This window comes from Neofelis nebulosa, chromosome 7 (assembly GCF_028018385.1).
Source record: "Neofelis nebulosa isolate mNeoNeb1 chromosome 7, mNeoNeb1.pri, whole genome shotgun sequence".
Lineage (NCBI taxonomy): Eukaryota > Metazoa > Chordata > Mammalia > Carnivora > Felidae > Neofelis > Neofelis nebulosa.
In genome coordinates, this window is record NC_080788.1 from 138,335,289 (window position 1) to 138,475,186 (window position 139,898).

A 139,898-nucleotide genomic window follows, 5' to 3' on the forward strand; every position below is an offset into this window, starting at 1 on the left:
ATTCAGCCCCTAGGCTGGTGGGAACTGGAGACGGGGTGTCCTGGGGGTTCTGTCTGGTTTCTCTCACGCCTGGAGGGAGCTTCCTGAGCGCTGCCAGCCCCAGGGACTCGGGCTTCAGCCTGGGGGGTGACCCCAGAGAGAGGGCGCTGCCGTGGGTGGAGGCATTTGAGCCAAGCATGTCTCCTGCAGCACGCGAAAGGCGGCAGGGACTGACAGCGAGGCCCAGTGGTGGTGGCCACAATGGGGACGCTGACTCCATCACTCAGCGACAGGGCACTTGTGGCTGCGTCCCTGTCCTTCGGGCCCAGTCCTGACTCCAGGGGCTCTGATTCTCCAACAACGCCCCTGACTCCCGGCCCATCTGCCAATTCATTCAACCTGCTCTGGCTCGCGAGCGCCCCCTGCCCCTGGGGACCCGCCTCTGCGTCCCCGGTGCAGAGCATCCCTGAGCATGCGAGCAGAAGAGTCTGGCCTGATGCAGAGTTGAACTTCCCCAAGAAGGGACTCTGTCCCTCTTTGGTTTCCCTTCTCCTTCAACCCGGAGGATTCTCTCGCCTGCCTCTCAAACCCCGTCATATCTCAAACCGGTGCCTTTCACTTAATGCAGGGCAGCGGTGGCTGCTGTTTTAGGTTTTCTGCGTGTAGGGTGAGCGTTTCTAATGCTGCCTGCTAGTCTATGCTGGGAAGGCACCAGGCTTAGTCCAGGTTTTCCCCTGAGTCCCAAGTGACCTTGGGCAGAACAACTATGTCTTTTGGCCTCAGATGTTTCTTTAAAGAAAATGGGTGGAGGGAGGAGAGAAGGAAGGAGAAAGAAAAAAAAGAAAAGACTCTAGATACAGACAACGCAGACCACAGAGTGCCATTCCTTAGAGTGGGTCACACAGAGCACCCAATCTGTGGGATGCAAAGAAGTTTTATAGGAAAAAAATATTCCTGTGATCCAATGTCCTTGGTAAGTACTGGACTAAAGAAAGCAAAGCAAGTTTCTCACTGCAGGACTTATCTGTGCCTTTGACATGATTATGCATTTAAAGTCTTTTTTTAATTAAAAAAATTTTTAATGTTTATTATTTTTGAGAGAGAGAGAGAGACGCACACACACAGAGCAAGCAGGGGAGGGGCAGAGAGAGAGAGGGGGAGACACAGAATGGGAAGCAGGCTCCAGGCTCCGAGCTGCCAGCACAGAGCCCGACGCGGGGCTCGAACCCACGGACCGCGAGATCATGACCTGAGCTGAAGTCGGCCGCTCAACCGACTGAGCCACCCAGGCGCCCTGCATTTAAAATCTTTAAGAGGGAGGTACCTAATGAGGTGCCCCCCAAAGTTATTTAGATCTAAGCTTTTCATAGAGCTCCTTAGGGGACCTGTGTGTCACACAATCCGCTTTGGGAACATGACAACAGTGCCCTATTTTGTTCCCCCCTACAACCTTGGGACCTCCAGCACTACCTGGCAAATGGCGGTACTCAATGAGTAGTTTCTAAACAAACGAATGAGTGAACGCATCATTGACTGAACGAATACGCTGCCTGTGCACATTAGGAACTCAAAACATATTTTTAAGTTAAGTTTAATTGATTAGCTGAAGTCATTCCTAAAATGCAATTCTATTATGAGGGATTTGATTTGGCCTCTCCTCAACTATATTCAATCCATAAACCTGAATTCTTTATGAAGCAGAATTTGGGAGGCAGGGGCCTCGTCTTGGTCTGGTAGGTATCCCCCTGGTAATGGGGTTACTGCAGACAAGGAAAGTCAATCAGTGCAGAGAAAGGAACCGGCGTTGAGGCGGAGCTCAAGCAGGAGAGAAGGTTCTGGCGTAAGGGTCTTCAGCTCCCTAGACCCAGAGATCACCAGCAAATTCCCGGTGCCAGTGCTGAGTGAGAGAAGGGCCACTCTCTCCCCCTTCTCTCTCCTGGGCCACTCTGCGTCTCTCTGTGCGTCTACTCCGTTTCTTCTAAGCATCCTTCTGCTTTTCCATGGCCTTTAGAGACCCATGACCTTGCAGCTCTAACCCACAGCGCTCTGACAAATTGCCAGGAAGGCCTTGATTGGTCCAGGCCACACTACTCATGGGCAGTCAGCCAGTGGAGCGTTGGTTGCCCATGAGCCAGGTTCTTTCCCCGGCTGAGTTGGCTCTCCAGGGCTGGAAGATTCCTGAGATGGAAGGCATGAGCAGGGACCTCAAAACCTGCTGTGTCAGTCCTTGGGGAGAGGACTGGGGAGAACTCAGAAAATTGGGGCACTCGGACCCTCAATCTGTCACCCTGTCTTCTCCGTCTGGAATTCCCAAGTCCCATCACCCCCCCCCCCCAACACCCCCTCTTTGCGTTGGTTACCTATGCTGCATAACAAACCATCCGGGAGTTAGCTCAGGAACCTGCAGGCCAGCCGAGCGGTTCTGGCACGGGCCGAGCTGGGCTGACCTTGGCGCGGCTCAGCATCGACAGTCAGCTGGCAGGTCAGCTGGGCTACTGGTCTAGGTGGCCTCACAGTTTTGTAATAGGCTGGATATCAACCTTGGTGTTGGTGGCACCTGAACCAGATGTCTCCAACCCCTTAGCAGACCAACCTGGGTTCGCTTACACAGCAGACCCCGGGGTGCTGAGCTGGAGCCATCTCACAGTTCTCTCTTCTCTCAATCCTCTTTTAACCAAACTCACTGCTCCTGCCACCCCGGTGCCCTGGCTAGCCTTCCCTTCAGCTTGATGAACTTTCTTTTCTTCTGACCCTCTCGTGAGTGTGGACCATATATACCCTTCCCTGGGTGGCCTGATTTACAATAAAAATCTAGGGCACCCTGTTCAAATAACTTGAGTATTACGTACACAACAACAAAAAATTTTTTTAGTGGAAGTGTATCCCAAACATTGCCTGGGATATACTTATACTAAATGAGTATTTGTGGAAATTCAAGTTTATCTGGGTATCGTGTAGTTTATCTGGCAACTCTCCCCTCCCACAACTCCTGAGCCCAGTCTCAGGAGAGAAGAGGGTGCACGGACGTGCTCCTAGGGTGCATCTAGGACCCTCTGTAACCAGCAGGGGACAGGACTAGCCTTTGACAATGGGGGAGTAAGCGTGGGATCAACATCTTTCTCTCTCACTGCTTCTTTCCATGTAAGTAGTGGGTGATAAAATGTAGGCTGAGGGTCGCCATGATTTGAGGGGTCCCAATTAATTTGAGAAAGATTTCACTCTCAAACGTGGCGTTAATGGAGGCACCGGCAAGGGTGCGTAAGAGTCAGTGTCGCCTCATCCACTGTACTCTGTTTGGTACTGAAGTGGGTGGACTTCTCAGCCCAGGGTATCCTGCTGTTATTTGGACATTTAGGAGCCTGGACGTTTTGTAATATTTCAAGCTGGTGGCCCACAAGCTGAGTTCGGGACCTGGATCGGGAACTTCGCCCATGTGCGCAGACCCCGTGGGTTAAAATGTCAGTCGAAGGATGTGCTCTCGTCTTTGGCTTTCCGTCCACACAGGAGAAGGCTGGGCTACCACACCTACTTTCTAACAACGTTGTGTGAGTCCAGGAGTAAGGGGGTCCAGGGCAGAGCCCTTCAAGCAGGCTTTGGTCACCCCTTCTTCTAACTCGGGGGGAAGGTTTTCTTGCTTACGTGGACAGCCAGGGCAGGACAGTGCCCCTGTCACACATTCAGCATGAGGCACTGGGGCAAACATTTGTCCTAGAAAGTAAGTCCTATGGGCTGGGCTTACTGTTTGCTCTGTTCACTGCTCTGTTCCCGGGCCTAACTACAGGTGCCTGGCACACAGCAGGCGTTCAGTAGGGCTCTGAGGGAGCAGGGAGTACGTGTGTCCCAACAGCCCTGCGTGTAGCCAAGTATTTCTTGCCCACATGCTTTAATAGAAGTACTTGTCCAGAGTCTATCTCCCCTGGGAGTCTGTGAGCCCCGTGGCATGAGACCCACGTTCATCAGGTTCTCGACTTCGCTCAGAATCTTCCAGAATGTCTGACCTAATATAAAACGTTCGATTCCGGAAGCTCTTCCTTTAACATCTCTGACTTGCGTGCCCCCAGGAAAATTAGTCACTTACTTCCGCAGGAGCCAATTCCACAGTTGGAGAGAGTTTTGGCAGATCTTCAAGCGTTTGAAGGTAGCTAGTACTCAATGTCTAGTTCAAAGCAACAGAAAGATATGGCATGTGTTAGATTGCCCAGGGCATGGGGTGGGCTCTCTGGGATTCCTTCCTTTCTAATAAGGGAAGTCGTGTCCACAGGACCAATAGGCAGGGAGTGTAGGGTGGGGAGGTGCCGAGGGCCACAGGGGTCTGGCTGGGACAGGGGACTTGTGTGCCGGTGGTCTGTCAGAGGAGGGATATGGGCCAGGACAGGGCGTGTGGTCGGGTGGACCCCGGTGTGGCATCTTCCCTGCCGGCCCCCACCCTGGCCTCGCCACCCTGGGTCTTATCTAGACTCCGCTCTCAGATGATTTTCTCAGTTACACTTTGTCCGCATCCACATCTGCTCGCTGGCCCACAGCTATTCCCCACCGTCTGCAGGACGAAGTCCACGCTTCTTATCTGGCATCTAAAGCCTCCAACCTTGGACGCCAAATACCTCTCCGGCATTACCTTCCACTGTCACCCTACGTGAACTTTCTATTACTGCAAAACTGGGTCTCTCTCTCTTTTTTTTATCAGAGCATACCCTTCCCTTCCTTTCTCCTTTACCCATAGAGGTTCTCCACCCTCCCCCAGACTGTCTTACCTTCTTACCTTTTATTTGTGGTTTACCTGGTTTTCAGGATCCAACTCAAGTCTGACCTTCTTAGGGTGTGGATAGGAGTATTTCTTCCAATGACACTTGTTGCGATGACTCCTTCCTAGATGTGAACCACCTGCAGCTACCCTCTAGGTCTTGGTACCAACTTCACTATGGGGATGAGTATTGTCACATGCGTGGCACATACGTGCAGCTAGGTTGACATCCTTTGGGTTCCCCCAGTAGATTCAGACAGACGCCTCCCTGAGACTGGAGGGGCGCTTGTGGCAGTGGTTATGGCTCCCCAGTGCATCCCACAGACCACGTGTGTGCCCACCCGGCCATGTTGACCCTCGCACTTTCTTTCATCTTGCCCTTGGGCATTTGACCTCCCAGGCTGCATTGGCCCATTATTGCACTGGCCATCCCCACCCCGCCCCCCTTCTTTTCACAGAGCGTGATTTGGAGCCCCTGCCCTGGCCCCAGTCTCCTCTGAAAGTGATCTCGTCCCTGACACCGGGGCCCTGACATTTCAGGACGGCGTCACTTGGCTGTAGAGCCGAGGTCAGCCACCGTGAAGGGAGAAAGCTCCTCATTCCTCCTGATGTCCTTTGTGCCTTTTCCTGGGACCCTCAGGAAAGACCCGCTGTGATGGAAGGGGTGGTGGGCATCTCCCATGGTGGGGGGGTGGGCACGGCATGAGCCGTTTTCATTTTTGACCATCCAGTCACGGTCTATCCTGGGTTCCGCGAGATCGTAGGACATACGGCTCAAGGCTGCTCTGCACGCTGACCTTCCCTTGTAAACATTGCACCTCAATGTTCACAAAACCCAGGGTCGACTTTATTGGGATCTTCGCACACTGAGTAACTGCTCCTCACGGCAGCCCACGGTGCAGGCTGCCCATCTGCCGGCCTTCCTGATGGTTCCGGGGCAGACAAACCGCCACCCGGCCTCCCACTACGGTCACCCTGCAGCCGGGTTGACGACTTTCCCCAGGAAGAGCAAACTCTGAGTGGTCACCTCCCAAAAGAGCACCAGGAAAGGCCTGTTGAAACGTGCCTGCGGGGCCCAAGTTGTGTTCAGAGCCTGAGGCTGAGAGAGCAGGCCCGAGGCAGCCGCTGCCCTGGTTCCCCACACGTTCATGTCCACTGCCGCCTCGTGTGACACCTGGAGGGGGAGAAGGGGACAGGGACAGCATCAGCCCCAGGCGCTTTCAGGGGACAGACCCCACCTGGTGTGGTTCTAGGGAGATGGAGGTAGAGTCACCCCCTCGGGTGCCTTCCAAGGAGGCAACTGCAGCCTTCGTTTTTCTTGCTTCTTCCCTCTTCCACATCCCCGGGGGCTGGCCTTGATGGTGCTGTTTGCTCTCTGGCAGAAGACAGATGGGCTTGAGCCGGGCCGAGCATGAACCTGGCTGCAAACTCCCAACGGCAAGTTCTGGGAGCATGACAGAAGCATCTGGGCACAGGCGACACGGGCTGAGGGCCATTTTCCGCTCCGAGCTGCACGCACATTCTCTAAGCCTCGGTTGCCTCTTCTCTATAACGACTTGCTCAGCCTAAATCAGTGGTTTTTAACGTGAGCTCCGGGAAACCAGGTTGTCTGATGTGCCAAACCTTCTATCCTCCTCTGTGAGAAGATCCCTTTTTTTTTTTTTTTTTTTTTAACCCTCATTGTCACACAGTTTCTTCGGAAGAAAGGATTCTGAGGCTTTAAAAAAAAGTTGAAAAATTTTGGCCTTGACAATCCCTTTCACTTCTAAAAAGTTCTATGAAGGGATACACTGAAAAATAAGTTCTTTAAAAAGCCAAGTTATTTCTTTTTCTTCTTGTTCACACACATGCACGTACACACTCCCGTGCACACACACACTCCCGTGCACACACTCCCTATTGCCTTGTTTTACGTTCCTGATCTCAGCTGATCTTTCCCAAGCAAAAGACAGAATGCTTTCCTTATGAAGTTTGTAGCAAAGGGTGCCTGGGTGTCGTTAAGCCTCTGACTTCAGCTCGGGTCGTAATCTCACGGTTCGTGAGTTTGAGTCCCACATCAGGTGAGCACAAGCCCAGCTTTGGGTGAGCCCTGCTTCTCTCTCTCTCCCTCTGCCCTTCCTGGGATTCTCTCTTTCTCTGCCCCTCACTCACTTCCGTCTTTTCTCTCTCTCTCTCTCAAAAAAATAATTATAGCAAAGACTCAAGCGACAATTAATGACTCTCTCCTAAACCATAAAAGATAGAGCAGGGAAGGAAAATTGCATGGTTATCCCCAGTGGTTAACTCTCTCTTCCTATTAGAGAGTCATGGATCCCCACCCACGCCTTGTGACTACCAATGGCCTCCTTCTGGAAGAGAACACAGACCCACCCCACTGATGGCCATCTTGACTACGGGACTTGCTTTGGCCAGCAGCACGTGAGGGGCCTTGACACAGGCCACAGTGAAGAGAAACGCGGAGAGCGATCACACAGTTTCTTTTGCTTTTTTCCCATCACCGTGGGAATGGCATGTCCCATATAGGGACTTCTCCTTTCTCCTGCATCCTGGAAGGGAGACGCAGTGTGAAGTAAGTCTACAGGCCTGTGGTAGTAACATACCTCTGACATGTACCGTAGACAGGAAATAGGCCACTGTCACCATAATGCACTGAGATTTGGGGCTTACGGGTCTCTGCAGCAAGGCTGATGGATACATTTTTGTATTCATGCCCCACTACTCTCTCTAACTATAACAAAGACAGATGGAGTTTCAATGCCTGCCCTTGGGGAAGTATGGGGAATGAAGGCAAAGCTTTTCCCACACCTGGGAAAATTCTGGCACTGTGGATGACCCCTAGTGCGTGTCTCTTCAGGACTCGGTGTCCCTGCTCCGAAGGATAGAGAGGAGAGGTGGAAAGAGCGCTGCCCCTGAAAATAAGCCTTGTAGGTTGCGATCAAGACCCAGAATAGGAAAAGAAAAGGGAAACTTGACTTTCAAACGCACACTTCAAAGGAGAAAAGACTGTCCCCTCCATCCATATTTACCACCTTACCCGGGAGATGGTTTTGTTGAGCTGCTCAGTGATTCCTGATAAGTCAGCTTCTAGGTTGAAGATGTTGGTGAGACCAATGTGGGGAAGTATTTCTTCAAGGTGGTATGTTCCAGAAATGGAAAACCTTGGCAGGTGTAAATCCAACAGGCTGGAGGGAGGATCAGACAGAGAGGAGGTGTGGTCTCATTAACTGTGCTGCTCCCGCCGGGTCTGTAGGCCGTCCCCAGCTTTGGGAGGGAGAAGCGTTTCCCAGGGTGAGGGGGAGCCAGTCCTACCATAATATTCCCTGCTGTGCGAGAACATTCCACACCCCCCCCCCCCCCCCGCAGCTCCCTCCTCTTCGGACCTTTCCAGACCTCTTTTGACCTCCTCAGCCCTCCTGTGTTTGGATCTGAGAAGACTCCCAGCATGGCCATGTGTCCTCATCTCGGGCACGTTTTTGGAGGACTTTCTACATCGGGCAAGGGATTTCACAAGGCTTAACTGATCGAATGCAAATAACAGCCACGCAAGGTAAATACTGCTAACATTCTCCCGCCTCTGCATCCAATTAATCATCAGGTTCTGCTGGCCCCGCTTCAAAACTGAATCCTGAATCCGTCTGCTGGCAACCCCCTAATACAAGCCACTGTCAGCTCTTCCTGTCTGGGCCTCGGGCCATCGTGAGGATCTTACGACCGAAAGCGTGTGTAGAATGTGGGCCAATCTCTGCCCCACGACTGGCCTTTGCCATCAGATCAGCACCCTGCCCGTGGTAAAGTCACAAGTCTCCTTTGACACTAAGTCTGTCCTTCCATTCTTGGGATTCTTCTTCTCGATTATTGCTTGACTGTTGCCAGAGCAGGGCACCTGCAAGCTGGGCTAGGTAAGAACCTGCTTGGAAACCTTTGCTTCTGATGAATTCAGACCCTAAAGCTGCTGATCACGTCCTTGCCAGTTAACTGCTGGGGCAATAGGAGTGTCCGGATGCCCAGTGGAAGTACGAGGCAGTTGGAAGTCAAGGGTTGAACAGCGAAGAGCTGGGGAAGGTCGTGGGAAACAGAAAACAAGGCTGTCTTGGCCCACTTGGCGAACTGTCCGCAGGGAGCCCTGAGGGCAGGCCCAAGCCATGAAGGGGCCTGAGTCGAGTCTAACAGAGCCGTGTCTGGCTGAGAGCCCAACACACAGCAGGTGTTCGACCCACATCAATGAGGAATGAACAGGTGCCAGTGAGCCCGAGTCCCCTGGGCAAGCGAACCTTCCTCACAGCTGAACGGAGGGAGGCCTGGCAGTCTGAACTATTCGTGTCTGAAAGCCGCCCAGTGTTGCTGTGGTATCATAACTTTCTGGCGCGAGAACCAGGAACAGGGGACGTCTGAGGCTTAGAAAAATAACTTCAGTTGGTCTTGCTTCGTGAAAGTCAGAGCGAGAGGTCAAAACAGACCTTCTGGAGGGAAAATCTGTTGGTCTAGAAGATGCTATGGTATTTCCTTCTGTGCTGGGGGGAAGGGACAGGCTCACCCCAGGGGGGCTTGAGAATATGGGGCTGGAATCAGAAACCAGCCACAGTTATGTGGATTCATAGACAACAGGGCTGTTCTCTTCTCGTCCTCTCAAGGGCAGAGGTCCTTGACCTCTGTCTCTCTTACTTGGTACTTGAATCTCTGCCCAAACACAAACACCTTTTCCTACCCCTCAGTGCGGTTGGGGAGCTGAGGGGAGGCTCCTGTGGGCACAAGGGCGGCTGGTACCTACCAAGTGATGGTGTATTAGAACTTCAAGTCGGCCATCAGGAGTTTTGGTATATGCACCCTCCCCCCACACCAAGGTGGGCTCCGTGACTGCTCCGGCCGAAAGAAAATGACAGAAGAGACACTTTGGAGCCCAGATCTTAAAAGAGCAGGAATTTTCGCTGCCTGTCTTTGGGAACACCCCTTCCCGGAGACCTGAGCTGCCTATAACAACATCAGCTGCACCAAGCTGCCGTGCAGGAGCCCAAGCTAGTCTCCTGGAGGTGCTGCACGGAGACAGAGACACCTGCTCAGCCCTTATCTGAGGAGACAGCTAGCCCAGGAGACACCTGAGGCTTCAATGCTCTAGCCCCAGCCAGCATCTGACTCTAATGCAAGAAAGCCCCAAGTGAGAACCACTCGGCCGAGCCCAGTCCACCCACCGAATTGAGAGAGAGAACAGATACTCTCTTTCCTTTTCTTTTTTAAGTTCGTCTATTTTGAGAGACAGAGAGTGAGGGTGGGGGAGGGACAGAGAGAGAGGAAAACAGAATCCCTCACTCCTGTTTATTCAGCGTTACACCACCCAGGAGGTGCACTAGCAGATTGGGCGCCTAAATAAAACCTACCCTGTTCATGGAGATTCTCGCAACTGTGTCACAGGTAGTGGTGTCCCTTTCTTCTACGTTTTGGTCAAATGAATTTTTAAGCAAACTAAAAAAAGTAGGAGCTCTTTTGAGAAATATACACTGTTCCGTGGGAGGTCATAAGTATTCTTCATAATTGTCCTTCATCTGATTTCTTTTTGCCTACACTTCGCTACGTTCTGGTGGTAAATCATTTGGGGAAAAGGGAGAAACCAGAGGAAGGACAGTTGGCCAGAGAAACCCTCGGGAAGGGATACGAATGATGCATGCCTGCTGAGCACTTACCGTGACCAGTCTCAGGACTTTATATGTATTAACTTGATCAATCTTCTAAGCAACCCGATGGGGGCAGTTATTATGACCTCATTTTACAGTTGAGGCGATTGGAGACCCAAAAGGCAAGAAAATTGCCCCAAACCCACATAGGTTAGTTGACGGGCAGAATAATGAGCCAAACCTAAGGGTTGGGCTTTTGCAGTTGGCATTGATCAAGGCCGGCCTGGATTCTTGAATCAAGTCTGCTGGGGTCCTTCTGCTCTGACACTTACCTGGGCAGGAGCCATCGATCCCATTTTCTCAGGGTCTCTGGCTCCAGAGATGCCTCCACCTGCTCCATTTTCCCTGGGTCGGGGAGGATCAGCAGGGCCAGGGCGTTTCCACTGTATTCTATCTGCAGGACGGTGCAAGCCATTTCCTGGTCATAGAAGAATCTGTGCATTTCCTTCTGGTGCATCATGGGGATGCGGAGGGAGGTCCGCTCGTCCACAAAGAAGCTTTCTTGCTTCTGGGTCTGGTAGCGATCGAAAGGATGCTTCCACTTAGCTTAGGACACAAAATCCATAAAACTATGAGAACACACTCCAAGAGAGCAACTGTGGGCAGACACGTACTGAGCCGCACTGGTTTGGTGATTTCCTCTTGGGGTGTATATAAATATAAGGCAGAGAAGGGGCGTGGATACAGAATCAGGGGGCCAGAATTTAGGGCCGGCTCAGCCGCCAGAGTGAGCCCCCCAGAACTTAAGCTCCAATGGTCCACGATTTTGTTCCATTTCAGAGCAATGTAACTTTCAAGAAGCTGAAAGGTTCTTCTATCTATTAACCACCTTCCATGTGCAAGGCATTATCTCTTTACATCTGCATGAACATTAATATTAAACAGGTATTAGGATCTCCATGTCAGCAACGAGAAGCTGAGTCCCTGGGAATTTATAGAAGCCCAATTTGCAGAGCCATTAGCTGGTAGCACAGGGACTGGAGCTTGACCGGCTCCCCAGCTCATGTTCTTTGCACACACTGACTTGACCCTTCACTGCCACGCTAAACAATCTCCTACAGAGAAGGTCAAGAGCCCCCCCCCCCCCGAACTTCCTACTACTCAGGTTGAAAAAGGAGAAAGATTTCAGTTAATAAAATGTTACGTATCATGCCAAAAAGCTCATTGAGACACAAGAAATGTGGCATCTGTGGGTCACAGCCTTGTCCACGTGTGCAGTATCCTCTCTTTCTCCTTACGGTCTCCACGCACCACAGCCTCCAGACTTGGCCTCCTGAGAGCCCTGGTCTTGGTGATGGGAAGCTGGCTCATCCTGTCCCTCTTGCCCACATCCCATCAGTGGCCAAGTATTGCCGATTCCACCTCCAAGGCTGCAACTTTATCCAAAGCGGCCACCTTCCTTACTTTGGAGCCCTTCGAGAACCTCCTGACTAGTCTCTGTTCTCCCACCCTTCCTCTCCTCCAAACCATTTTCCAGATTGTAGCCAGACTGATCGTTTTAAAACAGATGCCACGCCACTGCTTCAAACTTCTTGGTGATCCTGGTATCCTACAGGTAAATCCTAGAATTCTCCACACAGTTCCTGCTTATCCTTTAATCGCAACTCTTGATACTGTCCCCCAGGCACTGCGCTCTTGTGTTCTGTGTTCTAGTCCGACTAGATTCATTTCAGTTCCTTGAAAGTGCCATAGTTTTTTCTTTTCCTTAGACCTCTGCACGCACTGGGCTTTCAACCTGAACCCTCTTTTCCCCACCTCTCTTACGGCCTCTTGGCTTGAGTAAATCCAACTCACTCTTCATGTCTGGGCTTAGATGCCTTCTCTTCCAGGAAGCCTTCCCACACTCCCTAAGTCTGGAAAGCTGTATCTTTCGAGAGCTCCATGGCACCCATGCCAACTCAAGCAGAACTTACTTTCCCATTGAGTTGCAATTGCCCTTTTACTCATTTGCAGCTCTCCTGGGACTATGAGCTACATAAGGGTAGGAAAACTCTATCTTATTCATAGAGTTCCCCAAGACACTAACAAAGTCCCTGAAACGTAGTAAGTACTTGATGTATATTTAATTAATTAATTAATTCATTAATTTATTTATTTTTAAATTTACATCCAAGTTAGCATATAGTGCAATGATGATTTCAGGAGTAGATTCCTGAGATTCATCCCCTATGTGTCACACCCAGTGCTCACCCCACCAAGTGTCTTCCTTAATGCTCCTGGCCCGTTGAGCCCATCCTCCCACCTACAACCCCTCCAGCAGCCCTTAGTTTGTTCTCTGTATTTAAACATGAGAGTCTCAGGGGCGCCTGGGTGGCGCAGTCGGTTGGGCGTCCAACTTCAGCCAGGTCACGATCTCGCGGTCTGTGAGTTCGAGCCCCGCGTCAGGCTCTGGGCTGACGGCTCAGAGCCTGGAGCCTGTTTCCGATTCTGTGTCTCCCTCTCTCTCTGCCCCTCCCCTGTTCATGCTCTGTCTCTCTCTGTCCCAAAAATAAATAAATGTTGAGAAAAAAAAAAATAAAAATAAACATGAGAGTCTGCTGTGTTTTGCCCCCCCTTGTTTTTATATTATTTTTATATTGTTTTTATATTATTTTTGCTTCTCTTCCTTGTGTTCATCTGTTTTGTATCCTAAATTCCACATAAGAGTGAAGTCATACGGTATTTGTCTTTCTCTGACTAATTTCGATGTATATTTGAAAACAAATTAATGAATACCGTTCCTAGAGGCCTCAAAACGAGACCTAAGTTTGACTTGAGATCATTCACTCGGCAAACATTTTAAACATACTTGACCTCTCTTTCCCTTTGACTAGGCGGCTGAGTGGTTTGGGGGCCATGGCCTTGTGGCAGAGGCAGAGAGGCAGAGCTTTGTGAAGACCTTGACGGGCAGCCCCATCACCATCACGGTCGAGCCCAGTGACACCCCTGAGAATGTCAAAGCCAAAACTCCAAGATAAGGGGGGCATCTAATTTTTGCAGGCAAACAGCTGGAGGATGGCCGTCCTCTCTCAGGCTACGATGTCCAGGAAGAGTCACCCTGTGCTCGGTGTGTCACCTGGGAGGTGGCATCGCTGGGCCTTCCCACCGCCAGCTGGCCCAGGAATGGGACTATGGCAAGGTCATCTGCTGCAAGTGCCGGTCTCGCCTGGGTCCCCATGCTGTCACCTGCCACAAGCACTGTCCCCCAAGAAGAAACTCAAGTAAGTCCCCTCTCCCAACTCTTCCTTTGTCTGCTCTAATGGAAAAATAAATAAATAAATAAGGAAATAAATAAATAAACAGCTGAGTTCAACAACAAGACTCAAAGCTTCCAGATACAAAGCAGGAATGTGTGTCTCTGATTTGGAAGTCATTTGGCTCAGGGGTTATCAGAATCAGATACAGCCCTTCAGGGGTGGTGCTTCATGCCTTCTCAGGGGAAATAAATAAAATTCAGGACCACGCTTGGGACCGATCTCTCTGCAAATAGTCAAAAGCTACGAAAGGCAATCCCTTCCCTGTCCAGGAAGACTGGATTGGAAAACTCTGTCAAGCAGCCCAGGGATGAGGTAGGATAGGTCACCACATTCCCGGGCTGGGGGTAGATGGGAGGAGTCACCTGCTCTGGGTTCTTTGTTGTTATTACTCATTCGGGGCAGGGACTCCCCAACCTAGAAATTAAAATAGAATCAGGGAAACCAATAAGACTATACCAGAGGCAAATGTGACATTGTCTCCCAGAGACCTTGCCACAACAGGCCATAAGAAACTCACAAAAAGATAATTTCCACTGAAGATGAGCTCAAAGCTGAAAATCTCAATCCTCTCCTGAAAGAGAAGGAGTTGGGGTAACGAACCCAAGAATTCACAGTTCAAGATCTCCAGATAACGGAATAATCCAAAAGACATTTTTAAAAGTGTGTTAAGGGGCGCCTGGGTGGCTCAGTCGGTTGAGCGTCCGACTTCGGCTCAGGTCACGATCTCGCAGTCCGTGAGTTCGAGCCCCGCGTCGGGCTCTGTGCTGACAGCTCAGAGCCTGGAGCCTGTTTCGGATTCTGTGTCTCCCTCTCTCTGACCCTCCCCCGTTTCTGCTCTGTCTCTCTCTGTCTCAAAAATAAATAAACGTTAGAAAAAAAAAATTAAAAAAAAAAATAAAATAAAAGTGTGTTAAAAAAAACGGAAGGACTAAAATTCATCAGATGGGCCACTGGGACGAAACGATAGGCAGATTTGAAAAACTAAGACCTCAAGGCGAAAACACAGTCAGTGAGATCGAGAACTCAGTGGATGGGTTTGAAATAATAAGTAGCATGGCTTTTGAGGTAATTAGTAAAAGGGAAATTGGGTGGAAGGAATCAGCTAGATGGCAGCATGGAGAGACAGAGACGTTTTCTGGGGCAGGGGTGGGGTGGGGTGGGGCAGGAGTTATAAAAGATGAGCTTGAGGTGTCCTGCCAGAAAGCGAGGAAGTGCTCCAGAAAGGAAAAAAAATCGGCAATGATGGGGGCATATCAAGGAACCAACTGGAAAGTTCTCCTGATGATCAGTGCCAGAAAATTTTAACCAACAAAACTAAGTATTAGTGGATTACAACCCAGAATATGAAATGAATACCCTTGAGTCCATAATGATGTAAGCAATAGATTGAACAAATAAATGCGAGAGAAGAGAAAAATCTCCTATACCGAAGAATTCCAAATAATTGAGGTAGGTCCTCCTTTCTCAAGGAGAGGGAACATAACTTCCCACTCCCGAAGTGTGGGATGCGCACAGTGACTTCCTCCAAAGAGCACAGTCTGGCAATTCGGAAAAGGGTAACTTCACAACAGAGAAATATGACAGGCGTGACCCTTAGCCGGATGGTCGAAGTCAACATCAACAGTGGTAAGTCACGCCGAGAGTACGTGTCCTTGGTGTGATGTGGTAAGAATGGCCCTTCACCTGTGTGGCCCTCCTCTCCCTGTCCCATTACCCCAGTTTTAATCATGAGAAAAACAAGCAAGTCCCAACTTACAGACATGCTGCCGAGTACCTAGCCGAAACTGGCAAGGTCATTACAAGCAAGGAAAGTCTGAGAAACCGTCACAGTCCAGAGGAGCCCCCAATGGCATGGCGATCCAGCGTAATGTGGATCCCGGAAGAGACACAAACATCAGGTAAAAACAAACAACATCTGAATGGACCTGAGTTTAAAACAATGGAGGAGCTCACTTTCCTAGCATCACAATCGAGATACATGCTACTAAGTCAGGAAATAACCCGAGTAAAAGAAATGAGCCCTACAGGAAGCGAGTGTTCACATGGCAGTCACAATAGGCTAATAAGCTGTTCACACAAATTAAGATGTGGTGAGGGCACTAAAACATAAGCCCGAGGTAATATGTACAGGATGATACAATTCTGGTAAAATTTAGAACGCATGGGACAGTGGTTGCCTCTGGGAGGAAATGGGACCAGGGAAGGGTGCAAAAAAAAAAAAAAAAAAGTGCAAAAAGGGTGCAGGTGAACTCTACCTGCAACATTGCATTTTTTAAAAAAATAAAATAAAAATCTGAAGCCAATGGTAAAATGTAAACATTCATTCTTGGCGGGGGAGTATATGGTGGTTTTAATATGCTATACACTTTTCTATGCTCGGGAGCGCCTGGGTGGCTCAGTCGGTTGAACGTCTGACTTCGGCTCGGGTCGGGATCTCGCGGTTCATGGGATCGAGCCTCGCACCGGACTCTGTGCTGACAGCTCAGAGCCCGGAGCCTGCTTTGCATTCTGTGTCTCCCTCTCTCTCTGCTCCCCACCGCTCTCGCACTCTATCTCTCACTCTCTCTCAAAAATAAACATTAAAAAAATTTGTCTATGCTCAAGATAGACAGTCATACAAAAAATAAAATTTTTCTAAAAGAGGAGTCATTCCTAGGAGAGCATGATAGGGTGTATAACAAAAAATAAGTAAAAACTGAACAGAAGGAAATGGCAAGAGCAAACGAATGTCGGTAAGTCAAGAAGTAGCCCTCTAAGACGCTTTAAATATATGGAGCCGTTGCAAGACTTCAAGACAGGTGCCTTTCAGGGGCAAGAAGGCGGAAGGGATTTGGCCCGAGCCAGCCCTCACCTTTGAAGAAGATGTAATTCAGGACAACCATGAGCGTGTCTCGCGTGAACTCCTGGAGGCAGTCCGCCACCTGCCCGTACGTCTGCTTTCTCACGTACTCGTTAATCTGCCTCCTGGTCGTGGCGGGATCTGTGAAGTTGGCAGAAAAAGCAAACGCTCCGTACAGCTCCCGGACGGTGTCCAAAAAGTGCTGCCGAGGCTTTAGCTGCTTGTCCAGAAACAAGGAGTTGCCTACTTTCAGTTCAAGTTTGGGGCTGGGCAGGTCAAGGGTGTGGATGAGGCTCTGGAAACCCCGGTGGATGTCCGCTTCCGAGATCTCCGTGAGGTTGAAGCCAAGGCCCTCCAGGATCTGAGTCGGGGTGTCAGCCTGGGCCCCCAGAGAGAGCAGGGCCAGGGTGGTGGAGATGCTCACCGGGGAGAAGAAGATGTTGCCCGAGGCTTCTGCGGCCAGCTGCTTGTACAAGCGCAAGGCGAAGTTGGTGATGGTCGGTGTGATTTTGTGGTAGGCGGGGGCTGGCGCGGACAGCTGATCGCTGGGGGCTGGAGGCGCCCCCGGACTCTTATCTCCACGGGCAGGAAAGGGCCGACAATGGACAGAGGGCAGGATCGCTGCTCCCAGCAGCCACAGCCAAGCTGGACCCATCCTCTGAAAATAAGACAGTGAACACGCCATTCTACCGCATCTGGAACCTCAGGGTCCCCGTGGCTCGCCCAGTGAGCCTCACGCCCAAGCTGTACCCCGCACAGGTGTCATGAGGGACCCTGCAGAGGACGAGGTGGGAGGTGAGCCGGCGGGGCTCTGTCGCTCTCCCCCAAGTCTGAAGAGCTGCCCTAAATCTGCTTGACTATTAATACGTCTATAAGGTTTTGTTGACAAAAGGACTTGGGCTATAAAAAGAAACTTCCCTGGTTTATTCTCTCTTCCTCTCTTCCCCCACCTCCGACCTCCCTCCGCCTCCCTCCTCCTCCCTCCCTCTCCCTCCTCCTTCCTTCCTTTTTCCTTTCTTTTTCTTCTTTCAAGTATTTCTTTGAATCACTCATCACCTTTCAAGGATTGGGGTGACTACGGAGCAGACGTTCAGGACACTGTGACAGTGAGGGACGCTGGGCCTTGCTAGCACCGAGGTGAGGCCACATCAACTTCCACGTTGCCCGTTGGAAGGGAGACGATGATGGGAGCCGCTCTTGGGTCAGGTCCCCAAGGAAAAGGGAGTGTTCTCTAGTGTTTGGGGTTTTCATTAGCTGGGGTGCTGATGTGGTGGTGAGTCACGGGGGCCCGGTGGATGCGGGCCAACCACGAGGGGTGGCAAAGCCACACGATGGACGGAGCTCGGGAGCACAGACCGACTCTGTCTCCATCAGACTTGCTGTCTGAAGCAGCAGCTGTCACATGCAGCCCTTGTCACATGCAATGGCTGTATCTTAATTGATGCAGAGGGTTAGGGAAGATGCCTGTTGACCTGTGTTGAATTGTGCACCCCCCAAATTCATAGCTTGAAGCTCTACTCCCCAGTGTCTCAGAATGCGATCTTGTTTGGCAATGGGGTAGTTGAGGTATAATTAGTTACGATGAAGTCATTAGATGGGCCCTGATCTAATATGATTGGTGTCCTTCTACAAAGGGGACACTTGGGCACAGACTCGCACACAGGGAGACAGCCCTGTGGAGACAAAGGCCGAGATCGGGGTGATGCTCCTACAGCCGAGGATGCCAGAGGTGGCCAGCAAACCCCCAGCAGCTCGGGGAGGAGCCTGGAGAGGGTTCTCCCTCCCAGCCTCAGAAGGAAGTGGTCTACTGTGGACACCTTGATCTTGGACTTCCGGCCGCCATGACGGTGGGGCCATACCTGTCTGTCATTGAGACCCCCCAGGGTGTGGTGCTTTGTAGCAGCAGCCCTAGGAAATGAATACTGTCTCTCTTATACTTCAGGTTATAGAATGTGCCAGAGAAGCCTTCGAGCTACTTTCAGGGAGTCAAAGTGGTGCAGGGGCAGGAGACTCCTTCCTCAGGGGATGGAACGGAGCTCCAGCTCGAGGTGACGCTGCAGCATAGACGTGGCTGATCTCTGCTCATTCTGACCCTCATCTAGTGCCCTTGCAGGGTCTCCATGCACACACCGCACATCTTCACAGAGCACACGCTGTCACATGGCCACTTGGAGCCCTCCCCTTCTCCCCCCCGGACCTCGATATCCTCAGTAAGGACAGTGTCGTCCCCCTGCTCCCTTCAGAACTGACCCTTCCGCTGACCACACGATTCTTGGTGCTCCTCTGTCTTGATAACATTTGCGTCTTTTTAAAAAAAATGTTTTTAATTTATTTTTGAGGGGGGGAGGGGCAGAGACAGAGGGAAACACAGAATCTGAAGGAGGCTCCAGGCTCCGAGCCGTCAGCACAGAGCCCGACGCGGGGCTCGAACCCACGAACGGTGAGGTCGCGACCTGAGCCGCAGTCTGACGCTCAACCGACTGAGTCTCCCAGGCGCCCCACATTTGTGTCTTAATCGGCACCGTTTGCGCAAACCAATGTTTTCTGGGTCCCTTACAGATGCCACGGTGGTGTGGGAGAGATCGTTATTTTTAGACGGTTTATAGCACTCGGGGCCCTAAACGCCCCAAAGGCCGGTTGTTGGGAGGGACCAGTACAGCCTGATTATCAGTTATGTTGAAACTTTGCTGGACAAAGTACTGCGGGCGATTTCCCAAGGCCGTGAACTCCCTCCCTCCCGCAAAGCTCTGGTGGGCTCCCTTAACGTCGGGTTCCATTCACGCTGGGAAGTCAAACAATTTAAAGATCAGTTTGCTCCTGGAGAAAATCAGGAATACAGCTGCCGTGGGGCACCTGGGTGGCTCAGTCAGCAAGCGTCCGACGTCAGCTCAGGTCACGATCTCTCGGCTTGTGAGTTTGAGTCCCACATTGGGTTCTGTGCTTCGCTTCTGATCCTCTGTCCCCCTCTCTCTGCCCCTCCCCCACTAGCGCGCTTTCTCCTTCTCTCTCAAAAATAAATAGACGTTAAAAAAAAAAAAAGAAATATAGCTGTAATAAAACTGGTCGGTTCTTTTTATTCCGCTGAACTCACCGTTTTCTACCCTTCTGCACCCCAAGGATCGCCAGACTTGCAGAAGGTTCTATTTCCCCAAGAGGACGAAAAGTCGGAGGGCTTGGGTTTGAATTAAGGCTCTGCAGTATCTCACTGTGGGATCTGTGGATCCCACTGTGGGAAGGAAAACTCTCTGACCGGCAGTGTCCGCATTTGCAAAATGCAAAGGACAATGCCCACCTTCCGGGGGCGGAGTCACTTAGGGATTACAAGGCATACGGTGTGTGAAACACCCGACATGTAGGAAGCGTGCAACTGAATTGTCACTGCTTTCTACAGAAGCTGGGTGTAATTATACCTAATCTATTCCTTTATTTCTCTTCCAGAAAGATCCCAGGGGAAGACTAAGAACTCCAATAATTAATGATAATATTCCCACTTATTGTTTATTTTGTGTGGGGATATTTTATCTGGTGTATCACAGCCTCCTCCCAGCCAGGTGTATTCTCAAATGCAGGGGGATCCGCTATTTTTTTGGATCGTCTCAGAGACTGGAGAAGGGCGTGCTATTGGAGTTGGGTGGGAGAGAGAAAGCTCTCGAAATGCCAGAACAGTCACAGGCAGTGAAGAGTGGCCGGCCCAAGTGCCAGCGCGCGAAAGGTACTTGGCGCGTGTCACTAGATTGAATCCGTATGAGAGCCTTAAGACACAGGTATTGGTGCCTTCTTGTGCCTATGGGGACACTGGACGCAGGCTCAAGATAGGCACCTGTTAAGCGGCTGGAGGGTGGTTCGGATTCCAGACAAGGGCTCTGAAGCTCAAGCCTTTTGCTACAACCGAGTCTCTAGTAAATTTGCTGCAGCAACGTTGTCGTCTTGCTTTGGGCTGTGTTACTCTGCTTTCTTGTCTCTACCAGGAATACTGGGAGTTCCTCTCTCAAAATTTCTGATGACCAAGATTTCCATAAAAGGTCACTTGAAACCTGGAGTTCCGACTCAAAGCTCAGAAGCAGTACATCATCTTATTTTTCCTTTAGGGGCCTCATTTCTCCTCTCCCTGCTGCCAAAGCCAGAGGAGGGGGAGGAGGGACAGAGAGGGACAGAGAGGGAGAGAGAGGGGCAGAGCCGCCCCCGCATAAGCCAGGTACTCACAGCAAAGCTCCCTGGGCTGGGGGCCCCGGGTCGTCAGCACCGCGTGGCTTCCTACCCACAGGAAATGGTGTCGGAGGGTCACAGCGTCCTGGTCAATATTTGCCAGGTCCATTCCTGGAACAGTGCAAAGACTGTGCGCGGCGAACAGGAAGGGACCTTTTTTTTTTTTGAAGGCTCTGTCCTGCCTGCCTGCCCTACAAACAGTGAGTCACGATTCCGGACCCAACTCCCCTTGAGGATATCCCGATACCGGTGATGACGGCAGGGGTCGCGATGCCGTTGCTGCTGAACCATCACGGGTGTTTTGTGGGCTCCGGACAGCGTACTTTCCAGATCACCCTCACGATAAGAATGCGAGACGCTAACGCCTCCTGTTGGGGTCATCATTTCACCACATGCATAAACCCGACCATCATGCCGCACCCCTTGAACACACACAGCGACGTACATGGGTTATTTCTCAATAAAACTGGACAGAAAAAGAACGGGAGAGAGGCACAATCATCCCTACCTAGCAGATGGGGACACTGAGGTTCCGTGAGGCTAAATTACTTGCTCGTGAAGTGGGTGGTGAGGCTCCAATATCTTATTGATTCTTACCATTCTAATCTTTTACTGACACTTAAAAATTTATTTTTTAGAAAGAGGGTAGGCACAGGGGAGGGGAGGAGGGAGAGGGAGAGAGAGAATCCCAAGCAGGCTCCTTGGCCAACACAGAGCCAGACACGGGGTTCAATGTCATGAACCGTGAGATCGTGACCTGAGCTAAAATCAAGAGTTGGACACCTAACTGACTGAGCCACCCAGGCATCCCTTTCCTGATGCTTTAAATAAATATTGTCCATATGTAGAAAAAGAAAAAGATAGACGGAAATTGGAAAACGGAGCAAAACCTTCTCTCCTGCTATTTTGAATCCCCATAAAAGGTACCACTGAGTCTTGTTCACCATGAATCACCCAAGATCTAGAACGAAGCCTGGAACTAAATGAGTATTTCGTGTGAGTGAAATTTTGGTGATGGCAAGTCACCTTGGGGTGACTTTTATGTTCTTCTTTGTAAATTTGTGCATTCATCTAATTTCTCACAAAGAGCGAGTATCTTATTTATACAAACCCCCGCCCACAATAAAAGGTTAGAGTAGAATTATATTATCATATGCATAAAGCAAAACAAAAGCACGTCCGGGTTGGCACAGTGGCCCCAATCAACAGGCACTCTTTTTTTTTTAATTTACTTTTTTAAAATTTACATCCACATTAGTTAGCATCTAGTGCAACAATGATTTCAGGAGTAGATTCCTTAGTGCCCCTTCCCCATTGAGCCCGTCCCCCTTCCCACAACCCCTCCAGCCACTCTGTTTGTTCTCCATATTTAAGAGTCTCTTCTGTTTTGTCCCCCTCCCTGTTTTTATATTATTTTTGTTTCCCTTCCCTCATGTTCATCGGTTTTGTCTCTCAAAGTCCTCATATGAGTGAAGTTACATGATTTTTGTCTTTCTCTGACTGACTAATTTCACTTAGCCTAATACCCTCCAGTTCCATCCCCATAGTTGCAAATGGCAAGACTTCATTCTTTCTGATTGCCGAGTAATACTCCATTGTATATAGATACCACATTTTCTTTATCGATTCATCCATCGAGGGACATTTGGGCTCTTTCCATACTTTGGACTATTGTTGATAGTGTTGCTATAAACTTGGGGGTGCATGTGTCCCTTCAAAACAGCACACCTGTATCCCGTGGATAAATGCCTCGTAGTGCAATTGCTGGGTCGTGGGGTAGTTCTGTTTTTAGTTTTTGAGGACCCTCCATACTGTTTTCCAGAGCGGCTGCACCAGCTTGCATTCCCACAACAGGCACTTAAAACAGGCCCCCCAGGAGACCGAATCTGCTTCTTGGCGGGGGGCAGGGGGAGGGGGACTGGAGGCACCTCTGGCCTGTCCTGTGTGTGTCGCACAAGAAAGCCCTGGGAGGAAAGCTGTAGGTGCCCAAGGTAGGACTCGGTCAGTGCGCGCTGTTGAGATGAAGGTCAAGGACATTTGGACCAAGCACTGATGGGGTTTGCTACACCCACTGACATTTGAGACCCTCCCCCTGGGTCTAGAACAGTGCTGAGAACCCACTAGACGTTTTGTAAGGACACATTGGCAGTACAAATAAATAAGACAATTGATATATATGGCTAGAGTTTTTTGTTTTGTTTTGTTTTCTCACCTAATAGGAATCCAATTCACGCTTGGCTTGCACATAAGTTACTCGGCCCTTTGCAGTAACTTATCACACGCTAGGGGAAGGAGAACTAATCCTGGGAGCCTTGCATTTTGGATTCCATTCCAGACACTGGCACGGCAGAGCCCCCCTCCTGCAGCTGTGGTGGGAAGCAAAGGCGATTTTATGCGGGCAGGGTCTCCGCTGTCCCTGGCCCACAGCAAGCAGAGAGCAAGAGGGCGGGAGAGTGAGAGAAATATTAGGGAACTGATTATGGACGATGACAAGTTCAAAATCTGCAGAGTGGGCCCATGAGGCCAGAAACCAGGAAGAGTAGATGTTGTAGTTCAAGTGCGACTGCTGGTGAGATTCCCTCTTGCTGGGGGGAGGTCTGTCAGTGGACCTTCAACTGATTGGATAAGACCCACCCACATCATGGAGAACATTCTGCTTTACCCAAAGTCCACCAATTTAAACACCGATCTCCTCCAAAAACACCTTCACAGCAACATCCAGAATAACGTTTGACTACATATGTGGCCGCCCTGGCCCAGCCGAGTTGACACAAAATTAACCATCACACACGGCACGTGCTGGTGGGAAAGAGGATTGAGCCGCATCTCTTAGGGGATCCTCGCCTTCCTTCCTGGAGCGAAAACCTTTGACCTTGGTGCACAGACACCTCATCCGTACATCCCATCTCAGAGTCCAAGAACGTGAAAGTGTGCTTTTACACACTTTCAGGGATGTTAACTCATTTCATCTTCAACTTCACCTTGGAATCATACCAGCTCATTGCCACGGGCAGGAAAAAGCCCATCCTGGCCTCCCGTGAAGGCGTCACGTGTCGTGGCACCAAGGTCTGTGAGGAGGCGCGGTTTCCTGTGACCCTGGGGCAGCCGGGCTTTGAGGAGCCGACGGAACTCACTTGGGTGCCTATTTCTTCTCTGTCCTGCCCTAGCCTTTTTCTTACATGTGCCAGTGTAGATTTATTTTGTCTCCTGGATCACCGCCCACCCTCCTTTAGCACGGGACACCAGGGCCCTACCACCCTCCACGCACACCCTTCAGCTTACGGGGCACGAGGGCTCAACGGTGTCTGTGAGTGCCCTTCAGCACGAAGGACACGGCGCTCGCACTGTCCTCCGTGGACACCATCTACTCTGTAGGACACGAGGCCCTCGGCCTCCTCTGTGAGCATCGCCCTCCCAGCTTGGACGTGAAATATTCACAAGCGGGGATCTCCAGGCCTCCGTCCATCTGCTTACGCTGCGGACATCACTTCCTCCACATATTCTAGAACAATCTATCTTACTGCTCTTCTCTCAGGTGAGCGTCTTGCCCGAGCTACTTCTCCAGGCCTCTCCTCTCTTGGAGCTCGTGTGCTAAGTGGGATGCATTTGACAGCTCTTCCCTTGGCCACTTGGACATACTTGTTGAATGAAGGAAAGTCCAAGCCCTGAAGTGACTCCTCTGGTAACAGATGGGGTTCCCTCAGGGTCACGTTGTCCCCGGAAAAGAAGAGACTTGTGTCCTGTCCTCGACTCCACCACCGCTGGGCTTGCAGTGGACCTTTTGACTCTGGCCTCCCTCCCCCCTGTCCTGGCTCCAAGATCTAATGCCCCACCTCCAGGTGACTCCCACTTGGTCACGTCTTTACATGGCTTAGTAGCTCCTGGTGCCCCGTTCTTGGCATCCAATCTCATCCCCGGCCTTGCCTTTCCAGCATGGCCTTCTGGCTCTCTGCCAGCCCAGCTCTATTTCACCCTCTGACCTAACCTTCTCTGGGTTACTGAACCGAACTAGCCCACCCAGGTGAGGTCCAGCCTTCTGGACGTCACTCTTGGGTCAGCCTGTTGGCTCAATGTCTTTGCCAGACCATGCCCATGGTCTGACCTCTGTTGTCAAATGACTTGCTGCTATCAGACCCCATGATCGTACGTCCATGGGGCAAGTCATGGCCAGCCAGGTGGTATCCAGGTCCCAGGGTCCCCTACACACACGCACACACACACACACACACACCCCATTCTGTGCTTGACTGCCTTCCTGGGTCTTTCCACCTCATCCGTTTGACTTCTTATTCTGGGGGGTGGGGGGCAATGATAACTTTCTCATAAGGGGTCTGGACAGAGAAGTTTTTGCCGACATACTCGGGGGCCTTTGCCTTCCTAGGTGCCTTATTTCCCCGTGGAGCTGGATGGACACACAGAGGCCCACTGAGGTGTTTGTGGGTGCTGACCGCTCCTGTCTGTGGTAGGACCCTGCCTCTGTACACCCAGCTTCCTGCCTGGGGCTGTCTGGCAGGGTAGATGAGGGGGCAGTGTCTGACTGCCAGCTGGGCAGGAAGCAAGACCAACGAGATGGCCACATACAGAAGAGGCCCTCTCGCACCCAGCTCACACCCTTCAGCGTCGCTTCCCTGCCCTTTCTCAGGACAGAAGACACACCCATCAAACGTCCCTAGCAGGCCCCCCACCTCTCCTTGTCCTGCCCTGTTCCAGGACAGAAGGCCAGCAAAGACGACCCATCCCAATTCCATTCTCAGACCACAGCTCTCAGGCTCAGCTTCTTTGGATTCAATAGCAGTGGATTTTACCCACTTTATTCAGAAGCAACTGGATTCCAGCTTCGCGGAGCCCGGCCCCATCTCTACTCTGCCGCGGGGTTGAAGACGTTGCCCATGAGGAGGGCTCTCTGAGTCATCCGGTCCAACACAAATAGGAAGAAGGGTCTGTTGAACTTCGCCACCAAGGGGGCTGCTGTATGTGAGTGAAGGGGGATGGCCTTATCCGCGTCCGTGACCTTGCGGGCGTCCAGCTCGCCTTCCTTGCTCACCTCCATTGTGGCCTCATGCGTCACCCGGGGAGAAACAGGTCCCGTCTCAACTCTGGGTGTGAGCTCGCCTGGCTGGCTCAAGAGCAAGTCAGGGCCGTGTGCCGAGCTGGGAGGCCGGCTCCCTCCGTGGCTGAGGCAGGTGGGGGAAAGCTGACGCCCATTCCAGAAGAACCACCCGAGGCTCTCCGCTGTCTGACCCGCCCTTGAAGGCCAGATGCCTCAGGGAGGGGTTCGCACTAACTGCTGAGCTGGGTCTCCCCAGTGTAGGCAGAGGGCTTGAGGAGTTTGGGTGTTTACATGAGAGGAAAGGGGGATTAGAGTTCAGAGGGAAGCTGGGTGGTCTCAAGGCTTAGGAAAAAAACCCTGTAGAATCACTGAGGGAGGGGCCTTTCAAAGGCTTTCGGGAAGGATCCCCGGAGAGAAAGGGCCGGAGGGGGCTAGTTTTCCTGTCTCCGTGCAAGCACACACAGTTTTCCCTCTGTGCGGGAGCACTTGGGTCAGAACACCCAGGTCCACCCCTCTGATCTATAGGAGGCCTTGGGGGGTGGGGGATGTGTGGTGACATGGCTCCTGTACGGTGAGGGGCCTGGCATCCTTCAGACCCGGCCCCACACCCGCACTCAGGGAGCACTGGCCCACCGGGTCTGTTTGAATGGAACACAGTAGGGAGAGCTTATACCCGCGAGAGCAGCATCCCAGCCGGTCTGGCCCTGGGAGCTCCACACTGCCGTGCCTTCCATGAGTGACAGCTCGCTCAGATCCTGTCCCCTCCCCCGGGGTCGTTGGGAGAGTCAGGTGAGAGAAACCTGCAAAAGTGCTTTGTGATCTATCGAGCGCTGCGCGGTGGTGAGGCTTGCGATCGCCGCTTACGTCCAGGGCGGCGTGTCACGGGGTGGGAGGCCCAAAAGCAGCGGGTCAGCGGTGACCCTGGGGGAGTAATTGGCGGGCAGCGCCTCGTGCCCACAAACGCGCCACGGCGTCTGGACGTCTAACACGTGTCCGGGGCCGGGAGAGCCGGTCCCTGCTTGCTCATCCGCACCCCGCCCCCCCTACCTCGGGCCCTGGTAGCGGGAGCTGGTGTCTCTGACTCTTCTTTCCCTGTACCCCAGCTCTGTCTTCAAAACGCACGCAGAGCTCCGCACCTCAGCTAGCGCTCCCGTCGACGCCCCATCAAGCCCGGTTCACCCCTCCCCTGGGTCATCAGCCACCCCTCCTCCTCACCACGGTGGGTGGTCTGGCATAAAACACATGTCAGCTCACGGCAGCCTCGGACGCCCCCCATGTGAGTCAGAGCATACCCCGGGCCTGTGCAGGACGTGGGGACCCATGCGGCCCGCCCTGCCCGTTTTCCACACTCGCCGTCCGCCCCTCTCCTGCCCACGTGCCACGCTAGCTGCGTGGGCCTCCTTGGGGGTCCTCGAGGATGTCAAGCCCACGTCTCCCTCAGGACGCACTTGTTCCCTTTGCCTGGAACATGCCTCCCCTCGAGGTCCCCCTCCAGGTCCCCTGGCCCTCTTCTTCCCTTCCTCAGGCCTTCCCAGCCCCAGGCCTTTCCTGGCTGGCCCTCCCCAAGTTGCCCACCGCACCCGGCACATTGTTCACAGCTTCTCTGCTTTCCCGTCTTCACAGAACGTGTCACTGGTTGACATGATGCCGACCTACTTGTTGGCACGCTCACTGTCTGACCCCGTCGGGAGAACGGAACATCTGCGAGGGTGAGACTTTGTCTGGCTCGCTCATAACTACATCCTCAGAGCCTGCAAATGTGCTTGATGTAATGATTTGTGAATATCTGCGTGACTGAAAAACCCCAAAAGCCAATGGACCAAAGCGGATAAGATTTATAACTGCTATTTTCTGAAAATTGTTTTTCTTTTTTCTTTTTTTTTAATGTTTATTTATTTTTGAGAGAGAGAGAGAGAGAGAGAGAGAGAGAGAGAGAGAAGGACAGAGAGAGACAGAGACACAGAATCCGAAGTGGGGTCCAGGCTCTAAGCTGTCAGCAAGAGAGCCCGACATGGGGCTCGAACCCACAAGCCGTGAGATCATGACCTGAGCTGACGTCAGAAGCTCAACTGACTGAGCCACCCAGGCAAAAAATTGTTTGTCAATCAGGACGGTTGTGAACAACACAGAAACTCTAGAAATTGCTCTGCGCACCTCAAAAACAGCTGGGAAATCCTCCTGTGTGATGCCAGAGAAGTCCGCTGCTGGAGTAAACACATTTCTGATGCCCACCTTGGGAAGCAGTTTTTTTAAGTCTATCTTGGAGGAGATCTTGCACTTGGGCATAATTAAGTGTACCAGTCTGTTAAGAGCGAAACCCCCAAGGAAGCTGAAATACGTCTCTCTCCTTGTCCAGGGGAAGCATTTTGCTTGGGCTTTAAGACCTCTTCCAAGAGAAAGGGGAGAAAGGGTGGGGCACGAGTGCGTGTGTGCCGAGGGATGAGTGGTGTGGAAGCGTGGGCTGCAACCAAACAAATCACTTCTTAAAATATTCCTTACTATTCAAGCTGTGCCCTCCCCATCCCAGAGAAGACGAGGGTCAGGCCAGGGGATCCCAGCCCTGTGTCTGGGCAACCCTCCAGCTATAGGCAGGGGCATAGTTGCTCACAGAGCAATATAGTTTAGCCTGTGCCAATGTGATGTTAAGCTTCTGGCTGGATAGTAACCCAGTTATTAGCTGGGTTCCTCTGTTGGTGTACCCCCCGCCCCCCCCGTTCCAGCCATGACATGGCATGAAGTACGGCTGTGGCAGATGATGGCACGCACACTCTCTCAGGGCCCTCAACCGCAGCAGGTGCTTCCTGGGCAACAGTCTGGGCTTCCACGTGGCATGGGCCGAAAACTATCTGGAGATTTCTTCCCAGTCTACGCATTTACTGCCCGAAGACTGCCCCTGCCCCCGCCCCCGCCAAGCTCAGTGGGCCATTGAGAATCACGCTTTCATTATGTGATCTGTCCATATCCGCTTGGGCCATGGTGGACACCTTACCTAAGCTGGATCAACCCAGTTCTCCCTTCCAGGAATATGTAATCAGAACCGAAATAGGTTAGACTCACTCCGGAGTGGAGCATTTGCTGGGCTGGAAAGCAGCTGTGTCTGCCCATAACGGTCTCAGCTGAAAATTTACCTCTTGGGATCCTTCCCCAATCATCATACCTAATTAAGATCCCCAATTCATACTGAATCTTGTCTTCTATCTCCCTACTCATTCTCTCCGTAGCTTTCAATGCAATTCGAATTTACACCTTTGTTAGTGGACTCACTGCCTCTCCCACCAGATGGAAAATCCCACAATGGCAGAGACGCGTTTGGCTAGCCATTCTGTTCCCAGCACCAGGGGGTGTCTGGTGTGGCATAGGTGCTCAGAAAACATGTGTTGGGTGAGTAAACCACGCGCTGCCTGGACGAGAGCTGGTTTGCTGAGCTAGAGAGGTTAGGAGCAAGGATGAGTGGGACATCGGGGAGACGGAATTTCTAATGACGTTGCCGTCCCATGTCCAGCCCCTCATGACACCTGGCTGTGTCGATCCCCTTGCGTGTATCTTTCCAATACATTCCTTTCTTTACCCCCTTGAGCACATACGAAGTGGGTTTCTGATACATGCAGCCCGAAGAACCGTAATTAAGACAGTTTAAGGCGTGTCCGGCTGGTAACAGAAGCCAGGCCACCATTGTCCCTGCTTGGCTTGTTTCATTTTCCACAAAGATGCTTGGAAGTAAGCAGAATCTCAGTTCCCCGGAAATAAGACTTTTGCACAGAGGAAGTGAGATCTGAGCAAAATTTCAACGTGAATCTAGAATGTCCCTCCAGAGTAGCATACCTCGTGCCACTGGATTTCAGAAGCGTGGCGTTTTGAACAATCATGTGATTTAGGGCAGAGTCGGGCTTTTCCCACATCTGGGAGCATGAGGACTAAGGACACGTTTCCAATGTAAGGAATTTTGACCGTTGTAGCAAACAGCTCCTCCAATCGGCTATAAATCACTTGTTCCATCTTCCACATCATGTCCACCCGCACTGTGGTGTGCACTCATCCACAAAGAAGTCCTCCTTGCACATGAGGTCGGGATGGAAAGCCATTTCCCAGATGCCTAGGGGAATCGGGAAGGAAGAAATCAAAGAGTGACCTCTTGGAGAAGGCATCAGCACCCACATGTTTGGGGGACCCCAGAGGGGATCATCTAGCGAAGGGAGCAGTCTCCTTCCAGTGATGCCTTGACCTCAGTGAACAGAATATTGAAAATTCCGGATTGATGCAAAGGAAAGAAAGGCAAACACATGAATTTTGAAAATATTCACCATAGGCTTTCTTTAAATCTGTGTTCCTCAGAAGATGTTTACCAAAACGCTACCTGCCTCTGGACCTGTAACACCAAGAAAGGATTTTCCTGTCAAATAATTTGGGAAACATTGAGCCCAACATCCCTTCTTTGAAAACTCCCGATGCCTCTTAGCGTGTTAAGAGTTCTAAGAAGTCCTATGACAAAAGAAATCTGTTTGAAATGGTTTAACTTATTCAAGGAGGGAAATGTTTTGCCAGAAAAACATACACCTGCGTGCACATGGCTGCCCACACACTCCTGCATGCGATCTGTTTCCACCATCAAGAGTTACTCCATTTTACTCCAAAATATCTTAAGTATGGCAAGCGACATGATTGAGAGGGTTGGGAGCAGAAACGCTTAAAAAGGCCGGACAACACAATGAAATTAACGCAAATCAAAACGTTTCAGATCTGCTGGTCTATGGGAAATGGGATATAATTACCAAAACTACACGTGTTTCTGACTGAAATCTTTTAGGAAGTGCAAGGGCAGACGTTATACCCAAACAGGAATTCACGCACTTGATAAACCTTACCTTTGAAGAAAACGTAGTTAACGAGAAACGGGACGGTGTGAGGGTTCAGAGAGGTGATGAATTCCTTGGTTCCCGTGTGCATTTTTTTCAGCCACAAAGTGCTTGATCTGCTTCTTGTTTTTTTTCTGCATCTCGAAAGTCAGTCATCTGGGCCTTCACATCATATACGCCCTCTGTGTCCCACGGGGACATCGAGGTGAACTTCCTATCACCATCGATAAAGAGGATGTCCCTGTGCTTCAGATGTCCCTCCCTCTTCAGCTGGCTCAGCATCCGAACGACACTCTGGAACCCCTGGTGGATGTCCCACACCCTGATGACTTTGAGGTCGAATCCAAGGCCCTCTAGGAGGTCAGTGCATGTTGTGGATCTCGTACCCAGGGAAGTCATGGCCAAGGAGGCAGAGATACTCAGAGCGGAGAAGATGCTATTCTTTCTGGGATGCTCCACTAATGGAGTTTTGGACAATTTGTGGGTGCAGGCCTATTGCCAGCTTCTAGCTTGTGGTGCAGAGGTGAAGTCAACCAGACTCTTGGCCCTGAGCAGCCTGCCCTACGCCCTCATTGTCCCCTCCAACCCCCAGCAATGGCCCCCCATCTCCCATGCCCTACCCCCATTGTCCCAACAGCCCCCATCCTTCACTGCCTCCTCCATCCACCTCGTATGAAGGGGGGATGGGGTGGTGAAGGGTAGAGGACACTGTGGTTGAGGAGGCCAGGGAACGGGAGGGGGCTCTGGGATGGGGAACAGCGGATGGAGGAGACCCCCGAATAATACACACACGCGCTTATTACCCTGAATCTTCCATTGTCTTCCCTCAGGCAGGTACTGCCTGAAACATGGCAAAAAAGAGCAAGAAAACACAGTCAGGTGGAACCTGTCCCCAAGAGAAAGGTGGCTTACCTTCCAGAGGAAACTGCTGTTGCCACAAGCTCTTTGCATCTGCCCGTGCCATATTTATATGGCCGCTGGGGCAGTGGAATGGATAAACCTGAGTTAATATTAATGACCAACAGATCATGTTCAAATACTGTCCAAAGCAAACAACAACTGAATCATTTACGTTATTTTTTTCCTTGCGCATCAGTCGCCCGTGAGCCAATGAGCAAATTAATGGTTACGGGGCCATTTGTGTTACTGGCCATGAATTTGCTCAGGCAGAGTTTCGGCAAACATCTACTTAGGGTAGAGAAGGACCCAGTGAATGACCTGGGGCCATCAGCAGAGGGTGGCTACCTTTCATCTAGGTCTTAAGAATTAACGCAGGAATCTACACATCCTCAGGGAAGTTTGAAGAGGGAATTCTAGGTGGTGGGGTATGTATGGTGGGGGCGCCTGGGAGTAGGGGTGGGGAATCAAGGCTATGTGTGTAGGGTCATTCCGAGTGTAGAAGGAACTCACTCCCGGCGTGTTGGAGACAAACCACTTACGAATCCTCTTCCCAGTAACAACTAAAGAGCTGGATACAATCGTCAAAAGCAACCATTTCTGTGCTCTCGTGATCTACCAAAGGCCTGTGGCAAACAGAAGCATTCATTCATGAAGAGTACTGAATTTTGAGGAAGCACAGAGTGAGTCTGTGACATTTTTGTCTGGGGCTGCTTCCCCCCAACCCAGATCTGGTGGTGGGTGGTCAAACCACTTGATTTGGTATGTTGTCTGTTAAAGCAACGATCTCGGTGGTGAGCAGTGTGTGTGTGTGTGTGTGTGTGTGTGCAGGGGGTGGGATTGTTGGGGGGCGGGAGTTCTGCTAGTCTGTGGTTGGGTTGGGGGCACTAAATAGGCCAGCGGAGTAGCAGGAGGTTCAACAGGGAGTCCCAAGAGCTGTGGCCACTACTGGGGGCCTGATGAGCCCTCTTCATATCCCAGGCAGTGGGGTGGGGTGGGGGCCCTTCGTGTGCCCAACAGAGACTAGAGAAGGTGAAAGCTACACATAGCTACACATAACTCCCTGGTCCAAGGAGAAGCGAGAGAGAAGAGGAGAATGTACAATCTGGGGAGTACTTGAGGGCTGCCTGAGGTTTAAATGGGCTCACCAGCCTCCGTACAGATCCATCAGCAGGAAGTGGAAGCTTTATTGGCTCAAGGTGTTTGAACACAGTTTCTAACCAATATGTGGCTGAACAATAAGCAACACAATTACAGGGGTGACCTCTAGGAGTCAGGCTTATATATAAAATAAAGACAAGAAAAACAGAAAAAACATCAGTGGCCAGATCGCAGAGTCCATCCAGGCAAATTACTAAGTCGACAAACAAACTAAATCATCCAGGTAAATGACTAAATCTCCCCAGGTGGGAAGATTCAGAATCCAGAGTTACTATATTATCTAAAATGTCCAGTATTCAAGAAAAGAAAAATCACAACACATGCAAAGAAACAAGAAAGGGTGGCCCATACTCAGGAAAAAAAGGAGTCAATAGGACACTGCTGGTGAGGGTCTCCAGACACCGGACTTCGCAGCCAGAGACTTCACAGCAGATGAATAATAATAAAAAGAGAAATAACCCAATTTAAAAATGGGCAAAAGACTCTAATCGACATTTCACCAAAGAGGATGGCCAATAAACACACGAAACTGTCCTCAGCATCACCAGTCATTGGGGAAATACAAATTAAACCCACAGTGAGATGATATTACGTACGTGTCAGAAGGGCTGTAATAAACGAGACAGGAAATACCAAGGTTGACAAGGCTGTGGAGAAACCGGGACTCTCGCTCATTGATGGTTGGACTGCAAAACACGACGCCAGCCACAGCATGGACGGACTCTTAGAGCGTTATAGTGGGTGAGAGCAGTCGCTCAGAGCCCTGCACACTGTCGGATTCGATTTATACGAGAGATCCAGAAAAGGCACATTTTTAGAGAGAGAAGGCACATCAGTGGTTGCCTGGGGCTGAAAGAAGGTGCCAGGACAGACCGAAAAGGGGCTTGAGGACAGGCTTTAGTGTTGCTGCAAATGTTCTAAAGCTGGGTTGAAGTGAGGCTGAATTGACTAAAAATCATGGACTTATACACGGCCAATGGGTGGATTTTATGGTATGCAAATTAGTAGCTCGATAAAGCTGTTAGAAAAGAAAAAAGATGAGCAGTGGCAACAGGCTTTGTTGGAAAGATGGTGGGCCTGGGGGTCACATGGAGCTGGAGGTGAGCGCCAGTGCCCCAGCTGGCATCTACGGGGCCACCTCGAGCAAGTCGTTTCTCGGAGCGTTGGCTTCCTCATCCGTCGTGGAGGAAATAGTGCCCATGCTCAAGGAGATGATGCACGTACACAGCGGGCACCTCATCCGTGACACCCTCCTGGCTGACATGTGATGATGTTCTGTGGGGTTCGGAGTCCCCTGGTGGCCAACCTGATTGGGGAATCTCTGGTGCCTGGTCCCCAGGTATCTTTTGCCCTTGTGCACTAGAATCTCCCCGTTCCCCATGCCCCGATTTCCAGAACTGGGTCTCTGCTCTGAGTCCCATTTGTTTGTGTGGCTGCCTGTTGGCTGGCCTCCTGTAGGGCGTCACTGTGTTTCTCCTTTTCTACAGTGCCTCCTCGCTGGTCCTGGCTTCCCACTGGCCCTTGTCTCTCTACTACCTGCCTCATGGCTCATGTCTTCTGCCTCGTTGCTGGCCCCCTGTTTGCAGGAGAGCCACCTCCATGCATTCTCCAGTCTGGTATGGAACCGGCCACTTACCCAACTCCAAAGCCTTCAGTGGCCCCTTTCTCCCAGGACCCTCATGATGTGCCTCTGCTGACGGCCAACTTCCTATCTCACCACTCACTCCTCGGGCCTCTGCTCTCCAGCCGGACCAAATCCTTGCCGAGAAGCAAAGAAACCAGGTTTTTTCTTAGCGCGTGCCGTTCTGCCTGCCTGGAACCCCACTTCTCCGCCTTCTCAGGCTAACACAGCAACTACCTACTCGTCAGGATTCACTTCCGATCTCTCCTTGAGAAAGCCTTTCCTGACAGCCACCTCTCTGTCCTTCCACCCAGGCAGAGTTAGGTTCCGTGGGCTCCCATAATACCACGTTCTCGCCTCTCCCATATCATGCTGGCTTGCAAAATACATTGGTTCATTTCCTGGTGGTCTGTGAAAACTTTGTTGGAGAAATCTGTACATAATATGATTGCCTCCTTCATCCTGGCCCACAGGATGTACAAATGGGTGTACAACTGTTCCGTAAATGAACACATGAGTATATTATATTCCCCCGGGGGACTCCGTCTTCTCCATAGAGAAGCCCTTGTTCCCTTCCAGGGCCATTCCTCTGCCAGTAGGAGGTGGGCCATTTGGGGAGCTGCTCCGTTGCTTGGGGAGCGAGCCCTCCCTAAGTCCCCTTGTGGTGTTGTACAGGAACAGTGGTTATCCCCGCGCCGAATGGCACCGCGTGCAGGGCTCCCTGATCTGCAATCAGGCGTCGCACCCCCGATCTGCAGTATCTCACCTAACGCCCAAAACAAACGTGCGAGGCCGCTCCTGTTATTACTGCCCCCATTTTAGAGGGGGGCACCCACCTCTCTGACGCTCAGTGACTTCACAGTCCCCCAGCGGAGCTGGGGACTCACACCCACATCTGCCTGACACCACAGCCGTGCTCCCAACCCAGAACCCCCTGACCAGAGATCTCCTCTCTGCGGTAAGTGGGCCCTGGACTCAATGGGCAGTAGGCAAACTTTTACGGGTACGGGCGTGGGGCTTGAACCCACAAGGGTGAGATCATGACCTGAGCCAAAGTTGTAGATGGTTCTGAGACCTGAGTGGGACAGAGGATGTTGGCCGCACAGTGTGAGCGATGCTTCAGGGGACGGAGGGGGGCGGGTGGTGGGCAACATTCTGCGGGAATGCCTGAATTTTCTTCTGGGCTCTCAGCTGGGAATTGAGCTGGAAAAGGACACCCTTTTTTGAAAGGTTTCCAATATGGGTAACAAATGAGCACAACGGCATTTACAGGTCACACTTCCTGGGCACCAACAATTTGCAAGGTATGGTCCTAAGCACTTTCTGTGTGTTTACTGCCATGACAACCCAATGACGCAGGCACCATGAGTGTTTTCAAGGAGGGTGAAGCCCAAAGAGATTCCCTAAGGCACTGAAGGTCCCGTGGTTCCACGATGGTGGGGCTGGGATTCTGGAACCTCATGAAATCCTCTTTTCTTGAGTTCTGTCTTCCTCCGCCCCTGCCCCCCCCCCCCCACCCCGTCTCTGAGCTGCGTCCATCCTGCCTGTGAGGTCACCGATGCCACAGCCCCAGGAACAGCTTCCGTCTGCCTTGGCACAGGGGTGGCCACCAGTCGCGCCAGGGGCGGTGACACCAGCAGGGATGACTACACCGTACTTCTCAGTGCTGGAGACAAAGCCGGTCCTTTTGGCCACATCAGTAGCTTCACTTCCTAGTCCTGAAATTTAGAGAAACGCCCTCCACGGTGCAGGCAGCTCTTCGTGGGACCCGAAGCCTCTGCTCATTCACCCGGATGGCAGCACAGGTGGGGAGGCAATACCCACCTGGAAAACTGAGATGGCCCGGGGGCTGCTGGGAGCTCTGCCGACCTACTAGCTATGCAGCCCTTTAAGACACTCCAGCACAGACAGGAAGGAACTGGTAATTATTTTTACTTACATTCTGGGGGCAGTTAGTCAACCTCCTGGCAGATCAGGAAGATACAGGGCAGGAAGGATACAGGATACAGGAAGGTACAGATACTTAGCATTTGAAAGATTCTAATCAGAAACCCATACTCCATACTTCAAGATTTGGCTAGCTAGAATCAACTAGTTTGATCTAGAACACTAGATTAAGAATCAACACTAGTGAGGGGCCCCTGGGTGGCTCAGTGGTTGAGCAACGAAGCGATCAACTCTTGATTTTGGCTCAGGTCATGATCCCAGGGTGGTGAGATCGAGCCCTGAGTCCGGCTTTGCACTGGGCATGGAGTGAGTGCCTCTTTCTCTCTCTCTCTGTCCCACCCACACTCGCGCTCTTGGTCTCTGGAAACAAAATCAACACTGATAAAAGCCCACGGATGACTTTTTAAAAAGTGATTTTCCAATCACGAACTGGCTGGACTGTCAGAGGTGTGGGTTGGCTAGAAATATTGCATGGGTACCTCTGTCCCTGGCCTCAGGATTCTGAGCTTGTTTTTTGTTTGCCTCTTTAGATGCTTTCATGGGGTTTTGTCACCTGGCTCTGACGAGCACGTTCTCTGAATCTGCCTTCGGAATATTGTTACTTCTGCCCTGAGGGAAGCCTTCACGCAATTCTGTAAAAATCATTCCTGATGTTCCGAAGTTGATTTGGCATCGTTGAATCATGGGTCGGACTAACACCTGAAGCTCTTCCCCACCGCGGGGAGGCTGCGTTTTCGCCGACACACGAGAATCTGATGACGAACCCGCCAGCTGCGTCCTCAACGTCTGCGCCTCGCCTCCTGCCCAATGGGGTGTTGTTCCCACCTAACCGCTTCTCCGCACTATAGCGATAAAGGCTCGTGTCCGTCTTTCCCCTTGCTCCTTCTGCCTCCCGACCACCCCTGGGGCTCCAGCATGTGGCCCTGCGTGGTGGACGTGCCTTCTCTTCTTGGGAATTGCAGGTAATCCAGTTTCTCTTAAAGGCGGCCGTGTCTGCGCCTGCCATGTTACCATACCTTTAAAAAAGAAATTTTTTTTTTTTACATTTATTTGTTTTCGAGAGGTGGAGAGACAGAGCACAAGTGGGGAGGGGCAGAGAGAGAAGGAGACAGGATCCCAAGCAGGCTCCAGGCTCCGAGCCCCGCGCACAGAGCCCGACGCGGGGCTCGAACTCACGAACCGTGAGATCATGTCCTGAGCCCAAGTGGGACGCTCAAGCGGCTGGGCCACCCGGGGGGCCGCTGCCATTTTGCCATATTTGATGAGGACGAGTCCTGCACATGTTTCAGAACAAATGCAAGGGGTGGGCATCTGAAAAAACAAAAACTACAGAGAGAGCCGAGAGCTGGCAAAATCGGTTTTATGACCGTTCTTGCCCCTGCTGGCTAATACAAGTGTGAACGGGCACAGGAAGGCTGCCAAGGCCGGCTTTCACTGTCGTGGGCCACCTGGGGGCGAGGCTGCGGGGAAGGAGGCTGGCCGCCCTCCGCCACCCTGACTACTGGGGGCTCCGAACGGTCACAGAGCTAGAAGCCGGGCAGGGCAGATGCGTCTTTCCCCGGTTCCTCACGCCTGCCACTTCCTGCGTGCATGTGCGCGGAGTCGGTTCCTCCCCAGGTGCTCCTCAGAGGACAGCATCAGTGGCTCAGCACCGTGGTTTCGTGGGCAGAGCCCTGTGCGTGTGGCAGGGTTCGGGACAGGCAGCATGGTGGAAGCCAGTGCGGGAGTCCCCGGTAGGAAGATATTTAGAATATTCTCCACCACGAGAACTGGGCTTTGGTCCCGGTTCTCGTGCAGCCCAGGGAGGCCCTGTGGTTAATTCCGCTCTCTGTTCTCCTGTTTGTTCTCCTGTGGGAGTGTGGAGGTAGGGGGTTCCCCCGGAGCTTCTCTCCGGCTATCCGGCATAACCCCCTTCTGTCTTGTCTCTTCCTGTGTAAAAGGGCTCAGAAAAGCCAGTGTGAGGGCCCTGGCATGCTGAGGTCGTGTGAAGCACCAGTCCCCCCCCCCCCCACCAAAAAAAAAAAAAGAAGTCTCTGGATCTGATGGGCATGGGGGTTCCCGTAGAGGCTTCAGGAGAGACCCTTGGTGACGAAATGTGAGGTAGAAGGAGCCAGAACAGCCTGTCCGGAGGAAAGCAGGGAAGGATGGAAAGGTTGTTTCGGCCTGGAGCTGCTGTGGCCCACTGCACCACATGAGGCTTTCGGGACTCAGAGTAAGAGAGCCTGGTCGTTGTCTCCAGGAGCCAGCAAGGAGGAGGCTGAACACCCCGAGGGCTGTGTGTGTGTGTGTGTGTGTGTGTGCGCACGCGTGTGTGACAGCGTTAGAGCCAAGAAGGCAGCCAGCCCTGACAAACCCTGGCTGGAGAACCATGGCACCCACTCAAGAGAGGTCATCATACCCAGACACTAGCCTTCCAACTTCTTGTCTGAGACACTCAACTGGTTTAGTGGAACCCCCCCCCGCCCCACCCCAAACCCAGACCTCTATCCTCGGCCAACAACGCTGACGTCTCTATATCTCTCTGACCTCGGTTCTACCGTGCCAGTCACAAGGACCTCCTTCTGTCCCAGCATGCCTACGCATTGTTGACTCAGGCTTTGTGCTCACAGAAGCACTTCCTCTGCTCTGCTCCCCTCTTGCAATCACCCTATTCTCTGCCTTCACAGCCTCCATCGTTCTTTTTTTTATTAAAAATTTTTTTTAATATTTATTTATTTCTGAGAGAGAGAGAGAGAGAGAGAGAGAGAGAGAGAGCATGAGCAGAGGAGGGGCAGACAGAGAGGGAGACACAGAATCGGAAGCAGGCTCCAGGCTCCGAGCTGTTGGCACAGGGCCCGACGCGGGGCTCGAACCCACGGACCGCGAGATCATGACCTGAGCTGAAGTCGGATGCTTAACCGACTGAGCCACCCAGAAGCCTCCATGGTTTGTTTGTTTATAGGTTTCGTTATATGTTTTGGTTGTGGACTGTCACCCCCCGTCTAGGCCCAGGAGTCCAGGGACCTTTTCTGTCTGATTCACTCCTAGCGCGTATTAGGTCCTCAGTGAGTTTTTGTTGAAATGGATGAATGAATCCACCCAGCCGCTGAACTATCGCATCGTGGCACCCTGGCCACTGGGAGTTAGCGGATAAACCATTATCAGATTAGGGCCCTGAGGGCATGCGGGAGCAGTGTTCTTGGCTGAATTCACGCTTTAGGTTTGTTGAGTTTATTACTTTAATTTTTCAACAAAGGTGACTGACCTGCATATTTCCATGCCCAGGGGCTCCGAGGAATGGGAATAGGCCAACCAGAAACATCCATGAAGCTAGTTACCTGGTGGGATTTGTAGAGCACTGATTGGATCTCAAGCTTTGGTTTGAGACCCCGATCTCTGCGGATCTGATGGCTGAGCCTTAAAAGCGGCATCCCAGAAGAAAATGCAGCTCTGCCAGGGTCAAATGGACCCTCAGAGCGGGAGGGGACACATCCTAAAGTCACACCGGGAGTATCATACAACGTGGTTTATTTCTTGGACATTTTCTACCTGTACTCAGCCAGCAGGATAGTTCCACCTAGGATTTAGTTGGATTTTCAACTTTCCCTAGGAAGAGAATGGCCTCTGTGGCTTTGTTTATCAGCAGCAGCAGGAAGGACCTATTGAAGCGGATGATGGTGTAAGAGGGGCTGTCCTTTGACCGGACTATGAGCTTGGTGGCGGTGGCTGCTGCGGCCTCGGTCCCCTCCTCGCTGACATCCAGCACAGCCTTGTGGGCAACCTGCCAGGGGAAAAACAAACGTCAGTGGTCCCCGGGGGAGGGGCACCTTTACTTAACCGAGCTTTGGGGTTCTGCCTGGGAATGGCGATGCCCCCCCTCGAGGGGCTTCAAGCTTATATACGCCAGGTGCCTGGCGTTAGGTTTGCGGCTGTCATTGGTACCAGTCCACTGGTCTTTAAGCGTGGAGTTGAGTGGTTACAAATTCACACCAGAAATGACCCAGGTTTGACTCCCAGTTCTGCTACTTATTGTCGCAAAAGATATTTAGATGCTGCAGGCTTCACTCTTCAAATCTCTGGAAGGGTCATCATAATGGTGTATATCCCACAAGGTCATTGGGTGAATGAAAGGAGATCACACAAAGTATGTGTGCGGGAGTGTTGCTGCATGCGTGCCCTGGAGACATAAGGAGGTGTTTTTAAGTGCTGGATCCCTTCTGGGTCTCCTAGGAAAGAGACTTACCCTGGGGCTCATGTTCTCCCAAGCTTCAGGGGGGCCTGGGGACTCCCAGCAATGACAGTCATTATTGTTCAGATGTGCCCATAAACACGTAATGGGAAAAGGACCATCACGCCCAGCGTATTCCATTGGGACCTCCGTATTCTTTCCCTGGACGCCAATGACAAAGCTCCCCTTCCATGACCCGGGGACGCTTCTGACCATTATGATGTATTATCAAAATACACTTTTAAATTGGGGATCAGAAACCCATGAGCAGACAAGGACTAGACAGGGAGACCTCTTGTCAGAGCAGGGAGCCCACAGGGGACCTGGAGGGCGCATCCTCACTAAAAGGGACACTCATAGCTCAGCTCCAGCTGATGGGTGCTATGTAGGGCATTGGGCTCACTGTTGCCGTGCGGGAATTGGACTCAGAGATTTGTTTCAAGACGGTCAGAAATCTATAATTTCAGGTACAATATCCTACATGATAGAAGTTGGCTCTCTTTCTTTTTAATACTAGAGGTCACACACAACCCATCTGCAGGGTAGTAATGGCCCAATTACTGCCCCAATTGGGCAGCCAATTTGACTGCAGTGTGAAGTCCCAAGCTTCAGGGGCGAGGTCGAATGCCAGGGGGCATCTGCTTATCTGCATGGGTATTGAGGGAGCAGAGTTACTTTCCCAAGACAGGACTGATTTTCACAGAACTGTGTGGTTGGACCTTAGGGACACTTGTTTGAAGAGGGATAAAAGTTGCCTGTGTATCAGAGGTATGATGGCCATAAAGCCACAGACAGGCCTGGCAGCCATGAAATTCAGCCCAACTTCTGCCCCAGAGAAGTCACTGTGCCTCTCAGGGTCTGCGTTTCCTTATCAGTGAGATGTGAGAGCTCGATTAGCCAGGTACTGGAAACTCTTCCCGCTCTCCCTGCCCAGGCAAATGTTCTCGTGGACCAACTCACTTTGGAAAGCTGCAGGAAGTCTGTCTTTGTGATTCCAGAAAAATCAGCATTATTATTAAAGGCATCCCAGATGCCCATCTTCGGGAGGATGGTTTCCAGGTCATAGGAGGCAGAAATGGAAAATTTCGGAATGAACACCTCTATCCACCTGCAGAGATGGAGAAAAGGAAAAAGGGAGGTCACGAGCCCCTTGGTCTCTATCTCTGCTTCTAGGTGGCATTTCGGGAGACTCTGTTCTTCCTCTAGGTATTGGTGGCTGCTGCCGAAGTAGTCAATACATCCCAGACAACCAATCCAGGTTGCTCTGGGGGTAAAGCCCCCTATCTAGGGGCAAGTCTGGCCCTGGAGATAAATGAGATGAAAGGGAGGGCCCTAATGAAGGAAGGTACAGAGAATACACGGGGATCCAGCGAGGGAGCCTATGGCAGAGACCAATGGGGGACACCAGGCAGTGATAGAAGTGTGTCTGCCGCCCCTGGCCCAGCACACCCCCCACCCCCAGCCCCTCCTGAGACAAACTCTGCTAACCCCTGAGAGCAGCAGAGTCCAACAGAACTTTCTGCAAGCGTGGACATAGTCTCTATTTGTGCTGTTCCACATTTTAGCCATTAGCCACGTGTGGTTATATCGAACGGCTTAAATGTGGCTAGTGCCAGGGAGGAAAACATTTTTTTTGTTTTACTTATTTTAGTTAACTTAAATTTATATAACTACAGGGGGCTAGTGGCTACTACGTGGTATAACACATCCCTCCAGGTCAACATAAGTTTTTCTTCCTCAGCAATAATTTCCCTGAACCAAGAATGAACAGCCTGAATTTACTGAGCATTTACTATGCGCCAGGCATCGTCCCAGATAATTTTAGTCATTTCCATTTTAAAGATGTCAAAACTTACTTGTAGTGCTTTGTGCAAGGTCATGTACTCGGTGAGTCACAAAAATGAAAACACAAAAGTGTTGGATGGACACTCAAGTCCTCACTGATGGGCATCATCACAACGGACAGCTCTCTCTTCCCTCTTCCTTCTCCAGCACCCGCCTGGCCATCTCCTCCCTGCTCTGTCTGCCGCTCTTTATGAACCGCCCCCTGCCCCAGCCTCCGTGCTGCCTCCTCTGTCCAGCCCTGGTTGCAGTCAGAAAAGAGAAGAAACCTCTGAAGGATCCTACAGTGTTCCTTAATTCCCAACTTCACCTCTTTGCCAGGGCTGTTTCCTTTGCCAAAAGTGCCCTGCCTCAGCCTCTATGTCCTGTCCATCCCTTCACGTCCTATCTATGCTCCTGACTCCAATGTATCATCTCTTTGAAGCCTTCTTCCGTCTCAGCTAAAAGTGATCTCTCTTTGCTCTGAAGCTCCTTAGCACTTTGCCTGCCTCCCCTTGGGCATTGATCTTTGTCTTTCTTAAATTACAGTTATCTTGATCCTGTCTTCTCTCCTCTTGGACTGTGGGCACCTGGGAATGATGCCAAGAATGCCAAGAAAATATTGCTAAGAGATTGTATGTAAGGCTTTGATAGTCCTTTGTATCTTACGGTTAACATCCTCTTGATACTCTCCATAATGGTTACAGAACTAATAATAATCTGGGATGCCTGGGTGTCTCAGCCAGTTAAGCAAACGACTCTTGATTTCGGCTCAGGTCATGATCCCACAGTCCGTGGGTTCAAGCGCCGCGTTGGGCTCTGTCCTGGCAGTGTGGAGCCCGATGCTTTCTCTCTCTCCCTCTCTCACTGCCCCTACCCAGCTCATTCTCTCTCTCTCTCTCTCTCTCTCACTAAATAAATAAACTTAAAATAAAAAATAAAATACAAAACTTAAAAGGGAAAAGGAAAAGAAAGAACTAATCAGCTAAGTACTTTATGCATAGTAACTCGTTTTATCTTTTCAACAACTTATGGGCTCAGTAATATCATGATTCTCATTTTATAGGTGAGCATCAATGCTTTCTTTGCTTGTTTATTTTTATGGAATCAGTCCATGGAGTTTAATATTGGATTGGCTGATAGGGTGAGTTCTGCTAGCCGTGACGGAACAGCTTTGCAAGGACATATTAGCTACGTGGCTGTGGGCAATTCACCTCCCTTCTCAGAGCCTCGACTTCCTTACGTGTGGGTGGGGGTGACGGTGCTCCAGTGCTCTTCACCTGTCGGGTGACTGTGAAGTTCAAGTGGGAACACACACGCACGGCACCAAGTTCACCATCCAGCATGCAGCTGCCGCTCAGTTGGCAGGAGCGATTACTCAACAGCTGCCACCCTCGGATGTACGTCCTCATCCCTTGCCCCATGCTTGGGTGTACACCATCACCTGCCCCAGGAGTCTGGAAATGGACACAGATTCCCACCTCTTCTGGAGTAAGAGGCTCCATCGCCTCAGTGTCCCGGCTGACAAGGCCTGTTCCAGCTGCCTCATCTTGCCCTGGCCAGGGAGGACAAAGAAGGCCACGGTGTTGCCACTGTAGTCCATCTGTAGTATAGAGCAGCTCAGCTCCGGATCCACCCCAAAAGCAAATTGTTCCACCTGGTGCATCATTGGGACCTTCACAGTGGCCCCCTGGCCCACCAGGAACGGAGAGCTCTTTCTTGTATATCCAGGGTGAAAGGGCTTCTCCCACTTGGCTGGCACAGAGAGAAAAGAGAGGTCTTTGTGTCAAAGTGCTGTCAGCAAAAATGATGAAGTAAGGATCTCTGAAAACTCTGTCCTCCATAAAAGCAATGGGAAAATTGCCAACAGTGATCAGAATGAGCTTTCTTAGCACTCTAGAAATTAACCAAACTCTTTCAGCGAATTCGGGAATGGTTTGTTCAAGTGAAGCAGCTAAATCTTGGGAAGAAGGTGAACTTTGGGGTATTTTAACTTGCCCTCATTCCATTCCCCATGTCCTAACTCTTCAGGAGACTTGAAAAACAAGAGTGTGCATTTCCAGTGAAATCCAGAAACCTGGCAGCCCCAGGAGGGAAAAAATAGGGCTGGAACCCTTTCAAAGACTCAATCCCTAAACACTGTTATTTGACCTGTCCTGTGCTTCCCTGGGAGGCATCATTTGCAGAACTGTCTGTACTTGATCTGATTTGGAGCTCGACCAATGCAAAAAACTCTATTCCTCAGAGGAAATTTAGTCAAAAGCAGTCACAGGCAGTGATACATTTTGCAGCTGCCGGGGACAGTAGATAACACTTGAGGCAAACAATAAACTAGTCAAAAAGGTTAACAGGACAGGCTGGGGGTAGGGGTGGGGGGTGACATCTGCAAAAACGACAAGAGTAAGGACCTCTGCATTGTCACCCTTCCCTAAAGACAATAAGGAAAACTGGCAAAAATATTCAGAATCAACTTCTTTGGAACTCCGGAAATTAATCAAAGCCTTGTAGCAACCTAGGGAGAGTTCATTCAAGACAAATGGCCGACTTTCAGAAAGAACAGTCAATTTTGTGCTTATTTTAACTTGTGCCCGTCCTGTCCTCTACTCCCTAGCTCAGCAGTAGCCTTGACAAATAGCAGCCTGTGTTCCCACTACCATCGGGAGAGGGATTGACCTGGAGGTCTTTCAAAGACTCATTTTCGAAGAATTATTATCACTTGACCCGTCAGATAGTTAACTGGAAGATCTCACTTCCAAGGTTGATTGGTGCACAGTCAGTGATTAAAGCCTTCTCCCCAGGGGGCTGGAAGTTTTTTGCTAGAAACAATTACAGACAAATGTTTTAGTTTTATGGTTGCCTGGGTGGGGATAACAGATGGGGCAAACAACAAAGTGATAAAAAATTCTGGAAGGAAAAGCTGAGGCATAAGATGTCCGTTGGAGCTTTGGAAAGCTCCATTATATCCTGGGCATTTAGAGGCTTCATGCATGTGTAAAGCTGTGTGCGTATTTGAGAAAAAATATGAGAAAGGCTGTAAGTTCTCACTTACGGCTGACCTTGAGGGTCTGCAGAAATAGAAAGTGAAGACTGGGTCAGAGTTATAAACTGCGTGGCTGAGTGTTGATGACAACCCCACCATGCACACAAGAGTCCTCAGCAAAGACTAGGAGATTTATTTGGTCCAAGCACTTAAGAAATCTCTGCCCAAGGAGGCGCCTGGGTGGCTCCGTAGGTGGAGCATCCGACTTGGGCTCAGGTCATGATCTTGCGGTCTGTGAGTTTGAGCCCCGCGTCGGGCTCTGTACTGACAGCTCAGAGCCTGGAGCCTATTTCAGATTCTGTGTCTCCCTCTCTCTCTGCCCCTCCCCAGCTCATGCTCTGTCTCTCTCTGTCAAAAATAAATAAACATTAAAAAAACAATAAAAAAAGAAATCTCTGCCCAGTCATAACTAACTGCTTGACTAACCAAGAAGACACTTTGGTGGCCACACGTGACAAAGTATAGACTTTAAAGAATTAGTTCGGAAAAGTCACTCAAGAAACAACTACTGCAACAAGCAAAAACAACAAATTCTTGGGATGAGGTAAATCTGATTTTCAGAGCTGCAACATTGCATTATTTTAAAAATCCAGCTTTTACAAAAAGATATGAGGCATAAAAAGAAAGTATGGGCCATGCACAAGAAAAAGCCAATCTGCTAATATGAGAAATAAAAGAAGGGACACTGAAAAAGATCTTATGGACATTAAAGGAAAATAAAGGAATACTACAAACAACTCTATGCCCACAAATTTGATAACTGAGATGAAATATTCCAATTTTCCAAACCTTAAATAAGAATAGATAGACAATGTGAATAGGTCTATATCTATCAAAGAAATTGGCAATCATTAAAACCTTCCAAAATAGGAAATACCAGGTCCAGATGGATTCACTAGTGAATTCTACCAAACACTCAAGAAAGAAATTATAGGGGCATCTGGATGGCTCAATCGGTTAGGTGTCTGACTTCGGCTCAGGTCATGATCTCACGGTTCGTGAGTTCAAGCCCCACATCGGGCTCTGTGCCGACAGCTCAGAGCCTGGAGGCTTCTTCGAATTCTGTGTCTCCCTCTCTCTCTCTGCACCTCCTCTGCTCATGCTCTGTCTGTCTCTCTCTCTCCTTCAAAAGTAAATAAAAACATTTAAAAAAAGAAAGAAATTATACAAATTCTTTACAATCTCTTTCAGAGGATAGAAGCAGAGAAAATACTTCCTAATTTGTTCTATCAAGCCAGCATTCCTTTAATACCAAAATCAGACAAAGACATTGCAAGAAAACTACAGACCAGTATCTTTTATGAACACAGATATAAGAATCCTGCACAAAATACTAACAAATCAAATCCGATAATGTATAAAAATAATTATACGCCACAACCAAATGGGTTCTTTTCCGGGTTTGTAAGGCTGGTTCAACATTTGAAAATAAATTAATACAATCCATCATATCAAGAAGCTAAGCAAGAAAAATTAATCATATGAATAGATGAAGCAAAAGCATTCGACAAAATCCAACACCAGTCATAATAAAAATTCTCAATAAACTAGGAATAAAGGAATAACTTCTTTAATTTGATAAAAAAAAATAGCTACAAAAAGCCCACAGCTGATATAATACTTAAGGGTGAGAAACTCAAAGTTTTCCCACTAAGGTCAGGTATAATGCAAGGACGTCCCCTCTTGCCACTCTTGTCCAACATTTTACTGGAAGTTCTAGTTAATGCAATAAGATAAGAAAAAAGAAATAGAGTGCATACAGGTTGTGAAGGAAGAAATAAAACTTTCTTTGTTTGCAAATGACATGATCATCTATGTAGAAAACCCAAGAGTCAACAAACAAAAGAATCCGTGGAACTAATGAGGGAGTATAGCAAAGTTGCAGGATACAAGGTTAATATACAAAAGTCAATTGCTTTTCCATATGCCAGCAATGAATATGTGGAGTTTGAAATTAAAAACATAATACGATTTACATTTGCATCCAAAAAAATACTTAGCTATAAATCTAACAAAATACGTGCAAGATCTATATGAAGAAAATTACGAAACTCAGATAATGAAATCAAAGAACTAAATGAATAGAAGGATATTCCATGTTCATGAATACAAAGTCTCAATATTGTTAAGATGTCAATTCTTCCCAACATGATCTATAGATTCGGTGCAATCTCAATCAAAATACTAGCAAGTTATATTATAGATATTAACAAACTAATACTAAAGTTTATATCAAAAGCAAAAGACCCAGAAGAGGCAATCCCTTATTGAAGAAGAACGAGGTTGCAGCACTCGCACTAACCAACTTCAAGACTTACTATAAGGCTGTAGTACGCAAGACAGTGTGGTATTGGTGAAGAATACACAACTAGGTCAATGGAACAAAGAGAGAGCTTACAAACAGACCCATGTAAATATAGCCAACTGATCTTCGACAAAGGAGCCAAAGCAACATAATAGAGCAAAAATAGTCGTTTCAATAAATGGTGTTGGGACCACTAGCATTTGTATGCAAAGAGAAAAAGAAGAATCTGGACATGTACTTTACATCGTTCATAAAAAATTAACTCAAAATGGGCCACCTGGGTGGCTCAGTTGGTTGGGCGACCAACTTCAGTTCAGGTCATGATCTCACAACTCGTGAGTTCGGGCCCCGCATCAGGCTCTGCGCTGACGGCTCAGAGCCTGGAGCCTGTTTCGGATTCTGTGTCTCCCTCTCTCTCTGCCCTTCCCCCACTCACGCTCTGCCCCTTTCTCTCAGTCAAAAATAAGCATTAAAAAAAAAATTAACTCAAAACGGACCACAGACCTAAACATAAAACACGTAGAAGATAATATAGGAAAAAAACTAGATGTCCCTGGGTACGGCAAAAAATGTTTAGATACAACACTAGAGGCACAATCCATGAAAGAAATCCCTGGTAAGCCAAACTTCATTAAAATTTAAAACTTCTGCTCCGTGAAAGACAATGTTAAGAGAATGAAAAGCCAAGTGACAGACTAAGAGAAAATATTTGTAACAGATGCACCTGATATGAGACTGTCATCCCAAATATACTAAGAACTCTTAAAGCTTAGCGATGAGAAAAACAGACGACTGGATTAAAAAAGTGGGCTAGCCACCTTGACGGATACCTTGTCAAGGAAGAGAGGCAGGTGACAGATAAAGATGAAAAGATGCTCCATGTCATATGTCACCGGGGAAATGCAAATTGAAACAGCAACGAGATATCAACAAAACACCCATTCACGTGGCCCCGATCTGGAACACTGACAACACCAAGTGCTGGCAAGGCTGTGGAACAACAGGAACTCTCACGCGTCGCTGGCATGAATGCGAAAATGGTACAGCCACTTTGGAAGACAGTTTGGCGGTCTCTTTCTGAACCAAGCATGTTTTTGCCAAACAATCCTGCAAGCATGCTCCTTGGTATAAGGAATTGAAAACTGTGTCCCCACAAAACCCAGCACATATTATAGGATTCTGCTTATATAAAATGTCCAGAAGAGGCAAACTATAGAAACGGAAAGTGCATTCTTGTTTCTGGGGAAGAACATAAACGAAGAGTGAGTGCTCACGGAGAGGTGATGGGAATGTTCTGGAGTCACGTATAGATGTATTTGCATAACCTTGTGGGTATACTAAAAACAAGACCCACTGAACTGTACAATTTAACATAGCGAATTTCGTGCTGTGTGACTTATATTTCAAGAAGAAAATAAGATTAAGTTAAATGAACAACATAGATAAAGCACAGAGGACATAATAGGGGCTCACGGCATATCGATTCTTTTTCCTTCCCCTCCTTCCTTGCAGAATGGATGGAGAAATGGGTGGAAAGGTGAGCGGGTAGACAGAGGGAAAGATAAATGGGGGGTGGGGGGACGGCAGGAGGGAGAAAGGAAGGGAAGGAGAGAGAGGAGAAGCAGGGAGGGATGATACAATGGCATCCATGATAACTCAGCCCTGAGTGTCCAGCACACCAGCAGAAGCAAAAACCCATGGTGCTGGCTGTATCATCACCCATCCGGTTAGTAGACAGACTCACACATTAGGCACATGCCCGGGATCATGGAGCAAGTAAGGGGTTGAGGTGGAATCCAAACCCAGGGCTGTCCGACTTCAAAGCCGTTGTCCGTTCTGTGGCAGCACAGTGTCTTTGCAAACTGTAAAGCTCGAGACATTTGCCCAGGGGGTGTGAATGGCAGTTAAGCTGGCCTGTCTACACTTCCATACACTGGCCAGTCTACACATCCACCTATAAAAGTGCTCTCACCTTTGGATTTGCTGGGCTGCCCACGGAGGCCAGGGTCAGCCTCTCAGGACGCATAATCAGGCTATCCAGACACAGAGCTGAATGACCCCCCCCGCCACCGTAATTGATAAACTAAAGCTAGCAGAGGGAACAGGAGGTCTCATGCAGCCAGCTTGTGACACAGTTGATTCAAACTCAGGCTTCCCCTTACTTCACCGTGCTGTCTAGGGCTTGTCTAGTTTGCTTATTCAACTGGGGGTAAAAAGAAACAACATTAAAATCAAAATCAGCCTCTCCAGAGACTTACCTTTAAAGAAAACGGGGTTCACCAGGACCATGGCCGTCAGAGGGTCAAGGTCTTGGATTAAGTCTACAACCTTCCCTTTGGTCTCCTTCTCCACATAGCTGTTGATTCTCTTCCGGGCGGTGGAGGTGCTGGAGAAATCTGTAGAAAAGACCTTCGAATCATACAGCCTCTTGACGTCGTCCAAGAACTTTGTCTGTAGGTGCAGCTCCTTTTGGATGAAGAGGACGCTCCCCATCCTCAAGTCTAGGCCTTTGCCGGGGACACTGAGTGAGTGGAGCAGGTGCCGGAAGGCCCGGTGGATGGCGGATTCCGGCTCGTGCGTGAGGTTGAACCCCAGGCCTTGGAGGATCTGGGTCTTGGTGGCTGAGCGGGCCCCGAGGGAGAGCGTGGCCAGGGAAGCGGAGATACTCAGCGGGGAGAAGAAGACGTTCTGATCCGGGGTCTTCAAAACCAGCCTCCGGTAGAGGCGGAAGGCAAAGTTGGTGTTGCTGGAAGATACCCAGGCGGTAGCGCTGTTCCTTGTGGGGGAAGGGCAGGGGCCACTGGATGGGGGCACACAGTAGACCGAAGCACAGACGCTGACAACCAGGAAAAGTCGATAAAAGGGAGAGGCCATTTTGGGACGAAACAAGTCTGCAAGAGAGGAAAGGACCGCCGAGGGAAGGTAAGCCGAGCGTCCAGCCTGGAATCAGAGACCTTGCGACACCCCATCCCCGTTCGCGATAGAACTGGGACACGCTGGACGGTGAACAAAGCTCTCGCGTAATCTCGCTGCCTCTCGCCACCCCCCTGATGCAGATATTATTGTTGTCCTTGTCTTACAAACAAAGAAACAGGCCTCAGAGAGGTTGTGTGATTTAGGCCACGCAGCTGGGTCATGTTCTGTCTGGGATTCAAAGCCGGGTCTTAAAGCCACAATCTCAGATCCCATGCGCTTTGCTGTTTCTGCTTCGCAGGCTTATCGTTCAGAAAGTAACACAGTGAGACCAGATGGTACAGTCCCAATCGTCGCAGCCAGACGTGCCCTCTTACCCCTGAGAGAACCCTCCAGATATTCTTGGTCCCTTTTGTGAGGACACGATCACAGCTCTCCATGGCTGCCCACCCCCTGCCCCAGGCATCTGTTGGCATGTCCCTCAAAAAGTGGACACCCCGGGGGGGCCCGGGGGGCCCAGTCGGTTAAGCGTCCAACTCCTGATCTCAGCTCAGGTCATGAGTCTCACGGTCTCACGGTCGTGAGTTCAAGTCCCGCATCGGGCTCTGCGGGGATATTGCAGGGTCTGCTTGAGATTCTGTCTCTACTTCTCTCTGACCCTCCCCCACTTGTGCTCTCTCTCTCTCTCTCTTTCTGCACTTGATCTTAACCAAAAGGCCGAGAAGCGATCTCTCTTTCTCAAAATAAGTGAACTTAAAAAAAAAGTGGAAACCCCAGGCCGGAGGCTGTCCTGGAACCAGAGGCCTGCACAACCCCTGCTATTCCGCGTGTCCTCCCGGGGTGCCCCCCTCGCTCCCAGGGTGTTCCCCAACCCCCCATCTGTGAAGAAGGACGGCTCCGAGGAAGAAGTGAGAGGGTCTGTATAGCACCCAGAGCCGTGTCTAGCCTGCGGAGGGCATGAGGTCAAAGCTGCTTCCCCCCCAACCCCCACCCCGGGTGGCTGCTGTTGTGATTTTGCCTTCCTCACTTGGAAGCAAGGTGAAGGGCAGGCTTGTCCCTGGATCTTCCTGACTGTGGGAAGGGAGGGGGTTGAGGGATGAGAAGGCCAGCCGTGCCCAGGGATGAGGAGCCACACGAGAGGCAGGGGCCTCTTGAGGCAGGTGCGGGTGGGGGCGGGGCTCTCGGGGCACCTGCTAAGGCCAAGGATCCACACCCCCATGAGCAGACATGGCCTTGCCAGAGGAGATTGGTTCCGTGTCCCAAGTCCCGGGCTGAGCAGGGGAGACCGGCCTGACCGGTAGCCCCGCCAGGCAGTCGACTAGTAAATGTCTTGGCCCCTCATGGCCCTGACCTTAGGCAAGCGGCTGCTCCTCTCTGAGCCCCAGGGAGGTGGCCTCAAAGGGGTCTGTGGCCATGGGTCTCAAGGGGGAGATCCTTATGCTCTTGAGGAAAAGCTTCACAGAAGCTTGTTCATTCGGCTCTTGACATCCAACCTTTGACACTTGGCCTCTCCCCATCCCCCACTCCTGTCCCCCTCCGTCCCCCCCCCCCCCCACTTTTCACCTTCTCTCCCCTGCTCAATTCGCCACTTGGCTCCCAGCTGTGGTCACTCAACCACACTGCAGACAGGGGGAACTTTCTAGCCACAAAGCTCACGTGTCCCTCAGCTACTCAGATTCCTCACTGACCTTGGGAGGAAAGGCCAAGCACCTGTCGTTCGTGGTCCTTCTCTGTTGGGCTCTGACTTACCTCCCCAGCTCATCCTCAAGCACAAAGCTGTTCCATTTCCTGGGAAAGATAGCATGGCCCTCAGCCCCGCCCCCCTGCCCCGTCCTCATCGGCCTCCTTAGCTAGCTCGACTGTCTGAGGGCTTCATTCCATTGTAAAACCCTACCCTCCCTGTGACGCACACTCCTGGCGAGGCCCCAGACCTGGAAGAACCCACCCGTCTGCTCCTTCTTTGCCAAATGTTGGACAGACCGTGGCTCAGCAAGGCAGCTTGGTCCGCGGTGAATCCCCAGTCCCCAATTTTTATTTGCCTGGCAGGAGAGCACGGTCACCTCACCCTCCCATGGACTAGAGGGCGCAGCTCAGTCTTTTCCGTTTCCTTACGACGGATTCCTCGCCGTCCACGAATGCACGTGTGCGTGCGCGCACACACACACACACACACACACACGTCAGACCACCTCGTCTCCTGAGTCCCATGCGGGACCCTCAGAAAAGGAACCTATCTCACTCCTCCCCTCCACCCCTCTCCAAACTTCAGAGAGCATCCGTATGTCTGTCCTGGGGCCCTTACACCTCTCTCTTCCGTACTTAAAACGCTCCCCCTCAACTACGTCCGTGCCATCGGCCTTTAAACACGTTCCCGGCTGGGACGAATGGCCCACTGCCATCAGCCCAGCGAAAACCTTTCTTCAGCCCCTCATTGCCTTCTAGCTGCTGCCCTGTCTCCGTCCTCCCGATCCTGGCCCGAATCCTCACGAGCTGTGATCCGGATCCCCGCCCAGATCCTTCACGGTCCTCACGGTCTTACTTCCGCTCATCCTTGGCCCACTCCAGTCTGGCCTCCGGGTCCACAGAGACGGGACCAGCCTGCAAACACGTCTGGGTTCACCTCAGCTGCCTTCCCGGTAGCATCTGACACTGGAGGCCACCCCCGTCTTCTTATCCAGTCCCTCCCCGTGGCTCTGTGACACCACATTCTCCTGCGTTTCTCCTCTCGCTCTGTTCCTCCTCCTGAGTCACCTCTGTGCTTTCTGTCTCGAGCCCGGCCTCTGCTCTGTTCTCCACCTCCGCTGATCTCATCACTCCCGGGACTTCATGACCGAAAAGCAAATTGCGTATTATTTTTAAACCCCAGCCCACACCTTTCCTCCGAACTCCGTATCTCTTTTTTAAGTTTATTTATTTATTTTGTGTGTGTGTGTGTGTGTGTGTGTGTGTGAAAGGTGGGGGGAGGGGCAGAGAGAGAATCCCAAACAGGTTTCATGCTGCCAGCACAGGGCCAGACAGGGTGCCCGAACTTGCGCACTGTGAGATCACGACCCGAGCCAAAACCAAGAGTCAAACACTTAACCGACTGAGCTACCCAGGCACCCTTAAAGTTTCTTTTAATGTTCATTTATTTATTTTGAGAGAGAGTGAGAGAGAAAGAGCACACACGAGCAGGGAAGGGGCAGAGAGAGGAGGAGAGAGAATCCCAATCCTCTGCTAGAGCAGAGCCTGACGCAGGGCTCGAACTCACAAACCGCGAGATCGTGACCTGAGCCGCAGTCGGATGCTTCACCGACGGAGCCACTCAGACGCCCCACGGACTCTGTATTTCTAACCACCTACTTGATACTTTCTCCTGATGTCACAAATGAACCTGAAACTCAGTAAGACCCTAACTGAACTCACACGGTTTCCCAAACCCCGTCTCCCAGTAAAAGTTTCAACTGAGACTTTCTTTGAACATCTCCGTCCACGGCGCTCCCACTCACCTAGTTATTCAAGCCCAGGGCTCATCTTTTCCGTCCTTCTTCCTCTTTCTCCACGCCGACACATCGCTTACCTCTTTTCACGTGTTCTAGTAGCCTCCCATTTCCCAGAGCGGGTACCAGTGTCCCATCCAGCCTGCACAACCTGGGATCCACCCACCCCTCTAACTTCAGTTCAGATGTCAGAGCCCCTTGCTCGGGACTGCTGCGTCCAACCGTTTTCCCCATTTTTTTGATCCTCACAGGTGATCTTTGTTGTGCCCTGCTGCCCTCACCAAACTTTCCTTGCCCCCCCCCCCCATTAATTTCTTTCTACTGTTTAGGTCCTATGTCATGTCATACCCTTAAGGAAGTTCTCTGGCACTCAGATGAGGAAAATTCCCCCCTCGAAACGTTTTTACAGTACTGTTAATTTTTTAGTGAGATACTTACCATGGCTACAATTTCACATTTCTTTGTGTGATGCAAAATTAAAGGAGTCACAGGGAACTTGCCCCTCTGGTACCTGCTGTACATCACGGTGTGGCCAGTACAAAGGGCTCAGTTAAGGGTTTGAGGAAGGAATGAATTGAAATAAATTAAGTGGGCAATTTACCTCTGAGAGGTGATACTGCTTGGAAATCAGCGAGAAAGACCCTTGCAGGGTCTTAATTAAGGTGATACTTACATGGCATCCCCATCTATGAAATTTGAGTTGACTTATATTTTTGGCCAAGACAAAGTAACTGACATTGAACTTGGACAAAAGGGGCGCCTGGGTGGCTCGGTCGGTTAAGCGTCTGACTCTTGATTTCGGCTCAGGCCGTGATCTTCCAGTTCCTGAGATCGAGCCCTGTGTCGGCTCTGAGCTGATAGCATGGAGCCTGCTTGGGATTCTCTCTCTCCCCCTCTCTCTACCTTTTTCCTGCTTGTGCTCTCTCTCTCTCTCTCTCTCAAAAAGAAGTAAATAAATAAACTTAAAAAAAAAAAAAGAAAACTGGGGGCGCCTGTGTGGCTCAGTCTGTTGAGTGTCCAACTTCGGCTCCTGTCATGAACTCGCGATTCATAGGTTCGAGCCCCATGTCAGGCTCTGTGCCGACAGCTGAGCCTGGAGCCTGCTTTGGATTCTGTCTCCCTCTCTCTCTGCCCCTCCCACGCCCCTCAAAAATAAATAAACATTACAAAATTTAAAACCATAGAAAATTAGGTAAAATACATGAAATAATCGAGACCCTAAAAAATATGTGAGACAATTCAGGCATTGGACAACAGGCAGAGAAGGCAAACAAATCAGGGAAGCCCTGTGATTGTCCCAATATTCTGTCTAAAGACACTTTCCGGATACAAGGAGGGAAACTCAAGCAGAGGCTTGCTGACGGTCTCAGAGTTTAGGAAAGTGGAAGCAGCTATGGTTTGTGCAGCAAAAGTGTGCATTAGCTTCGGTCCGAAGCTAAGCATTCAGCGCTGCGTGTGTAAAGTGAAATTCCACCAGGACGGTCTGAAAGCAAAAGCAAAACCCCAAAACCGCCGTGAAGATATAAACAGAACAATTTCCAGAGTTCTCATAGCACGGGGAGGGAGGGAGGTTCCGACTGGACACAGCTGTGGGATGTCAATGAGCATCTAAGGCATTCAGCAGAGACCCTAGAAGTGTCACATCTTGACGTTAGGGGTCAACTAACTTTAGTTTAAAGCCGCTGTAGACACCTTAACGCACTTGATCTGCAATGCAACATTTTATCATGAGAAGATGATAAACCATGATAAGATCCTGGACAGGATTAAACAAACAAACAAAAAAGTCCTGCGTGTACTTGTGTTGGCTGTTCCAAAACAAGTGTCAACACGTTGTAAAGAGAGACAACAAAATCCAGACCACAAAGATTATAAGAGAAAATCTAAATGGTTGAAAGAAAAGCTCAGTGAGCTTGAAAACACATCAACAGGAGCTGTCCAAACTTAAAAGAGAGCAGGCGGGGGGAGGAAAATAACAGAGCCCCAGTGATCTGTGAAATGAAAGCAAGCGGACGAACAGATGGGCAGCTGGAGTCCTAGGCAAGGAGGGGGTGGGAGAGAAAAAGCCTGGAAGAAATAACAGGCAGAAATATGTGTGCCCCTTACTCTACGTAAACGAAGTAAAAAAAGACTAACTACAGTAGAATGAATACGGCCCGTCATTTCTTCCCCCTGAGCTGTATGGTTGCACTTGACTCTCAGTCTGTCTAGGCTGCTCTCCCCTCCCTCCCCTTCTGACAAGCTGCTTTGCATCCTGCCGGCTCCAGCTCCAAACTTCCCACCCTGCAGAGTCTTCCAGATCCCACGGAAAGTCAGCCCCTCCCTTCACCCACACCTGGAGCAAACCATTGCAGTTTACCTCCTCAGGTGTCTGTCTCCCCGAGTGCACAGTCTGGATCTTGTGTGGCTTCCTCCAGGGCAGGGACCATAATCGGTGAGTGACGGGGAGAGAGGGAGAACAATAAAGGGAGTATAAAGATGGGGGAGGAGGTGGGAGGGCAGTGGGAGGAATGTAGGGAACCCGAAGGGCCAGGCTCTGCTGACTGGCCCACACCCAGGGACTTTTGTAAAGGCCTACAGTTGGCGAGACAGGTTGGCATCCTGAAGGATGGAGTTTCCCAGGCTGGGTTAATTGTCAGGAGAACCTGTGTTCTCATTAAAATGCACATTCCCAGGCCCCGCCTAGAACTACTGAGTCAGACTTTCCAGGGAAAGATGAGCCAACTTAGGAGTGAGGGGCGCTGGGTGCTTCCTTCCCGCACGACTTCTGCTCAGGTTGCAGACAGAATCTCTCTGGGGCTTCTCTGAAGCTCTCAGAGATATTCTTATCTCTGGCTCTGAACACCTCAGGTCCTGGGAAAAGCAAACCCCTGTTTCTCCCCAAATTCACAAGACCAATCCTGCTGCTGGAGAAATGACGCCTCGGACACAGATCCCACGGGCCCATCCCAGGTCCCATCTAGATGGAGGCTTATCCCAAGTCTGTCCACCTCCTTGGGGCCTCTCCTGCCGTGCCCAGGCTGCTCTAGACTCTTCTGTTCCTGGCTGTCAGATCTCCTGCCTACCTCACACATCTTTATGATTCTGCCCCATTTCTGGTTTATGTGGATCTTCCCATCACTTTTTAAATCTGGCTATATCTTGGTATTTTTTCATATATTTTTAAAAGTTTATTTATTTTGAGAGAGGCAGAGACGGTGCAAGTGGGGGAGGGGCAGAGAGAGAGAGAGAGAGAGAGAGAATCCCAAGCAGGCTCTGCACTGGCAGCACAGAGCCCCATGTGGGGCTCGAACTTAGGAAACCGCAAGATCATGACCTGAGCCGAAACCAAGAATCGGCTGCTTCACTGACTGAACCACCTGGGTGCCCCGCATATATATTTTTAACGTCACCTATTCCTGCTGGGACCGTGGGGCACATGGGACACCTGGAGGCTGGAATTTGCCATGTCACGTCAACCAGAAGCTGCTGTTCAGAAGCTCGCCAAGAGGGCGACCCCACAATGTTGTCGGGACCCAACATTACCCAGTGTGGACGTGGGTACCTGTCCCGTGGTGGGGGTGCTCCCCAGAGCCCCCTGCGCTCTCTTGCTGCAACCCTGCTCATCCCTTAGCCCGCCCAGAGTGGCCGCGTGAGCCAGGCTGAGGGCGGGGAAGGGGGTAGATCCAGACGGACCCTCAGGCCCTGAGGAGTTTTGTCTAATTGTTCCTTTGTTTTCTGTTGGTTTTGGCAAAGAGGTCACTGTTTCAACATTCCAAGAGACACAGGCTTCCTGTTCCAGGAAGGATCTTCACCCTGCCGGGACTCTTTCCCAGCCCAGTCTTGGAATCTGGGATTCCTTCGTTGGCATCCCACCAAAAGAAACCAACCGAAAGGTTACCTGTGCTGGAAGGTTACCTTGAGAGACACCCACCCAGTAGCCTTCCTCCCTGGCTCTGGATGCCTTTACCAGGCGTCACTAATGCGGATGGGTGCCTACTGTGTGCAAAGTAGGTTCATATGCATTACATTATGTAACCCCCTCCCCCGCCCAAATATCCTCTGAGATGAATATGATGATCCCCGCTTCACAGAGAGGAAAAACCAAGGATTGGGCACAATTAAGTGCCTTGCCTAATGTCACGAACCAAATACACAGCAGAGCTGGGATTCAAACTTCAGCCTGTCCGACTCCGGGACCTCCCGCCCACCTCCAGCCGCTTGAAGCCCCTGACAAAGTCCCTGAAATGGAAGACGGCCGCACCAGGCATCATGGCGTCCTGGGATGTATAGATGATGTATATACGTTTCTATAGATGATGCCTATCATCTATAGAAAACCAGATATTAGTTTTTCTGTTCGAACCGATTGCTTTCTTTTTAACGTACACTGATTTAAAGATCCATCTTGAGTAAAGAGTAGCACAAAAGAGATGTGGATTCAGCCGCAATATCAAGAGCGGCTTGGGACTGAAAGTAAAGGAGGAAATTGAGTGGAAATAGACAGCATGTTTCCCAAAGAGAAGGGAGTCCCGGCCTCACACTCCTACTGTCGCCCCTGAGCACTGATGTGACCCAGCTGGGCCTGAATGGGAGGCAGCAGGGCCATGGGTCCCTAAGCTCTCATCTGGCTTCTCCACGCCTGGGACCATGCCTGGCACACTTAATGTTTGTTAAGTATTTGCTGGCTAAATGAACGCATGGCAGTGAAACTTTGGAGCAGGCTCTATCATTTCCAAGACGAATGTCAAAGTGTTGTTGGAGACAGGAGGGCTTTTGGAGATCATCCGGGGCCACCCCGTCATCGCAAAGGTGGGACACTGATGGGGGCACTTCCCTTCTTGGCTGGGGCTGTAACCCTGCTCCTATCGTCAAGTACACTCCTGGCGGGCATTCCTGGGGCCAGAAGTCTCCGGAAGCTGATCGTGCCACAGAAGCCGTGGAGAGCAGAATCACAGAATCTACTGTCTGAGCAGTAGGCGTCCTCTTCTCAGGGAGGCCGAGCTGACCCCCGCCAGCCCCACCGGCACCTCGACCACCCTCACCTGTCTTCTTCATTTATTAACCCTATTGTTTATCATATGCCTCTGTCTGCTAGCTTGGAACCCTTGGGGGGGGGCAAGACGTTTTGTATGTTTTGTCCACTGATGCGTTTCAAGCCCCTAGAACGGTCCCTGCACAGGACGGACACTCAGAAAATATTTGCTGGATGGGGGGGGTGGTGGACGAAGAAAAAGTGAAATGCTCAGGGGATTTGCATTTAGTCCCAGATCTGTGGCTTTCCAGCTGTGGGAACTTGGGCAAGTTACGTGGTCTTCCTGAGCCTCGGTTTTCTCATCCGTAGAATGGAACCGTCGCCCAGCTTGAAGGGGTGGCGGGGTGGTTTCTTGGTGGAAAAACCGACACGATGCCAGTCCCGTGGGAGGCAGGTAGTCAGTGTTGGTTGCTTCAATGGCGAATTTACTCACTTATTCATCCGTGGGGTCAGTCCCTCCACAAAAAGGTGGCCTGTGAAGGTGTTCTAGCAGAAGTAGGCGTGGATCTTTCTGGAAGCGGGAGTAACACGCTGAAAGGAGCTGGTGGGCGTAGCAGAGAATGGGGAGCAAGAGCAGGGTGGGGTGGAGCGAGCAGGTGCAGGGAGGCGGCAATCCCCAGGGGGAGAAGCAGGCATGGCCAGTCCCCCCGGGCAATGGCCTTCCGTCCTAGAGGAGTGGGGAGCTCTGGAGGGGGGGCTGGCCGTGTCCTGAGCAAGGGGACTGCTGTGCCAGTCTTTCATTGCAGCAAACACACACATGGCCTGCAGGCAATGGGGCCAAGGGACGCCCCAGTCTGCAGCCAGAGGGACACTTACAAACACATGTGTTTGCCCAAGACACCCTCCAGCTCAGCACCGGTGACAGCTCACCGTGGTTCTTGGGTTAAAGATCAGCGTTCTCCCTGTAGCCCCCGAGGCCCCAGGCTCACTCACTGCCCACCTCCTCCTGCTTTATTTTGTTGTTCTGGCCAAATTAATCTCGTTTCAGTTCCTCATCCCTGCCGCTTGCCTGCCCCAGGTCCTCTGCACCTGCTGTTTCCCCTGCTTGGCGGAGTCTGTCTGTGTTCCCACTCCAAGTTCTTCCTCTTTCTTTCCCCCACGATAGGATTTCTTTCTGTCGTGCAGAGCAAAAGTATGTCTGTGAAGGTGGGACATCGTCTGAAAAGTATTTAAGATGTGCAACAGTCACTTTGACAATAAAGTTGGTCAGAGGGAAGACCAGTGAGCGTTGGAGCTTGTGCTCAACTTCTATCTGGAAGCCCAGCCAGCATTTTCTAGATCGCTAACCACACTGAGGCAGTCATACCTGCGTGCAGGTTTAACTGTGGCGATTCAAGAACAGATAAGCTCCCAGCATTTGGAGCTCTCTCAGCCTTCTCGGAGCCCCCAGACCGGGTCGGACCCCCATTACCTACCTTGGAAGGCCCCCAGGGTTGTCTTTTTTTTCATGCTCACCGGAGCTCGTGATCAGAAATGCACGTGTGTGTGTCTGCAACTCACGGCTGTTTCTCCCGCTGGATAGTAATGTCACGGAGGCAGGGGCCAGGTCTGTTTGTAACGGCCACCGGTGCACAGGCTGTCGCCCCATAAATCGCTGCTTAATGCAGGATTGATTGCAGCCCGCGTGGGGGTGGAGGGGAAATTCAGACCCAGGAGCCACGGAGGTGAGTGCTTTATTGAGGGGCTGCTTGGAAGATGCCGGAAAGGTAGCAACGGTCTCATAGAGATATCCTAATGGACTGGGCGCTGGAGGACGAGCAGGAGCTCGTTAGGCAGGATGAGGGCATTCCCAGTAGAGGGGAATGCCAAGGCAAGGGCCCGGAGCACTGAGTTTTGGAAAAGAGCTCGTCATCTCAGACGCTTGGGGGACGGTGGGAGGAGAGCATAACAGGGGCCACTGCTGAATGCCTGCCATGTGCCGGGCATGGATTGCATGTCACGCCTTGTAACCCTCAGAGCTCCTCAGCCCCAGGACCTAGGTATTATTACACGTGTTTTAGTAAAGTAAATGAGGTTCAGGGGGGTTAAGTGACATGTCCAAGCCACCCAGCTACTATGTGGCTTGTCTGACTGTCCCTTGTCCCCAGTGGATAATGTCGCAGACCCGAGCCGACCACTGAGGGTTCCCGTGTGTATCTGGTATCTTCCCACCGCCCCCCCCCCCAACTCCCTCAGGCTGGTGCAGGGGAAATGGTGACCGTCAACAATGTGCTCTGCAGGGATTCCCTGCTTTTTGCCCCACATCTGTGTCACTGGCACAGGGTCTCAGCCTTCTCTGTCTCCCACCCTCTCGAATAGGGGTGTTTACTCTGGTGCCCCCCCATCTTAGCCCTCACCACACTATAAAGTAGCCCAATCCCTCTCCAGACGACCTCCTCCGCCAGCCCACGTGTGGGCTGCGTCTCCAGGGCCCTGGGGGTGCCCAGGACGGAAGAGAGGGTGCCCGTTGGATACACCCATGCTGAAGTGGACTGGGCAGCTCTCTTAGCTGGGAGAGGAGCTCAGGAGTGGCTAGCCAGGCCCCCAAGTCCACGTGGAACCCCTCCCTGCCCTGGCCCAGAAGACAAGTGCTTGTGGCCCACGGCAAACCACAAGTCCGTAGGAAAGTCACTTTATGGCTCTGCCTCAGTTTCCACGTCTGTCCATTCTGGCCACCCCACGGGGCAGCTGTGACCAGAACACAAAAGGCACAGTAAGCGGTGAGCTGCTAGGCACCCCCAGGGGATGCCAGCTGATGCCAGCTCAGGCTTCTTCGTGGCCATGCCACTCAGGATCCCCTCCCCCCAAAACACGTGGGCAGTGGGCATTTACTGCAGGAGGCAAAGGAATCAGCTGCTGGAAACGAGGGCTCCCATGCTTCTAATCTAGATAGCTCCATGGGCATGTGGGACAGATCTTGAAGGGCCACATTTTCTAGGCAGGTGCAGGGAACCCCCTCCCCCCACCCCATTCACTCTTGAGCTGAGCTCGATGACAGGTTCAAACCCCAGGCTCTTCTCTGTGGGCTCTGGAATCAGATACACCTGGCACTGAACCCTCGTCCCTGCTATTCCAGGCTCCACCCCCCCCAGCGCTGGGCCAGCCCCACCCCTACTTTACCCTCCAACTAGATGCCTGGCTGATCCTGGAGTTCCCATGGGGACACGGTGGGCGACATAACTTTGTAGATCGCATACCAAAGATCCAAGGCTAAGGGCTCACCAAGGGGAACTAACTTTTCCAACGAAGGCTGCTAGTTTCCTCAGAGCCCCAGAAGGGACTTGTCACTGCCCTCGTTTCAGGAACACAGAAATAGAGGCTCAGAGGAGGTATGTGGCTTTCCCAGAGATACTCTGTTCCTAAGATGTGAACCCAAGTGTCTCTCCCTCCAAAGTCTGGATGCTCATGTCATCTCATTGCTTTCCCCAAATTATCCACCAACAGACAGCAGAACTGAGGGGGTGTTTATTAAATCACGAAGCCCCTCTGCCTCTCCGGGGAGAGAAGATCACAGCCAGCCAAGTGGGTGGTGGTGGGGGTCCGAGTCCTACACTAGAAAGGGCAGGGAGAGGGCTGAGGCACAGGAGCCCCCAAAGCCAGCCGTGCTGCCTGTGTGGACGGTGGTCTTGGGAGCTCTTGATGGTGTAGGATTAGATTAGAAGGTCCTCAATCCCGATCTCAGGCAGACAAAACGTTCTCAGCCCCGAGCCATCGCTGGAAGTCCCCGTTACGCCCCAGTAGGATTAGTAATCTTTCCCATGAAGATTATAGTAGACAGGACGCTATCCTTAATAAGCACCAAAAAGGATCTGTTTATAGTGATGGAGAGCGGCTTCTCCATGGGCAGCGTCTGTGCTCCGGAGCCCGCTGCGCCCTCCGTCCCCTTCTCATCCATCTTCAGCACTGCCTTGTGCACCGCCTGCAGAAATCAGGGGTGCGGTCAGTGTCACCAAGCTCCTCGGAGCTCCGGAGAGGGAGAGGTCGCGGCCAAGGCTGCCCAGCACGGCAGTAACCTGGCTGGTGCCAGCTGCCCCGGGGCTCCTCGTTCTTCTGCCGCCATTGCAGAAGGATATGGGCAAACAGCATGAAGGAAAGAGTGAGGCGAGGGGAGTGCCAGCTGCAGCGGGGAGGGTGGGGTGGTTTGCTAACCTTCCGTGAATTACGGGGAAGTGTCGAGGGGTGTAAGGGCAGGAGTCTATTGAACCTCAGCTAGATGGAAGGGAGGGGATCGTATCCCCACCAAGTCCTGTCCACAGTCCTCTCATCTGCCTGGAGGACAGCGAGGAAGGAGCCAGATTCTGGGGGAGCCGTTGGAGATGACTGAGACCCCAGATAAATCCCCCAGATAAATCCGAATCAGTGCCTGCTGTCAGCTGGGCTTGGCAACCAAGATCTCTCCAGATCGGCTTGAACTTCCCATGTAGCACCAGCCAGTCTCCACCACTCGGGACGCCGTGCTCTCCAGCCTGCAAGGCTTTGGCCAAGCCGTTCCCTTTAATGGAAGATCCTCCCTACGCCTATCCCTGCTTGTTGAAATCTCCCCACCCCCAACGCCCTTTTAGCTTAAAAGTAGAGTTGCCAGATAAAATATAGCATGTACAATTCAAGTTGAATTTCGGGGAAATGATGACTTTCTTCTAGTGTAAGTATATCCCATATTCTGGACTAAAGAAACTATTTGTCACGTATCTGAAATTGGGATTTAACTGAAGGTCCTGTCTGAGATCTGCTATATCCCAGGACACCACCCCATGCGGTTCTCTCTGCCCCCAGCACACAGGCGTTCAGCCTCGTTGGAAATCACGGGGCCCTTGGCCTGCTCACGTAGAACATGTTTGCGGCTTACTCCCAACAAGCCCGTGAGGCCTTTGGGACAGACTCTGGGTCCGAGCTAGACCAGTCCTAGGCCTTGATTAATGTTCCAGGCCCTGAGCAGTCGTTCGTTGCGCAGAATCGACTTCCAAAATAGCATCAGGAGCTTGGTATTTCCAACTCCAAAGACCAGAAACATGAGGCATGGGGAAGTTATGTGGTCCCCCCAGGATGACATGGCTGGTTAAGGACAGAGCTGGACTGGCACCCGGCCTGACTGGAGGGATGAGACCTGGCTCGTATGGCTGCTGTGACAATGGCTTTGGCCCAGGGCTGTGCGAAGTTTCCCCGTGGGAGGGGGTGGCATCCAGGCCAGGCCCGCTTACCTCACCCACTTTTAGGCTTCGATGAGGGGAGATCCGGGTGAGATCACCATGCTCCTCAAAGATTTTGGTGATACCCAGGTAGGACAGCGTCCTCTTCAGGTCATAGGTCCCGGTGATGGAGAATCTGGGCAAAGATATGTCCACGACCCTGGGGGAGATGGGAGTAACAGGTGAGCAGCAGGGTGTCCCTGCTTCCCTGGGCAGGCGCAAGGCAGAGATGAGTGGGACATTGGCCCTCTCAGCACTGAGGGTCTCAGACCTTCTCTCTGTCCCCAGAGTGAGGAGGGACTCTGACCTTGGGACCCTGGCTTCAACACACCTCTCAACTGTGTCCCTTCTCCCTATCAAACCTGTCCCAGAGCCCTCATCCACAGAAATGTTCTCAAGTTTCCACTGTTTCAGGGCCCCATGGGCCACAGACGTTGAGGTGTCCCCACCGCAGTCTCAGCCTCGCCCAAGCCCTGAACCAGTCCTGACCCAGCGAGCCAGATGCCAGAGGCAGCAAGGTCCTGGGATCTGAAGCCAGGCAGAACTGAGTTCAAATCCATTCTGACTCTTGGAACAAATGATCTCACGTCCTTAAGCCCCTTGGGCGAAATGATGATGCCAATCACAGCAAGCCTGAGGCAGGAAGCATGCTAAAGCAAACGCGTGTAGGCACTGAGCAGCTGGTGACCAACCAGCAAGTGTCTCTCGTTTCACCCATGGGTTGGTGGCTTCGCATCCCCTGCAGGTGGAATCCGGATTGGCCTCCCCACCTGGGGCTTGGGGCCAGGGGCCCTGGGGTACCCGTGGGCCCTGGGTTCCTGTCCACCTGACTCTAAACTCTATTTCTTGTTGCCTATTCGCAACCTCATTCCTGCCCACGTTTCTTCTCTTCTTCTGCAGCCCCCATCATAAATGCTATCTGCCCGATCACCCCCCAGGAACAGGTCATGTTCTCTGATGACCTCTGTCCTACAGAACAGAAGCAAACTCATCTCCCCTGGCCCCGAGTCACCTCTCAGCTCCCAGCCCATTTCTTGTCCTCCTTTTCATAGCAGAAATTAATCATCTCTGCCAGAGATCTCTACTTCTCCCACTATTTCTCGGCCCACTCCACCTAGACCTTTGCCATCAACATCCCACTGTCCAGGGCCACCGTTGACCTCTGCTTGCTTGACCCAGGAGACAGCTCCCAGACAGTGGGTCCCCTTTCTCCACGTGGAAGCATTCCAACCTGAGTCCAGCTCTCTCTCCTTCACCGGCCACTCCTTCTCTCCCCCTTTGCCAGCATCACCTCATTGCCCATCTGTACTGTCTGTGATGCTCCAAGCCCCACCCCCTCGGTCCTCTTATTTTCTATCTTTCCTCCCTCCAGAAGGATCTCATTCAGTGTCAGGGCTTTAAATACCAGCCACAGGCCTGTGGCTCCAAGACTTACCTTCCCACTCATTCATTCACTCAACAAATTAAGTGCCTCTTGTATACAGGGGGTGGTGTTCGAGGTGCTTGGATGCATGTGTGAATGAAAGAGGCAAAGCTCGTGACCTTGAGTGTGTGCTCTAGCAGGGAAGACAGACAAGAAAACCCAAATGATGAAAAGCATCCCATAAGCATCGATGCATAGACGGGGAGCCTGTGTATAAGGAGGCAATGCATGCGATGGGAAAAAATCCAGATCAACTTGGGGGAATTAGGGATGCTGAGACACAGGGAAGATTGGAGAAACTTTGAAGGAGACAAAGGAATCAGGCAAGCTGGGTCATTTTTTTCTGAGTGAAATGGGGAGCCACAATAGGGTGCTGACCAGAGAGGCTCGACACGCTCTTGCTTAGGGCTGAAAACGGTCATTTTGTCCACTTCGTGAAGGATATGCTCCTGGTGTGGGGCGGGGGTCACAGGAGTTGGTGCCAGGAGTCCCCTGGGAAGCGGTTGCAGTCCTACCATGATGTGGGAGGGTCAGGAACAGGAGCCAGCTAGGATGCACTGTGGAGGAACCCCTATGAGCTGCCTGTGCTTGGACTTCACAAGAAGCTGCTTCTATGCGCTATGAGTATCCCCGGGCCTCTGCGAAGATCTCTGGTTGTGTTAAGCCCAAACCTCCAGGAAGGCCTTTGTTGGCCTGCAGGAAATCTCAAAGGGCCTATCTCACAAAGGGTGGAGTGTGGGCCCCTCTCCCGAAACCAGAGAGATGGCCACAGTTTTCCAGGAACCGGTGTCCTGATGGCAGTCTCAGCTCCAAGGGCTGCAGAGGGGCTTGGGCACAGGCCACATGCAGCACCAGTTGCTGGGACCAGAGCTGCGCCCCATGGAAAACTGGTAGGAATAGCCTAGAGATGGGGATGTTGAGTCCCTCCAGCCCAGCTGCAGGGTCTCTGGTCATCATAATTTGAATACTAAGAGAAATGTGACCTTATGGAGGTCACGTCTCATGAAGCCAGGACTTCTGGATAAAGTGTGGGTGGAGGGTGTGCAGCCCACTTTTCACACCCTTCCGTACCCTTCATTCCCCAAGGCACCTCTGTGAACTCAGAAATTGGAGGGCACAGGCTGGAAACTGCCAGCCCCCTTGGTGGAATCCCCAGGTTAAGAGAGATGTGCCTTCATCTTCAACCGATGGGCTGCCATCCCGGAGGTTCACCACGTAGGTAAGGGGACCAGACCTACAAGACGCCGGTCTTTCAATAAACCTGAAGTTCAGATGCTCTTCTGAGAACTTTGGAACCCTGCCTCTTCAACCCGTTGGAAGGCAAAGGTCTGTGCCTTCCGTGGGGTCATGATTTGCTACGGCACATTTGATCCCCTCAAGAGTCCTTTGAGGCCGGCGTTAGTGGACCATGCCACAGAAGAGAAAACTGGGTCTCAGCTAAGGTTGGAACCCAGACACTTCCTCCCGTTTCAGGGGCCAGATGCCATTACCCACCGCGGGCCCTGGTTTTCAGCAGGGAGGATCGGGGGGTGCTGTGCAGATCCCAAGACATAGCAGCCCTCTTGGGAAGACCTACCATCTAGCCTGCTGTTCCTCCCCATTCTGATACGGTGACTTTATCTGAGGCCTTCAGAACTGGAATTTCTCTTTCATGAGCTTTCCGCTCAATTTAGAGATCCAACACGTGTTCAACAGTTGCTCCGGGGATACGCTCCTGTGCACTTCCAGCTGCCATATGCTTGTCCTGGCCCTGAAGCTGCCCAGGCACCATGCACATCTACACTGACACCAAGTCGACACTGATGCCGAGTCCCCAGCCCTCACTCTTCCCAAGAAAATCTACTATTAAGCCAGTGCCTGAGAAGAATTCTGTAGGCTCATCTTAAATCTGTTCTAATTTTATGTTTAAAAAAATTAGTTACTCGCTTTAGTCCTTCAACTGTTATTAGTATAACTTATTTGGGCTGCACTTCACCCGTTTTATGATAACATTACAGTTAAAACCATGATTCTGTGTACAACAGACAACTCCCTTTGACACCTCACGTTTGTCCCTGCAGTTTCTCCCTGCCTAGGATTCCATCACTTCTCTCTCATCCGCACACACCACTGTTCAGCCTTGAAGACTTAACCCCAATGCCACCTGCTCCATAGAGCACCGCCCCCCACCACTGCCCACCATGATTTTTCTCTGTCCACTCCACTCTTATGATATAACCATCTCCCTCTAAGAACAAGTGTTTTGCTTTATTCCTAGGACTCGTCTTCTGGTCTACTTCCTACCAAAATACAAGTTCATCACGGAGCCCAAAAATAGGACTTGGTCATGGGGTTAGAGCTCAATAGATCTGGACTAGAAGAAGTAAAAAGGAAGAAGGGAGTTGTTGAGTATGGCAGGCACCCTCTTACTTTCGTGTTGTTAGTTTTTTCCATCTGGCCAAAGTGTCCGTCTTTATGGCCTCCTCCACATTCTTCATTTTGCCCTTATCAGGAAGAATGAAGATGGCAGTGATGGTGCCCTGGTAGGGCATTTCCAGGACAGTGCAGGAGAGCTGTTCATCATAGCCGGCTTCATATATGCCCCCGCGGAACATCATGGGCACCTTCACTGACTTGTTTCCATCCAGGATGAAGTCTTCCTCTTTAGTTGCTTTTGGATTGAATTCTTGTTTCCACCTGGCTTAGGATTGAAGAAGGACAAAGTCACATGAGTTTCCTGAAAGGGAAGAGGTGACTGGACCCAGCTAACCGATGATCTCTATCCAGGTGGATTCAAGGACGGGGTTTGGATACTCTGGGATATCAGGACACGTCTCCAGGAATCCTTGCCCATGTGCCATACCCTGAAATCTCCTGGTAAGGTGGCATGGGTCTGACTGTCAGTTCCCAAAGAAGCCATGATCAGGGCTGCGGGGCTGAGAGGGAACCTGTGGACTGCCTGAAGCCCAGGTGCTGCTGAGGCTGAGACAGCCCTTGGATTGTGTCCCAGTAGAGAGGCCTGGGCTATACTTAGTAGGAACTACTTGGTCTTATGTGAGTGAAAATACTCAGCTCTGTTCTAAGTCAGTCCTGGAATAGCTGCCCTCAGGTAGGACTGAGAAAACTGATGGAGCAGGCTGCTTTGGGGAGCCTACCGAAGAGAAGAGAACACTCAAAGCTGGGTGTTTGGACCCCTCCATTTTGATCCTGACTACTCTTTGATACCATTTAGCATAAAGTGAGACCTGGGTCTTTTCACACCCACTAATCTCAGAGCCCCCAGTATGGCACCCTGAGGGCCAAGTCCCTGAATTCAACTTCTGACTTCACTGTTCCAGAAGGATGACCTTGAACAAGTGTCTCAATTGCATTCGGCTTCAGTGTCCTTGTCTGAAGAATGAAGAGATTGATGAGTACCTTAGAGGGCTGCTGTGTGACTGAGTGGGAAAGGCAGCACAGATCAATGACCTTGTACACTGAGTATTGAGTGCATGCTAGTCATCATCAGCATCATTGTTGCCATTGCTTTTAAAATCTAGGGGATGTAGAAACTTTGGGAGATTCCAGATTCTCCTCTCTCCCTCTGCTCTTTTCCTCTATGCCATCAGTCTCACTGTGGATTTGGGAAGAGCTGAACTTCCATATTCAGGACCATGTTTCTGATAGCCCCGCCATGATCTTGCCTGATCTGAGGGCTGTTGGCCTCTGATTCTTGCCTATGTTGGCCAACCTTTGAGTGTGCATGTGGCATGTGAGTGGCTGTGTGTGGTGGTGATTGGCTGGGTGGGTGGTAAATGAAACTTAGATTTGGGAATATTCTTTCATCTTCTTTTTCAGTCTCTCACCCTCAGATTCAGTCTCTCACCTTGTAGACTTGTCACATCTACAAAATGTGACAAGGAGACCAGGACACCCACCAAAGTGAACTTCATCGCCATCATCAACACAATTACCATCCTGGGTGTCTACTTGGAGTGCTATAAATGCACAGCCTGCGGGTCAAGAGAAGTAGATTCTAGTCCTGACTAGAATCTAGTCCTGACTAGTCCTGCTTTGACTGGCTTTGTAACCCTAAATCAATCTCTTTCCAAGCTACACATCCCTCATCTAAGAAACAGGGAAAAGAATGTCACTCCAATCTCTACAACCAATGTTGTATTAGGATAATCAGTAATAATGAAAATGCACATATGGAGAATAATTTAGACTTCCCCAAATTAGTTTCTCATACACTTTTACTTTGGATCCCAATAAATGCCCTATGAGTTGTGAATAAAGGTACTCATTTTGCAGATAGGTAAAGTGGAGTTCTGATAATTTCATTACATATGAATTAAGGTCACAGAGCAAGCAAGTGGCCAACCCAGGTTTTTAATCTAAGTCTACTGGTCATCCTATCCTTTCCATGCCAACATGCCCCAAGCCTTACCTAGAAAGAAAATACAATTTGTAAGAAGCATCACAGTGCCGGGATCTATATTCTTGATCAGGTTGTTGATTTTCCCCTGGGTTTTCTCATTGATATAGTCATTGATCTGCCTCCGAGTATCTTCCAAGTTCTGGAAGTTGATGGGGACGGTGTCTGCATTGTACTGGTTCTTGACATTTGTCAGAAACTTCTTCTGTGGCTTCAGCTTCTTGTCGATGAACAAGGTGTTTGTGAGGTTCAGCTTCAGGTTCTGGCCCTCCTGGTTTATCCTGTGGATGAGGTAATGAAAGGCTTCATGAAGGTCTTTCTCTGGAATATCCCTGAAGTTGAAACCCTCCTTGATCTCATCCAGGGTGGAATCCTGGGCACCCAGAGAGAGCATAGCAAAGGCTGAAGAGATGCTCAAGGGGGAAAAGAAGATGTTCTTGTCCGGGTTATTGGACGCCAGCTTCCTGAAAAGCTTGAAGCCGAATTCTGTGTTCCTCTTTGTGAGCTCCTGGGCTGCCCTCCTTCCCTTCCATGATTCGATCTGGCTCACTGGTACATGATTCTTCAGAGGGAGGTTGGGCTGCTGAAGACTTTCCACAGTGGGAAGGCCAACCAAAAGTAGGCCCAGGCCCAAGATGGGGTTCATTTTCTTTGGCGATTGTCCTGTTGAGTAGTAGACCCGAGGTTAGTAGAAAAAAGAACAAAACAATCTTATTGCCCTTATATTATTCATAAAGACCAGATGAAAGAAGCAGCACAGTGAGGTTTATAAATTCTTTGACATCCATTTTAGCGTTTACGCTTTACAATCACTCTGGGGACTAGAAACACTTGTCCTTATTTCATAAATGAGAGGACCGAGCGTAGAAGATATCTCTTGGTTTTGTACTCCTCTCCCCATCCTATAATCATGGTATCTCAATTCCTTTGAGAAACTCCCTCCACTACATTGGATCATAATAAGACTACCCCACACTGTGGGCATGTGACTGGGGCTAGGCCATCAGAATACTCCATCCACTGCCACACTGATTGGTTAAGGGATGAGAATGACCAGCATCAGAAAAGTTGTTGTCTTTCCCTGAGAATGCACAATACTCTTAACTTTGGGGTGTCTGGCTTCATTATACAGTCCTGGAACTCAGTGTGGCCATGGGTTCCATATATAGAAGGAAAGAAGAGAGAGAAGGATGGAAAGAAAGAGGAGACATACTTGGTGACATCTTTGGAGTCAATGGATCAAACTTCACCCGAAGCTCACTCACTTCTGTTTCTCCAAGTTATAAGAGCCAGTAAATTTCCCTTTATGGGTTGGCTGGTTTGAGTTGGATTTTTTCCTTAAAACCAAACAAAAATCCTGACTAATTTGCAGAAATAAATCCCTTTGTCTAATATCGCATGGTCTATAAGTGGTGGATACCCAGCCCAGGAGAGCCCAGGTCTCTAATAAACCTCTTTCCATATCCCTTTTCCAGGAAAGAGAGGCAGAGAAGAAAAGCCAAATCTGCCTGGCCCCAGGACTCCTGCTCCTTTTTGCCACTTCTCAACACGGCATCTCCCAATAAGCCTGAGCTTTTGGGGGACAAAAGTTTCATTTTCTGCTTTTCCCCAATGTCTAGTCCTAAGGCTACAGACAGATGCCAAAAGCATAATATTCTAAAAAGTGTGTTGACTTCTCTGGCTGGACATGCTACTGTCAATGATTTTTACACCGATTTATATTTCTTTGCTCCGTCCTTTGTTTTTACTGTGTATTTTCCTGTAACTTATATCTCTATTTATCTGCAATCCATGGGAAATAATGTGCTCCTCAACAGTCAAGACTGTTCATGGTTGTCTTAGAGTGGGTTCCCAACAAGCAGAGCCCGCAGTGAGAATTCAGGAATTCATTGCCTGTGTAGGCGGAGTCCCTCGGGAAGCGAGGCAAGCAGGACAGAGAGGGAAAGAGCTGAGCACGGATGTGGCCCCATGTAATATGGAGACTTGGCCTGATCCACAGGAGAGGGCTCTGGAGCATCAACCATATGGCAGCACTGACCCTGTGAGACAAAGGGGGCTGGCTTTTGGACAACTGTCAGTGGCTATGGTCAGTCTGCCCCCCAAGATGCAGGGCCTGGGGTAGAACTTCCCAGGTCAGTTAGCTCCTACCCACCGAAGGCAATTTTCCAGAATGGGGAGGGGAGTTGTGAGCTATTAGCAACCAACCTCAGGATCCCCAGCCTAGGGGAACTGAGCCCACCTAGTGGGCTCTTTCCAGTTGAGTGACTAAGAAGGTAACTAAATACTTGAACAGGATCTACACCTAGGGGTGCCCTGAATCCCCAAGTTCTTCATGTCCTCAAACCCTCGATGCCAGGTCCTTTGGACACAGCCTTCAGCACCGTGGACAGGGTCTTCAAAGAGGCTCTGACCCAGTGTTTGAAAATTCTAGTGAATCCTACCCATTTCTTCCATTTTCCTAACAGGACTTTATATTTCTAGGTATCTCCCGCTCCCTAGACAGACAGCCCATGTGCCTCAGGGGCAGGGCCCTATCTCCAGCTCCAAGGGGGCCCTGACTGTGGTGGTTCAGGAGCTGGGCCCAATCCAAGCAGGATGCGGTGAGGTTCTGCCCTGATGGCTGTTCAGGGAGGGGCACATGACTTATGTGATCCAATGAATGAATTTTGGGGCTCTTTGTTGGCATATGGGGGTGCTGCACTCTCTCTTTCTCTGGATGTCCTGGGCAGGAAGGTGTGGATGCCAGGGACTACCATTTGCCCCATGGGGGAAGTGACTCTGGGGCAAAGCCAACACAGAGAAGGGACATGCAGTGTTTTGCAGAGAAACCAGAACTGGGCGACAGATTAGGTGAACTCAGAGCCCGCCCTGCCTCCAGACTCCCAGTGGTGCTGGTGTGAGTCATGTAGTCAGCTACTCAAGGCCAAAAGCATCCTAAAAAATACAAATGTATATTTAAAAATGCCTGAACGACCAAGCAGTAAGGACTCTGGGCTCTGATCTCAGATCTCTTGGCTGTGTGACACTCAGAAAGGTCATCCCCCTCTCTCAGCTTATGTGATCTCTCAGCATCTTATACTCTTCATGATGTACATTTTAGTAAAAATTAAAAATTGATGGTGATGCACAAGGGCTCTAGGAGCTGTCTGAAAATAGGTAATAAAAAGGAAGATTCATAAAATCCCTGAGGATGTTTCGGATAAAGGAAAGAACACAGAAACTAGAAAGGAGTCGATCTCTCGGGCTAGTGGGTTAGACTATTTATAAAATTTGTGTGGTTTAAAAATAGAAGCTTCTTGTATTCGGAATAGATAATCGCCTGTATGGATGCTAGTTCTCGATACCCAGGACTGGAGAACTTATCCACCTCAGTCAAGGAGCTGAAAGAACCTACATTCTCGGCAGTAGGTTCACCAGCCAGGTGAGGTGCAAAGCCTTTGGGCAACTTACCGGGAGTGGAGTATGGGTCTGGGCAGGGGGCCAGACCTTGGAGCAGAGAAGGGAAGCTGCTGGAAGCTTCTGGCATAGACCACACACACACACACACACACACACACACACACACACACCACATTTTTAAAGCAATGTTTGGTTAGTGGTCCCTACAAGTGTTTTCTACTTCTCCAAGCTCTTGGAACAAGAACTGATTATGGAATTTCAAGTGTAGATATTGGTCCTCTCCTGCTTGTGGGTCTGTTAGGTGGCATGGAATAAGCCTATTAACCCTTCAGAGCCTCAGTTTCTTCATCTATTAAATGGGGAGGGGAGTGACATTTTGACTTCCTCCCCACCAGTTGCGGCTACTCATCTCACTGCCCCTGGCCCTGCAGACGCGGACCACACCCCGGCCGGGTCTCAGCTTCCCCCACCTCCATGAGCCTGCGTCCCCCACCTCCTCACCGGCCTCCTGCCCCACCCCACTGAGTCCCAACAGCCTGGCCTCTCTTCCCCCCAAATGGCCCACAGTAGCCCCATTTCTGGGCCTCTCCATCTATCATCACGGGCTCTAAACTGACTCAGACTTGTCAGATGGGCTCTGGTCCCAGATGCCTGAGTAGGCTAACTTTTATTTCATTCATTAAAATAGCTGAACAACTGGTTGTTTCCCAATAAATTGATAGACTGCCCGTGTTGAGCAATTCTTTGTTGGTTTTTAGTTTGGAGTGAGCGTGTGTGTATGTGTGTGTGTGTGTGTGTTTTGTTGTTTCACGAATAAAATAATAAACAAAATAAGAAGAAAAGATCTGAACCTGGTTGGAGCCACGTCGGGGGAATCAATCTTTCAACTCTTCTCTGACCATCCTGGTCCCACACTTCCTATTAATTTCAGGAAACAATTCCCTCCAGTTAGGAATAAATAGTATGGCCCTGACTCAGGAGTCATTCCTCTTGGAGACAGGTCCAAGCCAGGTGAGGAGCCCTCTGGATGAGCAGCTCAGGTACCCTCAGTCTGCATGTGGAGGGCCGCTGTGGGGAGAGGCCAGGCAGGGGGGCTGCGGGGAGAGCCCAGGCAGGGGTGCCTCAGGGAGAGGCCAGCAGGGCTGCCGCAGCGAGCTCTGGTCTCCCCTCCCACACCCTACTGATGAGCTCAGTAACTGGGATCTGCCCATCAAAGGGACTAAGGGGTGGGCAGAGTGGGACATGCTATCACTTTCAACAAGAATGCTGAAAGTCCTTTCATTCTTACTCTTACCAGTAGTTTGGGAAAAACAATACAGCGGCCACAGCGGTTGGAGGCTCTTTGGAGCCACCTGGCAAGAAAAAGCTCATGTAGTGTCTGTCTTCACGCCAATGAGACTGAAAAGTTCAGGGTGCTTTGGATGAGCTCCCCTCCCCAGTGGCTGGAGCCCTGATGAGTGACTGCCAGCCAGCTACGGTGCTCTTTGCTCCATGAGGGGCCTCTTCCTGCACAGGCTGGACAGAGGCGTCCTGCCATGCCCTGTGTAACCACGGGCCCTCTGAGACCCCAGCTTTCTTCCAGTCCCTTCCAGAGTTCTCCACGGAGGGCACAGCACTTGCATAAACTTAATGCCTTCCCTTGGACTGCGGGACCTGAGGGACCCTTCCTAAAGATGTGCCTTGGCATACCGGAAGACCGGCGCCAAACCCTGGGCTTGAGGAGATGTCCCAGGCACGCTCTGCGGTCTACCTACTTTAAGGGGTTAATACCATTTTTTAAACATTTTTTTAAAACATTTATTGACTTTTGAGAAACAGAGAACGAGCAGGGGAGGGACAGAGAGAGACGGAGACACAGAATCCGAAGCAGGCTCCAGGCTCTAAGCTGTCAGCACAGAGCCCAACGCGGGGCTCGAACTCATGAACTGTGAGATCATGACCCGAGCCGTAGTCAGTCACCTAACCGACTGAGCGCCCCAGGCGCCCCAGGGGTTAATACCTTTTTAAGAAGAGATCGCTTTAGACAGAGTAGACAGTATTATTTTTTGAAGCAAGTTTAGAACGAAGTAGTGGTGAGACATACCCTCCTTCCCCTGCTGGACGTGAGAGCTGACCCGGGAACCAAATCTGATGACTATTGTAGGAGACTTCGCTCTCCTTCCTGGGAAACAAAGAGGGTAGAACACAAAGACACCGTCTCATCCTCAAATTTGCCCTGGAGATTTCTGCCTTCACTCTTTTCCTTTTTAATGTTTGTTTATCTTTGCGAGAGATTGAGAGAGAGAGAGAGAACGAGCAGGGGATGGGCAGAGAGACGGGGGAAGAGAACATCTGAAGCAGGCTCTGCACTAACAGCAGAGAGCCCGACGCGGGGCTCGAGCTCACGAACCGCAAGCTATGACCTGAATCGAAGTCAGAGGCTCAACCGACTAAGCCACCCAGGTGCCCCGTGCCTTCATTCTTTTAAGAGATATTTTGAGCCTTCCCTCCGTGCCAGGCACAGGGGCAGAGGTGCAACGCCCCCTGTGACCTTCCTTGGAGCCTAAACATGGAGCTGTGTCTCCTGAGAGGCGATGACCACAGCCAGCCCCACAGACTTCTCCAAATCCTCAAGCACTTTCCAGCTATTTGGCCCGTTTCTCCTGCCTTCAGTGACCTCATTCCAGGATGAGGGAATATGTACGTTGGGAAGGCTGAGCGACCATCGATTTCGGGGCCACTTGTGCCACAAAGGGGAAACAGAGGCACAGAGGACAAAGGAGCTGTCTAAGGTCACGACATGCATTTTGCCGGATCAGAGTGGAAATCCCTGCTCAGTCAGGCTCTTCAAGAGAGGGGTTTCCCAGATTTGGAACTCCTCCGGAATTTCTTCAAGACACCCACCCTGGGACGGCGCCGCATTTTCCCACGGTCTGAAGCAAACTTTGTTTGGAATAGACAGCAAACAAACCACACTGGGCTTTTCCAAAGAGAAGATATCATACTCACAGCGCATTCAGGAGAAATCCACTGAGCCAGCCAAATGGATCTGGTTTTCTTGCTTTATTATTTATACTTCCATGGCCTCTTGGTAATGTAGACCGAAGGCCAATAAAATTAGCTGGCTTGAGTGGGCAGGTGATGGAGACTCTGGGAGCAGTGGCCACGCCACTTCTCGGGGGCTTCTCCTCATCCCCGGAGGCAGCAGCATGATATTTAGACCACACCTGCTGGGTTGTGGCTTCTCTAATGAAGTCCATTTATATCTTTTGCAACCACCGTATTTCCCAATCGCTGTGGATCTGGGACTTGGAGTATTCTACAGGTGCACCAACCCGCAGTCCTGACATTAAATACTCAGCCCAAACATCACCGCTGTCACCGATGGGAAGAGGCAGATAGCTGGGTTTCTTGGGGTCATTCCCCTCATCCCCCCGTTTCTTGCTTTTGCGATTTTTCGAGTACTCTACAATTATCAGTTCCATTGCGTGAGCTCGCATGGAGTCCTTTAGGGGAAGAGAAATCATTACATAGATGGTTCCTCTTAGGGATGACGGGAATCAAACACTCCCATCAAAGTTCGTGCTCATTCAAGAAAATCACAAGCTGCCTTCCGGCCGCGGGTTGCGCGGGAGTAGTGAGACTATGCGGGGTTTGACTCCCCTTACTCTTCTGCACTTTCTGAGTTGTCCTTAAGGAACAGGTGTTACCTGAGAAGTAATTTTGAAGAGATTGGAAATAAAATGAAATTCTTCTCTTATCTTTCAAACCCGCTGACCCCAGGATGGAAGAATGAGGAACGCAAGGCGCCTGTTTTCAGTTCTGCCTTCTCTCACTAATTCTCAGGAGCAGAAAAATCATTCAAATATTCCCCCCCCTCCCGCGCCCCGCGCTTAGTGACGTTTCATAATAGGTCTTATGTGACCACAGGACCAAGAGTTTATTGTTTTTTGAAGCAAGTTTAGAACGAAGTAGTGGTGAGACATACCCTCCTTCCCCTGCTGGACGCGAGAGATGACCCGGGAACCAAATCTGATGACTGTTGCAGGAGACTTCGTTCTGCTTCCTGGGAAACGAAGAGGGTAGAACACAAGGACATCATCTCATCCCTACATTTGCTCTGGAGATTTCTGCCTTCTTTCTTTTTCCTTTTAATGTTTATTTATTTTTGCGAGAGATTGAGAGAGAGAGAGAGAGAGCGAGAGCACGAGCAGGGGATGGGCAGAGAGAGAAGTGTTTCCTCCCTCTGGGATGCTACTTTACGCAGAGATGGGACTCGCATCCTCAGAGCTGTACGGAGCAGACGACCCAGCGAAGCCTTCTAGAAAAGAGGGGACCCTGGCTCTTTCCCAGGCCTGGGTCAGCCACATCCTGATACACTCAGAGACCAGACCAACCAGGCCGTGGGGATGTGGGGCTCGAGCTGCGAGAATCAGGAGGAGCCGCTGCAGGAGGCCGTGAGCGGCCACCTTCCCTCACCCTGGGGGGCGGGCCTGCCCGCTGGGGTGCATCTGGGCCGCATACACCGAGTGGAGGAGGTGGGAGGCCTCGCTGTGGGGCTCCATTCACTGAGGGGTGTGGATGGACACGCGGCCACGGCAACGCGATGGGCTAAGGTGAGGGCGTTGGTCCTGAGATCCAGCCGGGCAGATGCTGACCCAGAATCTGGGTCTGTGCCCTGGTTTGGGAGGGGAGAACCCTGCTTGCTAATGACAGGGTGGGACCTGTGTGAGTCTTTGGACCACACCTGCTAGCTGCTGCAGACATACTCTGCTTCTGGGCAAACTCCCACGGGAGACACGCGGGAGAGGCCAGAAAGGGACAGCGCTGAGGCCAGGTGGGGATGTTTGCTGAGCAGTACTGGGCTGCACCGGGGGTGCCTGAGCTCAGACAACGCCCAGGGGCCAGTAGGCCACGGCGGAGGCTGGCCACACAGGGAGGCCAGGCCTTAAATCTCCGCGAACGGCTGCCCACCCCTGCCGGGGAGGAACCCTTGGGGTTCTGATGGGCCAAGGTGGCCTTGCAGAGGTGGGTGCCGGTGGAGAGCAGTGGCCGTGGGACGACCAGCCCCTTCCCAGCACCCATCGAGGGGCCGCGGCCTAGACTTGGGGCTGCCCTGACCACCTGTAGATGGGAACATTCGAGGCCCATGGATTTGGGCCTGGTGTCCGTAGAGAGTTAGGAAGGTAAAGATGATTGTCTAGTCTGGGGACACCGCAGTGAGCTGACAGACCGGAGGCAGTAGCCTGTGACAGGGGCATGGCCTGAATATGTTTTTATGGTGCAGCCACGTGTCGAGGCGAGGGGGGAACAGGGGGCTTCCGGCTGTACCCTCGCTCTTTGGTTGTCCAAGATGCTGGGCCTGGAAGAGGTCTCTATCCTAGATCTAGGAACACGTTAGTGACCATGCCAGTCCCCGCGTCCAGGAGCACAGGTCTGCTTGGAACACGGGAGGGCACAGATGAATCCACACTCGGTAAAGGCTTATTACTGTGCATTATTAAAAGATACTTGCTGATGGATATATTGCATTTTTCACATCAACTTTGTAAGTTAGGTGCTGTGAGACCCATTTTATGTAAGAGGAAACTGAGGTTCCTCTAGCCAGATGATTAGCAGACCCGAGACTGAAAATCAGGCCTTCTGGCTCCTAATCCCTTGTTCTAGCAATGGCTCTGGAAGACCATGGATGAAATCGGTGACCACAGCACTTGGACAGCCAGCACTGGCCTCGAGTCCCTGTCCAGACTGGCGCTCCATGCAGCCAGGCATGGAAAAGGAGACAGAGTGTCTGTCTCTTTGATGGTTTTGTTTTAAAAAAATTTAGTTTATTTATTTATTTTGAGAGAGAGTGAACGAGAAAGCGTGTGTGCCAGTGGGGGAGGAAGGGCAGAGGGAGGGGGAGAATCCCAGGCAGGCTCTGCACTGTCAGCACAGGGCCCGACGTGGGGCTCGAACCCATGAACCATGAGATCATAACCTGAGCTGAAGTCAGATGCTTAGCCGACTGAGCTACCCAGGCGTCCCCCTTTTTTTCGATGTTTAAAAAAATGTTTTTTAGTTCATTTGTTTATTTTGAGAGAGAGAGAAAGAGAGAGAGAGAGAGAGAGAGAATGTCTGCTATTTGAATGGCCACCTCAGCCCTTGGTTCTCTCCCCTAAGACACACACACACACACACACACACACACACACACAGTTCTTGGATTGACCTCCCCGTCCCCTCCTTTCCCCTTTGTGAGTCTTTCTTGGGCTTCCCTAGGTCTCCCTCTCCCAGTTACTGGCCCTCTGTATGTCTCAGTCCTGCAGGCTCCCTCCAGGCTCCCCAGCCCCACAAGCCCCTTCGGCAGGCAAACCAGGTGGGCTTCTGCCCAGGACCCGCCAAGCCCGCTTCTATCACTTCCTTCCTCCCCCCCGCTCAGCCTGGCCAGTCGACCCTGCTAGGGTCCCTGCCCAGACGGCAGCCTGCCTGGAGCTCTCTTCCTGCCTGGAGGGGCCCGCACCTGCTTTCCTCGCCCCGACCCGACACGGCACCTGGCGCTTTGTGGATACTGTGGGAGCTCTGTGGATCCACTGATGGAGGCCGAGCTCATGGGATCTGAGCGTTCGGCACCCGGGAAAGCTCAGAGACAAAGGTGAGGCCACGCTGCATACCAGTCCTTGGTTCCACGGCCTTGATGTCTGTAATGTCTCCGCGTAGAATCAGCCACCCCAGATTCCTTCCCTGGGGCAGGAGGGGAGTGACAGAGGTGGCCTGACACTGCTGTAGGACACCAACCACACAGCACAGTCCCTGCCCCGCTTCCCAGGTGTAGGCTGGAAGCAGGCATCGTGCCCTGCCCTGCCCCTAGCTCTGGGAGGTCTAGAACCCACAGGCCCGGGCCTGTGCTCTGGGCTGCTGACTTAGGTCGCCTGTAACACACAGGTGACTGATGAAGCCATATCTTGCCCTCGATCTCAGTTTACCCACCTGTTCAGCTGTGGGGGCGGTGGGGGGAAGATATTAGATCTATGGTTGCCCGAGGAGGCCAATCTCTTGGAAGTGTTGCCGTGAATCAATCGCCCTTAAAATAAACAGACCTGAAGTCTGTGTTGAATGATGTTCTAGCTGGGACTAGAGTCCGGTCTAACTGCAGAACAGCAAAGGCATCAGGGGGGAAATGTTCCAGAAAAATCTTTACGGAAAAGCAACCACAAATCACACACTAAAACATAAGTCCCTAATTTAATGCTTTACTACACTTGGGATAAGTCCACCGATTTGATGTCAGCAGTGTGTGTACGTGTGAACACGCACATGTATGCACACACACACACACACACACACATTTAATTCTTAGCAGTCTATGAAGGAAACACTATTGCGATTCCCACTATATAGATTAAAAACCTGAGGTTAGAAATTGCGAATCAAATGTTGAATAAGACGTGGTTATTAAGTGGATGGACATCCTCGTAAGAATATCTTAATACGAAAGAAGAAAACATTAATGGGGATACGATTAGTGGTGACATCGGGGAGAGACTGAGGAAACATGGGGACGGTCCGTAGCTGCACGTAGAGTCGTTGCTTTAATGGTTTGCAGAATTTGTTGCAATGGCTCACCGGCTTCCACGTGGCCCGGTGGCCACAGGAGACCTTGTTGCCCTCTGTTCTCCATTTCTGAGGCCTGCTCTCCTCCAACGTGGCCTCCTCTCTGTTACTGGCTGGCAGAGCTTGGGTGGAAACACGGATCAGATGTCTACAACGCGCACTCAGCAGCAAGAAAGAACCCAAGTCGGCCCCGGGAGCGAGTTCCGCGACCCAGGCCTGAGCGAGCCCTTGTGAATTCCTGGTGAAGGGTTGCTTCTTAGCCAGCCAGGAGAGCACGGAAGGCTTTCTGGAGTCAGTGATGTCTTTCTAAAGTGAGGTCTGGGGCGCCTGGGTGGCTCAGTTGGTGAAGCATCCAACTCTTGACTTCTGCCCAGGTCATGATCTCATGGTTGTGGGACCGAGCCCCATGTTGGGCTCCGTGCTGAGCACAGAGCCTCCTTAAGATTCTTTCCCTCCCTCTTCCTCTGCCCGCCCCCCCCACTTGCACACGTGGGTGTGCACGCGCTCTCTCAAAAAAATTTTTTAAGTGAAGTCTGAGGTTTCACTCCAGCAACCCCAGCGTGGTTGCAGCTGGACGAAGTGTGGCCCTAACAAAGCCCCAGGAAGCTATGGAACGTGCATAGGTGAAGGTCGGCCTTGGGCCTCGGGAAGTCCTCCCCCCCTAAGCCCCCGCCCCCCTCCCGCCAGAGCAAGCCCAGGTAGGATTTCTGCATCTGTGCGCACACACACACACACACACACACACACACACATACACAGACGGCTGATTTCTATCTACTTCTCCTCACAGGGCCTCAGTGGGTTTTGCTGCAAAATGCATTATTCATCTCCCACCTGCTTGGGAACCGGGGCCAGGAGCGAGGTGGAGCCTTCCAAGCATCAGCCGCTGGCTTAATCCTTTAGTCGGCAGGAGGGAGAAGCCGAGTGATGCCCCTGACTTGCCCGTACCCCTCTCCCACATTCTTGCGGCCTCTCCCGTCACGCTGGGGGTGCTTTGATAGGGATTCGCGCTAAATGTGTAGATTGCTTTTGGTAGTATTCGTTCTTTCAATCCAGGAGCAGTTTCTTTCATGAGTGCTTTATAGAAGCCCGATGTTGAGGTGGAGCCCAGGTCCCGAAATCAGAGAGGCCTGGGTTCAAGACCTGCATCCATCATGCGTTAGCTGGGCCACCTCACCTGGGCCATTTCTCCTGTCTGTGCCTCACGGCTTCCCTCTGTTCAGTGGGATTAGCTGAGGCCCAGTGGTGGGCAGTCCTTCCCGTCAGACGGAATATGTGTTATAAATAATGGATCAGGCGGCGAGAGTAGAATTTCAAGGAAGGCGGGGGTCTGTAAATAATTCTGTTATTGACCGGCGTAGAGACAGGAAAAGATGTCTCTGGGTACCTACTAGCCATTTTATGTGCCACAGTGCAGTGAAGTGCGAAAAAAGCTCACTTCTGAGTTTTGAGAGATTTGGGGTGATGGAAAGGCTGTCTACTAAAGAACCCCAAGCCAGGGGACTGGGGACGCTGAGCCGAGTGGGTGGAGAAGCGGTGAGGAAATACTCGAGAGCCTGTGCTTCCGTTCGGTCCACGCCATCCCCCGAATCCCAGTCCAGGACCGGCAGTGTGGCACAAGGCAGGAATGACTCCGAAAGCCGTTCTCACGGGGCTCACCCTGCAGGTGGACGGGGGCGAAAGGCACATCAGAAATGTGGAAGGGGAGGCTCCTCTCCTTCATCCACGTTTCTAGCACCCCTCCCTGAGTGAGCAAAAGCAAGCTGGTAAAAAATTGTCTGGGGGCCGGTAAGGAGATCTCCTTGATTTGCAAAGGTGTATTCTGAGCTGTGATCTGATACCAGCCAGACTTTAAGGAGGACCGGTCTCTACAATCCAAGACAAAATGAAGGACAACTACTTTGGGAGAGAGAATACAGTGACTGAAACTTCATACTGAGGTGTGAGTGACTAATATCAGATGGCTTCAGCGGGGGCAAGGAAAGAAACAGTAGCTGCCTAGGGATCTGAAGCAGGGAGGAAAAGACTGCAGAGTGGGGAAAGATGACAGAACAAGGAGATGGAGGGTGGGGACCGGAGGACTGTAGCTGAAGTCAGCGAATGTGGGTCCGGGTTCCCCATCTGCCGCTTCCTGGTGACACATTCTTGAAAGATCTTCATTTCCTCACCCATAAAATCAGGGAATGCTTGAGAAATCCGCTGGGAGGACTGATGAAACACACGACTGTCAGAGATGCTGTGTCAACCATTGGCCACCCCCCCCCGGGCCCAGCTCTTCCAGGACTTGGGAATTTTGCAGGGGGTCCCCGATGGCTGGACCAGCAGCCCTTGTAGTCTTCCCTTCGGGTGTGTATTTGAAAAAGTTCTGTGTGCTGGCCTCCAGATCTGTGTGGGGGAAGGATTAAAACATCAACCCCTCGCAGCTGCCAAAGTCATAAAGTCGGGCGTTTAGACACCCGCATAACCTGACCTGTAGGGGCTTTGTCAGCACCTCTGTGTCTCCTCACGAGGCCGGAAGCGATTTCCCTCCTTAACTGAGCAGCCAGGCTGTTCTGGGGGCCCCTCAGAGGACTCGTGGCCCAAGCAGGGGGCTGGGCATGAGACGTGCCAGGCTCCCGGCATCACCTCAAAATCTCAGGCCCCTGCCCCTCGACTTGCTCACCTGCAAAATGGGTATGATCATCCTCACCCCTCCACAAGCAAAGCCCCCGAAACTGTGTCTGGCAGGCAGAGGCACTGCCCAGGAGCTGCTTTTATGGTCCTGCTATTATCATGATCATTGTTATGCCTAATTGCGATTGCTTCATGACGACACTGGTAATGGAGGTGAGCCATGGAGGGCGGAGCATTTCCACGGGGGTGTCCGCATCACCTCGCCACACCCACTCCACCTTCCATCACAGCTGCCTCCCACCTGGCACGCTCTGGCGGCCTTGGGCAGACCTCTCCGCCGGTCCCTGTGCAGCTGGGAGTCATCCCTCAGTTATGGCCAGTGGAGGTGGGAGAATAATGTTCAGAACTCCGTCCGAGGTGGGGGCAACTGGGCAGGACTGGGGCGGGCGGGGTTGGGGGTTGGGTTGCATCCTCGGAAGTGGCCCTAAAGCCCCTGGTCGTGTGACTGGGTCCATGTGAGCCACCAGGCAGGGGGATTGCGGGTGGGCCCAGATTTTCTCTGGGCCAGTGGGTCCGGTCCCGAGGACTTATTCTGGGCCAGTGCCGGTATCTGGCGGGGGGCAGGGGAGGGTTCTGGGAGGTGCAGGGCTTCTGAGGTGGTGGCGGCTGGTGACTGGAGACAGGCAGGTGGTGGAACTTTGAGTCCAGAGTCATTTGAGGCAGGGCTTCGGCGACCCCTGGGCATAGGGAGTGAGCAGGGAGACAAGAGCGAGGCTGGGTGTCAGGACAGGGAGAGGAAACAACGAATCAGGACCTCGAGGACTGTGCTGGGCCCCCAACATGCCACCCCCTAGCCCTTCTCCTGCCGCAGAGACCGTCACTCCTCCGTGTTCAGACTCTGTCCCGTGGCTCTCTGCTCCTTCATCGCCTCGTGGTGCCTTCCTTGCCAAGGGGACACACCTGGCTGCAGCCATCACTCTCAGCATCTCCCAAGGCTTATGTCTTACCTTCTGCCTTAGCTCTCCCGGGTCCCACCAGCTAATCCCAGGGCCCAGTTTGTCCCTCCCTGGTTCAGGTGTCTTGCTCTGGGCCAAACACCTTTGGATGAGGGGTCAGGGCAGGACAGGTGATAAGATAACAGCTCGTGCAGGCCCCTGGGGAGGGGTCGTGTCCATAAGAAGGACGGGAAGGCACTTCAGTTATCGCACACACACGCACACGCACACACACGCGCGCGTGCACACACATATGTACATGCAGGTTATGTTAATACAATAGGACGATGTGGAGGAAGACATAGCATTAAGAGGAGGGCAGCCGGCAGGCCGGCCTTAAGCGTCAATGAACTTGCCCTCTGGAGTATGCCGCGCAGCCGCCTGGGTCCTGGGGCCAAGGACCCGGCGAGGAAGGCCACGTGGCTATCGGTAGCTCTGCAGGTCTCGGTGTGAATGCACGTGTGGGGCTCGCCCCCTGGCCGTGCCGTGGGCATCGGAGCAGGGGGACCGTGTCTAATACGTTTGGCGGCACAGGTGCACCTGTCGTGGCAGGAAGCACAGCAGAGGATTTCAGGGTGCGTTTGGGAGGCGCGTGTCTCAGTAGAACGGCCTTCACCGGTCTCTTTCCTCCAGGAGGGCATCACCCACCTTCGTGTGAAACCCTTCGTCAGCCTCCACTCACTCCATCCAGTCACAGACGTGTATCTGGCACCGACCGCAGGCTGAGCCCCGGGACACGGCAGCGGGTGAGGCTGACGCGACCCACGCCCTTGTGCACCTGACGCCGGAGTTAGGGAGAGAGACACGATGACCGCTGTCCAGGTATGTCTGCATGTTTGGACGCCCACCGTCTTGTGCGTTGGGTCCATCGTTTTCTTTTCTCTACGTGTCGGATGCTTGCGGCAGTGGTGGTGGTGGTGTTGACAGTAAACAAACCCTTATCCCGATAATTGGTTAATTACAATTGTCATGGGACTGAAAAGAAGCATGGACTCTTTTCCTTTTCTTCGTCTTTTTAACGTTTATTATTTTTTTATCTTTGTAATATAATCTATTGTCGAATGGGCTAACATACAGTGTGTACAGGGTGTTCTCGGCTTCAGGAGTAGGTTCCCATGATTCATTGCTTACATACAATACTCGGGGCTCGTCCCCACAGGCGCCCTCTCCAGTGCCCATCACCCATTTGCCCCTCCCCCCGATGCCCATCAACCCTCGGTTTGTTCTCTCTATTTAAGAGTCTCTTATGGTTTGCCTCCTCCCTGTTTGAAACTATGTTTTCCCCTTCCCCTCCCCCATGGTCTTCTGTTAAGTTTTTCAAATTCCACATATGAGTGAAAACATATGACATCTGTCTTCCTCTGGCTGACTTATGTCACTCAGCATGATACCCTCCAGTTCCATCCATGGTGTCGCAAATGGCAGGATTTCATTTCTTTCTCATGGCCAAGTAGTGTTCCGTGGTACATATAAACCACATCTTCCTTATCCATTCGTCAGTGGATGGGAATTTAGCGTTCGTCATATAGTGGTTAACATAGCTGCCTTCCTTTTCTTCATCTTAACGTTGAGATACATTGAAATCCTCAGCCCTCAGCTTGCCCTGTCCTTGGCCATCTATCCCTGAGTGGGAATAAGGTTCTGGAGGTAGTCAGGTGGACTGCGAAGACGGGAAGGAAAAATAGCAGAAGAACAGGGGCAAAATGGCGGTCTTGGTGCTCAAGGTGGAATTGCCTCCCTTGGGCTGCCCTCCACTACCTTTCATTCATTCATCAGTCATTCACTCATTCATTCACTCATCCACTTGTAAGTTTTTACTGACTGCGTCTCTGTGCCTGGCACCGTGTCAGGCTTGGGGAGACAGGGCTCAAGAATTCCCTCAGGCTGCCGCAGGTCCGGTTTCCCCTAGGGAAAGTGCAATGGCACTTTAGTCCGGACTTGAGACAGAGACATGTCTGTAATTCCTCTGTAGTTCCCCTGAGCCAGTCCGCTGAGGGAGAAAATTAAGTCCCCACTCCAGAAATTTAACAGAAGGAAAAGGAGTACAGGCTGGAGTCTGGAGAGGGAACTGAGGCACCTGTCCAGGGAAACTTCAGACTCGGCCCCAAGACGAGGTGAGCGGGGGAGCAGGCCGGTGTAGCCAGGCGTCCAAGAGGGCAGAAGCCCCTCTGGGCCCCGCAGTGCCACCTGGCATGAGTCCCACTGCCCAGCACCGGCAGGAGCTGTGGGGACAGGAGGCGTTAAGCACGGCCACTAGGTCTCTCTAATAGAAGGGATGAAATGTGTCAACGACTCTCATCTCCTCCCCCGGCGGGTGATAACGACAGCCACTGGGGCTTCTTAAGAAGATGAAAGCTCCAATCTGCTTCTGGGGAATTGTGGCAGAAAGCGGATTTTTCTGTCACTTTTGGGGCCACTTCCATTGATCCTGTTTCTATGCTGTCCTCCCTAGGGGTTTCTAAAGCAACGCCCTATGCCAGCTTTGCCTTGAGCTGCTCGTTCCTTTCAATGGGACTTGGATTCTGGAGCGGTTGCATAATGTCACGTTCTGCTGGGGCGCGCCGGCCACCTGCTCGCTGACCTGGTCCCGTTCCCCAAGCAGCCCTACGGGAGACCGGTCCCCTGCTTGAAGGAGAAGCAAAGGCAGCTTCCACTGCGGGGTAAGTGCTTGCCTCTCAACACCTGGCCCGCCATCCATGGCCCCGTCAGTGGCCTCCACCCACCTCTCTAGAAGCATCCCAGCTAACCGCGTGTCTACACCGCACATCCTTCTGCAGGAACGTTCGCACTCCCCCCTTCGGGACTGCCCTTTCTCTTGAAAGCCCCGCTACTCCAGCTTCGGCACAATAAGCCCTTCAAGTGAAGTTCCAAAGCCTCCGGAGAGCCTCCCCGATTCCTTGATTAGAAGAGGCCGCTCCCGCCTCTTCCCCGCCAGGCTCAACCTGCGTGTTTCCAGGGCACCGATCACGGGCTGTTTGGTGCTCATGATTTCCTGAGGTTTCAGCACCACCAGTAGCCTATGAACGTGTGTGTCCGGCCCGGGTCTGGTGGATGTGAAGAATGTGGCCAGCAGACAGCATCCAGCGCTTGGCTCCTTTTGGGTCTACCGTTCCCCGGGGAGGCTGTGTCCTGAGATTGAGCTTCATGGGATGAGAAGGCCCGGCCGTTTCAGCCCACTGAATGGTGCCCCCTCTCGCGGGAACCGACCAAAGCCCTGTCCGCGAGCATTGGAGTCCACGTTCCCATCTGCCCACCTTGCTTCCTCCCGTTTCCGTTCACGGGTGCTGGTCCCCCCCACCAGGCATCTTGTACCCCAAACCCCATCTCAGCGTCTGCTTCGGAGAGCCCAACCAGCAACACCAGGCCTTCTCCTCCTGGGCTTCCTCGTCCTTTCATTCGGCAGGTCTGCGTGGAGCCCTGACTGTGTGCAGACACTGTTCCGGGCAATTGGAATCGGGCAGCAAACAACGTGGGGATGCAGAACAGAAAGAAGCACATGCATGGACAAGACGATGTGGAATGTCGTGAGAACGGACAGGGAAGGAGTCAGGGGAGTAACTTGGGGGTAACCACTGCAGGCAGAGAGAGGGGTGCTGTGGGAAAGCTTGTCTGGGGAGGAGACGTTCTAGCAGAGTGTTGAGGGTGTGGCAGTCGCCGGCCATGGGAAGCATGCATCTATCTCGTTCTTTTTGCTCAATGGCCTCCTGGACATCTCACCAAATGTTCCCGGGCCCCAAGTGGCTTAGGAAGCTTCAACTGTCCCCAGTGCTTACTACCCTCGTCTGCCTGTGTCCACGATCCCGGGGAACCCCACCCTTGTCCATCAGTCACTCCGCCCCCTCCCTCTCCCGAATCACCAATCTTCTGGGCTGACCACATCCCCAAGCCGACTGGACTGCTGTGCCACATTCTGGCCCTCGTCACCTGCCATCAGTTGTTGCAATACTCGCCCGACAGATCGCCCTTCTCCAACTGGAAGCATCCACCTCGCTCTGGAGATCCAGATCCGGTGTGCCTGCCTATGCAAGCCCTCTGCCCGACCCCACCCTCGCCTGCCCCATGAATGAGCCACCCACCAACTTCGGGGTCACACATCACCTGGTATACTAGTGTGCTCAGGCCGCTGTGACAAAGAACCACAGCCTGGGCGGTGAAACAGCAGACACGAGTTCCCTCGCGGTTCTGGAGGCCAGAGGTCTGAGATCAAGGTGTCAGCGGGGGGCGCGCTCCCTCTGAGACTCTGGAGAGAGCTGTTTCGTGCCCTTTTCCAGTTCCTGGGGGCCCCAGGCAGTCCTTGGGGTCCCTTGGCTTGTGGCTGCGTCAGCCCAGCCTCTGCCTCTGTCGTCACGTGATGCTCTCCCTACATCTCTGCACATCATCTCTCTGTGCAGGTCTGTCTCTGTGTCCCAATTTTCCCTCTTCTGGAAGGAACACAGTTACATTGGATCCAGGTTCACTCTAATGATGTCATTTCAAGTTGATTACCTCCGTAAAGATCTTATTTCCAAATAAGATCATATCCGGAGATAATGGAGTTAAGACTTCAATGAATCTCTTTCAACCCATGGTAGCTGCCATGACTCTATCTTACTTTTACTCACACCTCGGCTTCCACTGGGGCCACTCCCCTGCCCTTTCCCATCCCGACGCCTGGATCAGTGGTCTTCAACCTTCTTTGATTTTGCAGCATGCTTATTTTTAACATATAATTTTATATGCTACCCTGACATAACAGACCCAAAATGGAGGTGCTCTCTGATTAAACAGGAAGGTGGTGAAAATTGGAGGTGACAGCCCCTGCCAGGGCACCCTCACTGGCTGGCCTCTGAGGGAGTCTGGGGTGCCACGGACCACGGTGGAGAGACACCAGCTGGACAACAAGACCCGTGGCCAGGAGCCTGGGCCTTGGTCAACTGGAACCCTAGGACCCCAGGTCTGTGCCCTCCTGCCTCGAGCTTCTGTCCAAATATCAGCTTCAGAGACCTCTCCCCTGGTGATCCAGCAACAGATCTTAAGGCCTCACTTCCACCCTCTTCCTGTTTTACTTTCCTCTCTGGCACTGGCTACTATATTTGTGTGTTTTCCATCTCTCTCCCCCCACCCCTCACTGCCCGCAAGGACAGCCACCTCCTTGCTGTTCCCCCAGGGCCTGGAACGATACTGGTAGCTGGTAGATGGTCACCGAATATTTGTTAGATGGATGGATGGATGGACTTTTTCTTTTCACAGCTTTATTGAGAAAGAGTTCACATTCTATACAACTCTGGCCTTTAGCGTGCACAAGTCAATGTGTATTCGTGGAATACGTGACATTCCAATGTGAATTCCAGCGGATTCGTGGAGGTGGGGGAGACACCACGGATCACTATCACGAGAGGCCTTCCCTTGAATGATACCAGAAGAAAGAACATTCTTGTTACTGGCATAATAGTTTATTACACATATTAGTGTGTGGAAAAGAGAAAATCAGGGGTCTGGCTTGTGAGACAAATACAAACAGGTAGGTTTTTGTAGGTAACATCTTTCTGTTTTGTTTTGTGGGAAAATGTAGGTGTTCCGCTAAGAAATGAAATAACGTATGTAAGTGGACACCTGATGCATAGATATTAAAAGTTGTTATTTAATTAAATGCTGCAGCTTCATTAACTTTAAAATAATTGGGGGCACCTGGGTGGCTCAGTCGGTTAAGCATCTGACTTTGGCTCAGGTCAGGATCTCGCAGTGTGTGAGTTCGAGCCCCGCGTCAGGCTCTGTGCTGACAGCTCGGAGCCTGGAGCCTGCTTCGGATTCTGTGTCTCCCTCTCTCTCTGCCCCTCCCCCTCTCACACTCTATTTATCTCTCTCTCTCTCTCAAAAATAAATAATAAAACATTTTAAAAATTAAAAAAAAATAATTAGATAGCTGTAGCTGACACGTATGCTTTCTGTTTGCTGAGAATCTCCTTATTCAGAACCTTCCCGTTCCCCATCTCTGGATGTTTACCATCACCCTGGCACCTGCCACACGGTACAGCGTGTCTCCAAACTCAACACGTGATTGGCTGGTCCCAGGGGAGCTCCAGACGCCAGCTGGGCCTGTCAGCCCCCTTCCTCTGGGATCTGGACTCCAAACTCATGCCTGCTTCTCCAGGCTGCCCTCGGCGATAGAGGAGACGTAGGCCTGGAGAACTTGGCGGCTTGGATCTGCCACATGGACGAAGGGGGAATAAGCTGCTTGTTGGGAAGAGAGAAAAATCAAGCATCAGAAGCAGGAAAGACGGTGGAAAAGAAGAAGAAGGGGGAGAAGGGCCAGGTGGAGGGAAGGCTTGGACGCAGGGGATTTTCTGCACCTGCCGGAGACCGGGGTCTGGATGGGTTACTATCCACAGGCTCCAGGAGACACCCGGAGCTGGCCCCTTGCATCCATAGCAACTGGCTTAGGAAAGCATCAAACAAATTAATGCATGTGATTAAGTGTGACATTGATGGACAGGATCGTGTGCACCATAAAGCGTCTTTTGGCGGCTTTCTCCCTTCACCCCCAATTATCCACTGTTTCTTGCGATCCTTGTAGATTTCCATCTAAGGGCTGCAAGGAGGAGAGCTTTGGGGTTCTCTGGGCAAAATTCCCTACCCAGACACTCTCTCTCTAAGCCCCTGTGGCCCACTGGGAGGGACCTAGCCAAAGCCCCTTGCTCCTGTCCCACCCTTTCAGCCTCAGTGCCCTGCTCCCAGCTGACACATAAATTCTCCAGGGAAAGACGGTTTCAGTCTGCCCGGTCGTGACAGAGCCCCAGACTTTGAGCACAACACCCACTCCATCTCCCTTTCCGGAAGGGTCTCTGCCACCTCTAGACGGGTCCTGTGCCTTCTCTTCTCAATGGTGGCTCCTCTGGGAAGGTTGCAGTTATGAGGACAGATCGGTGAGAAATTAGCATCAAATCTGTGTAACCCTTTGGTCTCCTTTTTTTGTGGTTCTCTCCCATGACCACCCAGGCATCCCTAACGAACACAGATGGTGTCGTTTGCAGGCTAAGGTGTCACCGCCATGCAGAACCTTGTGGTTCAAAATAAACTATTTGAGAAAGAAGTCAAACCATGAGAATTTATAAGGATTCCGATATAAGGAGGCCATTATCTTCCCTAGCTGCAGGGAGCAGGGCCACTTCCAAGTGCTGGCCATTGCGTGTGTGTGTGTGTGTGTGTTACCTTATTTAATTCTTGCCCCCACCATGAGGTGGGTAATTTTACCCATGTGACTGAGAAGGAAGGACACTGAGGCTCAACGTTGTGTAGCTGGTGAAGCAGAAAACCAGGACCCAGCTCAGTCTTTTCAGACCCCATCACTGAATTCTCCTGTGCCCTCTGCTGTTTTCCATAGAGTTGCCTATTTGCACATCCAGTTTTTTATTTTTTTTTATTTTATTTTATTTTATTATTTTTTTTTTTATTTATTTTTGGGACAGAGAGAGACAGAGTATGAACGGGGGAGGGGCAGAGAGAGCGGGAGACACAGAATCGGAAACAGGCTCCAGGCTCCGAGCCATCAGCCCAGAGCCCGACGTGGGGCTCGAACTCACGGACCGCAAGATCGTGACCCGGCCGAAGTCGGACGCTTAACCGACTGCGCCACCCAGGCGCCCCTGCACATCCAGTTTTTTAAAAAAAAAATTTATTTATTTTTGGGAGAGCACAAGTGGGGGAGGGACAGGGAGAGAGAGGGACAGAGGATCCGAAGCAGGCTCTGTGCCGACAGCAGAAGACCCAACGTGGGGCTTGAACTCATGAACCGTGCGATCGTGACCGGAGCCAACGTCAGACGCTTAACCAACTGAGCCACCCAGGCGCCCCTGCACATCCAGTTTGTAAAGGATTTCATTTCTGCTGCATTTTGAGATTAAATCGTCTTCTACGTTAGAGTGAAAAACAGCTTCAGGTGCAGAATTTTAAACCACAGGCATCCCACCCTTACCCCATGACCCAGCTTCTGGAAAGGACTACCTGGTGCCCTGGAGGGAACTTGAAATGGTAAAGCCTCCTGAATGGAGAGGGAGGACCCTCTGAGCAGCAAGCTGGGGTGGCGATGCTATTGGTCACCAAAGAGAACAGCATGTATTCCCCAAAGCATTCAATAGTTCCACTTCCAGGAAAGGGAAGAGACTGGGGCTTTGCAGGGAAACTGTAGGAACAAAGAAGTGTGTGTACAATGTTCAGTGATATCACCTAACTGAATAGAAACTTAGGGGGAAATATGTGTTTTCCTCACTTACTTAATTCACGATGCAACCTCCTATCCGAGGTCCTGATCTTCTTCCCAGAGGCTACAGAACAGACCAGTGTCAACAAAAGAGACTAATTCAAAGAAAGCACCCGGGCACGCTCTCAACAGGGCTTGGGAGACGGTGAAATCCTAACATTCATATGGCGAATCGCAAAGCTCTTGGGTCGCATAACTTCAGTCTCCTCAGTGACCTTGTGAGTGGACAGTCACCCTTCTTACCGGTGGGAAGCATAAGAGAGGTTAGACATTGCATCAAAGATCACTCAGCCACAATAATAAATGTTAACACCAGCCCCCAGCCCTATCCCCCGACCCTGCCTGTCCACACCCGCGTCCCCCACCCCTTCCTAGTACAAACGCTCTGCCAAGTCCAGTAAAAGTGAACTGAGTTATGAAGAACGGAGGCAGCTGGTCCCAGATGGAGTAAACGCCACATGTACTCATTCACGCACCATTTAATTGAGTCACTGCTTGTGCCGTCCCGGCATGGCACCTCTGGGCACCTCTATGCCCTCCACGGTCTCCCAGGCCAGTAGGAGGGACGGACAACAGGACAAGGCAGGAAGTGAGAAGCCCAAATGGTGGGAGACCAGAGAAGGGCTCCTAACTCAGCCTGAAACGGGGAATAGGCAGGAAAACTGTCTTGGGGAGGTGACACTTAGGGTGGGTCTTCAAGGACTTCGCTGGGCTCAGAAGGGGGACATCAGAGGAAAAAGGGGTTAGAGGAAGCAGAAGAGTGAGTGAGTGCAGAGACTCAGAGAAGGGAGACAGGTTGGCACGTTTAGTTCCAGAAGCTGTAAGGTACTTAGTGTGACTGGTTAGTGGAGTGAGGGGGGAGACAGTGACAAGGTCTGGGGTGGGGTGGGGACAGTCCCGACAGACCTTGGAAGTCCATCAAGGGAGTTTGGACTTTCTGTGGGTGCAGCGCCTGGGGTTTAGGAGAGAAGAAACAAGATCGGCTTGGAAAATTCTCTCCGGCTCTTGATTGCTGGGGAAAGGACAGGGACACCAGGGGGACAGCCGGAAGGTGACTGTCACGAGTCAGCCTGGTGGTGCTGCCGTGGTTTGGGGTACAGTGAGGAGGAAGCAGGAGACCAGAAAATCCCAAACCCCATTTTATTCATTCGTTCATTCATTCGTTCATTCATTCATTCATTCTTGAGAAAGAGAGCGTGTCCGTGCACATGCATGGGAGAAGGGCAGAGGGGGAGAGATTCCAAGCAGACTTCTTGCTCACTGCAGAACCCACCGCAGGGCTCGATCCCACAACCCTGGGATCATGACCCAAGACAAAATCAAGCATTGGACACTAAACCGGCTGAGCCACACAGGTGTCCCCAAGCCACATTTTATTTTATTTTATTTTATTTTATTTTAATTTAATTTTATTTATGTATTTATTTATTTAATTTTTAAATGTTTATTCATTTTTTGAGAGACACAGAGAGACTGAGTGCAAGAGGGAGGGGCAGAGAGAGAGGGAGACACAGAATCCGAAGCCGGCTCCAGGCTCTGAGCCGTCAGCACAGAGCCCGACGTGGGGCTCGAACCCACAAACTGCGAGGTCATGACCTGAGCCGAAGTCAGCCGCTTCACCTAGGGAGCCACCCAGGCACCGACCCCCCCCCCCCCCCCCCCCCCCCGCCAACCACATTTTATATCCAAATGCAGATGTGATGCAAGCAAAAGGGCATTTGAGAGAAAGATGAAACAGAACTCTTCTTTTAGCCTGGGCACATTTGAAATACCAATAGCTCAGGAAAAAAAAATACACGGTTCCAAACAGAACCGTGGGTGCTGTTTAAGAGCAGGTGAGGCAGAGGGAAAAGGGAGAAGGGACACGAGGGAAACAAGGGCTCTGACGGGGAAGGAGGTCATCGCTGCCGTTTCCTGGAAATTTGCGCACCCAAGGCGCGCCCACGCCAGCACACGACACGTTAGTGCTAACGTGGCACGAAGTCAGGTACCTGACGTCCACTCCCGGCTCGAGCCTTGGCTGCGACGCTTGTATCCGTTACCCACTGCCACGAGAGCGCCGTGTAACAAACAGCCTGAAGGCTTCCGAGGTGTAGGACCAGCGCCCATGGTTCATGACTATGGAGCCAGCCAGGTAACTGGTGACTCCTCGATTTATTCTGGGCTCAGTCGCACGTCTGGAAGCCGCCGGCCTCCCCCCAGCCCGGGCTGGGTTCCCACAGGATGACGCAGCTTTCTTTTTTCTTTTCTTTTCTTTTCTTTTCTTTTCTTTTCTTTTCTTTTCTTTTCTTTTCTTTTCTTTCTTTCTTTTCTTTTCTTTCTTTTCTTTCTCTTTCTTTCTTTCTTTCTTTCTTTCTTTCTTTCTTTCTTCTTTCTTTCTTTCTTATTTATTTTTGAGAGACAGAGAGAGACAGAGCACAAACAGGGGAGGGGCAGAGAGAGAGGGAGACACAGAATCCGAAGCAGGCTCCAGGCTCTGAGCTGTCAGTACAGAGCCTGACGCGGGGCTCAAACCCACAAACCATGAGATCATAACCTGAGCTGAAGTCGGACGCTTAACCAACTGAGCCACCCAGGCACCTCTTTAAACTTTTTTTTAAGTTTATTTATTTACTTATTTTGAGAGAGAGTGAGTGAGTAGGGGAGGGTCAGAGAGAGAGGGAGAAAGAGAATCCCAAGTGGGCTCTGAGCTGTCAGCACAGAGCCCGACACGGGGCTCCAACCTGAGACTTGGAGATCACGATCTGAGCAGAAGTCAGATGCTTCACCGACTGAGCCACCCAGGTGCCCCCCCAGCCTGCTGTTTGAATCTCATCTCTCAATTTTCTGCCATTTGTACCCAGTGGCTCAGTCACACCAGATCACTACCCATTCCCTGCCTCACTGGCCAGGATCCACACCCCATGTCAGTCACTAGCAGCAGCTGCTAGGCTGCTGTCCAACATCCTCTCTCTGGGACCCAGACCCCTTCCCAGGCGCTGCTGGTCACAGTGGCGGCGGGGAAAGGAAGCACAGTGAGCCCATTCCCATAAGGGACACACATCACTTCTGCACACATTTGAGTGTTCAGGGTCAACACAGCATCTTTCCGGGAGAGGGGCGGCAGACCTAACAGCCCACCTTCACTTCAAACTCCCGAACTCTGGGGCTCCTGGGTGGCTCAGTCGGTTGAGCGTCCGACTTCAGCTCAGGTCATGATCTCACGGTCTGTGAGTTCCAGCCCCGCGTCGGGCTCTGTGCTGACCACTCAGAGCCTGGAGCCTGCTTCAGATTCTGTGTCTCCCTCTCTCTCTGCCCCTCCCCTGCTCGTGTACTCTCCTTCTCTCAAAAATAAATAAACATTAAAAAAATTTTTTTTAAAAACCCCAAATCCCTGGAACTCTTTATTTAGAAAATATTTTTAAATAGATTAAAAAATCTATTGCCAAGCTTTTTCAAGTTTACAGATATATGAGAATTTTTATAAGTGACAGGTTTACAGGGCTTCCAACATTAATTAACAATAGAACTCTTTCCGTATACCAGTTTAAAAAAAGAATATTCAAAGAGTGAGCCTGGTTTTTGTTTGTTTGGTCTTTTGAAAACAGTTACTGTCTCACTTATAATTAAAATTCCTTTTATATAGAAGAAACCTTTTTTTTTTAGAAATAAATCCACTTGGAAAGGAGATCCATTTTTTGTTGCAAAAACAAAATAAAGTCAACAAATTTGAAAACACCTATACTAGTAAACGCAACAACATATGCAACGTATCTTTAAGAACCAGAGTGAACACATATGGTGTCTGTCTTTCTCCGTCTGACTTATTTCACTTAGCATCACACTCTTCAGTTCCATCCACGTTGCTACAAAAGGCCAGATTTCCTTCTTTCTCATTGCCCGGCCGTAGCTCTGCTAGGAATTTACCCAAGGGATATAGGAGTGCTGATGCATAGGGGCACTTGGACCCCAATGTTTATAGCAGCACTTTTAAGGCTTTCAACATAATTCTTCATCTTGTAAAGACACAATGTGAGATGCTCTTTTTACAAAACTCTTTATATTGATAGTATCGTTCAAATCAAGACACTTGGAATGACTCTGTATCTTAATGTAAAAAATTACAGAGTTTTTTTTTTTTAAAATTAAACACATCAGTAATATAGCTTGCTTGCCCAAGATATAAAGGAGGAGTTTCATATATGATGCTGCTTTTATAAACATACCTTAGAATCTTTTGCATATTCTAGTCCAAATGGATATGTGCCTGTGCCTACACTCTTTTCCCATAAAAATACTGTTTTGACTTAATAATGAAGTGTTGAAAAATACATATTCTTCGGTACATTTTTCCCTTAGAATTTCACCAAAAACCAATCATTTTTTTTAGATACACTTTGTTGCTGCCACAGGATCTAAGAATCTAGCAAACCTGCTAATTTGAGACATATTAGACTCAGTGTCATCATCCAACCATAAGCAAACCACCCACGTGAGGAGTTTCTTCTAGTCAATCTCCGTTTTGGATCTTCAGCAACGTTTTACCTCGTTCACTAAACAGTGTTTGCTGACAGATGAGTTCACTGCTATCCTGTGGTTTTCGCCATATTATTTGAATCATTTTTACTATGACCAACAATATGCGTCTTTTTGTTTTCGCTATTAAGAAAGAAAGATAGAAAGAGGCTTCCCCCATAAAGATGGTCATATTCTTTTTCCTGATCTGGGTCCTGCCCATTCGGATGTGTTCATTTTGTGAGTAATTAATGAGCCATGTGTTCGTCGTATTTGCTTGTTTCTATATGTGTGTTACACCTCAATGCAAAGTGTTTAAGGAGATTTCTCAAATGTGCTGTCGAAATGAATACCATTTTGTAATGTTCCAGACTGAGCGACACATGATCTTAGACACCGCTGCAGAAATTTACAGATGGGTCTTAGTTCTTAAACTAACTGGGATCATTCCGTACTCTTAAAGCTAACATTTCAAGGAACGATACTCACTGAGGGGTGAATTTGCCAGAACTGCGTTCAGCTACAAGTAACACAAAACCTGACCCCCAACACACCCCTGCTTGAACAGATTAGAGGGTTGCTTTTTCTCACCTAACAGAAAGATGACAGTTCCTGGCACTGTCTCAGCAGCTCAAAGATGTCAGGACGAGTCTCTACCACCGTCTTGCCCTTTCTCTCACGATGACGATACAGCGGCCACATCACTGGTCGGCACATCTGCATTCCAGAAGGAGGAGGAAGCCATGAGGGGGAGGGGTACTGCCTATGTGAGAAAAAGAGAGTTCTCCAAAAATCCTTAGAAGAGGTCTCACTGTTTCTCTTTAGCTAGACTTCTGCCCCAGAGCTCATCCTCAGTAGTACGGAGAGGCGGAAATGGAGCTTTTTTGCTGGGCACGTGGGTATTCCTACAAGAGGAGAGGCAGTGGGCGGGGTCTCCAGGACAGGCCTGGCGTAGTTAGTTACCGACCGTGGTTGTCAACCTGTGCTTCAGACGGTCTCTGTGGCCTCTTGAGCACTTTGGCTGGTTCCTTACGGGATGTGGCTTGGCCGCCAAAGTCCCTTGCAGCGGGGCTGATGGCAGCCAGTACCAGGAGGATGTGCAGGCCACGGGGAGACCACAGCAGCCTTTGTGCGAGTGCGGGGAAGGTGTTCCATCCAGGCGGACACAGCCCCACATGTGGCAGGAAGAACTGGCCAGAGGGGTATAGGTGGGATTTCAGGCCCCACTCGCCTCCTGCTTGGGTGCCTCTGTGCAGTGCACAACCTGCACAACTATATATGGCCGCCTCTAGTGCAAGACATGTCGGTTCTGCCATTTTCTGTTGGGACAGTTCTCTTTGCAGAATCCACAGCTTCTCGCAGGACTCTCTTTAGGTGGGTTACCCATTTGCTAGTGTTCCTTACCGGTTAACCCCTGGGTAATATATTCTGTATAAAAACTAAACAAAGTTCTAGTTTTTCTTCTTCCCCCGCCCCCGCCAGTGGATCATCTTGCACACTTTGCTTGAACACCCTCGTACTGTATGGGGTGGGGCGGGGGGACCAGCTCTCATGAAAGCTACATTCCAGCGGGGCAAGATGGACAGGAAACAGAAAAATGGGTGCAATGATTTCAGGTAGGCATCATTGCCTTGGGGGGACTTCATGGTGCCATGTGATTTGCAGTGACCACGGGCAGAAGGTGGAGAAAGCTTTCTATGGAGTGTCACCGAGGCCCTCCCTTGAGGACATTGTATTTGAGCAGAGACCTGCATGACAAGAAGGATCTACCTTGGAAGTGTTCTCCTGGCAGGGGGAATAGGACGGAGGTGCAAAGGCCCTGAGGCATGACTAAGCTTAGCATTCTGGAAGAACGGAAAGAAGAATAGTGAGGCTGGAGGGACACAAGCGAAGGGAAGGCGGCAGTAGGAGGTGAAGCCGCAAAGTAGGGGGGAGCCTGGTCGTTGTGTGTCCCCTGGGTCAACGTTAGGACTCTGGGTATCATCTCACGTGAAACGAGACGCCATCGGACATGGGAGTGGCAAAGCCTACCCCTTCCCAAACACTGGGAAGTCTTCAAGCTCCTTGGGAAAGAGGGCCGTGCCTGGCCTTGTGTCTCCAGATCTCTGCATGCTGCTGGCACATAGATGCACTGGGTAAGTATTGGCTGAGCGCACGGCCGACTGGCCTTCAGGCATCTCAGGTTGCACCTCAGCACGTGCCTGTATCACCTCTTGTCCGACGTCAGTGGCACCTTCTCCTTACCCAGGCTTCAGGACACAATCCCAAGAACGCTCGTCACCCCTGTCTGTATTCTCAGGCCTTGGTCCCCTTGTCCACACCTGCAGGAGGGGGCACGCTCTACGGGAACCTTGGCTCCAGGCCAGGCTGGAAACAGGCAGAAAATGGGGGGCTTCATCTCCCTTATTCTAGATTCTATTCTTCTTTTAAAGCAACCCCGGGGTGTGACACGAGGAGAGTGACATTAATTGAGCACCTACTATGTGCTGGCGGGTTATGTACATGATCGAAGCTACTCCTAATAGCCTCGTGGGGGAGGTGTCCCCACTTATACATGAGGACTCTGGAGCTCAGGCAGCCGAGACATTTAAACTGTCACCAGTTGTTTGGCAATAGAGCTGAGTTCTGTAGGCTCTGAAGAACCCACCTCTTCCAGAAGCTTGGGCTGGTTCCAGATACTGGCTGTTCCCACGCCTGCTCCCCAGAGGGGCCTGCACTGTGCCCCTGACAGTCTCCCTGGCTCTGTTTCTGCCGGGCAGTCACCCATTCTCTGGTTCTTTGATGAGCCTCCCAAATGCCCCCTTCACCTCCTGTCCCTGCTTCCTTCCCCAACTCTGTTATCTCAGCCCCACCCTGACAAAGGAAAGCAATGTGGTGCCAGAAACCCTTGGCAGAGAGAGAGAGAGAGAGAGAGAGAGAGAGAGAGAGAGAATGAGGGAACGGGCTCTAATCCGGCCTGGTTCATGAATCCTCACCAACCTCTCTGTGCCTCAGTTTCCCCAGAGGGGTGGAATCAGTCAGCCAGTCCCCATGTGGGGCTTAGCATGCCTTCGGGAATGTGGTGCCAGCTAAGGGTCCTGTCTCTGGATCAAGGCACGGTGCCAAGAACCCCCCGGTGGGCATAAGGGAGCTGCCATGGGCACCCCTGCCAGCTCAGGGGGTCAGACCCACGGATGCTGTGGCGGGGGGTGGGGCGGGAGCCAAGGGTGCGGATCAGACGGGAGTGAAGACGTGCAGAAGGAGTGAAGGAGTGAAGCCGGGAAGCTGGGGAAACCTAGGTCAACCGCTGTTGCAATCGCGTTCCCCAGAAAAGTTCATCCAGCCAAGGTCGCCTTTGTCTGGTAAAAATGTAACAGACACAATCAAGGGAGGGCAGCAGGGGGCTGAGGCTAAAAGTTCCAAAGGTTTATCAGCCTCGGGGCCTTGGGGGGATGACGGAACAAAGACAAACAAGCAAGAAAAGCCTCACCATCATGCTTGTCACCGGGACAGCGTGACAACATCATCTAATTTGCTGTTCGGTTCGCAATCGACTCCTGGCAGGTGTTCAGCTCTTCAAAATTTAGGAAACACCTTCCCACCCGTTATCTCAAGAGATACGTCCAACAGGGGCGCCCGGGTGGCTCCGTCGGTTAAGCGTCCGACTTCGGTTCAGGTCATGATCTCGCGGTCCGTGGGGTGGAGCCCCGCGTCGGGCTCTGTGCGGACAGCTCGGAGCCCGGAGCCTGCTTAGGATTCTGTGTCTCCCTCTTTCTCTGCCCCTCCCCTGCTCACACTATGTCTCTGTCAAAAAGAAAATAAACATTAAAAACATAAAGAAATACGTCCATCGGAGCTGTGAGGGGACTATCATCACTCCCATTTTGCAGATGAGCAGGTCGAAGCTCGCACTGGTGACAGCACTTGGCCAAGCGGAGCAGAGGCGAAGGCTGAAGTCAGAATATACTGGAACACTGGCTTCAAAGACACCACAGATGGAGGGGTGAGCAAGGAAAAAGGGGGGGGGCCACAGAGACGGCACAATTGGACTGGCCAGCCTGGAGCCAGAGCCCAGAGACGCTTGCCCAGGGCCTCCTCAAGGACAAAATTCCCCAGAAGAGTCATTCTGGTGAGCAACGTGGTCTCCATCCTGCAACAACGTAACATGCCGCGTGCATCCCCGTGCTGGTCGGTCCGTTTGCCACGAGTCAATCCAGAGGACTTAGGAATTACAAGAAAAATTCTCTCCAAGGGAATCTGTTGCTTCCCAACCTGTATTCTAATATCTATCCTAAGATCAGCTCAGACCAGAGCTCCAAGCAGCCACTAGGAGCTGGTCGGAAGCCAGTGCCAAGATGCACCGATAGCCCATCTTTAGGCGTGAAGGGACCGATTCAGTCCAGTTCAGCCAACTCTTCCAGAACATTCCTGCTGGACTCGCAGAGCTTCATCATAGAGACCTCTCATCCCATCTCATAACCGTGGTGGCACGTCGGCCTACAGTCACGCTACCCCTCGTTGACCCATCATAAACCAGGGTTTCTCCGCCATGGCACGACCGACGTTCTTCGTGATGGGCTCTTTCCTGTGCACGGTAAGGTCTCTCTCCGGTCTCTACCCACTACAAGCCCGTGGCGCCCAATCCCCCCATCTGTGATCACCCCGTGCGTCTCAAAGACACTGCCCGATGTCCCCTAGGGGGCGCGCTCACCCCAGATCGAGAACAAGGGCACTGAAGTGCCTCTCGGCCCCAACATTATCTGGTTCTCAGAGTTTAGGCAGGACACACGGAACGACTCCAGGTCCTTGAAGGGCTCGGATGCGTTTCTGTGCCATCTGCTGGCAACCCTCCCATCAGCGATGCAAACACATCTGGAAGATGGGTGCCCAGAGGCTCCGCCTGGGGAAACGGCTGGACAAGAGAGAAGGTTGAGACTTGCGTTGTGTGCTTCGTAGAAGATTCACAAGTTAGGCCAGAAACCAAGGCGAGAAGGGTCCTGAGGGGAAAACCTGCAGGCTCCTCTACGCCAGCATGTCCCAAACGGGGACAATTCTGCCTCCCTGGGGACATGTGGCCATGTCTGGAGACATTTTGGGTGGTCACACCTGACGAGCTACTGGCACCTAGTGCGTAGAGACCCGGGTTGTGGCTAAAAATCCTACAGCTCATAGGGCGCCTGGGTGGCTCGGTCGGTTAGGCATCTGACTCTTGGCTTCAGCTCGGGTCATGATCTCGCGCTTCGTGAGTTTGAGCCCCGCATCGGGCTCTGTCGGGCTGACAGTGTGGAGCCTGCGTGGGATTCTCTCTCTCCCTCTCCCTCTCTGCCGCTCCCCTGCTGGCTCTGTCTCTCTCTCAAAATAAATACATACACTTAATAAATAATAAATAATAAAAGAAAACTCTTAAGTCTGGGACTGTTTGGAACATCCACTGTCCACGTCACCAACGACCCCAAACCTCAGTGGCTGAAAACGACGATCACTTGATCTGCGCCGGGTTCAGTGGGCTGGGAGTTCAGGCAGTGGTCAGCCAGCGGGGGTCTTCTGCTCTATGTGGTGCTGGCCGGGGTGATTCACTCGGATGCCCTCAGACCCTGTCTGGGCTGGGCCGGAAGGGTCATCTGCATGTCTGGAGCCTCCGTCCTAGGACCTCTGTCTCCACTGGTTGGCTTGGGCTTCCTGACAACATGGTGGTCCCAGGGAGTTTCACATGGTAGCTGGTTTTCAAGAAGGAACGTTCTAGCATGTGAAAGCAGAAGCTGCCAGTGTCAAGGCTCACCCTCGGGAGTTTACAAAGCACCACTTTTGCCTCCATGTTAAGACAAGTCACAAGGGAATCCCTCACTCAGGAGGAGAGGCAGCCTCCACTTCCGGATGGGAGGACCAGGAAAGACTTTGACGCCATATTGAATTCACCACAGGGACTGGTCCCGTCGCAGGCCCTGCTTGAAGAACCCAGATTGTTATGCTCCAGGCACATGGGGTAGCGCCCCAGCCTAGGCTACTACCTTGACGAGTGTGACAATTCACACGGCGCACGAGCCAGATGACGGCTAAGCAATAAAGGATGGGCTTATCGAACACACTTAACGCTAAGGACAAAACTGACCGAGAATGTCAGCCCAACTTAAGAGAATATCATCTCTTTATTTGTCAAGTGTGTTGATAACTGTGCTAGTTACACCCCTGTTGGTTGCCAAGGGACTTAGGGCACTTCGGGTTTCATAAACAAAGGATTGCAAGGCTGTCAGAGAACCTCATGGACTCCAACATCATGTGGAACAACCAGACCACAGGAGGGACTTGTTGCCTTTCGCTCAGTTGCGTCATCGGTCTCAGCCTGAGGGGCAGAGGCACCGAGGACCTTCCCGTGTGTTGGGGGAAAACCCTAGAGAAGGGGGTTGTTGAGAACCAGAGGAGGGATAGACTCTGTCCTAGCCAGCTTCGGCTGCCGTCACAGAGCACCACAGATCTGGGGACTTAAACAACAGGTATTCATTGTCTCACTGCTCTGTGGGCTGAAAGTCCAAGCCCCGGGGTCAACGGTGTCGGTTCTTTCTGAGGGCCGTGAGGAGCACGGTTACTCAAGATCCCTCCCCTTGGCTTGTAGATGGCCGTCTTCCTGCCGTATGTTCACACGGCGTTCTCCCCCTGAGTGCGTCTGTGTTCTGATCTCCTCTTCTCACAGGGACACCACTCGCATTGGATTAGGGCCCGCCCTAGTGACCTCATATTAACTTAATTAGCTCTTTTAAGACCCTGTCTCAAAAAGTTACATTCTGGGCACTGGAGGGGGAGTTGGGCCTTCAACATGTGACGGGGTGGGGGACACACGGTTCGGCCCCTACTTTAGTTCGACCTCCCCCAACTAAAATTTGGTATGGACGTTGAATGATGACACGACACGTACACACAGGGGGCATAGAAAGGTTACCACTCACACAATGAGACTTTCTGGGGCGAGCGGGGCAGGCTCCCAGGATGGTCCAGAAGTGGCTTGAGAAAGCAAGACTGAAGGCTGGGCTTGGGGTTTTGACGGTGGTTGGTGGGTGAGCTGGGTGAGGGTTCCCAGGCAAACCAATGGGCTTTTTCATCAACTGGCCCGGAAGGGGGCAGAAGGGCGAGGGCGGGGTGAGGCTTAACGGCCACCAGCAGCCAAACATCAGGGTTGCTGGAGGCGGGGTGGGCGGGGGGATGGGCTACATGCACGAGGGGCATTAAGGAGGGCACTTTTGGGGACGAGCACTGGGTGTTATATGTAAGAGATGAATCACCGGGTCCTATTCCTGAGGGCAAGACTGCACAGTATGTTAACTAACCTGAATATAAATAAAAAGGAGAAAAAAAAAAACCCTATGGATATCAGGCTACGGCAAAAAAAATAATAATAATAATATTGTAGAAGTCACAAAAAAATGGAGTCAGACTCTATTACAAGAGCCTGCTGTCAATCCTCTACATCTGCCCAATCATTTATAAAACCCATTCCTTCTCATTTCCCCATTTCCTCGGCCCTAAAGTGCTGAGATCCAGAGACCTCTGAGCTGAGGGATGAAGAGGTTCATGGGCAGGTGCCTCAAAGCCTAAACTTTGCTCCGAGCTGTAGAGAACGGTGCTTGTAGAAGAGCCTGGGGGGCTGGAGCCATGGTGGGGAGAGAGACAGAGTTTGGAGGACCCAGCTGGCCCTTGAAAACAAGAAACCCTCATGCCCTCCCTTCCCTCTCCGTTCAGAATGATTTCTACCTTCTGGAATAATCTGCTCAGGATCAGACAGAAAATCCTCACGGCTAGGATGACAGCTGCACACTGTGAAGTCAGAGAAAGGAGCCAAAAGCCCTTAAATCAAACCGAACGGGAATCCACCCAAATGTCATTTCCTCCATGAAGCCTGCCCCTCCCCCCCCCCCCCCCCCCCCCCCCCCCGCCGCGTCCCCCTTCCAATCCCTTGCTCTGTGGCTTGTGACCTTGCCCGGGGCCGTCTCCTGTTAGTGCCTGCTCCTGGTCAGACCTTGTCTCCTGGACCCTGGGATCGAGGTTGTATCCTATGCACCTGCGAGTCCCCGATTCCTACCCGTCCCTGTCCTTTCCCACCAGCCTGCCTTTCATGTCCTGACCCCCTCCCCCCCCCCCCCCCCCCCCCCCGCCCAGGCACACCGGCATCTTTGCATCTGTCCTCATTCCACGCTCCCTTCTTCTGCAAGACATCGCACATGCTGTTCCCCTTTCTGGAACCGTCTTCCGCACGGCACCCCCCTGCTTTCACTTGGCACCTCCTCATCCGCTCTTGGCCCAAGTGTCCGTTCCTCGGGAAACCCCTCCTAACCTCCCCTCGCTGCCCCTGGCGAGAGCAAATCCCCATACGGTCAATGCTAACTCCTGAACTTCCCCTTCGGAACCGCGTGTTGTGGGGTGGCTACAGCCGGGTGTTGGGCTCACCCTCTCCAGCCCCCTCAAAGGAGGACAGAGTGATGTTGCTCCTAACGACTGAGCAAGTGAACGGACGGATGAATGCAAGGACCCGTGGGTGTTTCTGTTTCTCTTCCAGCCCCGAGCAAGCCTGAGCTCGGAGGGGAGGGGAGCGCAGAGGTGTGCCTTGTTTTCTGAGCCCAGTTCTGTCATTTACTTGCTTTGGGCAAGTTGCATCCCTTTCTGCAAGAGGAGGTGTTTGGCTGGATGAGCTAGCTTTAAAGCTCTTTCGTGACAGCGGAGGGTCCGCTGTACTGTCTTAAACACAAACCTCCCCTTTGTCACCCAAAGCCCCGGAGTAGAGGGTTGCAGGAATGCCTGACCCTGGAGACGCCACTGCGATTAAGAAGTGGTGGCGCGCCCTCTGGTGGTCGAACGGCAAACTGCGGGAACCGGACCCCGCAAAGCCCTCGCTTCCGGGCAGAGGGTGATTTTTTGCAAGACTTCTTGGGGGAGCTCCTTAAAACGCAATTCCTCCACCCACCCTATGCCAGCCCCATGACTCTGATTCAGGAGACTTGAGGGAAAGCCTGTGGTTCTTCGCTTTTAACAAGCACCCGCTCGTGGAGGACCCGAACCCATATTTTGAGCGATGTTGGTCTTGGGCAAAAAGCAGCGAATCGGTCAGTTTCCCAGCGGCCTATGTGGGCAGCTGTCTCCATCCAGCCTGTGACCTTGAGTGTGGCTTCAGGAAGTAGCAGGGCCAGGTTCGCACACAATCTCACCCTCAGAGGCTCTCACTCCCAGCATCCCCTGGTTAAAGAAAGCCCTGTTCCTTTGGAGGGGAAAGTGGGGGGTGTTGTGGGCTGAGATTAAACCATCCCGTTTCTAATAGAGGCCAGAGTGGAGGCTGCGGGAGGCTCCTGGGTGGCTCAGTCGGTTAAGCATCCGACTTTTGATATCAGTTCGGGTCATGATCTCAGGGTCATGAGATGGAGCCCCGCGTTGGGCTCTGCACTGAACACGGAACCTGCTTGTGGTTCTCTCTCTTCCAATCTCTGTGCCCCTCCCCTGTTCACATACACACACTCTGTCTCTCTAAAATAAATAAATAAATATTAATTTACATTAAAAAAAAAAAAAGAAAGAAAGTGGAGGCTACGGTCTTGGGCTTTGGAACCAGATATCCCCGGGTTCAAACCCCAGCTCTCCCATGTACTAGCTGTGTGACCCTAAGCAAGACACTTAATCCCTCCTGGCCTCCACTCGATCTCCCAGTTGATGGGAGAAAGCACACTTCATGGGATCCCTAGGAAGAGGGATGCTCTTCCCAGGGATGCTCCCTGGGCTGAGCATTGAACGTTAGAGGGAAGGCGACAGACGCAGAGGGAAAAATCAGTAAAATCCTGTCCCGGTTTCCAAAGAGCCCAGAGTCTCTTTGGGGGACATGAGATGCTGTGGTTTCAACGACTGCTGCTCTATATCTGGGATGGTTTGTTACCGTACAATACGCGACCCCCATGCATGTGTACCCACATATCTCAAAGCCAGGCACAAGGTGGTGGGTCAGAGGGGGGGGGACAGGGAAATAGATGCGGTGAGTCCGCAGGAAGTCTGAGCAGCCCGCCTGCACCTTCCACATTTTCCAGACAGGCAGCAGGTGTCCATCCACTGGGGCCCCCTAACAACAGGGGTACGCATTGTGTTTTATGAGTGCCCCCCTTAAAGGTCCTTTCTGTGGTCTGAATGTTTGTGACTCCCCCCACCCCCAAATTCACGGGTTGAAATCTTAGCTCCCAAAGATGATGGTCTTAGGAGGTGAGATCTTTGGGAGGTGATTAGGTCAGGAGGGTGGCGCCCTTACGAATGGGATCAGTGTGCTTAAAAGTGAGGTTTCAGAGGGGCGCCTGGGTGGCTCAGTCGGTTGGGGGTCCGACTTCGGCTCAGGTCATGATCTCGCGGTCCGTGAGTTCGAGCCCCGCGTCAGGCTCTGGGCTGATGGCTCAGAGCCTGGAGCCTGCTTCCGATTCTGTGTCTCCCTCTCTCTGGCCCTCCCCTGCTCACACTTTGTCTCACTCTCTCTCTTAGAAATAAATAAACATAAAAAAAAAAAAAGTGAGGCTTCAGAGAAATCTGTTGCCCTTCATCGTGTGAGGCACAATGTGAATCAGGAGGGGGGCCCTCACCAGAATGTAACCATGCTGGCCCTGGGACCATGAGCCTGTCATTCTCGACAGGGTCCCAGGGGAGGCCGTCCCCTGCTCCCCTCCCTTCTCTCTGTAATTCTCCACCTTCTCCCCACTTCTAAATCCTCCTTCGTGCCAGGAAAGCATTGAAGAGTCAAGAGACCAGTGCTCAGCCACCTTTTTTGTGAAATTTTTGCAAGGCAGGGGGTCCTCTGGACTGTAACATTCATTATCTTCGCGCCTCTGTCAAAACCAAGACTGGAAGGGCCTCATTGTTGACATTCTATATGTGCCTGTACTCATTTAAAAAAAAAAAAAAAGACTGGAAATAAATAAATTCAATCTAGCTATAGCTGAATGACAGGCTTACCAATGATTTTATATTCTTCTTTAGACTTTGTACATTCCCAGATTTTTCATAGCCTCCATATTACATTGACAATCAACTTAAAAACGATGACAGCCTTTTGAAGGACAATATCCTGGCTTCCCCTCGAGTCCAGAGAATGCGAAAGGGGTTGGGGGTGGTTAGGAGGAAGGACAGCTTAAGCTGTCCACACCCGTGCTGGATTGGGAAACCAGGACATCCACAGAGGACTGGGTCTCAAGCTGCAAAGTGACAGAGGGAGGGTCCCCAGGGAGTGAGCCTCATGATCATGTACAGCTCAGGCTGCTGCTCAAGATGCTGGGAAAGTAGCCTCCCCTCGACAGCCTCACCCCTGCCCCTATGGCTGTCCATTCATTCATTCGTCTGTTTGTTCATACACTTCCACGAGGCATCTTCTCTAAGCCAGTCTTGTTCTGATACAGATACAAATCTCACTGTGACACGATCTGTTGCTCTTTGGGGCCTCACGGATGGTTAATGTGAAACTCCTGGCCTTCCAGGGTATGACGTGCAAGGTTTTCACACTCCGTAAGCCCACCCAGAGGCCTAAGGACAGCAAGCAGCCAGATACCGGGCGGGAGTGAGCTCTGAGCTTGTGGCCGAGCCCAGTCTGCCGCCAGGGTTGCCGGCCTCTGTCCCCATCCTCCGTGCCCTCGGGGGTGACTCCTTTAAGGATCTGAAGGTCCTTTCCATCTTTCCCTGACGCAGGATGTTTTCTGTGGGAGAGAACAGCAACCCTGGCACACAGGGACCACTAGGACGATGAGCAATTCAAGAAACTCCCTAAACTGTAAAATTTGCAAGCATGTGCATATTTTAGGGAGAGTCCAAGGCTTTCTCGAGATACTCTGTCAGGACCACAATGCAAAAAATGTTTAAAAAGACTGATGTAGCGGGGGCGCCTGGGTGGCCCAGTGGGTTAAGCTTCCGACCTCGGCTCAGGTCATGATCTCGCGGTCCATGAGTTCGAGCCCCGCGTCGGGCTCTGTGCTGACAGCTCGGAACCTGGAGCCTGTTTCAGATTCTGTGTCTCCCTCTCTCTCTGCCCCTCCCCTGTTCATGCTCTGTCTCTCTCTGTCTCAAAAATAAATAAACATTTAAAAAAAAAAGAAAAAAAAGAAATAAACACTGGGTCACCTGGGTGGCTCGGTCAGTTAAGCGTTCGACTTTGGCTCAGGTCATGATTTCACAGTTCATGAGTTCGAGCCCCGCGTCGGGCTCTGTGCTGACAGCTCGGAGCCCAGAGCCTGCTTCGGATTCTGTGTCTCCCTCTCTCTCTGCCCCTCCCCTGTTTGTGCTCTGTCTCTCTCTGTCTCTCAAAAATAAACATTAAAATTTTTTAATTTATATAAAAAAAGACTGATTTAGCCATATTTGCACATTTAGGGATAAATGAATCACTCACACTTACGTTGCATCTACTATTGCCAAAACTTACTCTAAACACTTTGCAGACGTGAATTTACTGACTTCTCATGACAACCCCGAGATCTGGAACGATTATTGCCCTCAGCTTACAGATGAGAAGGAAAGGAAGTAACTTAGCGGGCGGTGGGGCCGGGATTGAGCCCCCCACAGTCCCTGCTTTTGTCACCCCTGCAAGAAGCAGGCAGGGAAGAAGGAAGCTCTGTTGAGCCGGACCGGTGTGCAGCACATCGATGATGTGGGTCCCCTCACGTCTGCCTTTCCACTCAGCGATGGCTCCTCCTTTGACAGGCGAGGAAAGCGAGCTCCAGAGAGGTGGAGCGACTTACCCAGGGTTAACCAGCTCAGCGGCAACAGCCGCCTGTCTGACTTCAGAGCCGGGGGCAGGGGCAGGTCCAGGAACCAAAGGGCAGTCTCCACGCGCTCCCAGCGGGGTCAGGCCACCTGTCCCTCCAGCTGTAATCCACCGCTTGGGGCTCTAACTCAGTGCAGAAACCAGGCTAAGGAAGCAAGACCCAAACTGTTGACTCTGGAAAGGGAATAATTTATTTTCACCCTCATGAACCGACAACCATCTTTCCTCCCTTCATTTGACTCAGCGAGCCTCGATGGAGCACCTACTGTGCACACGTGTTCTAGCACGTCCATTGCAGTGGAGAGCAAAACTGGACTGGCTATTCTAGAAGCAAGGCAGGTTTGTCCAAACAGAGGAAGAACACGGGCTTCAGTCTAACTCTGGAATGTGAGCTAGCAACTTCTCTGGGCTTTCATTTCCTTATCTGCAAAATGGGATAAGGATAGTCCCTCAGGGGGGCCACGTGCTCGTGTGTGGTGAGAGAGGAGGAAGCAAGTGAACTCTTATCGGCATGGCAAGTTCCTCTGTTGCCCTGGTGTTGACGCCCTTCTGTCGTGTGAACTTGGACATGCCCCTGAACCTCAGGGCAGCTGGGTCCAAGCCTGTGCGTGAACCCACTCTACTGCTCTGTGGTCTGCCCAGATCAGGACTCCCAGCCCCATCTTGTTACTCAATGGTGTATATTCCACTCAAGTTAAAGCCCCCGAGGACCTGGACACATTCAGAGAAGCTTCCTGGGGGAAGCCTGAATGTCAAGGGCACCCCATTCAGAATATCAGTGGCCATATTGCTTCCTTCCCCAGTGGGCTTGAGAAACAGCCACACGTCCTTTACACATTCAATTGCCCCAAAATGGTCCAAGGGTGTTGAGGCTCACTGCTTGCTGGAAATAAAGCAGCTTCGAGATCCCTAATGAAAAAGAAAAATGTGCAGTTGGAGTCCTGGCCCAAGGAGGGGTTTGCTCCCACCCCATGCCACCCTTGCCCCTGGGCCGCACTCTCCTTAAAGGTCAACATGTGGCATCTCCGAGGGTTCCATCACAGAACCCTGTAGCTTTAAAGCTGGGAGGTTCCTCAGCAATCGCATAGTCCAGGATTGTATACTGGGGGGCCGGGGCAGGACCCAGGTCCCCGGATTGATTTTCATGGCTGCAGAGATCTAACTCTCTCCAGTCTCACATCACATCACCCTGAAAGCAGCCTTATCAAGTTCGTGAAGGCACTGGGGTCTGCTGCCCCTGGTCTGGCCGACTTCTTCATTTTGCAGGAGGTGGGGGGGGTGGGGAGAATGGGGGAGCATGACAAACCCAGAGAAGGGAATAGATGTGCTTAAGGTCACACGGCCAGTGAGGGGCCCTGTGAAGACCACATCCACTAAGGGGACCCCGGGGCCTTAGCATGTGCCAAGCAAACCTTGGTGCATGATGCAAACAGCAAGGGCTAAATTCTGTTGGAGCTACCCCCGCCCCCCTCCCCGGAGGGAAGGGGGTTCTCTTGGGAGGGGATGGGCCAACTTTCAGTGAAGATTCCCTGTGTTGAGACTCCACACTGCACCCACGGACCTGTTCATTAATAATTACCTAATCGGGAAGGTGGTAGGTGGTGCCGGGGGTGCCGAGGGATTTTGCCAATGCTCCTGGGCTTGATAGACTCAGGCTATGTTCCTGGGCTTCCTCTGGCTCTCAGACAGCCGCCCGGGGGGCCACACCAGGACCGACCGTGAGTAACTCGCTGAGGGCTGCATCTGAGACTCAGAAGGGAGGGTGACCAACCATTCTAGTTTGCCCAGGACTGGGGGCTCTGGGACATAAGGCTTCCGGTGCTGAGACACGGAGAGGTCTAGAAGTGACACACCCTGGGGCTGGAACGACCCCCACACCTCACTACACGACCCTCCTCATTATACCGGTGGGGAAACTGGGGCTGAGGGCCAGAAACAGCCTCCCGCGAGGCCACACGGGTCTCCTGGCTCCCGACGCAGGTGCTTTTGGAGAGTTCCTGCCAGAGGGAAATTCTGGGTAACTCACTGCAAAGCCAGAGAAGCGTCTGAAGGTTAGGATAGGAGAAGGTGTTAGAGCTTGGTAGGAGGCCATGCTATGGGGATGGGTGTTAGGTAGATGAGTGAAGCGACCCACTGGATGTTTTAAGTGACCACCGCAACTCCTGGGTGGAAATCAGGGTAGAAAGACCAGTTGGAAAGCCACAACGGTCTAGGTCAGGGATTCGGGAATGAGGCCCTGTGGGTCAAGTCTGGCCCCCTGCCTGTTTTTGTATTGCCCCTGAGCTAGGAATGCAAGGTATAATATCAAGATACAATATAAATATAAATATAAAATCTGTCAATGGTTGAAAAAAAAATCAAAAGGAGGACGATATTTTGTGACACATGTAAAATATATGAAATTCACATTTCACCGTCCATGAATAAAGCTCTACCGGAACCCAGCCCCACACTAGGCTGCCTTGTGGGTGTGCGGGTGGCTGCTTTCCAGCCAGCACAGCCAAGTTGGGGAGCTGCAACATGGCCCGCAGTCTGGCCCCTGGTCTGAGTGCGCGATGCTGGAGGTCTGAGTGAGGATCGTAGCAGTGGGGAGACTAGGAGGTGGAGGGAAGAGCCTGCCGGGTATGCGGAAAGATTGAATGGTTGGGGGGTGCGGTCTTGGAAGGCCAGACCCAGGTTAGGGTTGGCAACTGGATTTGGGGCTGAGAACCAGGTAATAACAGTGAGGCTACCCGACGTGGCCGAGCAGGTTTAGTGGAGAAAATCGAGCACCCTTGTTTGGGTAGGTTAAGTTGATTAGGAGAAGAGACCAATCCTTTTCCCAGAACTTCGGGCCATTCAGGTTTTTTTGTTTTGGTTTGGTTTGGTTTTTGGTTTTTGTTTGTTTATTTTTGTTTGTTTTTTTTGCGGTTTTTTTGTTTTGTTTTGTTTTTGTGTGTTTTTTTGTTTTTGTTTTGTTTTGTTGTTTTGTTTTGTTTTTTGAGGGACAGAGAGAGAGAGAGAGAGAGAGAGAGCTGGAGAGGGAGACATAATTTTAAACAGGCTCCACGCTCAGTGCAGAGGCCGACTCGAGACTCGATCTCACAACCACGAGATCATGACCTGAGCCCATATCAACAGTCGGACGCATAACCGACTGAGCCATCCAGGCACCCCAGGCTAATCAGTTTTTTGAACATCAGTGATCTTATCTGTCTGGAGTGAAGATAAGAATGCCAGTTCTCCTGACCTCTACCTGGGTAAGAGGGTCAGACAAAATGGCATTAAAGTGATTTTGCAAACCGTAAAGCACACCATGGATGTTTGTGGAGTTGAGGCTAACGCTTTGGCGATTCGCATCCTCGGTGCAGTGGGTCACTGGGCTGAGGAAATTAGCTCAAATGGCAAAAGGAGCCCCAGGCTGAGTCCGGAGCCTCGTGGTCTAGCTCAGATATTTACCAGTTAGGTAAATGACCTCATTCAGCCATTTGGCGAGTCCTGGCGATAAGAACGGCGGCCAGTGCTTTGCAGAGCTCACCGGGACAGGAAGTGCCAGGAGGCGGTGGGCACAAGGAACGTGCTTGGTTAACCCACAGAATATCATCTTCACCACATACTGGGAAGGGGCTGGGGGTTTGCTAGGCTGCCATAGGCCCATCTGCCGGACTTGACCCCATCACTCGCCACCCAGGGGCCCTGCCCTTCCCCGACTTCTCAGTAGGGCTGGGGCTTCTGCTGGGGCATTGCCTGGGCACTCTCTTTCCTCCTATAGCCCTGACAGCGCCGAAGATGCATCTTGCCAGCCACCTGCTCCTCCTCCTGGCTGGACTGTTGGTCGCATCTCACGGCCAGCTCCTCCCTGAACACAACAGCCAGGGTCACACGGGCAGCCCCCATCCGGAAGCTCCAAGCACAGGTGAGGGCTCCCCCAGCCTCAGGATTGCCCCGGGAAATACAGTCTTTGCTCTCCGCTTCCACCGCCTGGTGGCTTCCCAGAGCCCCGGGAGCAACATCTTCTTTTCCCCGCTGAGCATCTCCGCCTCCTACGCCATGCTGTCCCTGGGCGCCCGCTCACACAGCCAGACCCAGATCCTCGAGGGTCTGGGCTTCAACCTCACGGAGGTGTCTGAGTCGGACATCCACCAGGGCTTCCGGCACCTCCTGCACACCCTCCACCTCCCGGGAGACAGGCTGGAGATGCACGCGGGCAGCGCCCTGTTCCTGAGCCAGGAGCTGCCCATCCTTCCGGGATTTCTCAATGACAGTGTGGCCTTCTATGACTCCAAATTATTCCTCACCAACTTCCACGACTCTGTGGGTACCACCCAGCTGATCAATGACCATGTCAAGGAGGAAACTCAAGGGAAGATTGTGGATTTGGTCAGCGACCTGAGCACAGACATCGCGATGGTGCTGGTGAATTACATTTACTTCAAAGGTAAGAGTCAGTTCATCGGTGGGTCCTTTATCTCCCCTCTCTTCCTGATTTATGGATGGATTACATGTTTAAAAAAAAAGAGAAAGTACATGGATGGGGTCAGATAGGGCCAAGCAACCCTTAGAAGATTCATGTGAGAGCGTCAGATATTTAAGATCGTGTAGCTTAGAGGTTTCCGTACCCTCCTAACTTTAGATACGTTTCTTGTTTATTTTTTTTTTAGTAACGGTAATGTATGAAATGTATAAGTTGAACTTCCGGATTCACGACGAAGGACTGCCACTTACCAACAGTGTAAACAGGGAAGGTGGTTGCTGAAGAATACCTCCTTCAAAGTTCTGGGTTTTTTTTTTTTAATGTTTATTTAATTTTGAGAGACAGAGACAGAGAAGGAGTGGGGCAGAGGCAGAGAGAGAGGGAGACACAGAATCCGAAGCAGGCTCCAGGCTCCGAGCTGTCAGCACAGAGACCGACGTGGGGCTCGAACCCATGAACCGTGAGATCGTGACGTGAGCCGAAGTCAGACAGTTAACCGACTGAGCCACCCAGGCGCCCCCGAAGTTCTGTTTTGAGGATCAAATCATGGCACATATTTGTGTCCTCCTTAGAAGAGGGCCTAAAGAGATAGGCAAATTACAGTCCCCAGCCACATCTAATGGGCTACCTGTGTTTGTTAATAAAGTTTTATTGGGACACAGCCACGCCCACTCATTTATGCATTGTCCCTGGGCTGTTCTCACACAGCCACAGAGATAAGCAGTTGCTACAGAGCCTAAAATATTTGCTTTCTTTCTGACCCTTTGCAAAAGAAGTTTGGTGACCCCTGACCATTATATATACTCGATAAATAATTACAGCAATTGTAATTAATCTAATGATTATACTCATTTTGAAGATCCTTAAAAACACATAAGGGTATAAAAGGAAATAGAAATTGCCCAGGGGCACCTGGGTGGCTCAGTCGTTTAAGCATCTGACTCTTGGTTTCCACTCAGGTCATGATCTCAGGGTTCGTGAGTTCGAGCCCCGTGTGGGGCTCTGCGCTGACAGTGTGGAGCCCGCTTGGGATCCTCTCTCTCTCCTTCTGTCTCTGCCCTTTCCCTGCTCATTCCCCCCCTGCCCTCTCTCTCAAAATAAATAAACTTAAAAAGAAAAAAGAAATTTCCCCTAATCCTACCACACTGAGACAACCCAAAATGTTAACGTTTTCACTGAATTCATTCCAGTCGTCCACTCACACACATATGTTAACCGTTGAAATCACAGCGTGAGGACAGCTTCATGCTGTGTGTACCATCAGTGTCCCATCAGAGAAGCAAAGCCATCATAAGTGGTAAGGGAAAGGAGGTTGCTGTAGGAGTTGGACCTTGCATAACTGTGGGGACATGAAAGTCTGGAGGAAGCAAGGGTGGGAGGGGCAGAGTGAAGTCCTGGGGGCAGGTGCAATTTTGGAGCTTATCGGGGATCTATACTATACTCCAGGTGCTTCCGGCCACCCCAGTGGGTCTGTGTAAGGGGGACTTGTGGAAGGCCCACGCTGGGCACCTGGTGGTGGCTTGGGGACACCATTGGTCAGGAGGGCTACTGTTGGACGATGAACCTGGATGAAGGCACGGACGAGCCGGGGCACACAAGCTCCGCTAGGTCTGCCCGTCACTCCATCTTCCTGCGAAGATCTTCAGAGTGTGGTGCCTGCCCCACGTCTACCTCCCCATCTCACGCTTGTGACCACCTTGAACCCAGACTCTACAGAGAACAAATTCTGGGAAACAGCCCCGGCCAGACTAACGATCCAGCCAAATTTGTTATCACTTGCATTTTACACAGGGAATGTGTCACCTACCATCGAAAACGTTTCTAAAAACCTTTTTAATTCTGCAATAGCCACAAACTTATAGGATACGGTGCAAAAGTAGTACAGAGAGATCCCATGCACCCTCCAAGCAGGTTATCCTACATCACATGTTATATAACTTGAAGTACGGTAACAAAACCAGGAAATTGACATTGGTGCAATCTATGGAACTAACTCAGATTTCACCAGGTTTTGCATGCGTTCGTGTGTGTGTGTGTGTGTGTGTGTGTGTAGTTTTATGCTATCGAAGACTTTATTTAGATCTAACCTAATGCCTGCACAATAGTCTACTGATGCCATTCCCTTTGAAATATAATTTAAATGTATAATACACACCATCGACCCACCCAAAGCTCTGATCACAGATAATGAAGGGTTTGGGTGCTCTCATCTGAAAGAAACCTAGCTCAGGCTGGTTGGCATGAGAAAGAGGGGTTCTCCGGAAACAGAAGGGAGATAGAGACATCCTGCCCACTGACACATCTGCCCTACACTTTGGGGACACGAATGTAGCCCGGGCCTCGCTGTAGGTCACATGGTAAGAGAATGGAAAAATGGTGGCTTATCTTCAAAAGCGAAAAGCACCTAGAAGAAAACAAAAGTTGCACAAGTACTCTGTAGCTAAGATTCTCTTGAGAGACGTTAAGGCAGACTTCAACTTTAAAAAACACTCATACATTGGGCTGCGTGGGTGGTTCAGTCCGTTAAATGTCCAACTTCGGCTCAGGTCATGATCTTGCGGTCTGTGAGTTCGAGCCCCGCGTCAGGCTCTGGGCTGACAGCTCAGAGCCTGGAACTTGCTTTGGATTCTGTGTTTCTCTCTCTCTCTCTCTCTCTCTCTCTCTGCCCCTCCCCTACTTGCTCTCTCTCTCTCAAAAATAAGTAAACGTTAAAAAAATAAAATAAATAAAAAACACCGATATATCGTAGTCATGGAAAGGAAGACAATAGGGTAAAGATGTTGATACTCCCATGAATAAATCTAAATATTTAATGTAATCCCAATCAAAATCCTAACAGGTTTTCTTGGTTTTTTGGTTTTTTGGTTTTTTTGGTTTTTTGTGGTTTTTTTGGTGGCAGTTAACAAGCCGAGTCTAAAATGTATATGAGAAAAGCAAAAGGCCATGAATAGCTACGATGGGAAAACTTGGCTGCCAGAGAGCCCAACTCATCATAAATCTGTATTAATTTAGACTCGGTGGTACAAATAGACCAATTCCACAGAAGGTGAGGCCAGAATAGAGCCCAGAAATGGCCCCGTGGATAGATACCTGGGCATTTGATATTTGTCAATGTTGGCATCCCCCCCTCACCACTGTGATAGAGCACTGGGGAAAGTGGGTTACAAAAAAATGGCACTGTGACAACTAGGTCCCCACAGGGGGAAACAGATGGGTTTAGGCCCCTCCCTTCTATCAATCATAAGTATTCCTTCCAGGTGGAGTAGGGTGCTTTTTGTAAAAGGAAAGACTAAAGCTTCTAGAATATAAGACCTATTCTCTCTCTATAATATATGTGGAGGTTATATGTATATAATATATATGGAGGGAAAGTTATCCTAAACAAGACACAGAAGACCTAATCACAAAGGAAAAGACTCATATGTTCACTTCATTAAAGAATTTCAATACCAAAGCGCCTGGATGGCTCAGTCAGGTATCTGATTTTTGGTTTTGGTTATGGTCATGATCTCACGGTTCTTGAGTTCTATCCCCATGTCGGGCTCTGCACTGACAGCACAGAGCCTGCTTGGGATTCTCTGTTTCCCTCTCTCTCTCTGCCCCAGGCTCTCTCTCTCTCTCTCCCTCCCTCTCTGTCTTTCTCTCAAAAACCAATAAATAAACTTAAAAAAAAATTTCAATCATCAAAACCCACCATCAAGAGAGTGAAAAGACAAGGCAGAGAGGGAGAGAAAGTATTTGCAACTCACACGATTGATACACAACTAATGTTCAGAAAGAACTCCTACAAATCACTAAGAAACAGTCCTCCACAAATACAGGAAAAAAAAACATGATCTGGCACTGATGCAAAAAAAAAAAAAATAGGACTTTTTTTATGTCAACAGGTCAGTAAACATACAAATGGTCAACAGGTCAGTAAACATGCAAAAGGTTGTTCAACTTCATTTTTAACCAAGAAAGTGCACTACAAAGCCGTAATGAGCTACCATTACATAAACATCAGGTTGGCAAAAAAATTTAAGCACTGCCATGTAAATTCAATGGCGAAGACAGGAAACAACCTAGCCGATACCCTTTGTATCTCATATTTTAGAGTCTAAATGAGCCCTGAGAGATCCGTGTCTCGGGCAGGTCAGGCTTTGAATGGTCTAAATGATACACCGTGATGAAACAGTAAGGTGGGGTCTCCGCGACTGTTGGAGAGGCATTTCCTGGCTGGACGGTTGGCTTGTTGGTCCACAGGTGCTTTGTACCTTCTTCCCTTCTTCCCTTCAGCTCTGTGGGAGAAACCATTCGTTCTCTCGTTGACCACTCCCCAAGACTTCTACGTTGATGAGAATACAGTAGTCAAGGTGCCTATGATGCTGCAGGACACAGAGGTCCACTGGTATCTTCATGACAAATACTTGCCCTGCTCAGTCCTGCGGATGGATTACAAAGGAAACGCGATGGCCCTTTTCATCCTTCCTAACCGAGGGAAAATGAAGCAGGTCGAGGAAGTCTTGACTCCAGAGATACTAAAAAGGTGGATGAGCTTGCTTCAGAAGAGGTAATCTTCTGCACCACTGCCTTTCCAATGGACCCTTCTGATGGAAGCCAATGCCCAAAACGGGGGTGATTGCCAAATTACAAAGGAATTCTTATTTGCTTTAAGACTTTCCATGGGTTTCCTCAAATAATGAACTCTCCTCTTACATCTGAGATAAGATTTTGCCCCTATCAGTGAAAAGAGAACCAGACTAGGAGTTAAGAGTCCTGGTTCTAGATGCAACCCTCATATAGCACAAGATCTGGGTGATGTGACCTTGGCTCTCTGAGGGTCTGCCCTGTGCAGTGAATGCGTAGACCTCTGGTCAAGATGACTGGGACAGAGGGACTTAAGAAAACTCCATCTGCCCATCTAAGGAAGTAGCCAGGAAGCTTTATATTGCCCTGGGGCTACGAGTGGGAAAAGTTTCCATCCACGTATAAGAAAAAGGCCTCAACCCAAGGCCACATGTGGACGGAAAATTCGCATAGCTCATGGGAGAGAGGAATTCTAGCCAAAGAAATCATCTGGTCCCAAATAAGTGAAAACCACAGGACCCCAACACAGGCAAAGGCAAAAATGCCACACAGGGAGATTTGCATCTCCCTGGGCACCTGGCATGCCCATGGAAAACAATCTCCGCTGAAGACGAGCTCCCAAGGGAAGAGGTCCTGCAGACAGCAGGCCCTGGAAGCAAAGGAGCCTGGCTGTAAGCCCCTGGGAGCACTGAGCAAATGGTGTTTGTGGCAGCAGAAGTCAGATGGAGTGGGGCCAGCTAGAGGGTGCAGGCAAGGCGAGCACAGTGTGCTGGGGTCCCTCGCTTATTTCTGAGTCCAGAGTTTTAACCCCATATCTCCTCCAGGTACTTTTACAGGAAGCTCGAGTTGCATTTCCCCAAGTTCTCCATTTCTGGCTCCTATAATTTAGATCAGATTTTGCCCATGCTGGGCTTTGTGGACGTGTTCTCACAGCAGGCTGACTTGTCCGGCATCACCGAAGAGCGAAAGCTGCAGGTGTCCAAGGTAAGTAAGTCATCGGTGGTCACTGATGCCTGGAGACGCAGTGGGGAACATCTGCCCCTTGGAAGCTTCTAGGTGATGGGTGTTCCCTCTGCCACCAGAGGCTGAGAGTCATTCAACCATCCACAGGCACGGGTTTCCAGGAACCAACCCACCACGTGCTGGCATGGTGCTTGGCTCTGGGGATACGGTGTCCACCCAATCCTTGTCCTCAGGGAGCTCTCGCGGCCAAGTGGGCTCCATAGATCACGACAATGGAGAGTGACAAAGTGAAAGAAACAGAGAAAGGATAACAGACCAGGCTGGGACCAGATACCTGGGACCAGGACCTGGTCCCAGGTGTATCAGAGATTCCTTTGACGAGAGAAAGAGACCTAGGACTTCGGTGAGGAAGACAAAAGTGCATTATAAGGTAGAGCCTTGAGTTGCAGAGTTGAATTCCGGTTCCTTCCCTTACAGCAGTCAAGGGCTATCTAGTGTCTGGATTTATGTTCCTCATCTGTCAACCAGCCATGATGCATCAACCTTTTAGGGTGGTTATGAAGATTTAAAAAGGGCCCCAGGGCACGTAGTAAGTGTTCAGTTGCTGATAGAAATAATTATTTCCATAAATAAGAGGGCATCCAACTCGACAACCCACCCAGTGTAGACATTCTTGCTGTGATAGCCCCAACAAGTGGCTTGACTAGCAGTGAACTGCGGTGCTGATCTTCAGCGATCTCTGGTTCTTCCAGGCTTCCCTGAGTCCTGGCTCATGTTCTCTTGGAGGTAAACACTTGTGATTTCCTTGCCAGAGTTTCCACAAAGCCATTCTGGAGGTGGACGAGGCTGGCACCCAGGCTGCAGCGGCCACTGGCAGCTTCACCACCTTTCTGTCTGCCCGTCGCAGTCGCGGAGTCCTCTGGTTCAACCGGCCCTTCCTTGTGGTGATCTTTTCCACCGATACCCAGAGCATCCTCTTTCTGGGCAAGGTTGTCAACCCCACGAAACCATAGCCTCCCCAGGGCTGGCTCTTCGGTTACAAGCCGGAGGATGTGGCCTGGGGGGCTTGGTGCGAGCAGCTCCGTGTTGGAGCAAAGGATTCAGAAGATCCTAAGAGTCCGGGGCAGAAGCTGTTGGCGAAGGAGAGCGACGTGTGGACCGGACACCTAGCTCCTCGGGACGGTGTGACCTCAGGCAGGTCACCTGACTGCTTCAAGCACCACCCGGGAGAGTGGGAGACACCCCGCCAGGTGGTTGAAGGGATTAAACAAAACGATGGCTATGAGGAACCTGGTTTGGTGCCTTGCATGTAGTAGATACTCAATAAACGCATCCTCGTTTTCCATCCCTTCAGGGTTTGCCCTGCATGGCCCTGGCATATCTGGTCCCAGACATGGGAGTGAGATGTTCCAAGTTCCAGTGTATGCAAGGGAGAAGCAATGTGGGCAGCCAGCCGTCCTGGGCAGGGTGGACGCCTTGTTTCAGAGCGGGGGCTCGGGAGGGCCTCAGCTGGGAGAGCACCACTCGAGGCGGCTGCCACAGGGACCTAATGAGGAAAGCCCAGCAAGGCAGGTAGCCACCCGGGGGCAAAAGGCACTGCCCCCTCCTTTGTCTGTGGAGATGTGGCCAGTCCCCCAGGATCAACGGCCATGGTCACGGATGCACTGAAGAAGAAGACAGAGTGTGCGATTGGAGCCCGGGCACCTGTGTTGATATCTCCGTCTTCTACTGATGTGCTCCAGGGCTTCCGCCAAATGCTTCCCTTCTTGGGTCTCAGTTTCCCCAGCTGGGTAATACGGGCTGACCCAGGTGGTCCAGCTCAGACATCCGTGGTGTGTGGGCTGAATTCTCTGAGCAGGGTCCATCCAGAGCCTTAGAGAATCAACCTCTCTCCCTCCCCCAGGAGGAGGGGGGCCGACAGAACCTGGCTGTGTTGGTCCCAAACCTCAGTGATTTGGGGCAGATGCACTTCCCTAGGCAGGGCCCTGTGGATTTTCTTGTCGGCCAGTGCGTCGGAGGCAGGAGGGTACCACTGGTGACTGAAGAGACAGGCTGAGGGCCACCTCCCGCACTGATGATTGATCAAGGGCCGCAACATTGCAGGGTTTGTATGATGTGGTCCCTGGCCCAAATAATGCTACAAGGACAGAATAGGCTCTTTGTGGGAAACCAGGAAACCAATATTCAGAGCAAGAGACAGACCGCCTCTTTATGGTGGAGGAAGCCGTTGCGAAAGGAAGCGAGAGAGGGTGGGAAGGGAAGACTTTGGGGTTCTCTCCCCCTCACCTCTCAAATACAGCCCTGGGCTGGACAGGACAGCCCCAGGACAACCCTGATAAAAGAAAGATCCCAAATGAGGTGCCTGTCACACCAGCCCTGAGCTACGTGGACAGGGACCCGGAAACGCTGCAGGACCCCGGGCCTCCCACTGCCGGGAGGAATGTAGACCCTCCCGTCCATCCCTTGGGTTGATTGGCTGAAAGGAACGCATGTTACTAAAGATATTGGCCCAGGTCCCCTTGCACCTGTCGGGAAGTTGAATTCTGTTTTTGTTTTTTTTTTAATTTTTTTTCAACGTTTTTTATTTATTTTTGGGACAGAGAGAGACAGAGCATGAACGGGGGAGGGGCACAGAGAGAGGGAGACACAGAATCGGAAACAGGCTCCAGGCTCCGAGCCATCAGCCCAGAGCCTGACGCGGGGCTCGAACTCACGGACCGCGAGATCGTGACCTGGCTGAAGTCGGACGCTTAACCGACTGCGCCACCCAGGCGCCCCTTGAATTCTGTTTTTTAATAGTCAGGCAAGAAATGAAGCCCGGCCCAGCCTGACACTCCCAACTCTGCCCCTATAGAAGCAGGTGGGTGGGCGGATTGAAGCCCCTCAGATGAGGGAAGCCCGAGGCCTGGGGTCACTGGGGCCGGTGCTCCCTGGGTGGTGTGCGAAGGGGGAGGCTCAGTGGGATGAAGGGGAGGGAAGGGGAGCGGTCGCCCTCAGATCAGCCTCGAGAGGGACACCGCCATATTCTGATGAAGCCCGCCCCCTCCCCGACTCAGGAGCACTCAGTGGCTCCCTATTGCCTGCAAACTAAGGCTCAAAGCCCCCTACCCGCTCTTCTTCCTCCCTCTGCCTTTCCAGCCTCGGTCCCTCCTCCTGCACTCATGCGCCTAGTGACTTGAGCCGAGGAAACTTGCTGTTTCCCCAGGTTGTCCATAGCTTGCACCCTGGGCCTTGGCTCCTGCAGGCCCCCATGGCCCAGAGGTCCCCCTCCTTTGTCTCTGAGAATCTTCCGGAACCTCCTACAAACGCCTCACGCCCTCCGCAAGGCAGATGGCCATTCTCCCATCAAATGTGGTTGGCTGACTCATCTCTGCTCCCCCGGCCCCGATTAGACAGAACATCTTGGAGGCAGGGCCCTGTTCATTCTGAATTTCCTGCACTTACCCCAGAGCCTGGCCCCAGAGCTGATCGTATGGTCTGGCATGTGGCTGAGGCTCAAATGATATTTGGGGAATGAATGAATGAACGAATGAATGAATGAATGAATGAAAGAAAAAGGCTGTGCCCTGAGCCAGGTCCCCGAGCTGTTTGCTCTGCATCACCACCCCCTGACACATCCCTGGAATTGATTGGGTAAATATTTATTATTCCAACTCCTCAGATTTCGAAATGCCCTTTGGAACCTTAAACCGATACATAAAAAGACTCCATGCAGGACACCTAATCCCCCCTCCGCCCCCAGAGCGGTGCCTGGGCCTCCTTCTCGTCTCCTTTGCTGCTCTCCTATGGGGTCCCTGATTTGTGTAGCCCTCGTGACACCCCTTGGGAGATGCAACATGGGTTCTTTTGGTTATTCGCTCTGTCATTCAACAAATAGTCACGAGGCGGGGATTGGCCACTGGCCCGGGAACTGGGGCATCTCCCCAGGGGCGGAGGAGGCGCGTGAGATCTGGACTGGAGCTTGGAGGGGTGCGGTCCCAGCTTTCCCACCAGCCCTGTGCTGTGGGGCGGGCACGTCACCTCTCTGGCTCTCAGATTCCACACCCCACCCGTAAATGGGCACAGACCCCACAGCCGCTGTAGCAGCAGAGAGCGGAGAATGGACACGGGATCCCCTGAAGATGCAGACCTGGGACCCCCGGCTCTGACCCGCTGTGGCAGGAAGGTGCCAGCCCCATCCCTGGCTGTCTGGGAAGGCGGGGGTGTCCTTTTCTGAGAAGCGGCCATTTAAGGCCAATAGATCCCATGCTCTGGGCACCTGCAGTGAGCAGGGCACGGGGACACGTGTTTCCAGGAGTTATCAAGAGGCCACAGAACACGCACGTACAAAACCTAGACTTTGGAGCCGGAATGCCTGGGTTCGAACCTGACCGCCACCCGTGACTGTGTGCGTTTGTTGGGGCCGGAATAACAAAACACCGCCCCCTGAGCGGTTTAACCAACAGAAATGTATCATCCCACAGTCCGGAGGCTGAAAGTCTGAGATCAAGGTGTTGGAAGGTTGTCTTTTCTGAGGGCCGTGCGGGAGAATGTTCCGGGCCTCCCTCCTAGCTTCTGGTGGTTTGCTGGCAAACTGTGGCATTCTCTCTGTGGCCGTGTCTGTGTCCACATTTCCCATTTTTATTTTATTTTATTTTATTTTATTTTATTTTATTTTATTTTTCAAAACGTGTTTATTTATTTTTGAGAGAGACAGAGAGTGCGGGGGAGGGGCAGAGAGAGAGGGAGACACAGAATCCGAAGCAGGCTCCAGGCTCTGAGCTGTCAGCACAGAGCCCTAAGGAGGGCTCGAACCCATGAACCACGAGATTATGACCTGAGCCAAAGTCGGATGCTTAACTGACTGAGCCACCCAGGCACCCCTCCCCTTTTTATAAGGACACTGGTCATATGGGATTAAGGGTCCTCTCTACTTCAGCCTGATTTCAACTTAACTAATTATATGCAGTGAGCATATATTTAAATAAGGTCAGCTTCTGTGGTGGGGGGAGGTTAGGATTTCAATTTGGGGGGGCACAGTTTAACCCATAACAGTATGTGACATGGGCTATTCTTTTTTTTTTTTAATTTATTTAAACGTTTTTTAAGTTTATCTATTTTGAGACAGCAAGAGCACAAGCAGGGAAGGGGCAGAGAGAGATGGAGAGAGAATCCCAAGCAGGCTCCAGGCTCTGAGCTGTCAGCACAGAGCCCGATGTGGGGCTCGAACCCACAAACCATGAGATCATCACCTGAGCCAAAATCAAGAGTCAGACACTTAACCCACTGAGCCAGCCAGACGTCCCTGACATGGGCTATTCTGAGCCTCAGTTCCCCTACCTGTATAATGGAGACATTACCTAACGCAGAAGCCCATCTTGAGCACTGGATGAGTTACTACACGTAAAGCACACACCTCTGGCACTCCACGACTCTTAACTATTATCGCATTTCATCTTTTGTCTCAACCCTGTCCTCCCCTATCCTCTAGAACACAGTCATAACCAGAGCTGGTGGGTCACCTGAACAGGTAAAGTGGGCTGACAGTGTTGGGGTCCAGGAGGGTAGGTCAGTAAAGACCCCGTTTATTTTTTTCTTATTTTTTTAATGTTTATTTATTATTTTTTGAGAGACAGAGAGAGAGACAGAACGTGAGCAAGGGAGGGGAAGAGAGAGAGGGAGTCACAGAATCCGAAGCAGGCTCCAGGCTCTGAGCCATCAGCACAGAGCCCGACGCGGGGCCCGAACCCACGGGCCGTGAGATCGTGACCTGAGCCGAAGTCGGCCGCTTAACTGACTGAGCCACCCGGGCGCCCCAAGGCTCCAGTTTATGGAAAGGCATTTCTCCTCAACATTGTTACACTCAGCGGGCTGGGCCGAGCAGAACCCACCTCTGCCCCGCGCGAAACACACTTGTTGGGGATGGCGTTCTCTGTCGCTTTTGGTGTTAATCAAAAAATAAATGTATCACAACCACCACGGTTCTTTAAATTCCCATATTCTGGCCACTGGCCCCTCCTACCCTCTCACTGTGGCTGTTATGAACTTAAGTGTGCCCCCCCCAAATTCACATATTGAAGCCCTAACCCCCAATGTGACTATGGGGCCTTCGGGGAAGTTAATTAAAGTTACATGAGGTCATACGGGTTGGGTCTTAATCTCACGGGAACGATGCCCTTACAAGAAGAGGCAGAGACACCAGAACCGCCTGCCTCCCTCTTATGCACAAAGAGCCCATGTGAGCACAAGGTGAGAAGGTGCCATTTGCAAGCCAGGAAGGGAGATCTCGCCAGCAATCACATGGGACGTCACCTTGATCTTGGACTTTCAGCTTCCAGAAAAGGGAGAAAATAAATGTCTGCCGTTGAAGCTCCCAGTCTATGGTATTTTGTTATGGCAGCCTAATTAGCAGGCTAATGCACGGGGCATCGTGCCCTGAGACCAGCTTGCCCCCCAAACCTTTCTCTTCGGAACTTACCCGGCCTCTGCCCCCTTCCCGAGTGGCGAGGAGAGTCAGGGGCTGCCACAGACTTTCCCCAGATTCTCAAGAGATTCCTTACAATATAGGCTTAGAAAGCGATACATGGGACGTGTCTATGAACAGCTGGAGAAGTCCTTCCTGTCTTGGTTGCCCCCATCTTTCCCCAATGCTTCCATCTGGAGCCCATTTGGGGGTATTGGCTGTACCAGGATCCTGTCGCTGCTGTAATCAATTATTACAAATTTAGTGGCTTAAAATGACGAGCATTTATTCGCTGACAGTTCTGGAGGTCCAAAGTCCAAAATGGGTCTTGCTGGGTCAACATCGAGAAGTCAGCAGGGCTTTCTTCTGAGGGTCCCTGGCCCACGGCCCCACGTCGCAGCCTTCTGATTCCGGTTTTCCACTGCCTTCCCTTGTAAGGACCCCTGTGATTACAGTTAGGGCCCACCTGGGTAATCTGTGACAGTCTCCTCCCCACCCCCCCACCCCCATTTCAAAGTCCCTTTAGGGACACACTCGCAAAGTCCCTTTAGTCACAGGAGGCGACATTCACAGCTCCTGGGTATCAGGACGGGGAGGTCTTTGAGGGACACGGTATCCATCCCGGCACAGGTGTTCACATGATTCCCACCCTGCAGAACATAGTTTAGGAATCTCTAGGTTATGAAAGGAAAGACTTTCGCTAGGTCACATGGCCTGGGGACAGACGACACCAAGCTTCCCCCTTGCTAACGCTTCTCCTTAGCTGTGTGCCTGTGGGCTGATTGCCTAACCTCTCTCTCCTTCTGTCTCCTCAGTGATTTGATGGGGGTGTTGGCACCCACCTTCCTGCACGTGGGGAAGGCGCTGAGCCCAAGACAAGTGCTTGACGTCTGGTAGTGACTGTGTTTATCTCCAGATTGAGGCCGAGCTCAGTCCCCTCCTGGTCACAGAGGATGTAGAGGGACCCTTGCTTGCTGAACACCAAGATGGCGTCCCTAGGCGATACCTGCCCCCTCCCACCCCCGCCACCCCGTCTCCTCTGTCAGCTCCACACTCCAGCTCACCCACAAAACCTCTGGGTCGTGGCCCTACCCGGGACTCCTCGGTATTAGGAAGCCGCAGCCGTGGGGACCTTGGCAATGAAATGAGGGTTGAGCCAGCACCTGCCCCAGCATCTTGGAAATGCTCTTGAAAGGGTGGGGCTGTGCTTCAGAGCCCCAGTTTCAAGGTCGAAAAGGGCAGTCCAGACGAGGCCACGGAAATCCTAGATACGGCCCTTTCGTAAGAGCCCTGACTTTGAAGTTGGCGACCTGGGCCCTCGGTCCCACTTTGTCCCTAATTTGATGCTTGATTCTGAAAAGTCCACTCATCTTTTCGAGCCTCGATGCAGTGGTTAGTGCAGAGAGGGGAGACCGTTGTGACACGGTCAGCCCCTCTGGGTCCCACCAGACTCTCACCGTCGAACGGATCTGGTAAGCACTGCCCAGGAATCCGGCAAGCACGTGGGGCTGTGGGGACCTTAGGCTCACACCACACTCCCCCCGATGTAGAGCTAAGGAGACAGAGGAATCAGCCGGAGAAAGGGATGTTTGCCAGAGGGTGTCCCTTTCCCTGTGTCTGGAATGCCAGCAGCGGGTCGCTCCCCTGGGGACCCTGTGCCACTGCAGGCAAACGGGGGTCTGTGCGGGGCCGGTGGGGAAGCGAGCCCGGGTCAGAGCTCAGGTGGCTGTCCCTGCAGCCTGCCTGTTGGCTACAATACTCACGGGACAGGACAGGGCTGGGCCAAAGGGGGGCGGAGTCAGAGCCTGACTGTGGTCAGCGACAAATGCTGGTTCCTGCCCCATCGGCTCTCTGCTTTACACTGAGCGTGAGGGACTGTCACCTGCGCTGTGTGCACGCTCGGCCATGGGACAGGGTGAGTACAGATGCCGAGGGCAGACAGAGGGCGTGAGGGTGTGCGTGGAACGGCGAGGACAGGAGGCTGGGGTTGTGGGATTTGGAGGGCTTCAAAGCTCTGGTGCTGTCCCAGAGTGAACAGGAAAACTCCCCGCAGTGGTGGGGGAAGGAGCCAGGGCCTGTGTGCCCCTCTCCCAGCTGTGTGAACTCGGGCACGACTCTAAATCTGGCTGCGCCTCAGTTTCCTTGTAGGTGAGATGCAAATGATCACATCTTCTGCGTGGCGACCGTGAGGGCCCAGTGATATGGTAGCTCTCACCCGGGAGTGCCTTTATCCCCAGGGCACGTCTGGCAACAGCTGGAACACATGTTTAGTTGGCACAACTGGAGAGAGGGCTGTGTTGGCATCTAGCGAGTAGAGTAGAGGCCGGGGGCGCCGCTAAACCCCTTACAGGGCACGGGACAGCCCCCACGACAAAGAATACCCCGGCCTCTAATGCCAACAGCGCCGAGGCAGACAAACTCAGAAATGACGTAGTGGGGACAGAGTGTGTGGCACACAGGCGGCTTCCCCGGAGGCCGTCGCTTTTCTCTCTTGTTTTCTGTGCCTACAATCTCGGACTTTTAGCGATCACGAGAAGCGATCACGTACCCGTTTACCTGTTTCCCCGAGTTGGGGCCGCCCTGCCCGGAGGGCTGCCTCCCAGAATGACCACAGTGGCTCCTCGAGGGCCAGACGCCGTTTGGCCGTTGGTGAAATAGGCAACACGTAGACACAAAAGGAGTGTGATTTTCAGTGTTTCTAAGGACGGGGCCCTTGGCAAGAAATGTAACCATAAAAGGGGACGACGCACCCCTGACCAACGTCCCCGTTCACTGATCAAGAAGCCGCAGCGTGAAGAATAAGGTGGTGGGCGGGGCGGGGGGGTGGGGTCAGGACGTGGTGGGTGTGGTGACGGTGGTTTCGAAGGTGTGCAAGGTAAATAGGAGTGGCTTCTCGTAAGGCAGTCGCGCCTCAGGAAAATGGTCTTAAAAAAACAAAAAGGAAACAGAAGGTGAACAGCAGGGTGGGAGGTGTTCAAGGTCACCTGGCAGAGTTACCCTGGGGCCAGGAGGCCTCAGCCCGGCTCCGGCTCCGCGTCCAGCGTGTGCTCTAAAACCTCTGAGCCACAGAGAAGGACTTCATTCATTCATTCATTCATTCCACAATGGTGTCTGAGCACCATCGCTTGACTGCAAATCTCACAGCAAGAGCAGGTGTCGACGCGGGTCCTGTCTGTTAGGAGCACATGTTCGAGGCGGGGAGAGAGGCCGGGACACAAGAAGGCACGATGTGGGGTTGCATTTCCATCACTGGTGGAGCAGTGAGCGAAACGGAGGGGCCGTGATAGAGAATGCTACTGCAGAGGGAGGGCCAGGCAGGGCCACAGCATCACCCAGAAGTGGCATTCAAGCAGGGGCCTGAAGCCCAGGGAGAAGCTGGCCGTGGTCAGGGAGGCTGACAGAGGGTTCCAGGGGACAGCACGGCGTGCAAAGGCTCAGGACTGTGACGGGGCTCGTCTGCTGAGCTGAGAACTGTACCCGGAGGACACACGTGAGCAAGGACAGAGCAGATCAGGCTGAGGCTGGGGAGAGCCAGGTGGAGCCAGACCACACGGGGCCCGGTGGTGATCGCACGGATCGGCTGGGTCCTGCCCCACACACGGAGGGTGGCAATGGCCCTCCTAGGCGGCAGGGCGCTGAGACCCAGTCGGGGACTGAGGGAGAATCCTTCGGATGCCATGTGTAGAATGGGTCTGGGGGCAGGAGGAGGTGTGGGGTGGTTGGGGCGAAAGGCGGCAGGTTTTCTATAAGGACGTGGCAGGGAAAACTGGGAGAGGCAGGCAGGCGGAAGACCCGTTCTGGAGCTAGAAACTGACAAGCCTTGCAGGTGGTCTGGGGATGGGGAGGGAGGTGAAGAAAGTTCCCTAGGTCACTGCTCCCAGGAAGCTCTCCGGCATCCTGTCCTTAAGCATCCAGGGGAGCCTGGGGTTTTTGTCTTTCCCTCCCTGCCTGGGCTGTCAGTCATACATCTCCCTTTTCAGCGGACAGACCTCCTCAGCCACACCTCCCACCGCAGAGTCCAAAGTTGACCCGGTAGGACTTTGTTGCCTAACCTTTGGAGTAAATGCAACAGATTTCGAATCCCTGGACGGTGGGCTCCATGGGAGGACTTCCTCAGCACCCGCCCACCCCCTGCCCTCACCAGCCAGCTCAAGTCACTTTGGCCTGGGATGCCAGATGAACTTGATTGATCTGCCCCCCTCCCTCGGACCCGTGGGGCATTTCTGCAGAAACACTGGCATCAGGAGGGGGTCGGCCAGGCCCGGCTCCGGTCTCCTGGCTGAGAGCTGGTCTCCCAAGAGCCAGGCTCCCAGGACCCGAAGCAGACTCACCCCCGGGTCCAAGTTGGCATGAAACTCTGTCAGCCCTGTCATTTCCACCAGAGGCCCAGCAGCGGGATGGCACAGCCTGGGCTTAAACGTAAGAAACATGAAATGAGCACCCCGAGGCCTCCACTTTCTCGGAAGCGATCTCTCTGACCCTCTGTTTCCTCTTCTGTACCAATGATGCGAATGATACCAACTCCGTGTTGCCGTGGAGGCGTAGAAATGAGCTAATACAGGTGAACGGCTTGCGAGAGACCCCGGGAAACTCACCAGGAGCTACAGGGGAAGAGGAACGAGGGCTGTTACTTCTTAGAGCCACGGAAGGAAGACAAGAGGCAGTGGATCCACCAGACACAGGAATCTGGATTCGAATCCTGGTTCCATCATCACTCACCGGCTGGCACGAGCTATTCCATTTTGCTAAGCCTCAGTTTAGTCATCTGTAAAACGGTGCCCATCATGTTCACTTTTGTTGACGGTTGAATGTAGTGATACTTGTAGAGTGGCCTTTCTAAATACTGGCTTTAACAAAAGGTAAGAGCGGGCCCAAATGGAGAGAGGTTTCTAGGTCCCCACCTGCAGTCTGGAGGAGAGTGAGTGAGGCTGGGGTCCCCTCCAAAGAGACCCCATTCCCCAGGGAGACTCTGGGCTCTGGCCCATCAGGCCTAGACCTCTGGTGTTTGTGGGGGGCAGTGGAAGGAAGAAGGTTACCGGCCACAGTAACTGACAGACCTTGAGTTATTTGTAAAGAAGCTGAGGCCCAGAGAGGGGATGGGACTGGCCCAAGGCCACCAGGCAGGCTGAGGGACAGGAGGCCAGAACTCTCCTGCGGGAGTCAACTGCCTCTAGGCCCCATCCAAGCAGGAAACTCCCTCTGTGCCTGCAACTATTCTTTGAAGGCCTTTCTTTTAGGGTGATCATCAGCTTGGGGTTAATCTTTGATAATAAGGGGGAGGAGAGCTGCGTATCTTGTCCACCAGGATCTCGCTACGATGATGGTTCTAACACTTTGCAGGAGGGATCATATTGTGCTGTAGAACAGACTGTTTTAAAGGGCCCCGAGATTAAACCACCCGTGTCCTTGAAAGACTGGCATTCTCAGCGTGTAAGCAGTAAGGGAGTGTCAGCCTGGGAAGCCCGGACCCTGTTTCTTAATTATCTGCAGATTAGCAGCTATAGTGGTGGCTGCTGAGGCCGGGAAGACAAGGACTGTGACACAGACAGGCTGTGACACAGAACGGGGGGCCAGGGATGTGGGAAAACCAAATGGCGTGGAGGTTTAGAGCATCGGCCTTGAGCATCAGCACCGGGTCTGGGCCCACGCTTTGCCACTATCAGCCAGTGACTCAACCTCTCTGGGCTTCAGATTACCCATCTGCAGAATGGCGCCGGTCGAGGAACCAAAGGCTGCTCTCTTTGGTCCTGGGTGGCCCCAGCTTCCGCGGACGGAACATTCTAAATGGGCTTCCTTTATGAGCTCAGGGGCAATTTGGAGGCCAGGGTTGGTGAGCGCGGCCTGCTCGAGTCGCTGGGCTTCGCTCAAAGACAACGGCCGCCCAGGTCCGCCTGGCCCAAGCTCACTGGCGCCCCGGCCACCACCTCAGCGGGCCACTTTGCACGCGATGTCCAATGCAGATGTTTGCGGCCCTTTGGGGGTTGGGTTTGCGTGGGTCACGGGACTCCGGCAGGGCCCTGAGGCTGGGGACCTGATGACATGGTGTCCGAGGGGGGAGAAGACCCAGCTGGAGGGAGTTCTCACCCCGGAGGAAGGCTGTCGTCAGCGGTCAGGCAGGCCGGCGCGAGAGCGTTGGGAGCGCGTACCCCACGCGCACAGCAGAGGAAATGGGGACCTCTGGTGGGGGGGGGGTGGCTTGCACCAGGTCCGTGCGGGGCCCTGCTGCGACACTTCAGGCATGTCGAGTCCTTAAAGCCCCCAGCCACGGCCGACACGGGTAACGTCATCACCTCCGTTGTACAGGTGAGGGACAGTGGCACGGGGCCGTAGGTGACCTGCTCCAAACCACACTCACAAGAAGCAGCCGGGCTGAGACTTGAGCCCAGGAGCCTGGGCTGCAGGGGACTGTGAACACCGGGAGCTTCGGGAGGCCTCTGGGGCACAGGAAGCGCTCCTGGTTGGAGAGGAGGGGTCTAGGTAGATGGACCGGAGGGAGGAAAGGGGGAGGAGGGACTGAAGACCCCCCAGGGCCCACGTAGGGGGCGGAGGAGACACAAGAAACGAGGGCGTCCTCGTCTGGGGACGGAAGGAAGGAGATAGGTGTCGGCCGGGCCGCCACAACAAAGCACCACAGAACAGAAGGTTCCTGTCTCGCTGCCTGGAGTCCCGAAGTCTGAGGTCAAGGTGCCGGAGAGGCCGGTTCCTTCTGAGGCCCATCTCCTCGACTTGCAGACAGTGGTGTCCTCCCTGTGTCCTCCCGCGGCCTTCCCTCTGTGCGTGTGCGTGTGAAGCTGTGTTCCCATCTCTTCTTCTCATCGGACCCCAGTCAGATGGGATCAAGGCCCGTCCACAGACATCATTTTGACTTAATTACCTGTTTAAAGGCACTTTCCCCAAATACAGTCAAGTCCTGAGGTGCTGGGGGTTAAGACCTCAACCCAGGAGCGTGGGGAACACAATTCGGCCATCACAGAATAGGGGGGGAGTCTGGGTGCTCACATTAAGAGGGCAGGATTTCCTCACAGGGGGGTGGGGTGGAGGGAGCGGGGGAGGGGCTCTGATGAGGAGCAAGGTTGGCCCCAGGGTCCTAGAGCAGCCCCCGGGGGGGGGGGGGGGGGAGGAGAAAAGGGGCCGATTGGCATCTGCGTGGTCACGAATGAGCCTCTGGAGCCCGGCCCCTGCCCGCCGTGATGTTCGATGTCCATTTGCTGAGCGAACAGGGATAAATCCAGCAGTTCTGAGGGGTCCGTGGGGCGTAGTTGGTCTGAGTTCACGGAAGGACCATGAGGCCTTGCAAATGCTACCCCCAGGGGACTGGAGTGACAGTCACAGGCCACTTTGGAAGCAGGCGTCTCGTGCCGTGGCCATCTCAGAGATGCTGATCAGCAGAACAAGGAGCGCCGTCCAGCCCAACCCCCCCCCCCCCCCCGCCCCCCGTAATGTGCACCCTGGTGCGGATGAGAGCATTCTCGCCCCAGTGGCCGGCCCCCACCTCGGGGCTGCACCCTCCGCCTTCTCCTTCCCCTCCCGCCATGAGGCCCCCACATCCCCCGGTCTCTGTCCTCGAGCCCCTGTGGCTCTTCTTAAGCCCTCGCTCCCAACCTCACGGGCTCGTCGTCTCCGTGGATGCTGTGCGCCGGGTGGTGACATCTCTGGAGTACCGGCCTTCCCCGCTTCCCCCCGGTCTCCTCTCTGAGGACACCTTCCCACTTTCCCTTTCAGGACGGGGCTCAGCCACAATGCCGCTCTGTCTCCTCTTCTGCCTGATGTTCCTCAGCCCGCCCGGGGCCACCCTGCACCGCCACGGCTCCCGGGAGACAGAGAAGAGGGTCAAGGAGGCACCCGTGGTCAGCACGGTGGCCCCCATGAGCGGGGACTTTGCCTTCGACCTCTACAGGGCCTTGGCTACAGCTGCCCCCGACCAGAACATCTTCTTCTCCCCTCTAAGCATCTCCGTGTCCCTGGCCATGCTGTCCCTGGGGGCCCGGTCCAACACGAAGGCACAGATTCTAGAAGGCCTGGGCCTCGGTCCCCAGACGGGCTCGGAGCAGGGGCTCCACAACTCCTTCCGCCAGCTGCTGGGAGAGCTCGCCCGGCCCAGAAAGGGCCTCCGGCTGAACCTTGGCAACGCTCTGTTCATCAGCCCCACGGTGCCCGTCCAGGACGCCTTCCTGAGTGCCGCGAGGACACTGTACCTGGCAGACACTTTCCCCGCCCACCTTGGGGACCCCGCAGGGGCCCAGAAGCAGATCAACGACTACGTGGCAAAACAAACTGAAGGCAAGATTGTGGACTTAGTTAAGGACCTGGATAGTACTGAGGTCATGGTTATGGTGAATTACATTTTCTTTAAAGGTGAGACCCCTGCGCTCGAGCCTGAACTCTCTCCTTTCTGCTGCTTTGGTCAAGAGAGCACCCCGTTCCCACACATACAGGAGTGGGCGTAGATTTAGTCCCTTCTGGCGCCTGTTGACAGAGTGAGGCCAACAAGCAGGAGAGGGGAAGCCAGGCATCTTTTTATGGTGTAAGGTGATGTCAGCTACACCAGGCCGCTGTTTCCTCCACTGAGGAAGTGCTGGGTCCTGTCCATGGGCCCCGGTTCCTAGCATCCACACTGGTTCTAAAGCATGAGATCGCCATGGCCACCATACTGCTATTGAGGGCAGGACCGTGGGTCTTGGGGGGGCTTGGAACACCTTCCCTTGGGGAGCGTCTTCCTCGGGGCCATTCCCTCGGCCGGAGAAATCTCTCAACAAGCACCTGTCCCTTTGGAGAGTCTTCTCCCCGCTTCCATAACAGCTGGTCCCTCCCTGACATTTCTCGGGGACACCCCTCCCCCACTCGGTGCTCACGTCTGCTTCTCCTTCTACACGCTGAGCCCCTCGGTGCCTGTATGGGGCCTGGGTGAGGGTGGGAAGGCAGGAGTGGGTAGAGGAGGGGAGGGGAGGGAGAGAGGAAAGAGGAAACTAGTTAACCTGTTAAACACCTCCCCTCTTCCAATGAGCACGGATGGCGAACACCCAGCTGGGATTCCAAGATTTCTTGTCCCCTAGTGCAGGGCTCTCTCTATGACACCAGGCTGCAGGGGACAGGTGTGACAGAAGCCGAGTGGGGCACTGGGGTGGGTTCCGTATTTGATGACTATGAAGAAGATGGAAACAATTACTTATATCCCGTTGACGCAAGAGTGCAGGAATCAGACAGAGCAGTAACTCTACCTGAAGGCTTCTCAGTAGGAAGAATCATGTTATTTCCAGGAACCTTACAAACCTCCCTCCCACACTTAGATCAAAATCCACAAATGGGAAAAGAGCGGAGAACGGAATAACTCAGCCAGATAGAGTGTCGCTTTGTCAGACGTCCATATTTTTTACCCTCTTCCCTTGGATGTTTGACCTCGAGTAACATCAGAGAATCAAACAAACAACCTTAGCGGTTAAGGGCCTCCGAAGACATGGAAACCAGCCTCCTGGCTCTGCACACGCAGGAGGAAAAGCCCCACAGAGAGTTCAGGCATGTCTCCAAAGTTCTAGAAAGGCGAGCCTTTCTTTCCCCAGGGTTCGGCGGTCACCGCCACCGAGGAGGCTTCGCCAGGGAGGGTGAGGTCTGTTTGAGGGAGGCGTTTGCTGTCTCTGGGCTTTTCATCCGTGGCTGAGAATTGCTCCCTTTTTTCCATGTTAATATTTAGCTAAGTGGCAGACGAGCTTCGACCACAAAAACACTCATAAGCAGGACTTCCACGTGACTTCGGAGACCGTGGTGCAGGTGCCCATGATGAAGCACAAAGACCTGTATTACTACTTCCTGGACCGGAGCCTCTCCTGCCAGGTGGTGGGGGTTCCCTACCAAGGGGACGCCACTGCCCTGTTCGTTCTCCCCAGCCAGGGCAGGATGGGGCGGCTGGAGAATGGACTGAATGAGAAGACATTGAGGACGTGGCTCAAGATGTCCACAAAGAGGTATTCCTCAGATGACGTGGGGCCAGCCTGACCCTGCACATGGCCACAGAGACACGGGGGGAGTGGGAAGGACTCTTCCCAGCCCAGGGGCTGCCTCCAAGCCCAGGGAAACCACGTGAAGTCCTAGCCTCCGGGGCCCTGGCCCAGCTGGAGGGAGCAGGGCCGGACGCCCCGTGTCCCGAGGGTGCCATCGGAGTGGGTGGGGAACTCTGGGGGCATCCCAGGTCCCAGTGCAGAGTGGGGGGGGGGCTCTAGACGGGGGGCTGAAGGGTCATTATGAAGCTGAGGGGAGATAGCGGGGATATGAGCTCAGTGAGCCGATGCTCTGGAAGAGTCTAAGAAAGTTCCTCTCCTCTTTCCAGGCAGCTTGAGCTCTACCTTCCCAAGCTCTCCATTGAGGGCTCCTACCAGCTGGAGAAAGTCCTCCCCAAGCTGGGCATCAATGACGTCTTCACCTCCCATGCTGACCTGACTGGCATCACCAACCACTCCAACATCCAGGTGTCTGAGGTGAGCTCAGAAGCTCCTGAGCCCCTGCTTTCAGAGATTTCTGTTCTATTCTATTCTATTCTATTCTATTCCTTTCTACTCCACTCCACCCCTCCCATTCCATTCCATTCCATTCCATTCCATTCCATTCCACTCCATTCCATATTTTCCCTCTCTCTTTCACTCTCCTCTCTTCCCTCAAGAAGCAAGGGTACCATTTGTGTCTTATCCTGTTTGCAATGTGTCTTAGGGGAAGGAGCCCCCCCAAGGAAGCCATCAAAACTAAGAATTAGGTGCTACCTCCTTTACTCACTAACTGTGTGACTTCCAACAATTGCATGACCTCTCTGAGCCTCTTTTCTCTATATAAAATTGGAGGCCCAATCACATCCCTGCCGGGAGGTGCATGAGCATTCAATGGGAGGCCCATGTGCAGTCACCTCCAGGCACAGATCCTAGCCACACGATCGTCCCGTGTGCTGCCTGCTTTGGGGCGCAGCCGCATGGAGACTTTGACGGTGACGCCACAGGCAGGAGCTCTGCGGGCTCCCGTGATGGTATCTTCCAGCCCCGGTGGCTCGGTGACACCCGATGTCTCCTCTGCAGATAGTGCACAAGGCCGTGGTGGAGGTGGACGAGTCGGGGACCAAAGCGGCTGCAGCCACAGAGACGGTCTTCATGTTCAGGTCGGCCCCAGTTAGCCCTCCCAGGGTCATCCTCAACAGGCCCTTTATCATGCTCATTGTAGAGAACTTCACGAACATTCTCTTCCTTGGCAAAGTGGCCCACCCCTGAGGTGGGTGTTTCCCCTGAAAGGCCACAGGCCTCTATAGTGGCAGGTGAAGGCTCTGTGGCATCTATCCGCTGGGAGTTGATTCACACAGGTTTCGTTTCCTTGACTACTGAAGTTTTTACAAGTAATAACGATAATAGCACTGATATACTGATGATTTGCTTCTTCTCACACAACCGCAAGGCGTGGGGGTGCCTTGAAGAAGAACGTTCGGTCTTGCCCTCCCCCTTCATCAGCGGAGTCTAGCACTGAGGCCCAGAGAGGTTGGTTGACTTGCCCAAGGTCACAGAGCATGTTAGCGATACAGAGGCGCCCACAGCCCAGGCACCTGACGCCCAGCCCAGTGCTGCAAAGCTCTGTGGGATTGCTGCGGTTCACATCTCTACCAAGAAACATATTTCCAAGCCCGGTCCTCCACCTGCTAGTAATACGGGCTATCAACTCATCACGGTTTAAAATCCATCTTGCTTCCCGTGCGTGGTTGCATTTATCTGCTGGAAAGAACACTGAAATGGGAGTCCGGAATGGGGCTTCTGTCCCAGCTAACTAGCTGTGGGACATAAGGCTAATAGTGTCCCTCTCTGGGCCTCTATTTCTCCCATATACACAACGCAGGGTCAGCTCAAGGGCTGAAGGCTCCTTGACATCATATAAGGAGGCTGGGGTGTTCCGTGCCAGTCACGGTGGATTTTCATACATTCAAGTGCTACTTGTCATTGAAGAAAAGCCAGTGGACTGCAGGGTGGAAATGGCCCATCACAGCACCAAACCATCCTGTGGCTTCAGTCACAACCTCCTGGAGTCGACTGGGGGCGGGAGGATGGAGGCCTGTTGCAAATACTAGAGGGAGAAGATACTGGTGACTGACAGTGCGTTTCAGGGTCAGAAATAACAATAAAGCATTTTGCAAACACTGGATGTCCGACGGAAGTAACTCTGGGAATGGAGACACTAGCCCCCGGGGACACTTTGCATCTGTGAGCTCCTGAATCCCTCGACAGCCCTGCACAGCGTATCAGGGCACCCATTTCGCAGACAGGACATAAAGGTTTGCCCCGAGACCCAGGACAGTGAGAGGCTCAGGCTCTGGGACCTGGATGGCGCAGGTGTTGGCTTATGGCAGGACAGATGGCTGCGGCTAGCCCCAGAGCGCTCACCTGCCTCTGTGTTTCGAACTCAGGACAGCGCTTTAGGATTGGGCCTCCTCGTGGGGTCACGCCCACTCCTGTGTGCCTTTCCCTTGCAAAATGCATTTTCTGCCCCTGCAGACGTTTCTCTCACTGTCTGCCCTGCCAGTCCAAGGTCAGGGGTAGGCCCTGCCTGGCTGATGAGTGTAAGGCCAAGGTCCAGCGTTGTCTAAAGGTCACTGGGCACATGGCCACCAAACAGGTACTGTGTGCGAGGTTGGGATGGGCTCCGGGGCCGCTGCCTATCACTGCTGAAGCTCCCCGCTGACCGTCATTGCGGGCCACGTAACTCCATTGTCTCGCGATCCTGGGATCGTTGAACAAATGATACGGCAACTGAGAGACAGAGAGAGACAGAAGAAGTGGGGGGGGGGGCGGGGGGAGGTCAGGAAAGCTCTCTCCGAACAGGTGGTGCAGAGCTGGTCTGGAGGAGTAAGTAGGTCTGCAACACACGGCAGGCTGGGCGCAGGGGTGGGACTCCGGCAGAGGGAAGGGCTGGGAAATGGTGTTGAGCGAGCTGCAGAGTGTGGGAACCGCGGGACTTCAGTCGTCACCAGTGCAGGCGCTTGCGGTCGGGCCCCAGGGACCCGGACCACCAGGCTGGTGTCTGTTCTCTCTCTTTCCGATTTCAGGGTCGTTTGAATATCCGGACCACACCCTGAGCGCCCCCTGACCCCCTTGTGTCCCTCAGGCTCCCACTGGCACGTAAGCGCAAACCCCCACTCAGCCCTCTAGGGGGCGCGCGCGCACCCATACACCTGCGCCCCCGGAGCCCCACCAACCCTTTCTTCTCTTGGCCTCGTCCATCCTGTCTGGTGAACTACGGGGATGAATGGGTCTGCGGGACCTCACATGCAGGCATGACCGTCCTCCTCGGGACCCTCTTTCTTAGCCACTGTGTTAGGCTGCCAGGGCCGTCGTAACGAAGTACCACGACCAGGGCAGCTTAACAGCAGAAATTAATGTTCTCACTGTCCTGGAGGCTGGAGTCTGAGATCCGGGTTCCTCCTGAGGCCCCTCTCCTTGGCTGGGCTCG

The 139,898-nt window shown here is 52.0% G+C and overlaps 5 protein-coding genes and 1 pseudogene across 10 annotated transcripts; 2 read left to right on the forward strand and 4 right to left on the reverse strand.

Annotated features, from left to right (window-relative positions):
* Positions 1-5,545: 5,545 nt before the first annotated feature.
* LOC131517695 (serpin A11-like) lies at positions 5,546-20,798 on the reverse strand. 2 transcript variants are annotated; one of them, XM_058740182.1, is made up of 5 exons: positions 20,665-20,798; positions 16,474-17,119; positions 10,659-10,932; positions 7,755-7,902; positions 5,546-5,894 (listed from the first exon to the last, which is right to left on the reverse strand). In XM_058740182.1, exons 2-5 carry the CDS (start codon positions 17,114-17,116, stop codon positions 5,691-5,693), a joined length of 1,269 nt encoding a protein of 422 aa, XP_058596165.1. In that variant the 5' UTR covers positions 17,117-17,119; positions 20,665-20,798; the 3' UTR covers positions 5,546-5,690. The 2 variants fall into 2 exon arrangements, with proteins under 2 accessions (XP_058596165.1, XP_058596166.1); XM_058740183.1 differs by lacking the exon at positions 20,665-20,798 and adding an exon at positions 19,553-19,713.
* A 4,727-nt stretch (positions 20,799-25,525) lies between these two features.
* Positions 25,526-31,534, reverse strand: LOC131517997 (uteroferrin-associated basic protein 2-like; annotated as a pseudogene).
* Positions 31,535-39,383: 7,849 nt separating this feature from the next.
* Positions 39,384-56,729, reverse strand: SERPINA9 (serpin family A member 9). Of its 3 annotated transcripts, none has more exons than XM_058740186.1 (5): positions 56,321-56,729; positions 49,828-50,460; positions 43,706-43,979; positions 41,364-41,511; positions 39,384-39,956 (listed from the first exon to the last, which is right to left on the reverse strand). In XM_058740186.1, the coding sequence occupies exons 2-5, from the start codon at positions 50,441-50,443 to the stop codon at positions 39,753-39,755; spliced, it is 1,242 nt and encodes a 413-aa protein (XP_058596169.1). In that variant the 5' UTR covers positions 50,444-50,460; positions 56,321-56,729; the 3' UTR covers positions 39,384-39,752. The 3 variants fall into 3 exon arrangements, with proteins under 3 accessions (XP_058596169.1, XP_058596168.1, XP_058596167.1); XM_058740185.1 differs by lacking the exon at positions 56,321-56,729 and adding an exon at positions 53,234-53,334; XM_058740184.1 differs by lacking the exon at positions 56,321-56,729 and adding an exon at positions 53,022-53,196.
* A 5,672-nt stretch (positions 56,730-62,401) lies between these two features.
* Positions 62,402-76,581, reverse strand: SERPINA12 (serpin family A member 12). Of its 2 annotated transcripts, XM_058740188.1 has the most exons (6): positions 76,347-76,581; positions 71,173-71,296; positions 69,972-70,622; positions 67,973-68,243; positions 64,153-64,300; positions 62,402-62,873 (listed from the first exon to the last, which is right to left on the reverse strand). In XM_058740188.1, exons 2-6 carry the CDS (start codon positions 71,180-71,182, stop codon positions 62,682-62,684), a joined length of 1,272 nt encoding a protein of 423 aa, XP_058596171.1. In that variant the 5' UTR covers positions 71,183-71,296; positions 76,347-76,581; the 3' UTR covers positions 62,402-62,681. The 2 variants fall into 2 exon arrangements, with proteins under 2 accessions (XP_058596171.1, XP_058596172.1); XM_058740189.1 differs by lacking the exon at positions 71,173-71,296.
* Positions 76,582-111,593: 35,012 nt separating this feature from the next.
* On the forward strand, positions 111,594-121,337 carry SERPINA4 (serpin family A member 4). The gene is made up of 5 exons (XM_058740190.1): positions 111,594-111,725; positions 113,759-114,424; positions 118,739-119,012; positions 119,854-120,013; positions 120,805-121,337. Exons 1-5 carry the CDS (start codon positions 111,665-111,667, stop codon positions 121,003-121,005), a joined length of 1,362 nt encoding a protein of 453 aa, XP_058596173.1. The 5' UTR covers positions 111,594-111,664; the 3' UTR covers positions 121,006-121,337.
* A 6,890-nt stretch (positions 121,338-128,227) lies between these two features.
* Positions 128,228-138,588, forward strand: SERPINA5 (serpin family A member 5). Of its 2 annotated transcripts, none has more exons than XM_058740191.1 (5): positions 128,228-128,349; positions 134,157-134,789; positions 136,123-136,393; positions 136,756-136,903; positions 137,489-138,588. In XM_058740191.1, exons 1-5 carry the CDS (start codon positions 128,340-128,342, stop codon positions 137,675-137,677), a joined length of 1,251 nt encoding a protein of 416 aa, XP_058596174.1. In that variant the 5' UTR covers positions 128,228-128,339; the 3' UTR covers positions 137,678-138,588. The 2 variants fall into 2 exon arrangements, with proteins under 2 accessions (XP_058596174.1, XP_058596175.1); XM_058740192.1 differs by having other exon boundaries at positions 128,240-128,349; positions 134,169-134,789.
* The last annotated feature ends 1,310 nt before the right edge of the window (positions 138,589-139,898 follow it).

Coding starts and splice junctions, on each gene's coding strand:
- LOC131517695 (XM_058740182.1), bottom strand. CDS start 17,116: ATGGGTCCAGCTTGGCTGTGGCTGCTGGGAGCAGCGATCCTGCCCTCT. Junction 7,903..10,658: donor GATCGATGGCTCCTGCCCAG/GTAAGTGTCAGA, acceptor TCCTCCCTCCAG/CCTGTTGGATTTACACCTGC. Junction 5,895..7,754: donor TCAACAAAACCATCTCCCGG/GTAAGGTGGTAA, acceptor CTCCCCCTCCAG/GTGTCACACGAGGCGGCAGT.
- SERPINA9 (XM_058740184.1), bottom strand. Junction 41,512..43,705: donor AGCCTCTTACTCCAGAAGAG/GTGGGAATCTGT, acceptor CCATCTCTGCAG/GTGGATAGAGGTGTTCATTC. Junction 39,957..41,363: donor ACTTCCTGCAGCTTTCCAAA/GTGAGTTGGTCC, acceptor TTCCCCTGGCAG/GTTGCCCACAAGGCTGTGCT.
- SERPINA12 (XM_058740188.1), bottom strand. Junction 68,244..69,971: donor AAATTGTATTTTCTTTCTAG/GTAAGGCTTGGG, acceptor TTCAATCCTAAG/CCAGGTGGAAACAAGAATTC. Junction 62,874..64,152: donor GAAGCCTAAAAGTGGGTGAG/GTAAGCGGGCCT, acceptor TGATTTCTGCAG/GCGGTGCACAAGGCAGTGCT.
- SERPINA4 (XM_058740190.1), top strand. CDS start 111,665: ATGTTCCTGGGCTTCCTCTGGCTCTCAGACAGCCGCCCGGGGGGCCAC. Junction 111,726..113,758: donor GGGCCACACCAGGACCGACC/GTGAGTAACTCG, acceptor TTCCTCCTATAG/CCCTGACAGCGCCGAAGATG. Junction 119,013..119,853: donor ATGAGCTTGCTTCAGAAGAG/GTAATCTTCTGC, acceptor TATCTCCTCCAG/GTACTTTTACAGGAAGCTCG.
- SERPINA5 (XM_058740191.1), top strand. Junction 134,790..136,122: donor GAATTACATTTTCTTTAAAG/GTGAGACCCCTG, acceptor GTTAATATTTAG/CTAAGTGGCAGACGAGCTTC. Junction 136,394..136,755: donor CTCAAGATGTCCACAAAGAG/GTATTCCTCAGA, acceptor TCCTCTTTCCAG/GCAGCTTGAGCTCTACCTTC.